Source organism: Taudactylus pleione, unplaced genomic scaffold (genome assembly GCF_031769625.1).
Source record: "Taudactylus pleione unplaced genomic scaffold, aTauple2 ptg001041l, whole genome shotgun sequence".
NCBI classification, from domain to species: Eukaryota; Metazoa; Chordata; class Amphibia; order Anura; family Myobatrachidae; genus Taudactylus; species Taudactylus pleione.
The window spans coordinates 1,119,342-1,263,520 of NW_028285442.1; the positions used below are offsets into that span (position 1 = coordinate 1,119,342).

Below are 144,179 nucleotides of genomic sequence, written 5' to 3' on the forward strand. Positions count from 1 at the left end.
TGTTGTCAACGTTTGTAGACAATGCACTTACAACTTAGACTAATGATTTATATATAACCCATTTTGTGGTAAGGGTTGTAATTACCTAATTATAAACTATATACTGGGAATATACAAAGCGAGTAATGTCACATATACTATTTGAGTGGAGAAAGAGTTCTTTGTATATCTATATATTCTTCATTAAGTAAATATAAGAGAACAACATTATTCATATTGCCTGTTAGTATATAAGAGAAAAGTTATTCATATGTTTTCACTAAATGATCACAAGGGAATAATGATATCTATATTACCCTACAAGAGAAAAAAAGTTGCTCATAAATCGTTACTGACTTATCTTTAGGTATCTATCTGGTGAATATATGGTCCCATAGATATACTATCAAAAATTAGTATCTTCTTATCCAGAGAAACTAGTCCTTTTTGTGAGTATCTGATAAATTAGACAAAATTGTACTGTATTTTCAATTAATACAGGCCTGAAAAACAGTTTTTATTAAATTATAGGCTCTGTATAGACCTTCTAAGGTCTTGAATTCTAGAATATTGGGAGTCTGGATCTCAGAATATTTTCATTTACCTGTTTGGTGAGGCATTATACCTATGGTATGTTCACTTTTAGAAATTATTTAAATCTATTATAGTTACCTCGCTCTATTATGTCTAACACCCATTTTTATTATTACAATATAGTGTTAAAACTACCCCTGAGGAAGCCCTCTTTAGGGCGAAATGCGTTGGGTACTGTTTTTTGGGCACGTTTGTGTTTGGGTCCCCAAAATTGGTGAACCAAAGAGTATAAAGGTGGGGAAACCCTTTTTTTATATATAAAAAATATTTGTTATACAAAAAACTGTGCTTCATTGTTGATGTAATGATGAATATCCTGTAAAAAAAATTTATTACAAAAAGATTTTATATTGGAATAAATATACTCATGTTCATATGAATGGTTGATTTATTATATTTTGGGTGTTCTTCCCTTGGTGCGAGGGTTCATTTTTAGCAAAAGGTCATCCACGGAAAAAATTTCTTCCAGACAGAAGTTACAGCGTGGAATTTTACTTTTTCAGAGAGGACAAACATGATATCTGGGTCATCAGCGTATCCTCCTCTACTAAAAGATTGAATCACCAAAAATAGACTGAGATTAAATAAATTTTTTCAGATTATATATTATTAGCGCCCTTTCTCATATTTTCGGTGTGTCTTTTTTTAATCCTTCTAACAGAGGATTTTGTGAAGGGAGCAGCTTGTAAACATATTTAAATACTGTTATTGAAACACTTGTATCTAATTTCCATACATTGCATTGTTAAAGCGCAAGTTGAAGGTATTGTCTTTGTATATATATATATATATATATATATACACACCCATTAAACATATATATATATATATATATATAAACATACTTGCACAGATTTTATTATTTATATATATATATATATATACACACATACACACAGATATATAATCTGTGTATATATATAATCTATGTGTATGTATATATATGTGTATATATATATATGTAATCAGTGTATATATATATATATATATATATATAAAATCTGTATATATATATATATAATCTATGTGTATATATATATATATATATAATCTATGGGTATATAATATATATATATATCTATATATAATCTATGTGTATATATAATATATATATATATATATATATAAAGTGTGTGCATGTAAGTACACCTGGAGCTACCTATATGTATATTATGAATAGGTGAGCTATCAACCAACAAAGTAAACACTGTCTGTCATGGATGTCACTTTCACTCACCTCTATAGACATCTGCTCGGACAGACAGTGGCGATGCAGAGCTGCAGGCAGGCACACAGGCGGACTCACTCTGTGTGCTGGGTGGGCGGCGGCAGTCAGTACCTTCGTTCCTGGCCTCCATGCTCCTCGGTGGATGGATGTCGCAGCTGGAGGCCAGGCAGGGATACAGGGAGGAGGGCCGACGCAGAGTCATGACGTGATATGCACCAGCGCTTGCCAGTCCCCAGACAGGTGAGTGTGTGAGTGACGTGACCGGCTGGTGCGGTGTGGATACCCTTTGGGGGGGGGAGCCAGACGGGCGGCCAATGGGGCAGTTATTATTTACTATTAGCTGTGGACCGAGAGGCTAATAGTAAACCTGGGGGCCCGCCACAGGTGTACCCCCTGTCGCCGGGCCTAGAGCTCAGTGCTGGAATGCCCCTAGCATTCTGAGTTGCCCCTAGGCATTTGCTTATAATGCCTATGCCTAGGGCCGGCTCTGGGTCATGGTTAGATTAAGGTGACCTCATGTGGTCCACATATAAGATGCAGTCCCGTGTGTGAACCATCCCTTATGAGTGTGATCAGTGTGAGCTAGATACAGAACACATTGGGGTAGATGTATGAAGCAGAGAAAAGTTTGGAGAGGTGTGCCAGTGGAGAAGTTGCCCATGGCAACCAATCAGCTTTGAGGTTGCATTTATCAAATGCATTTTATAAAATGATAGGTAGAATCTGATTGGTTGCTATGGGCAACTTTTCCACTGGCACACTTCTCCACTCCCCGCAGATTACTGAAACGCTCTGCCAATATACAGTAGGTGATTCAATAGAACACTTACTACCAATGAGTTAACATACAGTGGTTCAATTATGAGCCATGCCCATGATTTATTTGCATCTATACCACACAGTAGCCTAAAGATCTCCTAATTTAATACTCAGGGAGGAGGCTCCCATTGGTGAAGTATGTATGAGTTCAGACAAGAGTGTATGTCAGGTTGCAGCCAGGGATCGGCCATCTCTTACCTATGTACCAGCTTCTTCGATCTCTGAGGAGGTCAGACACCATTCATGCGGGCGAGTAGTGAACTGAGCATTCTTTCCAGGGTCTGCTAGGACTTCCATACTGCATCTCCATATCACTATCGCGTTCATGGGCGCAGCCATGTTGGTCCATGTCATCTGATCAGATTCCTCCAATGGTAGTCTTGTGGTCACTCAACTGATCTCTGTATCCAATGACCAGCTACCTAAGGGTATTTAAGTCCGGCTTCGTAATTAGGAAATTGCCTGTGCAACTTTGCTTCTCTAGTGACTATTTGCTGAGACTGCATCCTAGGCTCCACACTATTCTTTATTGTTCTCTATCAGCAATCATTCCATCTGTTACCCTTCGCTTTTCAGCATCTGGATGCCCAGTTACCTATCCTTTGCTATACAGCATCAGGATCACCCATCACTACTCAGTGTCTAGATTCCCAGTGCAGCTACTCGTGACAAACAGTATCTGGATCCTCGGAGTTGTCCCCATCACTAATAAGTGTCTGATTCGTCATAGCAGATACTCCTCCAGTACATTCCTAGTTCTACCCATTCTCGCTTCTCTCAGATACCTACTCTGGGGGCCACGACCTGTTCACTTGGTGCAGCGAAACCCATATTCCGCTTGGAGGGGTCACTGGTGAATACCATCAAGTGGATCAGACTCTGCACCTCAGGGTAGGTCTCGTCAACATCTGAGAGTAGCCTATGAGGAAGACTTACCTCCTTGTCTATTACCATCAACTCACCCAAGCCCACCGGCCACTGCACCCGCAACCGAGGTCAATCAACACCAGGGCCTGACAGTTTGCACAGGCCAAATGGAGGCCGCTGGGATTTAGGGTGATGGAGTGCTAAATAATCTGTTTTCTTGTATGGAATCCCAAGAAGCCACTCAAGAACTCATGGGGCAACGTCTTCTGGAACTCACTGGCCAGTTAAGTTCTATTCATTCAGTTCTTTCAACAATGGCTCCAGCACCATCGCAAGTTCCTCCTATACCTCTTTTGGGAGCTTATGCTCCACATCAGTCTCGTCTCCAGTTAGTTCATCCTAACCGTTTCGACGGCAACCCTAAAAACTGCTGAGGGTTCATTAATCTTTGTGAAATTCAGTTTGAGTGCCTTCCTCATAATTTCCCTTCAAGGTCGCATATATTATTTCTCTGCTCACTGGGTCAGCCCTAGATTGAGTATCACCCTTGTGGGAGAGGGAAGATCCTTTGATGTCTAATTATGAGGAATTCATTAAAACTTTTAAAAGGATATTCGACGAACCAGGCAGGTCTATTTCAGCATTTTCTAACATTTTACAACTCCATCAAAGTTCCAGTTCCGTGGGACACAGTACAATGTACAATTTCAGACCACTGCTTCCGAGGTCCAATGGAACGATGCAGCCCTCAGAGCCACCTTCCTACATGGTCTGTCACATAAAATCAAAGACAAATTGGCTTCTAGAGATCTGCCAGAGACTAGAGCCGATCTGATCTCACTGTGTATTAGAATCGACTTATGGTACGACATAGAGAAAGGCAAGTGAGCCGATGCCGTAAAGACTGCCCGTGGACTCGTCCTCCTTCTACTCATCCTATTGTTTTCATCTCAAGAGGAGCCCATGCAGGTTAATAGATCTCGCCTGACTCCAGCTGAAAGAAGTCGTCATCTGCGTAATCAACTCTGCCCCTACTGCGCAGAATCTGGACATTTCCTGAGTTCTTGTCCCCAGCGTTTGGGAAATGAGAAATCCTACCCATGCAGAGAGGTCTCCGACTGGGGTTTTTATCTAAATCCTTTCATTCGATTGATCCGTTATTACCAGTTACTCTTTTGGTAGCCTCACAAATGAAAGATCTGCTGGCATTAGTGGATTCCGGCGCGGCCGGGAATTTCATATCCGAAGCCCTTGTACAAGACATCAGCATACCGGTTAGACCCCCTTCAACATACTATGCTCCTATCTGTGGTAGTCGGAAGTACTCTCCAAGCCGGTCTCATTTCTTCCGAAACCCTCCGGTCACCATTGAAATAGGTGCTCTCCATCAAGAAGAAATTACATTTCTAGTTCTTCCTAAAAGCACCTATGCTTGGATTTGCCTTGGTTGAAGATCCATAATCCCACTTTGGACTGGGTTACTATGGAGGTACTAGCTTGGGGATTTCACTGCCAGAACCACTGCCTTTCTAAAGTTCTTCCCATGTGTAGTCTTCCTATTTCTCTTAAAGGGGACACTGCTGGATCTCCTGAGACCTCAGTAGTGTCTAAACTTGTTCCTGATGTCCAAATTCCTGAGCCACACTCCGATTTCAGTGACATCTTTTCTGAAAAAGCAGCCGATTCATTGCCACCCCATTGCTCCTGGGATTGTGGCATTGATCTTATTCCAGAGGAGACGCATCCTTGTGGTCGAGTTTATCCTCTTTCAGTTCATGGAAACAGTGGCTATGTCCGAATACATTAAGGAAAATTTGAAAAAGAGATTTATTAGACCATCTACTTCTCCAGCTGGTGCAGGGTTTTTTGTGGAAAAAAAAGATAGTGTCCTTAGACCCTGTATCGACTATCGTGACCTCAATGACATTACAATCAAGAACAGGTATCCTCTCCCCCTCATCTCTGAATTGTTTTACAAGGTGTGTAGTGCTTCTATTTTTACAAAACTCAATCTACGTGGGATATACAACCTCATCTGCATATGTGAGTGGGATGAGTGGAAAACTGACATTCTCTATCAATGAGTTGTGGTTTACTTGGACGATATTTAATTTTTTTCTAAAAATCTTCAACTCCATCGGCAACTAGTCAGGGAGGTCCTCTCTCATCTCCGGACTCTTCACTTGTTTGGTAAAATCTCCAAATGTATTTTTGAAGAACCTGCGGTACCTTTCGTGGGTAATATTCTCTCTGGGAAATCCTTACGAACCTACCCTGATAAACTGAGTGCCATCCGGGATTGGCCACAGCCAAACACTTTAAAGGGGATCCAACGATTCCTGGGGTTTTCTAAGTATTATCAGAGATTTATTCACGGGTTTTCAACCATCATTGCTGCTATTCCAGCTCTCACTAAGAAGGGAACTGATCCTTCATATTGGCCATCTCAAGCTCTGGATGCCTTTCAAACCCTCAAATCAGCTTTCTTCTCTGCTCCCATCTTAAAACAACCAGATTTGGAGAGATCATTCACAGTAGAAGTGGATGCTTCCTCAGTAGATCCTTAGATTTATTGCATGGATGAAATGGATAGCAGTGCACATGCACCATAACCAAGTGCACACCACTATGAGCAACTATGGGCAATTCAGAGACCTATGGAACTCCAACGCACATCCACTAGTGCCATAGGGGTGTAACTTGGTGGCAAAGGGACATTCACACAGTTGAGTGAAGGTTTGTCGCTGTCCTGAAGTCAGAATTGTGGGCTGCGCTGAGTTAAGTACACCCAGAGATAGTCTGGTTACAGATGCATAGGGCAAGTACATGCTGACAGTGATGACAGCTGCTTCAACCAGTAGATTGGTAGGGACGGAGCATCGGCACAAATGTGGGAAACTCGGCATATGGATGAATATTCCCATTTATTTGCAGTTCAGCTGACTTACCTGCAACTCCACATTAGCCCTTTAATACACATCTATCATCCTTTACCAAATGGCCCACAGGTAACAAAAGATTGGATGCAACACTGCAGAATGTTAATTACCATTGGCTCAAAAATGTAGAATTATAATTATCATTACCGTTTAATTGCAATTATACAGCACATTTCAGAATTAGTAATATTTCAGATACGCCATGATCATGTGGGAAACGTGTTTTTCTGAAGACAAAACTTCTTATCAGATAAGAACACTGGGAATAGTTCCGCACAGAATTTACATTATGTTCATGTATTTATTCATTTGTATTTACATGAAAAACAAAACCAGGTTCCCTTGTATCTTTTTATCCCCTCTATATGTTAATAATATTTATCAATTTATATCCTGGGATACAATCCATTGGATGTATATTTCTTCATATGAGATACTTTCGTGCTACCTTTCTCATGGTATACTAACGTATACCCCTAATGAAAAAAAGGGGGCAAAAAAACCAAAAGAAAAGACTCTTATGATTTAATAGAAAGTGAGATTAGTTGGTGCACACCTGGAACCATGAATGTAAGGCTAACATCAAAATTAAAACTTAACTTTTATTTGGCGGTTTATAAATTGCATGAAAAATAGATTAAAATCAATAAATTAGTGTAAAAGATTGAAAATAAAGTGATATAAAATCATAACCTCTGTGTCTCTTATTTGTGTTTTTAATAATTATTGTTTGTGTTTGTATGTCAGTATGTTTATTCTGATTTAAAAGGGAAAAACCCCATTGGATTATATTTCCTTCAGATTATTATTATTATTATTATTATTATTATTATTATGATTATTATTATTATTATTATTATTATTATTATTATTGTTATTATTATTATTATTATTATTGTGTTACATATAGCAACAATATAGACTCCATCCAATAATGTGGCAATTGTCTCAAAATTTGTTATATTGCTTGTGAAATCTCAGCTGTCTCAGGCAACACTGTTGCAATCTTCTCTTTTTATTGAGATATATACTGATTCTTCAAGCAAATGTCTTTACTGATCTTCTAGTATTGTGGAGATATATCATTGCTCATATAGCTAAAATATCATGTATAGCCTCCTGTTCTGAATGGATGGCTACCATAAGTCACAGTGTGTGGATTTCCAGCTGCTGTTAATTCCTGCACATGTCAGAATCCCTAGTTAGCATAACAGTTTCTCCTGTCTCTATTGTGTCTAACAGCTTTGTCAGGCTTTCGGCATGGTTCACATTCGGGACTCCTGCTGATATAGCGTGACCCTCCACAATTACTCTCTGCTGTTATTGCAGTGAGAGTTACCTTGCGGTCAGCTAGCCGATGCTCACGTGGGGCTGACAAGCACCTGCAGTCTCAATTCAATTAGCACTACACACTCTGCCAATGCATTCACTCTATGTTATTTTGCACAAATATTGACATATTTAAACTGACACATTTGATAGGTTTATAATTTGTAAAGTGTCCGTCTCTAATATTTTTGGTGTGTTTTGTATTTCTTCTTCATCAATTTCTCTTCCCACTCTCTTTCGTTTCTCTTTCTTAGGTTTCTTGATCCCCCTTCTTGTTTTTTACCAGGTCCGTCATTGAGTTACCATCGTACATAAGAGACACCATGGATGTCTTGAAGAAAATTGAAGATCTAAATGTAACCAATGAGACCTGGATATGCACATGCGACGTGGAATCACTATATACGAGCATAAACCATGATATAGGAATATGTGCTATTGAATACTTTCTCAAAACAGAAAGAAAGAATGATCACAATGCATTTATATGTGAACTACTGGAATTTATCCTAACAAAAAATTATTTTGTGTTCAATGACCAATTTTTCCTACAGACCTGAGGTGCAGCGATGGGCACTATGTGTGCACCGACGTATGCCAATCTGTACCTCGGGTGGTGGGAGAAAGAGTGTGTCTTCAATGTAGAGTTGGAATTTTATACCAAGCATATCAATGCTTGGTATAGATATATAGATGACCTCCTCATTTTTTGGGATGGGCCACAACACCTATTCCTAGAATTCATTGAAAGACTAAATAATAACTCTTTGAACTTGAAACTAACAATTGAAATGAGTCAAAATCAAATAACATTTCTGGATTTGACCATTAAAACTACAGACCTAGGGGGAATCTCTACAGACATTTTCCGAAAATCTACGGCAACAAACAGTACTCTACATTAAGAAAGCTCTCACCTTCCGGCAATCCGGGAAAACATTCCAAAAGGAAAGATGCTTAGGACAAGGAGGAACTGTTCGGATATACAAACCTTCAATGTGAGATCCAAAGAACTAGAGGAACGCCTTTTGAAAAGAGGATATAGTAAGAGGAACATCAGGAAATCGTATAAGTATGCAAAAGAAAAAGAGAGAAAAGATTTGTTAACACCTAAAATCAAACAGAATACTGACAATAAAGTCAGATTCATAGGAACATATTGTAATCAATGGAAAGAAATTTGTACAACTCTGGAAAGACACTGGCATGTCCTATTGACAGATGAAATATTAGCAAAAGAAATAGGAAATCAAGTTAATATTAGCTGGAGAAAATTACCCAGCTTGAAAGATAAATTGGTACAAAGTCATTTTCAGAGAGATAAAAGGAGAAAAGAGAAAATTAATGGGAGCTATTCATGTGGATGATGTAAAGTGTGCAGTTACATAAGGAATACCACCAATTTCACAGACAAATTCCATCAACTGAATAAAATTCAGGGATATATAAACTGTGATACACAAGGAGTTATATACTGCCTGGAATGTGACTGTAAGAAAAAATACATAGGAATGACCAGTAGAAAACTGAAACAGAGAATATTAGAACATGTGGGCAACATTAGAAATGCTGGAAAAGATCAAGCCAAATTTAAACAACTAACTAGTGTTGCCCGGCATTTCCTGGCAAAACATGGTAGCAATCCAAAACATCTTAAGGCCTATGGGTTGGAGAAAATACATTTGGGCATAAGAGGGGGTGACTTAATGAAGGAATTAGCACAGAGGGAGACAAAGATGATCTTTATGATGGACACAATTATTCCAAAAGAACTAAATGAAAACAATAATTAGATTGTCTTTTTGAATTAGGTAGAATACCAAAATAAGGATCAGAGAACACCTCCAAGACCTAGAGGTTGTCAATCAAATAAGATCTAACTAGATCCCTAACCTAAAACTATCATTACCCAACATATCATCTAAGATGCCATTTAACAATAATATGTTAGGATTTATGATCTCTAAATATGTATATAAAGAGGATAGTTGTACAATAAGAATAGAAGTATGATTGACAACAACATTTAATAAATCCCCACTAACATAATGGACTGGGATGGAGTGAGGACTCATGTACTAAGAGTAAATTTGGAAACCAATATAGAATCAATATTCCCATTTTAAGATGTATGCAAACATTTGTATAGATTAATTTAGTGTACATATTCATAATATTATATTATTTTGCACCAGATACAGAGGATTATTATTCACCATAATAGGGTGAGGATATGTAACATAGGTGTGCATGTATGTATATGTATATGCATGTATATACATACATATGTGTGCACGTTTACATGCATACATCCATTTAATATGCACAGTTTTTCTCACACTTCAGTAATTAAACATATGAATTAATTTTTTGATTTTTACCACATTAATATTCTCTTTTTCACATTAATGTTCTTTATGCACGATTTTACTTTTATATATGATAATTTGTTCACTTATTATGTTTAATATTAATATTATTCATCTTTTATTAATATTTGAATTTTTTTTTAATATTTTATGTAAGAAATTATTATTAATATAAATAATTTTTCACCCTATAATACACATCAGTGGCGTAACTAGGGCAGGGCGAGTACCGGCCCGCCTGCCCTAGTTAGCCAGTGTAGCGCCGACCGCAATGAGTGCGGTCAGCGCTACACAATTACACAGGACAGGCACTAATCTTCCAGCGCCGGTCCTGTGCTGCAAAGCTGAGCCTGTTCCCTCCCCCTGAGCGCTTGCCCAATAGCGCTAGGAGGCGGGCTCAGGCTGTGCATAACACACGCATCACCGCCAGCGCTGGCAGATAGACTCTCATTGACTGCTGCAGCACCCACTGCAAGAGCTGGGCTTCCGTCCGGCTCCTGCAGTGGGTAATGGGACAGACGTCATGACATCATGACGTCTGTCCCATAATGCTGAGCGCGCCAGCCCGGGAGGACTGGCGGGCGGCGGCGGCGGGAGCGGTGTCGCGGACCGGAGCAGCAGCTGCGTGGATTCATGTAAGTATATTTTTATAGATTTTTTTTTAAAACCTGTCTGCACTACTGGGGGCACAAGGGGGGAGGGGGGTGGCTTCTACTGGGGGGACCTCTACTGGGGGTGGGGACACAATGGGGGAGGGGGGGTGGCTACTACTGGGGGGACCTCTACAGGGGGTGGGAGCACAACGGGGGAGGGGTGGCTACTACTGGGGGCACCATTATTGGGAGGACCTCTACTGGGGGGGCTACTACTGGGGGCACTTAATCGGGAGGGGGAACCTCTACTGGGGACTACTACTTGGGGGGGAACTACCACTGGGGGCATTATAAAAGGGGCCTACTACTAGAGGCACTGCACTGGGGGGACCACTACTGGGGGCAATAATAGGAAGGTCCACTACAGGCAGCACTGGATAGGGGGGATCACTACTGGGTGCCTGCATAAGGGGGACCACTACTTGGAAAACTGCATGGGGGGGACTACTGCTGGGGGCACTATATAAAGGGCACTGCATGGGGGGGACTACTACTGGGGGCACTATATAAAGAGCACTGCATAAGGGGATACCGCTACTGGGCACACTGCATTGTGGGTACTGCTACTGGGGGCACTGCATAAGGGGGACCACTATATGGGGCACTGCATTTGGGGGGGGCACTACTGGGGGTACTGAGTAAGGGGAACTAATTGGGGGCTGTATAAGGGGGACCACTAATGGGGATACTGTATAAGGGGCACTACTATGGGCCTGTATAAGAGGGACCACAACTGCATACTGGGGGTATTGTATTAGGGGTACTACTGGGGTTAAGGTGCATATGGATAGGAATGTTCAGTGTGAAAATAAAGGGGTGTGTCATGTTGACATGCCCCATTTTTAAGTGACCACGCCAATTTTTTTTAACGCGCCTTTGGCGTGTGCACATCGGGGGGGGGCTCCCTTTTCAAATTTGCCCTGGGCTCCAAATACCCTAGTTACGCCACTGATACACATTGTTAGGACTCTATTGAATATGTATTTCTTTTCTATTTCTGCACTATTATATCACTTTATCAATTCTCAATATTAGTTTTAAATATTAGTAAACCATTAATAGTGGGAAATTTTCCAAGTATTATCTTTCATATATATGTTACAATTTATTCACTTTTGTTGTCATATGAAACAGTTTATAACTCCTAATAATTAACATACATATATATTTCATATAGACTACATTTATTTTATACTAGAGAACATGATTTTCCCATTCATTCATTCATTTTATTTTTTTTCTTTGCCTTACTGCTAAACAGTATATCTTCTGGAGTACTAATTTTAACATATTTTTAGATTTCCTTTTATTCTAGACACAATAGGGAATATTATTTCCCAATATATATAATGTGAATTTGCAAAAGAATCACGTACACTGAAATTAAAAATGTAAAAGAAATTAATTCTCCTAAGAAACCTTCTAGATCCAATTAAATCTCAGACACACCCCTTGACAATAGTAGCTAGGGAATAGGGTATTTAAACCCAGTAACATGTGTGGCTCTGTTTGCCTGATGAAGCTGGACATTCGGTGAAATGTGCATAGGCAGTTGCACTTACTGTGTCTCCTTATGTGAAAATTGAAAAACAAATGTGTCAGTTTAAATATGTCAATATTTGTGCAAAATAACAGAGTGAATGCATTGGCAGAGTGTGTAGTGCTAATTGAATTGAGACTGCAGGTGCTTGTCAGCCCCACGTGAGCATCGGCTAGCTGACCGCAAGGTAACTCTCACTGCAATAACAGCAGAGAGTAATTGCGGAGGGACACACTATATCAGCAGGAGTCCCGAATGTGAACCATGCCGAAAGCCTGACAAAGCTGTTAGACACAATAGAGACAGGAGAAACTGTTATGCTAACTAGGGATTCTGACATGTGCAGGAATTAACAGCAGCTGGAAATCCACACACTGTGACTTATGGTAGCCATCCATTCAGAACAGGAGGCTATACATGATATTTTAGCTATATGAGCAATGATATATCTCCACAATACTAGAAGATCAGTAAAGACATTTGCTTGAAGAATCAGTATATATCTCAATAAAAAGAGAAGATTGCAACAGTGTTGCCTGAGACAGCTGAGATTTCACAAGCAATATAACAAATTTTGAGACAATTGCCACATTATTGGATGGAGTCTATATTGTTGCTATATGTAACACAATAATAATAATAATAATAATAATAATAATAATAATAATAATAATAATCTGAAGGAAATATAATCCAATGGGGTTTTTCCCTTTTAAATCAGAATAAACATACTGACATACAAACACAAACAATAATTATTAAAAACACAAATAAGAGACACAGAGGTTATGATTTTTATATCACTTTATTTTCAATCTTTTTCACTACTTTATTGATTTTAATCTATTTTTCATGCAATTTATGAACCGCCAAATAAAAGTTAAGTTTTAATTTTGATGTTAGCCTTACATTCATGGTTCCAGGTGTGCACCAACTAATCTCACTTTCTATTAAATCAGTCTTTTCTTTTGCCCCCTTTTTTTCAGATAAGGACACTGCAAGGACCTTTTCAGATATGGACATGGATATGGAATTGTTTTTTTTTCATATAAAAATTATGGTTTCTGCTTGACTTTGTCATCACTGACATGATGTATTCTACATGTGAGTTGGAGTGTTCTTGTAGGCAGGGTCAGATTAATACCCATTTTCCACCTAAATTCCGGGTCTGACCCGGAGTTGGAACAAAGTGCCTATCCGGATCAGACCCGGAATTTTGCCGGCGCCGACTCGGGATATTCCCGAGTCAGCACCGCTCACACCGCAGTCGGGTCTGCATAGACCCGACTTTTGCGGAGTGAAAGTGGTCGCTTGGAGATGATGTCATCTCCAAGCACCACTGAAGCCGGACCAATCGGCCGGCTAGCAGTGCACTCCAGGTCATCGTGACCCGGAGTGTGCTGTTCTCATAGCAGGGTTTCACGGGCTACGCCCGTGTTAAACCCTGCTAGTTACCTGGGTTGGATTGCCGGGTCACTCGACCCGGCGATCCAACTCTCTCCCCTTTTACCCCGGGGAGCTGCTCGGGTTAACCCTTCAAAAACCCGGGTTTTAGCTCCGGTGTAAGTATTACAATATGGTGGAAGAAGCTACAGTTCCAGGCCTCCACATAAAAATAGGCCCATTACCATGACGGCATGTCACACCCACACAGCACTGGCCACACCCATATGATGCTGACCACACCTCCTCTGCTTCTCGCAGTAGAACATTTTCAGCTCCGGGCCCATGTGGCCCTTAATCGGACTTTTGGAATAAGCTGCGGTCAGCTGTAAATTAACCAAATCACCCACTGAAACAGTCAAATCTTTACTAATCCCTACAGGACACTTTTTAGTTTCATTTTTTTTTCTTCACTAGAGCACAAAGCAAGCCGTTGGCCCAAAGTATTTGAATATTTATTGCAAGTTTCAACTTTTGCATTTATTAGCAATAAACCGTATACCCTCAAGTTTTATTTGCATATGCAGCAAGCTTACTACATATTTTCTCTAAATTTCTGAATTAAATGTGCAAAGTCATAGACCTCATGATTTATACTGCACCACTTCTATTCTGCTGTTGTCAAACCTGTCGGTTTGCTACTTTTCATCCACAGAAACCTGAGATGGGAGATACTGAACTACAGCCGGTTGGTTGACTCAAGGGAGTTACAAGATAGCACTTGAGCCTAACACGCTGCTACCACCACCCACACAAGCAAGAAGGGTTTATGAAAATGATAAAATAAAAAAATAAAAACAGAAAAAAACAGACACTGACACATTCCAAATGCTGTATTTTGCTACTTTCAACTGTCAGAATTTCGACTCACTGAAGAATAATACTCAATACAAATAAAAAACTATCTGACCAAAGTGCCGGGCGTGCGGCTATTTTCTGCTTAGCGCGGCGCTAACAGCGCTCGCCCGGCACTTTCGTCAGAGAATACTGGTTAACGCGCCTTAACACCCTTGTTAAGGTGCGATAGGCTCGATAAACGGTATTCTCCGACCACAGCGCACTGAATTGAATAGCTCTGGGAGCTCGCTCCTGGCGCTAATCAATTTGCGTTGAATTGAATTGCCCCATTGAGGTGGTATATTTGTGAATATACTGTAGTATATGTGAGTATGTGAAACACTCCCCTCTCCTAATTTATGATACAAGAAATATTTCATGTACAGTATATTTGTAGATGTCATATTAGATCAACTTTTTAGTGACCCTTAGCAGTAAGGTTGAAAAAACACAGGTCCATGAAGTGTCTACTCTAAATGATAATAGTACATTTGTATGTGTGACAGCTGCCAGTTTAGGGCCTGATTAGGAGTTGCACAGATGGATCTCACATTTTGTAGCCATTGATTATGCGTAGGAGCTTGCATACACATTGGGGTTTTTTTTATCAGCAATTTTTATTGTGAAAACATCAACATATGAGATAGAGAGAGAAGGCTGGGAAAGTACACGATGGTACTGAGAGATGTTGAATCGTGCTACTGAACCTTTAGTACATTCCTGCCTATAAACCTCTAAGATTCACCTGCCTAGAACCTCTAAGACAAAACCTGCCTATACCTCCTAAAACCATAAGGTGTCGCTAATTAGCGCTGTGTTTTAAATATACCATTAATAAGACTCTAAGACAGTGGAATAGCGGTCCAACGCGCTAAAGATTATTATTCAGGTAAAAGTACAGATGTTACCACGCTATGATCTAACAATGAGCGCAAACTAAATTGTACAAACATTAGGTCATACGGTACAGTCAATACATATGCGTGCGCTCTGGGACCAGATACCGGCATCAGTAATGAAACCTTCGTCGAAACAGCATAACAGGACCACTGCAGACTGGCATCTCGTTTCAGAGCACTCACATATATACCCGTACTGGGATAAGCAATACAATAGAATACGTTGGCAGGTTCTCATTGGTTCCTCTTCTTGCTTCTTCCGTTACGGTACAATTCATAGGTCAGTGCAAAGACTCAAACCAGCTTCTAACAGCCTGATTGTGTCCACTTTCCCGCTGCATAATAAATCTAGTCTAAACTATGGCATACAACATTTCAAGGAGTTATTCTCTCTATCATTCATATTTCATAGCCGCATGTTCCGATCTCCTCACCGATGCCACCGGAACGCTGTGGGAAAAGAGTAGATCAGTACGGCACCAATCACGGTCCATTTGCCATTTACTAAACCATATCTACAGAAAACATTCATTTCTTCATATGCTGACATTGCGATTAAACCAAATAATAATTATTCCTTTCGTGCTGCGGGACCATTGCTTTTAAATGTGTATGCGGGGAGAAATGACATTAAATTGTGTTGTGCGTTTGAGGGTCTGTGGGGCACTTAGCGACCAGCACTAAGTTGGAAAGGTTTCTGTGTATGTGTGTGAGCATGCCAGTATGGGTTTGGGAAAGATCACTAAAAAGCTGGCTGTGCGTCTAAATAGCTATTTTGCGTTGTCCTATGTTTAACATGAAGTGCAGGGAAAACACCACTAATTTGCAATTTTTTGCTACATCGCGTATGTGTTAATGTGAATGCAGGGGAAAACACCACTACTTTGCTACTGCTCAAATATGTTTGTGGTGATTTTAATGTGTTGCAAAGTTATTTTATGTCTGCTAAACACCGTCGGTAGGTGTTTGGGGAAGATTGTGAAAAAGCTGTTCGTGCTACTTTTTAGCAACTTTGCGTTGTGAGTAGCAAAATTGCTACTTTTAGCAATTTTGCACTGTGGATTGTGTACTATGTATTTTTGACAAAATGGCGCTTGTGTAAGCTTTCTTTTCTAAAATGGAGTCTTGCTGCCATTCACAAGATGGTGTCTTGAGGCCAGTCGCAAAATGGCGGCGTCGCGATTACATTTTAAACTGAACTTGTCTCAGCCAATTATTCAGCTTCGACAGAGAATATGCAAATGTCACATCCTCCAGGACTTGTGCAGAGACGCCGACTGGCGGTGTCTCTGATCCCCTACTTGTGTAAAAAGATGCACCATCGGTCGCACAACGCTCACACCATCGAACATCTGAGCAACCCTGTAGTTGCTCAGACTATCAGTTGGAAGTGAGTAGCCAGAGCCAGTCCAATTGCATGCACAGATGAAGTCCCTGTCAAACATACGCCTACCAAATGTTTGGGACACGCCTGCATTTGTCCAGCCACCCCATTACCTCACATAAACGCTCACTGGCTGTCACTCACTCTGCCTCCAGATTTGCACTGTGATTGCCAATGGTAATCAATCGCGGCACATGCGCAGTGTGACTCATACACAGTAAATAAAAAAAATCACTCAACTCCGCAAACACCGGCATTGAGTCCACCACTGAATCAGGCCCATAGTTAACCAGCAGTATATAAAGAGGAACGCTTTCTTCTGACTAAGTTGAAGTTGGTGGGACATGGAGGATTTAAAGTGAACTGAGGGCCTGATTCAGAGCCACTCGTAAGCGGCCGCTCATTCGCTCTGAGCGATGTTCGCACAACTGCGCATGCATATGGGTCGTACTCGTAATACGCATGCACAAACCAGTAATTGCGGTCGGAAATCGTGCGCTTGCAAAACAGCGAGGGGCTACTAATTTGATTGACAGAATGTACCGTTTGTGGGTTGTAACAGGGGAAGGTGCTTGAAAACGGTGGAGTGGAGATCCGAACGCAGGCGTGCCAAACGGTAAAAAGGGCGTTTAATGGGAGTGCATAATTAGTAAAGGAGCGTCATCGACCACGTCACTTGGTTGTCTTTTAGCCTGAACTGCTCGCAGTGATTGCGGTAAGAAAAACCTACCACAAGCATTGCGAGCAGTTCAGACGCCTTTCGATGTTCCCGATTAATCTAATAAATACCGGAGATGACATGTGATGCGAACAGCAAAGGGGCGTCTTTACAAAATAGCGAGCGCATTTTTCGTTCGCTTGCTCAGACATAGAGGCATCAACAAACCGCAAAGAGCGAGCGCTCAATTTAAATTGCCGGCCCCTTTTTTGGAACGACCGTCCGCAAATAGCATCCGGGTCTGAATCAGGCCCTGAGCACCTTCACCATCTCTAACATATTCATGCCATGCAAACCACTGCATGATCAGAGATGAAGCTGAAAGGTACCTTTCCACCTCAAAGTAAAAGTGAATATTGTGAAATACCTTAAACAAAGGAGGGGAAAGGGGTTGTTCCCAGCATTGAGCTGTAGCAGCCTGTGCCACTATAATCTTATGGCCTAACACATATCTCTAATGAGGATGCACTAGAACGGGATAGAGGTGAAGGAGCACAGGTTCAGGAGTAGGCATTAAGAATAACCCCAACACTTTCTGAATCAGAGAAAAAAAACTCATCCCAAAAACTATGAAGCAGAGGACAAGCCTGAAAAACAGGATACGTTCAGTATACTGTCACAGGTGATGAATACCGGAATCCCGACACCTGTCAGAATTCCTGCGCCGGCATCCCGACGGTAAGTAGTGGGGTTAGAAGGAGGATTAGGGTTAGGCACTAGGGGGAAGGTTAGGATTAGGCATTAGGGTGGGTGGGTTTTATTGTGCGGGGAGGATAGGTTTAGTTACTAGGGTGGAGGTTAGGTTTAGGCACCGGGGAGGGAGGTTTAGGGTAGGGAGAGGGGGGGAGGTTAGGATACCTACCGACAGGTGTCGGCATCCTAACCGCCTGCGTCTGGATTTCGACCGCCGGGATCCTGAGCGCTGGCATCCCATACCCACCAAAAAACAGGAAAAATATGATTGATATCCCCACAGTTCTGCCAACAAAACTTACATTGTGTTCGCCACACGATCAGGAGTGAAATACAGCCTATATAATCATTTAACATGCATTTTGCAGTGGTTCATTCATCTGGATATGAGATAGGATATTGCATAAATTAACTCCCACTGATCATTAGCAATAGAGTGACCTAATTCTAGTTCCCAACAGACCTGGGAGGGCGATTTAACAAATTGGCGCAGTTGTAACAGAAACCGATATCAATATGAGATGTCGCCCTTACCATTGTCGGAGGTGATACAGGAGAACAAGTCATGAGAGGGCGTACCTAGTATCCCTAAAAGACTAGGAACACTCGTAAACCAATGGCTAATTTGATAGTACCGACAATCAGGCAAATGTGAAAACAGAAGCAAGATATCGCCATCTATAAGATCTCCCAAGGTTTTAACACCATGGGAATACAACACCGATATATGTTCATTGGGCATTAATTTAGAAAGGGCAAAAATGGAAAGATTAGATTAGCAGTGGGGAGAGCAACATTCTTAAACTGATAGAGTAATTTATCCCATACCTGCAATGAGGCTGTTATGCAGGAAAGGGTCAGATAGGTGCATGGACTTAGTGGTCCACAGGAGATCCACTAAAGGGGTACCAAGTACAAGCTGCCACCTCAAGGGCCACCCAATTATTGAATGTTAGCTGGCAGGTCCGGTCCCTAAGTTGAGCAAGAAGACAAGCCTCCTGATATCTAACAAGATCACTGAGCGCCAGTCCACCCTGTTTTTTTTTAGTAAGGATCAACTGAGAACAGTGGCAGCACCAGAGGTGAGGCTACACTGCAGTCCAAAATTCAACTGTCCAACTGTCAGTGAGTCCCAGCCAGTGATGATTGGCAGCATTTGGGGTGACAGTTGGTATGGCTTACCTATTTGAATTTTGGACTGTGCCGCAGCCCCACCCCTGGAGCCACCACTGACCAAGAATATCCAATTTTCTGGACTGATTTTTCTGTATATATTATATACATATATCCTAGGGAAAATAATCGGGAACCAAGCTCCTTAAAATATCATAGGACAACCAAGACTTATTAAAAGATAACGATTGTTCAATCAGTTGCATGAAACATCAAAAACAGAGGAAGGGGTTGGCAGAATATGAATACCAAGATATAGAAGAGAAGCGGTCTGCCAATTATACTTAAACCTAGAACAGATTGTGGTCACGTTGATCACAAGGATATTAGTAGGTAAAGTATCTGATTTGGAGGTATTCAATTTGTAGTAATAGGCCATACTATAATCGTCTAGGAAGTTATGGAGAGATAGCAACAAGGCCAAAGGCTCTGAAACAAAAAGGAGGATGTCGTCCGCAAAAGGACAAAGTTTTTGAATGGCGTTTACAATCATTACACCAGAAAAGTCCCTGCTGCAACCAGAGTTTCAATGGACAGAATAAAAATAACAGGGGAAAGGGGGCATCTCTGTTGTATGCCATTAGTGATGGGAACCATATCTGACAGAAACACACTGCTAAACCCATGAGCAGAAGGAGCACTGTAAAGAGCCAAAATAGATGTAAGAATTTGGTCCACTGAAAGCATCTCACATCCGCCTCTCACACACAAAACCAGAAAAACTGAATGCAGATCAGGCGGTCTCAACATGAATTGCTGCATTTTAGCCGAAGACGTGTGTCACGTGGTGTGAAGAGGCTTGCGCAGAATACTGATGAGAGGCCACTGGTCGTTTTCAACAATGACTGGACAACCATAAATTACATCATGGAACTTCTTTTCTGCAAACACTAATGCCAGGAGCTTCTTTTCAATTTACATATACCAAGACTCTGAATCAGTGAAGGTTCTAGGAGCAAAAGCTACAGACTTGTCCTGCTGCTTGCACACCACGCCAAGTCCATGCTGAGATGCACCTGCAGATATCAACAGGTGAACTTCAAAGAAATGCAACACAGGACTGCTCGTGAGCATGGAATTCCCAACACCAACTGGTGGAGTGGTAGAATAACTTCACAGTAGTGAGGCAGAGATGCTCAGGAAATGCTGGAGTGACAGCTGGACAGAAGGTCTGGGTAATATCGCCTGAGTCTTTGCAAGTTCTGGTCTGACAGACACCCTGGGCATGAGAAGGTGGCCCACATAAGGGACTTCAGGCACAAGAAAACAGCATTTATGAGGAGTTAATTTCATGCTGAGGGATTTGAATCTGTGTTGGACCTGGAGGAGGATCTAGTAATGAAACCCTGACCATTAAATCATCCATTATAGTCTCACAGTGGAAACCCTCAAACAAATGCTTCATAAAACGCTGGAATACTTCACTGCCAGTGCAAATCCCATAAGGTATGCATACAAAGGCCTATCTACCCACTGGTGTCATAAAAGTGGTCATCATAGACGATTCACCGGGTCTCACATGATCTGCAAAAATTCCCATTTGGCATCCAATGTGGTGAAAACTTTAGCATTAAGTATGTCAGCAATCACTTGTTCAACAGTTTTCAAAGGACAATGTGGACACATAAGGACATTGTTTAGAAGTAAAGGGTCAATGCAGATGTTGACTAATGTATCTTTTTTTTACAGCCGCCATCATTGTAGATACACATGGAGTGGCTTCCTCCACAGGTTTGATTAACACCTAATGCAATTATGTGACTGAGTTCAGCAATGATCTTGTCCTTCATCACAAGAGATATCCGCCTTGGGGCACAGACAGTGGGAGCTACAGATTTGCTCAAATGCATATGGTATGTCACAGGTAGCTTGCCAATAGAAGAGTTATCAAACAAATCAGCAAAATCTTTGAGCTCGGGCACATGCAGCTGAACCACGGGTACATCAGTACTTAAACCAAGCTTGATGCTGTCTGGCAGACCTTGCAGCGGTTTGACGTCACCATCGACACTATGAAGGGGTTAATGGACAGGTGGTGATGTTGATTATAATCATACATCAGGTCTTGATTAACTGACCACCAAAGGCTATCACGTCCACCAAACTGGATGTGTCAATAACAGCATTTGCATTGGTGTGCTACAGGAGACATTACTTGGCGCCTATATCAATTAAGATTTTGATGTAATTTTGGGTATTTCTGTCAGTCAGGATGCTGAATATTTCATCCTTCTCAGCTCTCATATCCACACTCATACAGTGGAAGTCCTGGATGGAGGAGGTGGCTGGCGTGGACTCAATTTCATTATTTCTGTGCAGGGAACTGATTGGATGAGGAGAGCGGGAGTGTCTACCATCCTGTTTGGGCTTTGACCTGCACCATCATACAAGCTGGATGAATTTGCCACAAGCATTACAGTGCTTATTGTAGGCAGGACATTTGGAGCGCTCAGAGTAATGGTGGCCACCACAAGTCACACAGCGTTATTGCGGCTGTGCTTGATGTCACATACATTGGCCTCTTTTTTTTTTTTTAAATTCCTGCCATTCATATTTGATTGTTCATGCAGCTTGCAGAAACTGTATGTATGGCAGATTCCAGAGTCAGTCCCTTTTCCCTTAGAAGGTGAGTGTGCATAGTGTAGGTGTTCTTACATTTAATACACAAACTAGCTTCAAACATGCCATGTATGCCTGAATACAGTCGGTGGGGTCCTGCAATGCTGTATTAAATGCATGTCTGTCCAATATCACATTCTTTGCAGGTAGACAAATTTAATTGAACTTTGCAATTAGTACCTCAGGGTTCTCTCTGTCCTCCCAACTCACCAAATACAAAAGTGCTTTGTCCAATGCTACAGCGCCAGCTTTGTTCAGCAGGGTTTATGCCTGTACCTTCTTGGACTTGTCCGACAATCCCACATATCAGTATATGCGCCACTCATTGTAGAACTTTAACCTGGAGTCCGAGATGTGCTCATTAAAGACCAGAGGATTGATTCAGCTGAGACCCTGCTGCATCACTGCCACCCTCTTGACACAATGTAGATAATGCAGATCACCAAAATGTCAGGAAGCAGAGCTGAGGGAAAAAGGTCTTTACGCCATTACAGCCGTCAGTAATAACTACAATTTTACCTCCTGGTTACAGTACAAAAAAAAACAACTGAGACCCAGGACAGCTGTCACTGGATGTAGCCATAGAACATGTACTGACTGCAATTTGCTTAAGCTAATGTATGTGATAGTCACTCTAAAATAACAGCAAAAGTCTGCATTTATATAGCATAGGTGATGTGCACCACTAAACAACTCTGCTTTGTAACAGTGGGCCTTAATGGTTGGGTCCATCCAGTGTACAAAAGTGTACAACTACTCTTTGCTCTCAGAAGTCACCTCAAGAAATTAGAAATGCACCTAGGTGTACAGAGAGGAGGATATAAGTGTAGATCTGGGATTCAGTACATTATCTTCTATTTTGTGGTAGGAGTCGAGTGTGCTTTGGGGGGCCCCATCTTTCTTATCAAGGTGTAACACAGACCTGTTAGCTAGGCAGTGTACTGTACCCCGTAGGAAGCTACAAGCAAGGACAGAACTAGTGCCAGTGCAGTCGATGTAGTGCTCCAGGACCTGCCACAAAGAAACCCACAGCCTGTGGCATTATCATCAGGCTGGCCAGGCACTAATAATGACTGACTCATTATAGTACACAGGCAGCCGCCACGACACAGGCTCTAACAAAGACGGAGGAGGAGGCGGCTGTGGCGCAGCCGGTGAAGAGGAGGGGGCGCTTCCCCTCTCCTCATGTCACCCATGGCTCCTCATCTCTGAGGCAGTCCTCCTGCTGTTGCTGCCGAAGTCCCTGGCACAAAACTCGGAGGAGAAGAACAGTCCTTGCATGTGCCTGCCAGCTGTCATGGTCGCTTCCCCCAACCTGCCAGTCTCCTTCCCGGGCTGATGAAGACATCAGCGGTTGCATTCTTCTATAAAGTAGGTACTACTGTGTGGCATAATGTGTATAAAGGGCACTACTATTATGTGGCATAATGTGTATGAGGCACTACTATTGGGCATAATGTGAGGGGAACTACTACTGTGTGGCATAATATATATAAGGGGCACTACTATTGTGTGGCATAATGTGTATAAGGGGCACTACTACTGTGTGGCATTATGTGTATAAGGGATACAACTGTGTGGCATTATGTGTATAAGGGGCACTACTACTGTGTGGCATAATGTGTATGAGGGTCCCTACTACGGTGTGGCATAATGTGTATAAAGGATACTACTGTGTGGCATTTAGAGTATAAGAGGCACTACTGTATGGCATTTAGAGTATAAGCGGTACTACTTTAGCATTATGTATATAAGAAGCACAGCTGTGTGGCATTATGTATATAAGGGGTACCACTATGTGGCATAACATGTATAAAGGGCACTGTGTGGCATAATGTGTATAAGAGCACTACTACTGTGTGTCATAATGTGTTGAAGGAGTACTACTGAATAGCACAATGTGTATAAGGGGCACTACTGTGTGGCATAATGTGTATAAGGGGCACTACTACTGTGTGGCATTATGTGTATAAGGGATACTACTGTGTGGCATTATGAGTATAAGAGGCAATACTGTGTGTCATTTGGTGTATTAGGGGTACAATGGCATTATATGTATAAGGGGCACAACTGTTTGGCATTATGTATGTAAGGGATACTGCTGTGTGGCATAACATGTATAAAGGGCACTGTGTGGCATAATGTGTATAAGAGCACTACTACTGTGTGTCATAATGTGTTGAAGGAGTACTACTGAATAGCACAATGTGTATAAGGGGCACTACTGTGTGGCATAGTGTTTATAAGGGGCACTACTACTGTGTGGCATAATGTGTATAAGGGATACTACTCTGTGGCATTGTGATTATGAGGCATTACTGTGTAGCATTTGGTGTATAAGGGTACTACTATGGCATTATGTGTATAAGGGGCACAGCTGTGTGGCATTATGTATATAAGGGGTACTACTGTGTGGCATAATGTGTATGAGCACTACTACTATGTGGGATAATGTGTTTAAGGGGTACTACTGTGTAGCACAATGTGTATTAGGGCCACTGTGTGGCATAATGTGTTTAGGGGCACTATTACTGTGTGACATAATATGTATAAAGGGCTCTCTGTGGCATAATGTGTGTAAGGGGCACTACTGCTGTGTGACATAATGTGTGTAAGGGGAACTGTGTGGCATAATGTGTATATATAAAATTGCGTGTGTGTGTTTTGCAGTAGGTGGAATGAGCAAAACATATTGCTGCACCTGGACCTACCACTCGCTAGTTCCGCTACTGGCTACAAGGATCACGGTGGGTGGCCGATTTATTAACAGTGAAAAGCCTGACATTTCAGTGTTAGTGTAAAAAAGTTTACGTCAGCCTGGGCTGCACAGTATCTATCCTGCTGGAGAGGTGAAGAATTAAAAGTTTCTCCCAGCAGGATGATAAAGAATTTCCAATTGATGTTCACAGTACCAATGCACATATCTGAACTGTCCACCTCCGCATGTGCACTGCTAATCTGATAACAAAAAGCCAGAAGCCAATGACAATGCCTACCACACTAGTATTTGACTCGTGACAGATACTTTTGTAGGGGGTCCCAGATTCCACAGAATACCACAGTAAGCGGACCCTTTGGTGAAATGCATTGGTAACTCTCATTTTGGGGTCTTTTCATGTACTAGTCATTTTTGCAACTAGTCATCATATTGATGCAATATATAGTAGATCAAAGTCGAAATTCACAAATACCTGTCTGGCAAAGCTATCTGAAAAGCAGGCCCCTCTGTGATCCTAAGAAATTTAGTATTCAGAAATACAGCATTCTCGGCTACTAGGACCGGACTGATCATGCACCAGTAGTGCCACTGGCCAGACAGAGGACTCAACAGCCGAGATCACAGGGACCTCTCTTACAGGCTATAGCAGATTTTGGGGGGGTGGGGTCCTTGGCTGCAACTCTCCCCCTTGCCCAAGCGCCCGTGCTGACTGAGGATCACGGTGGCCTCCAGGAGCCTGGCAGGACAGTAAACCAGAGATATTGGGCAGAGGGGGGTTCGGCGTAACCCTCCTCCCAGTGCAGTGCATCACATGATTCTGTTCTGCACCAGTGCCCAGCAGCACAGAGGAGCTGGTGCCTGCTGGAGCCACCCTTCACCCACATGCCTGGGCTACAACCTCTTCTTCCATGGATGGCATTCTCTCCAGCTCCAAGGCTGAGGTACAGGCAGAAGAGCGGTGCCACCGGAGCAGGATAGGACATAATCTAAAAACTGTTCTGCATTAATGTCAATGTGCAATATTGGCCGTGTGCATATCACTGTGCACATCAACCACTACCTGGGGCACCTCTGATAGGCCAGAGTCAGTGAAGGGGGCGGAGAGGACCGGGAGGAGGCAAAAAAACAGCAGTCTTCACTGCTTTTCTCCTGTCAGGAGGCTCATTACGCCATCCAGAGATGGAAATTGTTTTTGAGAAGCGAAACGGAAAGCTGAGCTTCCCGTGATTCTCTGAATCGCTCTCCCCGTACTACTGTTTGGGGAAGCGATCCTGACACAGAACTGGGGCACCGCTGGAGTACTTTTCCACAGTATATCCCTGCCTGAATACAGCAATGCCGTGGAAAAACCCTGTTTTCTGAAGTGTTTTGTGAAACAGGGCCTTTCACTGCAGCATGAATAGACCCCTTTGTACTTTGTGCTAAAACATATTCTGTGTAGATATGGGCCCTATTTAGCAAACATTTTCTTCATAAAATTATCTAGAAACAATCAGCTTCCTGGAGGAAGCTGATTGCCGGCTAACAGCGGGGGGCGTGGCCGGCCACTGACATCACATTAGGGGCAGAGCCAGGGGCGGGGCTGCACAATTGCATCCTCGTGGCCCCGCCCCCTCTTCACAATGCCGTTATTTTCGGCATTGTGAAGCAGGGGGGCCACGATGACGCGATTCAGCGCGAATCGCATCAACGGCCCCCCTGCTGCGGGGGTTTCAAGTTTATTCTGGGGGGAGGTCGGGAGGGCTGGGGGATTCCGGGAGGCGTGCCTGCCTTTCCGCGGGGCCGGGAGCTGCACCCGAAAATCGGGAGGCTCCCGGCCCAATCGGGAGGGTAGGCAAGCCTGATCCAAATGCAGGAGAATGTCGCAGAAATCTCCTGCAGAAGGATTTTAGTGCAACAGACCACAGGCCCATTATTATCAATAGGGACTATGGTCTGACCCCTATGTACCAAACTCCAAATGGCGAAGCTCCCGCTGGATTACACCATCCTCAGATGGTGTAAACCGCTTTATGCCTATGGCGGCTTTACATGCAGGACAGGGATCTTCCAATCCCTCTCCAGCAGCCACCGGCCGGTTCCAGAGACACTGTAAGACTACTATGATACGGTTGGGATCTAACTCGGAGGGACAACGGTCATCGCTACCACTCTCCCTGCGAGTTACACTTAGTAAATAACTGGGATATTTTCATCAAAATGAAAATATCTGTCAAGATACAGACTGTTAATAATTGAATCAGTGCCACGATTATTAATACATAGGCCCCTATATCCCTTACCAAGTGTCTCAGAGGGGGCCATTCAATTGTTTTTCATGTCATAAAGCATTAATTTAAAGCATGCTTGTTTTACATTTATTTCTGATTTTTTAATTTTATCCTTCTAAAAGAAGAATCTATGTACTGTAGTGCAGTATGGAGTCTGAATAGACAGGGGAGTTGTGGATCAGGTTTGGGCTGTGATAGGTGTGGCGGAACTGGGTGTGTACTATCCCCTATTAGCACTCAAAGCAGCCTTTATATATGTGCAGCTGCAGAGTTTCTGCTTAGATCTCTCTGAAGTCTGAACACATCCCAGTGTGAGCCCTTTGCCTGAGGTTCCTGCTTACAGCCATCAGTAGGTACTGTATTTAGGGTCCTGTTTCTTTGGTAGAACTTTACCATGAGTGTTAATGTAGTTACTGTTAAAGCAGATGAGGTCTGATGTTTTATTAACCTGATTTTGTCCACCGAGTGACTTAGATTGCCTTAGGCCGTATACTTTCCAGTTTCCTCTTACTGTAGCATGTTTGAATATGTGTTTGCCTTGTACATGCAAGTTCATTTTAAGCAAATGTGTTCTTAAAGTCTATTAAATGCACTTTGAAAATTGTCCCAAAAAGGATATGAATGGATGTAACTGTGATGTGATTTCTTTTATAGCAGTTGTTTCTGAAGTGGGTAGTACTTTCCCCTTTGCAGTGAAGGGGGGACTTTACCTAGGCCCTAGGGGAGCAAATTGACTTTTGAACAATGTTAAATTGTTATGTGTATGTATTATCTTCATTTTATGGGTTGGGTTGCTGGGGTAGAGTTTGTGGATCAAAGAGGGAAGTGGTCTGGTAAAGTTTGGGAAGGAAGCTTTAGTGTATGAATGTGCGTTCTTCATTCTGTTAAAGCTTCTGTTTGCCAGCATTTGTATCTCCTCTGTGGTGCACAGATTTCTTACAATCCCAATAATCTGATCTATGATGAAAACACTTTTGTGCCTTGAGAACAATTCTTCAAGTGTTTTGGGCTTGTACGTTCTACACCCTTACAAGCATATTTTTTGTTTTTCAAAGTGTTTTACTGCTAGTCGGGCTTTCAAAAATGGTAACGTTCGTATGCCAAACGCTGAACTTCAACACCAGCTAAATTCCTGACCCTATTGCATTTGTTAAAATAGGTCATATCAGAAGCAAAATACATATTTACTTGTGTTGCAATGCTGCTTGGATGGACACCTGCTTTCAAATCGGAACCATATTTGTATTCCTCCTATTGACTTGCATTAACTAACAACTTTAAGCACCATTCTGAGCGCATCCTGCCTAATCCAAGGTGTGGCATTTGAAATGTCTCTTCAGATAGACCTGAAGCCTGCGGTCTAGAAGTGAGAGAGCCACAATGTGACTCTGGCGGGCTTGGCATGTACTCCTAATATGTCACTAATCATCCGCTTAGCAGGATTCCTCCGGCCGCAATCTGGATTTTATGGCTATTGGGGAAACAAATCTGGATAAAGAAAAGTGCAATTTACTTTAAGTAAACACGTTTGGCTGGCTTCTAAATAACATGCCTGCACTGATGTTTCCCTACCCCTTGGGGCTGCCCTTTACCTTCTTTCTCTCAAAAGACCAATTACCAGTGGTTGGCACCTGGCCACTGCTTCTCTCTCCGGTCGGGACAGCATGGCTGGGGCTGGGCCCTTAAATCAGTCCTGTCTAATTCAGACCCTTAGGCCTATTTCACACCTGCCGGTTTTGTCCGTCTGGCAAATAAAAAGGCAGAAGCTGGCCGTCTTTTTTCAGGCACTCAGTGCCTTTCACATGGAACGGCTTTGAGACTTTTTTTTTTTTTAATGTTTTTTTAATTTATTTTTTACTTCATATTCTGGGCATGCGTAGAAGCTGCTGTACAAGCCGGCCTGTGTGTGTATGTAAGGAAACATTGTTTCCCATACTCCACTGGCTTGCAGGGACGGCACGGGATGGCAGCCATCCTTCTCAGTGGATATTCCCGGCTGTAACACGGCGACCGTGCCGCGTGAAAGGACCCACCTACTTCCATGTATAACTAAATTTAACAGCTGGCAAAAAAACAGCCGGCCAAAACCGGCAGGTGTGAAATAGCCCTCATGGGGCATGAGGCAGTGCCATGAATGAAGTATTATGAATGTCACATGGCATAGTGGAGCTGGTGAGGAAGGAACTTGGAATATGGGCAGTAACAAAGGTTAATGGTCTTCATGGCTTGTGGAAAGGGAAATGTTGTACTATGCGGGTCCAGATAAATTTAATGTATTTAAGTGGCTAATCTGAAGCTAAAAAGTGTCCCCTGTAATTAAAGGGTTATGGTGGAACTCCATAAAATTCGCACCTGTTTATACCTAAAAACAGTTAACTGGCATTTATTTTTGACTTGAATCAGTTTTCTGTGCTTTCTGTCTGGGGGCTGCCATGTTTATCACTTTTAGAGGACGGTTCTTTACTAAGCACAAACTAAAATCTACTAGTATAAAATCTTCCTGGTGAGTAATGTCTCATCCAATCAAAGATTAACTTCTTTACAGTTCTAGTTTTTCTAGGAAGGTTCAGATGGTACGGCCCTCCCTTAATCACTGTTTACAATAAGTCCAATAATTGATGGAGGGTCTGTCACAATATGCCTTTAGTCAACTACTGTAGCAGCTTCTTGTACTGTTGGCCTGAAGTGATTCTGCTGATAAATGGGTGTAATGTGTTTTCTGAAGTTCTACTCACTACTTTGGTTAAATTTGCCTATGTGAGTACTTGGAGCCTCTCCTTCCCCTCAGGCTGATTCCTCATCTCTGTGATGAGTCACTCTGTAAATTACACTTAACCATGTACAGGCAACAAAGGCATGTCCTCATTTTTGTCTTGTATTATGTCCTATTGCCAATAGTGTTGATCGCCTATTGCACCAACAAGTGTGCTGCAGTTCAGTCATTTCCTGTAATACAGATTTTCTTGATGAATGTAGTTGCACTAGAGCAGGCCTGGCCAACCTGTGGATCTCCTGCTGTTGTGAAACTACATGTCCCAGCATGCCTTGCCACAGTTTTGTTAGGTAATGCTAAAACTGTGGCAGGGCATGCTGGGACGTGTAGTTTTACAACAGTTGGAGAGCCACAGCTTGGCCAGGTCTACACTAGAGCATCCTAGCAGCCATTCACAAGTTAGTACCTCACAGTTGAATTGATACAGCTTTCATTTTACAGGAGCCTATATGAATATGTAGTTGTGGTTAGAGAATTCTTCTACTGTCATTGTTAGTGGCAGAGGGGACACCAGCTTTAGGCGTTGGTAATCATCCTCACTAGGTGGAAATATACTAGTTTTAAGTTCATGTTGCTTTCATGAGATCTCATGCAAAACGTGAGCTTAGGTCATTGTGCACCTGATGCTGTTTATACAGTATTAGTGTTCATTCTAGCACGCTGCACCTGTCACAACCTCGTGCAGTTCCTCTTTTGTGCCTGGGGTGGCGCTCTCTGCTCTGGTGCTTCTAGCACTTAGCTGATGTAACAAACTGTTGAGATAGACCTGAGTGTGCTAGAAACACCAGAGCAGAGCACCACCCAAGGTAGGAAAGAGGGACTGCACAGGTTGTGACAGGTGCAGGGTGCTAGAATGAACACTAGTATAAGAAGCTTTGTGTTGGGGGGACATATGTGCCAATAGGCACCAGCAGCATACTGTGGATCCATATGCTGCCCAGTTCCTACTGCAACATGTGCCCGCCATGTAATAGCTACTTTCTCCCAAGGCTTGCTGTGCAGTGTGGGCAGATGGTGACAAATGGTCTCAGGTATCACTTGTACCCAGAGACTTGATGGACTGCATTCTCATGGATACTAATGGTCTCCACAGGGATTAGGTGGCTGATGTAATTGACTGTTTGAGAATTCATCAACACAGTCCCCTTGTTTGGCAGTCTCTTTATTACATGTGTATGTTGGTTGAGATCTCTAGTATAGATGTCGGCTATGGTATACCTGAGCTAGAGCCGTGCATTGATTGAACAGTGTGATTGTCCAGGATTTAGCCCACTTAAATCTGGAAATGGTCATGTTCCTGCCGCTTCACCAATTTTACTAGCATAGCTAAAGGCGTCTCTCTGACTGATGGGCCCACAATTCTTATAAGTCCCTGACCTTACCTGCTCATAGCAGATGATTTAATCCTAATCTGTAACATGTAAATCATTGTATGGGTTCCGATGTGTCCGTTTTAAATCATGTGACTAAAACTGATTTATTTATTTTTATTATTCCTTTCAGAAAATGTCGGAATTCTCGGTAAGTCTGAGCACCTATTATAATATTTGATGACTATTTATTAATCTTGAGTTTCTGACCCCTCAGGCCAAACTAAAATGTGTTGGGGTTCATGAAGATTTAACTAAAAATGAGCATGCAGAAGTATAAAATTGGTTACCAGCCTGCAAGAGATGAGCCAGAGTGACAGCAGAAATTAATTTGTAGAATAGCTGGGTCACAGTTTTAATTTGGCCATCCATGTTTTGTTACCACACCAGGCAACACAAACTACCAAACCACTAGCTGCTAAGATGCCCCTGCCCCCGGGGTGGCTGTTTCCATCCGTAACTTAAATGTATATTCCATAGACCTTACGGTTTCACATGTCCCATTAAGGCTCCTTAGACATGATCTGAAATTTCACAAAACCTACTGAATTTCTGCCACTCAAACTAAAAAAAAAAAAAGCAATGAAATTCCAGTCATTAAGGCCGACTCCTTAATGGACGTGTTCCTTGCGCAATACATATATGGTATGCCATCACACCCTGTGGTTAACTGCAGATTCAGCACTCAGAGTGAGATTGCTGTCACTCACAAAATGGTGGAGCTTCAATAAGACACAGATGCATGGATGTATTGGTGAGATCCATCCATGCATCTGTTAAAAATTCAATGTGTAACTGCTGTTAACTCCTGCAAAGGATAGCCATCTTAGTGCACCCAAGTGAAGCAACTGTACACCCCCTGCAGGAAACCACCTACTGAGCACGTGCAGCAAGTTGAAGCTCCCTATCTCTATAATGGGGTGTTTGTGGGCTAACAGTTAAAAAACCTGTAACTTTCTATATTACCTGAACCCCAAAACCACCTACACTGGAACAAGAGCTACCTAATAAAACAAACCTCAAATCTTAATTCATCCTCTGCCTTGAGATATTCCTTCCCAAAAATCCCCCATAGACTAAAGCAGAAAAGTGGTCCTAACTGAAAGTGGCAGAAAAAACTGTCAGTTTAAACTTTAGATTGAGTATTATGGAACATTTCTTTATTTTTTTTTGCCTTGACATTTGCAACAGTTCTACCCATCCATGTCAAATTTTGACTTTGTACGTACAATAGCTTTTGAGGTGTAGCCCCTTAAACACCATGCCCCGTCTCAGGAATTCTCTATGGGAAAATTCTGTTTATTCAATTCAGCCTTAATATAAGGGCACGATAATTCATAGGCACAAGGATCTGCGGCAGTTGGCAAAGTATCTACATAATCCCATCCCATACTGAGGGTGCTTGTCAATCCTTAATACCATAGTTGAACACATTAATTCTTCTGTTCAGTGGACCACAAACCAGGGGCAGAACTATGGGAGACAATGGAGGCGCCTACCGCCAGCACTGAAGGGGCACCTCCTCCATTGCCCACATTATATTTACCCCACTTAGGGCTGTAAATATGTATCTGGAGTGTACAGTCACGGCCACCCAATACATGCCACCTCTTCCCGGCACCTGAGAAGCTACTATAACCATATACTAGTGGAGGGCTCAATGTCAGACAATCAGATGCCACTTCCATCTATCTATAGCCTGTCCCCACTCATTAATGTCGCTGCTCCTCAGCAGCTTCTCATGCCAGTGTGACTCGGGCACCCACAACTCACCGTCTCACTCCTCCCTGGTGGCAGCTCTAGCTGCGGACTTGTGCGGCGGGCCCCAGCATAAGGGTGGCTGCAGATCTTCCAGTAGCTGGATGTCAACAAGGATGCACCAGACTGTGCTGTGGGTAATAGGGAATGGGAGGCGGCGGCCTGGGGCACCAGTGACTGAATCTGGGGGCAGATCTTTTGGTGGAGCAACTTCCCAGCATATGAAGCATTCGGCAGTAGACTGGGTATTTTATGATTTGTAGTTCCACCACAGTAGCAGTCTTTCAGTATCTTGACTCCGACTCAGTCCTCAAAGCCCTCACATCCAGTTGGTTTTCCCCTCCATCAGGGATGTCAGGAGGGCTCCCCACCCCACATCAGTTGGCTTTCATCAGGAGGACTCTGAGTCTCATGCTAATTGCACCATACAGGTCACTATCTTATCTGTGACTAACGCATAGCTGTATATACCTGGAAAAGGGGGGAATATCCTGCAAATTTACTCTAGTAAATAAGTCTAATAGAAACACATTCACATATTCTATAATAGTGTTTTTGTGCGTATGTATAGATAGATGAAAGAATTGAAATGCACCATATTTATTTTTAATTTTTTTTAGGGGGGGGGGGGGGCAGCAAACTATAACTTGCCTCCAGGATGAACCTACGCCACTGCCACAAACGTCTAAATGAAGCCTGTTCTACATTCAGCAGCAGTTGGTACACAATCCTCCAATCCCCCCTTAGTCATCACACATTTTGATGCGTTTGATGCTTCTGTTGAACCAGGAACCATATCTTTAGTAAATGTGTACATTATTCTCATAATGCAAGGAACACTCAATCTCCTGTATCCTCCATCCACCTCCCCCCTCATTAAGCCAATGAAAATATAATTTCATAAGATGACCAAAACTGAACTGCAAACAAGTTACTAGTTGATCTAATGAAGTTTCTGCCATGGCAAATAGAACTATCCTATCTACACTTTTAGATGTTTTCCTAACCATTTTGGTGTATTCCCTACACACATTCATTTAAAATGTAAAGACCATCCATGCCACCGATTACAACTGTGATTCTTCATTAAATTCTAACTTTGTTTAAGAGTAATATCAGAACTTCTTCCTACCACCTCTTCAACACAGTCCGCTAACTCAAAGATGTAGTATCCAGAGATAGACGTTGATAAGATGAACATTATCCAATCAGTTACCAGTCAAATCCTGGCCTTCACAGATGCTCTGTAGACTCCCTCTCCTGCCTCTAGTACCAATGCCTTGGATTGCTCACACTGGTACAGTGGCCAACTGCCCAGTAAGCTTTCTGCAATCCCCTCACCTTATCACTGGGCTCCTACCATCTCTACTCCTTATAAGCAACCAAAGCCTGTAAACAGAGCCTTCACTGTAGATCCTGATGAGGCCAACTTTACCCAGAGTCTCAGAGTCTCTGGGATGCTGCCTACTCAGTTTGGCAAGTATTTGTAAGAGCATTGATTTAAAAATACTCCACTAAAACCAATCCCCGCATCTTAAGTGGGTGTTTTCATGCTTTTTACCAATACCTCTAAATCTGACTTTATCCCAGTAATATGTTACCACTAGACCTAGCTCCACACACATTGAAGATCAATATGTTAATTTTCAGCAATTGTCATGCTGCTTAACAGTACTTTATTTGTTTTCATTTTTAATTAGCTGGATGATGCTTTATCTGGTCAAAGCAACACAAGTGGCCTACAATCCCAAGGTCAGAACTGGAACAATCCCTGGGGTGCCCAGAACCCTCAGAACCCTGGGCAGCAATATCCAGGAGGGTTTCAAGGTCAAGCATACCCAGGGTACCCGGGACCCCCCGCAGCCGGTCAGCAGTACCCGGGACCCCCCGCAGCCGGTCAGCAGTACCCGGGACCCCCCGCAGCCGGTCAGCAGTACCCGGGACCCCCCGCAGCCGGTCAGCAGTACCCGGGACAACCATATGCAGGTTTCCCACCAGCAGGTCAGACCTATCCAGGGGCTCCCATGCCAGGGCAGCCAGGACCAGCAGGACCTGTCCCTTCAGCTCCCACTGGTCCACTGGTAAGTTTTTTTTTTTTTTTTTTTTTTGTATTCTTGTAAAGAATATCTAAAATCTATTAATTTAATGTATCAATTATATAGCATGCAGGTCACATTTGTACACTTGAATATGTTGCCCTAAGGCATATTGGTATAACATGAATGTGAAAGTGTATTTCCTATAACATAAACAATTAGCCTGTGACATGTTAATGTAGTCATACTCTCTATGAATGGGCTGCCATTTCAAAAACACTGACCTCCTTTGTTATGAGTTAGGTTTGATCATCTTGAGGTTTATGTGGAAAATGGAAGTGGATAAGGAAGCAGGGTTTAATTAGATATTTGTGGGCCTCATAGCAACAGTCTGTAAGGTCCCTTATGTACCACCCAATGGTGGGAACATCTATAACACATTGAAGATGGGATCCGTCCTCTGCTGTAGGTCAGTGATTGCGCCCATGGTAGTTACACTGCTGCATTAGTTAAGCAATGAAGTTGAGCTGCTGATTGTAGTCTTCCGGCTAGTCCCTAACTTTAGAAATGACCGGGGAAGCCCTGAAAGATGAACATAGGTGCTGATTTACAGATGGATGCTAATGCAATCGCAACTGCATTCTCTCATGGATCACAGATGCTAAAATATGCTAATGCCTTCCAAAGCTTACCACAGCACCCACTGCTGCCTTCTCATATCCATATAATGACGTGCAACAGCGTAAACATCAGTAACCTTGATACAGATCAGGCAGCCATGCAGCAAGTCTGACCAGCCACAAACACTGCTGCTCTCATCAGTGTCAGATTGGGACATGAAGGGCCCAATAAGGGGTGTGGCCAACCACTGGAGAGGAGTGGCCAGCCATTATAGGAGTATCGTAGTATGGATGGTGCAACAGATGGTGGCATATAAGGATGCACCCATCTGTATCACAGCGTGCTAAAAGTGGTTGTCTCTGTTCTTCCACATTTGGCTACACGGATGTGCACAAGGAAAGGAATTTGTAGTGCCAAGAGCTGCGCCGTGCCCATGTATAAAGGGGGCGTGGCCTAATGGAGGGAGGTATGACCACGCCCTCTTAGGAAAAAATTAGCCACCCGGCGCATAGCCAGTGGGGGTGCGATCAGTGTGATCGCTCCCCGCATAGGAGACTGCTGTAGTTACTGCTTAGCAGCTGCGAGCAGTCTCCCACTAGTGCAGCCCAGCAAACAGCAGCATGTGCTGGGCTGCTGTGATGTAAGAGGGAGGTGGGGGGGGGTGACACCAGGCCCCTCCAGCAAGCCTGGGTAATTGGCACCCGCTCCCCCCCTCTCTCGGCGCCTCTGCATACAGCCGGGGGGGGGGGGTAGTGGTAGTGCCACACAATGATGAAAATTGTATATAACACATGTAACTTTGACAAGGAAGATGGGGCCCCCTCAGCTCTGGGCCCCATAGCAGCTGCACCCCTTGCACGTGTGGTAGTTACGCCCATGGTAGTAGTGACACATGGCAACAGGAGACAGGAGGAGGTTGTGGGGTGGTAATAGTAGTAGGGACTGGGTGTGGGTAATTGTAGGGACATATGGTAACTGGGGGAGGTGGTGGGGTGATGGTGATAATCGTAGAAGGGACTAGGTGGGGTAGTGGTAGGGAGACAGATCATCTGGATATAGCACAAGGGATACAAGCACAGAATGACAGGTGCTCCTCCCTCTCCCACCTGAATTCACAAATGCCCATTACACCCATAATACTGGCTGACTACTGGGCAGCTTCTCTGCATTCTCCCAGTCTGCGAGAGCTCATGCTGGGAGCAAGGGGCAGTCGGCAAACTACTTGTCACTATGCAAGTGTATACAAAACTGTTGAATACACATGAAGTGGCATGTAGATGTTAGCTCATGCTGGGAGCAAGGGACAGTATGCAATCTCAAACAGGGAGACAGTAACCTGACTCGCTTAGAGGAGCCAAAGTCATCAATCCCCGGCAGCGGCAGACTCCTGAGTTTTAAAAAGGTTTTACAACACTGGGCACCGAGCCTCCCTGGCCACTGGCACCCTGGCCACAATTCCCCAGTCCCGTCAGCCATGCCATCAGCCCCCAGTATAGTGCTTGCCTTTTACTGGCTCCAAGTCCATATCCTGGTGAGCTTGGTGAGCTCTGCTGTCAGCTGATGTCAATGTTGGCGTCGCAGATTTAGTGTATGACCTGCAGAGGACTTGGCCCCATCCGCCCACTGGAGTGGGTGGAGCTAAAAGTCAGTGGGGGTGCAGCCCTCAGAGCAGAGTAGGGTGGCACTTCAGTCACCGGCCAGCGGCAGATTGCACCATTATATTAATGTAAGTGCAGCTGTTTCCCGGCTGGCTGGGTTTTGAATGAAGTGAGATGGCATTGGCCCCGCCCACCCGTGGGAGTGGGTGGAGCTACAAGTCCAGAAGCCCACCGGGGATTTCAGGCTCCCTGGTGGCCCAGTCCGAGCCTGGCTCTCATGACACACAAAGGGCTCTCATGCTGCGTAGGAGATGGCAATAACTAATCTATGCATGTCCATGAAACTGCATTTAAACACCTCCCCCAAATGCATACCTGTCACTCACTTTGCAAATGGATCCTCTGTGTGGGCATAATCGCAGAGCAATCACTGCGCGTGCACAGTGCTGCTGACGCACGTGCGCTATGGCAAACAATCGCTCGATCTGCGTAAAAATCGGCAATGCATGCGTCTCTGAATCAGGCCCATGATTTGTATTGCAAGGAATGGAAATAATGTATCATTTTGGTTGAGTTAGTGCATTGGTCTCTGCACATGGAAACTGAGCATAATTTTCACAAATATACTTTGTCTTTGGAGTTTTAAGAGTCCTCGTTAAGCAATACAGAGCTTATAATCTGGTCAATGTTTTTTTTTTTTTTTTTCCTAGTTTATTTATTATATATAGAATGAACATTGTCATGTTATCATTGGTTTTCTTGTCTTTTTAGAATGTGCCATATACTCTTCAGTTGCCCTCAGGACTTGTGCCGCGGCTGCTGATAACCTTTCAAGGCTCAGTCTCCCCTAACGCCAAAAGGTAAAACCAGGATGATTAGGCTGGTGTTATGCACAGGCAAGTAGGGTGACTGAAATAACCAGTAGAAGTCCTGTGCTCTCCAGTTTTTCAATAAAAACTGTCATTAGCCTCCACATCATAACCTAAGCACATCAGGTCAATATCAATGCAAAGGGGATGCCAGTGATTTAGAATACCAGCGCCGAAATCCCAACACCTGTGTTCCCGGTGGAACGAGATAAGTTTCTTGGATACAGAAGGTTAATTAAGCCACACAAACCAGTATCTTGAAAAAAGATGTAATAAATTATAACAGATAACAAGACATGGAAGAATAATAGTTACTTAGCTTCGGAATATAAGATGGTTACACGATCCAGGAGCCTCCTCTCAGAATAGAGCTGGAACGAACAATATCCTGGCCACCAGCTGCAGTCTCTGGTCCAGGCATACGGCAGGCCACTGGAATCTCCTTTTGTTCTTCGTTTATATAGTATCCTACTTGTCATACCCATCTAACTCTACAAATATGGGCATAAACCTACTTCAAACTACTTTATTGGTTAACTACTGATAAGGACTTCTAAAACATAATGCAAGCGTACATCGCAGTAGACAACGCCTTGTGGATTTATGGCCTGTCTGCTTTCCACATTCCTATACCATTTCATGCCTGATACACTTCATGTCTGATACACACATAAGAACCATGAATAGAAATGGCTGTCAGTAGCCATTTTGCTATCCCAATACAACCTGTCAGAATCCCGGCACCAGCATCCCAAAGGTAAGTAAGAGGGTTAGGTTTAGGGTGGGGGGACGGGGTGGTTAGATTTAGGCACCGGGGACAGTTCGGGTTTAGAGGTAGAAGGGTTAGAATACCTACTAATAGTTGTCTGTATCCTAACCCTGTCGGGATGCTGGTGTTGTGATTTTGACCGCCGGGATCCTGTACCCAACCCGAAATCAGAATAGGTCAGCTACTGGTAATAAAGCATGATAGAACTATGGCAGGTCTCTAGAATGCTAGTCTATGCAGCAGACAATTGAAATGCACTCTTGGAGAATACTACTGGCTTCCTACTGGCCATTCATCTGAGCCTGTCTGAGCACAAAGTAACCTGTTTTAATTTGCCTGTCCTAATGACTGAATCGGTATGAAATACTGCCGGGCGCATGGCCGGCGGTTCGATTCCTGGCAGCGGCAGCCCGACACTGGAACAGATCCCAGCAGTGGCAGCCCGACTGCGCTGGAAATCCCGATCGTCCCTAGGTAAGTATTAACTAACCTACCCCCCTAACTCTCCCTTAGGGGCTCCTAACCCTAACCTCCCCCAGTGCCTACACGTAACCCCCTCCCCCTCTCCGTCCACACTGCCTAAACCTATGTCCCCTGGGGGGGTGCCTAACACTAACCCCCCCCTTAGCCTAACCTTAACCTCCCAGGGGGGTGCCTAACCCTAACCTCCCACGGGGGTGCCTAACCCGAAGTCCCCCCGCGGCTGTCCGCTCGCGGCGCCCGGCATCCTTTCAATCGGGATGCTGGTCTCCTGGCATCGGGGAAATGAGCGGCGTCTACATCTAGACGCCGGGCATTTCACCCTCGCCGGGATATGACCATTGGGAAGCCGGCTGTCGGTAAAATGTCAGCCGGCTTCCCAATTGCATCCCCCTAATGACAGTCCCACAGCGCTTTCTGCTGACAACGTTTCCAGGATGGCCAGAGATTTCATTCTAATTAACTGAGTTTTTAGGCCATGTGATAATATTGGACCAATTAGCAGATAATACTGCTGTATTGCCCACAAGATTAAACGAGCACAAGAGCAGAAATTCAAGTTGCCTCCTATAAAATTGCTGTTAACGAAATTCCAAAGTCCGGATATTTGAAATAATGATGACCTGAGTGGTGAGACCATTGAGGCATGAGGAACAAATTGCCTTATTCCTCAGTGTTGTCACTAGTTCCCAGTAAGTAAAAGTGCCAATAATTGTTTAAGCCCAGTAGATTACATAAACTGTGTGTGACTGATGGGTCACTTATCACACACAATGAAGATTTGCACCTTTTGGTTGGCATTACCACTTCTCCCCTGAACTTTGCATTGATGGAATGGTACTCCTCCGTAAATGATCCTTAGTGAGTGTATGAATGTGACCAGGTATTTTTCCACTCCCTGTGTATTACATGTTTGTTTTTGCTGCTCTGATGCAAATGAAGACTGAGTGTTCCTGCCAGGTTCTGCTTGCAATGAATACAGGACTTGTGTACACCTGCCAGATTTATGTAGATCAGGGTTAGGTTGTTATGGAGTTGGGTGAAAGAAAATGGAAGAATTTGTAGATAGATAATTTTATAATAATTATTTTATAATATTTATTAAAACAGTTTAGATATTTGGCGGTATAAAATAAGAAACCTGTTGGTATGCTGCCACAGTTATCTCTGCACTTTCTGAGCATTTGAAGAACTGTCATATCCTTCCCTTGGCAAATCCCATGTTTGTTTAACACCACTACCTGCAGGCTGCTTCTAATTACTACTTTTCCTGTATAGTTGTGACCATTACAAGAAAATATAAAGGGTAATACACAATCCCTGTTATTGCCTCAGGAAGTGTTGCTTGTTAATGACAGGGTTTCCAAATTACATTGGCTTCCTTCCAGAACTAAGGGCCCGGACGGGACATAAAGTGGCCCCAATGTAAACTCTGATCATGGGCTGAAGATCGGCCACTGCTGAACTCCAGCCTCCTCTATGGGTCCAATGGCATCTACAGGCAGGAGTGATGGTTACAACACTGCTTAAGGCACATATTCCTGTACGGCAGGGGATTTCAACTACAATTTAAGTACTACTAAAAGGTCGTGTTGAGGATTTCTGTCTGTGGAAGCAGGTAGCATAATTACTGACCCAGTAAAATAAATTAACTTACCCATGCATGATTAAAGACATCCACAAAACATTACCTCAATTTTGTGATTAGGCCTGTCCCAGGCTGTTTTTTCAATATGGGATTTACCAGGTGGCGGGGCTTTGTAGCGTCGGCATATAGAGGGGTGGGTGGGCACTCCAGCCAGCGCAGGTCTGCACAGTGAGACCTCTGTCCTCATGTAACGCTGTGCAGTGTACACAGCCAGGGGAAGAGAGGGTAGTGTGTAGATCCCCTTCCATAGATGTACCTGATTGAGGGCGGAAGTGCGGTTCCATGCCCATAATGGCTACCAAAAGAAGAAATTTGTCCACTAACCATGCTTCAGTCATGATGGCTCGCTTTGCTCACCACAGGTTAATATTCCTCTATGTCCACGTGGATAGTAGGGAATGACGTTGGACAGTAACTTATTACGTCAGGGTACAAATACTAAAGGGGATCTATCCACTACCCGGGGGAAGAGGGAGCCGGGCAGTGTCTGAGCACTCTGCTGGAGGTGCTCAGTGCTGCCTGGCATTTAATCCCGGCCAATTTTAGGCTAAAATCCCAGGATTCCACCGATCCTGGGATTGGCCTCCCTATTTGTCTTTCCTAAATGGAGACATTAGAAATATCACAAAGTATCTACTTACTCTTCTTGCCATTAATCCCCCCCGAGAAGTCTACAAAAGGATTCGCTACTATCCTTACACTAGAGAGCATTGAATAAACTGCATATAAGAAGTCTCTAATGACAGTACTCATTGAACAATTATTTGAATTAACTTTTTCTTATCTTTATGCACATTCTTTATTTGTAATGTTTTGCTACTTACACAGTGTAATTGGAACAATTTTACAATTAAATAAATGAATAAAAGGCATTTTATGGTATGGAGTGATGCCATCTTTGGCACCTGCAGTCTACCCTCTTATCTTCTCTAAGCCCCATTGTATTGATTGTTGGTAGACTCTATATTGTAGGTAGTTGCTAAACACCTATATATTTTGAACTAAGGGAATTGGATAATTTCCCTAATCACCTAATATCCTGTAATTCCTGTGAGTTTGGTTTTTTTCATACCTTTTATAAAATGGAGGTTGTAGGCTGTAAGAATATTTTATTTTTATTTTTTTTGTTTTCCCCTTTTAGGTTTTGCGTTGATTTTAAAACAGCAGGTGATATTGCTTTCCACTTCAATCCCCGATTTGATGAAAACCCAAATGTTATCGTGCGCAATTCTATGATTCGTAATGACTGGGGGAGAGAAGAACGACAAGCTCGATTCCCATTTCTGAAGGGACAGCCATTCACGGTAAATACCAAATCTTTGCATTTTTAAGAAAGGGAAATGTATTGCAAAAAGTTAAATTATACCCAGACTACACCCTGTGGCACCATCCTATCTATTTAATAGGTATACTGTATGTAAAACCTCCTGCCTCGCTGTAGCACATTACTGAGCTAAAATTTGTCTCATCGTATAAAATGTCTGTTTCCAATGTGTTTGTAACTGGCCAACATTTAAAAGGAAACTGTGGCAGAAACAAAGTATTCCTACAGTATGCTGGTGCACACAGTGGTGAATATAGTGGAACTTATCCAGGGAGTAAAAAAAATGTAAACTGGGCTTTTCCACATGTCTGTAAATCTGCTCTGATACCAGCCAGTGCCTTCCCAGCCATTTACCTCACCGCACGTCACTGATATGCATATACAATTGTTAATTTCACCAATCTGCTTTCCATTGCACCCCCCTGGGGGCTACTGCTTACTCCAGGAATAGAGGCTGGGCAATGGAGACTATTAATTAACTGAACCGATGCTCCCTCCCCTATATATGCTATATTCAGCAGGACCTTTGATGTAGACTAAAGCCCAGATTTATCAACGAGTGATACTGTTATCGCTTGTTACTAATCTTAAATAGTGCTCCAACCAATCAGCGCCTAACTGTTATCTTTTTGAAAAATGATAGTTGGGAACTGTATGGTTGGAGCACCATTTAAGATTGGTAAGAAGTGATAACAATATCACTCATTGATAAATTTGGGCCTAAGTGCCTTTGGAGATGCATGCTATGGCTGCTGGGCAGCAGTGCAAATTTTTAGTTTTATTTTAGTAGTGCTGTGGTGCTCTTGTAGTATATATCACAAGAGCAGCCAGAACGGCACCAATGGCTGGAGGTTTCTGCTCAAACTACTTTTTCTGGGATTAAAACCAGATTTTTGTTTCCAGCCAGATCTGAAAGTGAGATTGCAGAACATCCTCTTGTATGGGGAGAAGTTAATCATGATTCCTGTGGGGATAGTTTTTTAAAAAGGGAATATGTTCCCCACTCAGATACCCTTCCGGTCCCTTGGTTTCTCCTTGGCTCCATCTCGGATGACACCATACTGACTCAGGTGGATGTGGTAGATGGTTCTTCAAGCCTTGCTAGTAGAATCTCTTGGGAATCTTCCTCGAAGAGAAGACCACTTGGGACCATTACTGTACCTCAGTTTGAGTCACTTTGGCTTTGAAGGCAATGAAAGACAAGGTCCTTAAGGTGAAGGCCTACTATGATTAGGATCTACTACTAGGTATGAAGGACCTACATTATCTGATACAAACACACTGGAATCTCTGCTTCCCTGTTCAGTGTTTTGCAGCTCCTTTGTTTGTACAGGTTGGCTTGCATCAAGGGGCTTCTACAGTCATCCATCAAGGGTCAGATCTCTATACTTTAAAAGGAAATTGGCCTTCATTCTGGAGGGTCAGATCTTTAACTAGGAGGTTGTTCATATACATATATCTTGTCTTTGAGGCTCTCTAGAAGGCCTATATTGAACTGCTAAAACAAGTTGCTGTGCTAACTTGCTTGGTTGTGTTGCTGCTGGCTACAGCCTCAGTCAGACGTGTATAAAATTTGGCAGCTTTATGTAAATTGTCATTGTTTTTCCATCTTGAGTGACAATAGAACTTTAATCTAAAGAATGGATGTTTTGAAGTTCTAGTTCTTCGACTCCTGTTCATCTTCTAGATGCGTTTTGGGCCTTTGGCGATTTACATTGATAGAACTGCCACCATTCGTAGATCAGATGGTCATCTTATTCTACTGTATACCGGCACCAGGGAGAGAAAAAAAAACCTTATCGGGCTTTGTGCCATTGATATTGGGAAACATTGGTTCTCCCATTGATGGAAAAAGCATTGACAGTTGTTAACCCATCGATGGTCAGTGGCCATCCTAAGCATGCAGAGATACAGGCACCCCCATCCATGCTCTCGGATCTATTAAAGATTTGTTAGCAGCATGTCCTGCTGGAAGTTGCAATATATGGGGGAGAGCAGCCGCCTTCAAGTTCCCAGCTTCTATACCCAGAGGAAGCAGTGTCCCCCAGTTGGGTTATGAGAAACAGATTTATGAGTACACAAAATTCCTGATTAGTGCATCGAAAGATTGGAAGTCGCACAGCATACCAGGGGTGGAACAGTATCATTGGGACCCCTTGTTCGGCCTTCAAAGGAGAAACGAAAACAAATACTAGTGACTTTTTTTTATAGCTACAGCTCAGAAACTTTCATGGCTCAATTATGCTTTCAATAGGGAGGAAACCAAATGGTAGACCAGTGTTTGCCAAATGTGGTTCTTATGGAACCCTAACAGATGTATCTGGAATACAGGTGTGTTAATTGACTAACAATAGTTACAAGTGGTTCTATGCTGTGAAATTGCTGATAATGGTGGAACCTGAAATGCACATGACCTACACCAGAGGTTTCCAAACTCTGTCATTATGGTCCACATTTTAAGGATATCCATGCTTGAGCAGGTGACTTAATTAGTACCGAGTCAATTTTATGGACTCGCGCATGGTTATCCTTAAAACCTGGACTGTAATGGTGGAGTTTGGGAACCTCTGACCTACACTATTGCATGGCTGTACAGCAATATAGTTTAGGGAGACAAATTTTGTGTTTTATTTTTTTTTTATTTAGGTAACTTAAGCCTATTGTACAGGTGCTGTCTTGTGCATTCTAACTTATTTTTGCCTCTATTCCAGATCCAATTTTTTTTCGAACTGGACAAATTTAATGTGACGGTGAACAATGAGAATATCTGCCAATTCCAGCACAGAGTGAAAGAATTTGCACAGATTAAAAATGTGTGTATTGGCGGGGACATCACCCTCACAGGGGCGACAGCCACTGTAGTGTAAAGTACATACGTTTATGTTTGAAGGATTTCTGCTGGGAACCACAGGCAAATTCATTACAAATATATTTAGGGTGAATCCTAGTAATGTGGCACTGCTCTCCTGCCAAAGTCTGCAATTATTATATTATACTCTGTGAATATTTGAGTCTGATCAGTAGAAACAAATTAAATAAAATTTTTTCACTGTTCCACTTTTGTCATTTGTTCATATACTTACAAATGGACAGGTCATAAGTGCATTATTGTGCAAAGTGCTTCAATCACAATGATAAAAAATATTCCTGCCATTTTTACTAGGAGTCATTTGACCTAAACATTGCTGCTTGATAGTAAATAGTTTTTTTTTTTTTTTTCTTGATAGAGTTGCTCACTAAACGGACTCCTCCACGGTGTCTGTATGTACATGTTAAAAGATAACCTTCACTAAACAGTAAGGTCATGACGTGCCAGCTGCTAGTCTACCACTTTTAAACTGCAGTGACCTAGGGGCATGCTGGAGATTGCCTCAAACACTGTTGTTTTTTTATTTGATTAAAGTGGATGCTTGATTTTTGGATGGGGTGGTTTTTAGCTTTTGGACAAGATGCTACAGACATGACCTCATTTTGGTGGTTAAGTTTGAACATGGTTTTAATCACTTGCCTGGCGGGGTTGCATCAGATGTGACCACGCCAGGCTGGGTGTTTTTTGTTTTTTACATGGTTGCGTCTGATACGAGCAGTCAAACACCCACTGGGCGGCTGCTGGATGATTATCCAGGGACTGACGATATCCGGGCCTGTTTATACCTTTTTGGCTCCTCCCCTGGTGACTGTGGCTGCTCCTTTCTGCACCTACATAAGCTTCTTGCAATGGATGAAAAGAAAACTAATTCAGGAGCCTGAAAAGGGCAACTCAGGCTGTATGGGAACCTAGTGCTCAAGTGATATTTAGACACCTGACAGAGCAGGGTGTTTTACAGGGCCTGTGCGTATTCACCATATGTATTTCAAAGCCTTAATAATTATAAATATAAAAGAATTGGGAAATGGGGATTTAGGAGAGATTCCTGCACAGGTTTTAGATGAAAAAATAGTCAATAAACCAACAGTACCTTAGAGCATGTCAATAAGAGGGGACCCTCTATATTACAAAATAGGTGTTGGTGGTGCTCCCAGGAATAAAAAAAACAGATTTCTAATGGAATGTTTTACACAGGCAAAAAAAAGAAAATATATTCCTTTTTGGGGCACTCTTATTTGAAATCTTAAATGTATGTGATAGGTTTATGATGTTTAAAATATACTTTTTTATTAAGTAACTTTAAAAATTCTGTTTATAAAGGATGAAAAAATTCCTATAGGTGAAAATATTTAAGTAAATTGATTCTGCTAAACAGTCCAGAAAATTTGTACAACACATTTAGGCTTCAAATGAAGTGCAATCACTACCAATCATCTGGTTTGGGCAGTGTTGCCTTTTGTACTATAATTACAGAACACAGATCAAAATTAAATAGAAAAAAATGTGTTTGCCCAATTTAGCACAGATCAAAATTGCATAGGTCCCATGTGGCAATAAAACGATATGACTTAACACTTTAGAACACTCATATCAATAACACAGAACACTTATTTAATCAGTTTATAAATCAAGTTCGCATAGACCACAAATGCATAATCATATATAATCATTGATAAGCAAGGACATAAAACAATATCGGATCGTATTCCCATCTGTATATTATTTATCCCTTTAGTAGCAGAGCAGTAATATTATGGTGTTACCACCTGACCAACTTCTACTTTTGCCCGTTGTACAGCACCTAGTATTGGACGGGCAATGAGAGAGTGGGAGAGCTGGTGACTCATGAAAGTAAAGTGTGGTGGTCAGATGTTAAAGACCTGTGTATGGGTGTTAGGTGGACCTTTGGTGCTAAATAGCATTGCAGGGACCAGATTCGTCCATGGGTGTTGGGTGGATCTTGATGCAATATGCATTGCAGGGGCCAGTTTTGCCCAGGTCAGTCAGACTACCACCTTAAAGAGAGAATATACACCTGTCTGTAAACTTTACTGCCGCTATTGGCAGCTTTTAACTGCACTATCACCACAGTTACCTAACATTGAGTGTAATCACGTGCTGTGGCACGTGGGGTGTACGCATTGTGATGACGTCACCTTAACTTGCCCGGCAGTCCGGACCGCGTTATGCACAACGCATGGGTGAGTAATAACCCTGTATGTATAAATAAGCTGTATGTATTCACTTGTTTATTGTTCCCTGATGAAAATCTCACACTAAAAGAGATTGAAACGTTGGACACCATACCTCCGTAGTGAGTCTTTTTTTCACGAGTCTTGTCGAGTGCCGCCGTTTTTCTTTATATATATATATATATATATATATATATAAAATGATACATAATCTAGAAATTAATCTTTATGTAATGTTGTTTAAAAAGGGTAATAAAGTTAATGATGAACAGGGTTATATTTATAATCATAATGCCAATTTCACGTATCATATGAAAACAATTTTAACATAAAGGTCAGTTACATTTTTATACCATGGATTCTCTAATGTGAATTTAACACATATATATAAACTGGAAGTGTTGATGTAACACTGCGAACCTGAGGTACTTCTGCTGAGCCGAAGCTATCAGGACGTGCAGGTAGGCATCCTGTATGGCCAGAGACACCATAAAATTCCCAGGTTCCATAGCCAGTATAATTGACTGCAAGGTTTCCATATTGAACCGAAGCACTCAGAAAAATTTGTTTAGGGACTTGAGATTTAGGATAGGCCTGTATGTACCATTGGGTTTTGGAACCAAAAATAGAGTGGAATAATACCCCATTCCCCTCTGGGGAGTAGGTACCATAACTCCCTGTAGGAACATAGATCGAATAACTTTCTTCAGTTCCAATGCCTTTTCCTGATCTATATGATGTCCCGTAAGGCAAAATTGATGCGGAGGCCTGTATTGGAAGGAGAGGGCATACCCTTGAGAGACCACTTCCCTTACCCATGTGTCTGTCGTGGTATGACACCAACACTGGGCGAACTGAAGAAGTCTGTCCCCCAAGGAGAGGCCCGTCCAGTCAGGCTGAGGGTTTGGCTTGGGGCTTGGCAGCTGGACGCCCAGCACTCAAAGCCTGCTTCTTGGGCTTTGTGACTTTTAGTTCCAGACGGTCTGGGAAAGGACTGAACTTTGGCCTTACTCTGAGGACGGAAGGTGCAAAAGGACTGAGTTCCAGAACTTGATGGCAATGGGTAAACAGGCAGACTTGGCAGCAGCCATAGTGTCCACAATATTGTCCAAATCTGGACCAAATAAAACCTGGTCATTAAAGGGTAAACCTTCTAACCCTTTCTTGGACTCAGCATCTGCCCTCCAAGACCACAACCAAAGAGAGCGCCTAGCCAACACTGCAGCTGATGAAATACGAGATGTTAGGAGACTAACATCCAGAGCAGCCTCATTCACATATGTGGTTGAATCTCTGAGAAAAGCTACCAATTTGACTTGCTCACCGGTAGCTTCCACAGACAAGGATGCTTCCAAGGTATTAGCCCAACGCGCCATTGCCCTGGCCACCCAGCATACTGCCATAGCCGGCCTAGCGCTCCCTCCCCGAAAGGGAATAAATGGACTTTAGGCATATTTCCACTTTCCTGTCCGTAACATCCTTTAAATGACATGGATGGCAAATGAAGTGTCGCACTTTTGACAAGGCGCGTAATATGAGACTCCACCTGAAATGAAGTTTCCCATTTAGAGAAATACTTCTCCTCGAACGGATAAGTGGCCTCCAATCTTTCTGCAGCTGAAATCTCCTGTTTGGAGTTTTCCATGATTCTTCCAAGTGTCCAACTAGCTGATATGGCAGCAGAAAAGCTGTTGCTGAACTTTTAACTTCTTTAAAGAAAGCATGCTTGGGTTTGGCTGCTGGAATATCCTCATCCCCATTACCCATGGCCACACGGACCACACAAATAAGACAGTGCACATAAATTTTGGACTTAAGCTCCGCCTCTTTTAGAGGGAGCTCTGACTCCAATAAGTCCTGAATTTCCACATCATCTTGATAGAACAGTCAGACAGCCCTAGCAACAGACACATACAATGCCAGGAAATTCCTGCACTATCTACTAACTAGACCTTGTGTCTAATAGGAATAGTGCAACATACACTGACCTGCTTCGAGGAGAGATCTGTAGGGGGACCCAGGCTCCACCACTCCCGGTGAGACCAGCGATTTGCACACACAAAATGGCCACCAGAGGACTTAGGGGGCGTGCCTGAGGGAGAGCTGCTTGCAACCGCCAGACCCCGCTGTGGAAAGGCGCGCAGTGCAGCAGGGGAGGGGCTGATTGTGCTGTACAGGGAAGGCCCGCTGACGTGCTATTAACCCCAGGGATGCCATAATGTCCGCACACAGTGGCCCCCTTTCCCTGGTGGTCTAGTGTCAGCGCAAGCGCCATGCCTGTTGACACACGCAGCTGCTTCCCAGGGACCCCCCAGCCCTGGGAACCAAATGAACAGTTTTATCAGCATACGCCCACTGCTTACCTCAACGTCCCCCGTGCAGTCCGGCCACAGTCCTGGGCGTCTGGGGATTTTTGCTAGCCAAAACCCCCAGACACCCGCCACGATCCCCAGCGCAATGCCGGCGTCTCGTGTCGGAGTGGCAGCATGGGCGTCTGCCGGACTGCCCCAGCTGACCACTCTGCTGTTTAAAACTATTTTCTGGGGCTGTCAGCGCAGCCACTCTTAAAGTGACCCGACTCCGGCCGAACACCTACGAAACTGAGGTGCCTTGGGGGCGGGGTATAGGAGGGGCGCACTGCATCCTGGGAGCATAAGTTTAACTATGAGGTGCCCGACGACTGATGTCATCAACCTATACCCCAAGGTCTCCTGTGGAGCCCTATGGACCCTGCAGTAGAAATTAGTCATTAAAAGTAAAATCTTGTAAAAGGACAAAATTGAGAAGCTTTAGTAGAAAGAATTGAAAATCACTCTGGTCTTCCATAGTTAGGAAGTATTTCACGGCTGCTATCCCTTTATTGTGGCCAATGCTTGTATACAGTGATTCAACATCAAAGCTAACCAATAAATTTTTCTTTTTTTTGCCTGTGCAAAACATTCCATTAAAATTATAAAGCAAAGTATACACTTCCTATTGACATCAAGACAATACATTAGTCCCATTGAAACGCTGTTTAAAGTTATTGTAACATTTATAGAATACAAGACTTGTGAGCTTACAAATGAACTGAGTCCTAAAAATACTGGACACTTGAGAGGAGCAATACCCTATAGCAAATGCCTGAGTTTCACCATTCTTACATTTATATACATTGCATCATTTTACATAAAGTGGAAACTGGTCCAGATAACAATCCAAATATACATTTAACTGCACATTATACATATGAAAATAAAACTTAAAACAAACCTAACATGGTGTTGATTAAAATAAGATATATAAAAATATATGAGAAAGTCAAATGCCACTTTTTTTTCTTTTCATAGTCTGTACAATCCTGATAATTTTGTTGCAGCATCATCTTAGTAACAGGCTTTACTTTTCCAGCGGTGAAAACACTATTAAATCAGAGGCTGCTGTGGTAGATTGAAGCCACAAGGGGGCATGATTTACCTGCAAAGAGACAAGTCTGTTAGAAAACAAAACTTTTTTTAAAGTCAAATCTCATGTTCAACCTCTTGCAAGGCTGAATCATGCCACTTTTCTTATGATTGAACTAGGGATGTGCAGGCTCGGATAGGTTCGAGTTTGCACGTGGAGTTCGGATTTTTCCCTCCAAAAAAACGGAACTCAGAAAGAGGCAAAACGTCATCTTACATGGACGAACATCATTATTCCTGGACAAAAGTCCAGGAATGATGATGTTCGTCCATGTAAGATGACGTTTTGCGTCTTTCTGAGTTCCGTTTTTTTGGAGGGAAAAATCCGAACTCCACGTGCAAACTCGAACCTATCCGAGCCTGCACATCCCTAGATTGAACTGAGATTAGGGGGGTCAATTTACCAAGCCTTGGTTGGAGATAAATACTAGCCAATCAGCTCCTAAATGCCATGTCACAGGTCGGGTTTGAAAAATGACAGGAGCCGGTTGGTTGGTTGGTACTTTATCACCATCCAAGGCTTAGTAAATAGACCCCCTTAGGTCTCATATTGTAGAAAAACCTAGGTTATGTGCACTTAAGAACTTAATGCTCCTCTTGTCATTTCAGTGACTTTTCACATTAGATTAAATGGAGTTTATAATAAATTAAAAACACAAAACAATTATATCAAAATAAAATAGTTTTCAAAACAGCATGTGTGACCGATGTCTTTTTATACCAATATGTAGCGGCTACATTCAGGACAGTTGTATCACTCAACTAAGATGTGAGATTCTTGCCAGTTCACATTGGAAATGGAAGCAACAAGTGATACTATAGAAGTAATTTTAACTATAGAGTTGAGAAGAAAAACAAAATAATATTAATAGAACATTTTTAATGCTTAAAATAACCATTTTCAGTAGACAGACTCTGAAGAGGACACAGTAAATTACATAATACTTGAGACTCGACATCCCCACCCTATGCTGAATGGATGTCTGTTTGAGTTCTTATTTTCCGAAGCAGACAAAAATAGCTGTACTTGTAATTTAAAAATCATTTCTCTACCATAGTTGGTGTGCAGCTTCCAAAGACGTCTAGAGGATCGTTCATGGTTTTCGCCTCTAGAACAAAAAAAGTTAAAGCAGATACATTAGCAAGACCATTAGATGCTGGATGTAGGCAGGTATGTGTGCTATCCCCCTCTAAGCTAGTATAACTGGTGGGTACGGGAATGCACAAATGAGATCTGAGGTTTGGCATAAGTGTACATATATACTATCTTATATTAGTGGTTCTCAACCTCAAGTTTTCCCAAAAGGTCATGTTTTCAGTCTGTGGAAGCAGGAGGAATAATTGCTGACCCACCAAACTAAACAAAAACTGTGCATGACTAAGGAAATCCACAAAAGCATGACCTATTGGTGGTACTTGAGGACTGGTGTTCAGAACCACTACTTTATAGTTCTGGATTTTATAGTTTCTTGAAACACTTTGCTAGTCAGCAGAAAAACAGTTTCCTTTGTCTTTTTTTTTTTTTTTTTAAAGGCCTTAATTTTGTATCGTGTAAATGGATTTATTGTGGTATTTATGTGGAATTAGAATACTGCATTTGTTCTCAGTCTCCAGAGAATTAGGAGAGGACCTACAGAAAACCAGTACATACCTTTATCTGGGACAAGATTAGGGCTGCCTACTAAAGAGTCATCATTCCTTGTAGTATGTACATCGGTTTCTGGGCTGCACATGAAAACGTCATCCGTTAATGGGCTTGTACAAGTATTCTCTACTTTTAGACACCAATCTTGCGATGTTAAACTGAATTCCTTTCGCCCCACTTCAATAGTATCACCTGGAACTAAACGCTTGGTCAAATTAACTACTTGCAGCACCTATACAGGAGAACACAGGAAATAATTACACCTAATAATCAAAATAACTTTTCAGTGTAGCGATGTCTGTTAAAATTAAATTTTTACTCACAGTATCAGACTCCACATTGTCAGACATAATAACCATAGCATGTGTCTCCTGGGGCTGCAAACTAGAATAAAGTTAAAAAAATTGTGTTACCCTACTCTAGTTGTCATAATAATTATCAACCCACACAGTCCAGAAGAAAGTGGTTTTCAGTACAAAATTATTAATTAGTGGTGATGTGTATGCAGATACATCAGTCCTGCATTTTTACATTGATATGCACTAAGCTACATTAATGGACAAATCAAATCCTGTAATTCCATGTGCAACAGCGCCACCTTTGGGTGAGGAAAATAAAGGAAAATGCACAAGCAAATTCTCATCATTGTTTATGTTACAAAAAAAAAAACTAACACACACCTGTAGCACAGAACAGTTGCTACAAAGTCAAGTATACATACAGAAGACAGGATACAGACATGAGACCCTCTAGGCTAGGAGTGGACAATAAACAGCCACCCAGCTGCTGCTGAACTACATATCCCAGAATTCCCTGCAAGAGTTTTAGCATGTCAAAATAGCAAAACTGGCAGGGCATGCTGGAATATGTAGCTCAATAGCTGGGGGGGGCGCACTTATTGCCCACCTCTGCTCTAGGCACTAGGTGGGTGTAGATTAAAGGTAGGGGAGTGGTCAGGTGTTCTATAAATTGGGAGCAGCACAGGAGCAGGAGGCATGAGAGATGGCTCCCAGAGTGGAAGCAAGACACATAGAACTTTATGACAATCACATGCAGCAGGGGAAGGCTGAATCTGGATTCAGGTTATGGGACTTCTGCAGAATAGTTCAGCACAAGGTGGAAGATCACGCTTTGGCACTGACTGGTTTGGGAAACATGGGTGGTGGGTAAACAGGGACAGAGCAGTACTGCAATGCCTAAGAGACAAGGATGTGCATGGTTTACTTCTCACAAAGTCATAATAAACATAAAAAAACCCCTAAGAGTGAATATGGACTCCCAGTGCCTATCTGAATGGCTCATGAAGCAACCAAGTGAGACTGACATTCAGTACAGCTGTGATTTCTGAAGAGTCACAGGTTCAAAACCAAATACTCATTACACATTACTGAATCGCATGCTGTCATAATCTGTGATAAGAGATATGGTAAGAACTTACTTTTGTTATCTGTTTCTACGAAGTCCATAGGGTTGACCTTGGGGGTATAGCTGGATCTGGATCCACGGGCACCACACAGTTAAAGCTTTAGCTCCCAGGATGCACTTGGGTCCATCCTCCTCTATACCCCGCCCCCGAGCCACAGGCACCTCAGTTGGTGAGCAGCATAGGCCGGAGGAGGAGACTAAATAGAGAGAGAAGGAAGACTGGAACACACAAGAAACCATACTCACAGAAATGGGAGATGGAAAAACCGGTGACCAGTCACACAGCCCATTTGAAGCCAGGTGCGTCAGGGCGGGCGCCCTGTGGACCCTATGGACTTCGTAGAAACAGAGATAACAAAGGTAAGTTCTTACCATCTCTCTTGTTTTCTACTTCAGGGTCCATAGGGTTGACCTTGGGGATGTCCCAAAGCAGTTCAACTAAGGGCGGGGACGCTCCTGTGCAGAAAGGAGAATCCTGCGCCCAAAGGATGCATCCTGAGAGGCAAAAGGTGTCAAACGCATAAAACCTCAAAAACGTCTGAATTGAAGACCAAGTGGCTGCCTTACACAGCTTAACAGCGGAGGCACCACGTCTAGCAGCCCAAGAGGGACCCACAGACTGAGTGGAATGAGCCTCAACAGAGGCTGGAACAGGCAAACGTTCCTGTATATAAGCCTCACGAATAACAGAACAAAGCCAACGTGTTAAAGTTTGTTTGTTGGCAGGCCAACCCCTCCTATGAAAACCAATAAGAACACAAAGAATCGGACTGTCTAACCGAAGCAGTCCGGTCCACATAAATTCTAAGCACGGACAACGTCCAACGAAGCCTCATTAGCTGTAAGATCAGGAAACTGAAAAGCTGGCACCACAAGTTACTGATTGATGTGGAACTTAGAGACTACTTTAGGCAAAAACTCAGAAGGGGGACTACAGGAGAGCGCCCCCAACTCAGACACCCTCCTGGCCGAAGCAATTGCCAGGAGAAAAACAGTCTTAAGTGTTAACCACTTGAGATCAATCGACTCAAGGGGCTCAAAAGGAGGTCCCTGCAGGACCCAAAGAACCACCGCCAAATCCCAAGGTGCCACAGGAGGCACAAAGGGTGGCTGAATTCTCAGAACACCTTGGAAAAAAAGGTGTGAACGTCCGGTAAAGTAGCAATCCTGCGTTGGAACCACACAGACAATGCCGACACATGCGCCTTCAGTGAGGCAAGACGTAAGCCTAGGTCGAGACCAGACTGGAGAAAAGCCAGAATCCTTGACACCCTGAACACTTGAGGATCATAGTTCCTGGACTCACACCACTGAAAGAAAGTGTGCCACACTCTGTGGTAAATTCTTGCTGAAGCAGACTTACGCGCCCTCAGCATGGTACTCGTAACAAAGCTCGAAAAACCCCGTGACCTTAAGACGGCTGTCTCACGAGCCACGCCGTCAAAGACAGCCGATCCAGATCCGGGTAAAGGCAGGGCCCCTGAGACAGCAGGTCCCGACGCTGAGGCAGAAGGTACGGAATGTCTACTGACAAGCTCTTGAGATCGGAGTACCAAGGACGTCTGGGCCACGCTGGAGCCACCAACAGAAACGTGCCTCCGCCCTGTTTGCTGCCTCGGGTTCTAAGAAAGATCAGAGAGATCGGAGGAAACAGATACGCTAGGTGAAATGTCCACTTCATCGACAGCGCGTCCACCAGACATGCGCCTGCGTCCCGTCCTTGATCCGTACACTGGCAACTTGTAGGTGTGACAGGATGCCATCAGGTCCAACTCTGGCAGTCCCCACTTGTCCACGAGAAGCTGAAACACCTCTGGGTGAAGCGACCATTCCCCTGGATGCACGTCGTGACGGCTGAGGAAGTCTGCCTCCCAATTGAGGACTCCCAGGATGAAGACTGCCGAGATAGCTGGAAGGTGGCACTCCGCCCAAGCCAGGATTTGAGACACCTCCAGCATCGCAGCTCGACTGAGAGTTCCTCCCTGGTGATTTATGTACGCCACCGTGATGGCGTTGTCTGATTGCACCTGAACTGCTCTTCCGTGAAGAGCGGTACACTGCCCGCAGCTCTAGCACGTTTATGGGAAGAGCTGCTTCTTCCACAGACCACCGGCCCTGAAGAGACAACGAGCCGGTCACTGCTCCCCAAACCCGGAGACTGGCATCTGTTGTGAGCATAACCCAGTCCGGGATCCAAAAGGGGCGACCCTCGCTGAGATGATCTGTCTGAAGCCACCAGCTTAATGACAGACGTACTTCCGGAGACAACACCAGCCTCTGAGTCCGGTGAGGTAACCCGTTCCATTCCGAAAGAATCTGCCCCTGCAGGGGCCTCGAATGGAATGGGGGCAAATTCCACCATGTCGAAAGCAGACACCATGGATCCTAGAACTCTCATGGTCGAGTGTACCAACACTCTGCAACTGCTCAGGCAACTGTGTATTCGCAGTTGCAGGGAGGAAACCTTCTCTGGAGTCAAGAAGATCTGCTGCTGACGAGAATCCAGGAGAGCTCCCAAATGGACCATCCTTTGTGATGGGATCAGAGAGGACTTCTTCCAATTTATTAACCACCCGGGTGTTTGTAGACAAGCAATGGTCAGATGTAGATGGCGAAGAAGTACCACCGGGAAGCTTGCTAGCAGAAGGTCGTCCAGATACGGCAACAGCCGTATACCCTGGTTCCGGTGGGCGGCCATGATTGCCATCACCTTGGTGAACACCCTCGGAGCCGTAGACAGGCCAAAGGGCAACGCCTGAAACTGGTAGTGCTGTTGCAAGATAGCAAACCTCAGATACCGTTGGTGTGCAAGTGCTATAGGCACATTGAGGTAGGCGTCCTGGATATCCAGGGAGACCATGTAATCCCCGGGTTCCATCGCCAGAATGATGGAACGCAACGTTTCCATCCTGAATCTGGGAACTCTGAGATATTTGTTCAGAAACTTCAAATTGAGGATAGGACGATGAGAACAGTTGGGTTTCTGTACCAGGAACAGAGTAGAATAGTACCCCATCCCACGTTGTAACTGTGGAACGGGAACAATGATCCCTGCTTGCAGCAAGGACTCTATAGCTTCCTGAATCTGCAAAGCTTTGGTCTCGTCCAGAGAAGGACTCGTGCAGAAAAACTGGTGGGGCGGCCTGAGCCGAAAGGATAGGGCGTGCCCCTGGGAGACTACTTCTCGAACCCAGGCATCAGTGGTGGTATTGTGCCAACACTGGGCAAATTGAAGAAGTCAGCCTCCCCACTCTGGGGTCCCCCAGAGGGAGGCCCGTCCCATCAGGCAGCAGGTTTACCTTCCTGCTTGGAAGAAGGGCGCCTGGCACTCCACGCTCGCTTTTTAGGTTTAGGAGTGACCTTGGTTGCCAACTGCCTCGGGAAGAACTGAACTTTGGCCTTACCTTGAACCCGAAAGTACCGAAAAGCAGAGCTCCTCACTTTAGCCGGCGCAGAAGCCGAAGGGAGGAAGGCTGACTTGAATTTAGCCAGAGTATCTACTATCTTGTCCAAGTCAGGACCAAATGGCAACTCCCCATTAAAAGGCAAAGCCTCCAGGCCCTTTTTAGAGTCAGCATCAGCCCTCCAGGACCGATGAGCAGACACAGCCGTAGCTGAAGCTCTAGAGGTCAGCAGACTGGTATCCAACGACGCTTCCCCAATATAGGAAGCAGCATCTCTTATCTGTCCTACCAACGCTCTCTGAATCTCTGGAGCATCCTCAGGAAAGGTATCTTCCAAAGCATTGGCCCAGCTCTCGATGGCCTTAGCCACCCATGAGATGGCCATGGACGGGCAAGCCACCGCCCCTGAGAGAGAGTAAATGGACTTCAATGTAGTCTCCACTTTCCTGTCTGTGGGATCTTTCAAAGAGGAGATAGACGGTAAAGGCATGGTTGCGCTTTTAATTAAGCGGGTGACATGGGAATCCACCACAGGTGGGGTTTCCCATTTCCTGCAAAGATCATCAGGAAAAGGGTAGTTAGATACCAGCCATTTCTGTGGTTGGAATTTCTTACTAGGCAGCTGCCAAGCTACCGCCATATGATCCACCAATTGGTCAGACACAGGAAAAACATTTGAAGTAACCTTAACCTTTTTGAAGTTAGGATACTTAGACGCTGGGACATCATCCTCTATATGAAGGATGGCTCGCACCGCCTTAACTAATGCCGGCACATTAATGGAGGTCCTAGTTTCAACCTCCAGGCCTGTAGCTTCAGAGTAACACCTGCGCGCTCTCAAGTGTGCAATACAACAGTCCAAAATATGGTATTGTGTGGCTGTATGTGACTGACCTCACCACACTTGTTTTATACAAGTGAGGTCCACAGAAAAGCCCTCCCCCACACACCTTAGGGCCGTAGGAGAAGGAAAGGGATAGGTAGAAGCTGACAGTAAGTAGAAATAAGTCACAGACAGGTAGCGCTAGCAAAAGTCACATACAATGCAGGAAGAAATACTCACTGCACCTTCCGCTAAACTCAACCGCCCAAATTCAGTGTCTGGGAGGGCTATAGCGCTGTGTACACTGTCCTACAACAGGGGAGAGGTACACAGGGGGACCGGACCATATATACAGCCTGAGAGATCTGCGTTGTACCATGGAGAAAATGGCCGCCGGAGACTTCAGAGGAGGAGTGGCCGAAGATAAGCACAACTCAGCGACGCCAGACACAGAGTAGAAAGACGCGATGAGCTGAGGAGCCGCTGTACAGGGAAAGCTGTCTCCCCTGTATTGATACCGTTTGAACAGCATCGATATTAGAGAGATTTGATTGCACAGACCAGATTGCCCATACCTCCCATTTCAATATAAAATAACTTTGTCACACAGAAACAGTTTGCGGTTCCAACACACACAAAGGTACTATATTGTAAAAAGGGTATAATCAGCCTTAATCTATACAATGCAGCTATATACAGGATAAAGACAAAGATACAATTAGCAATATTTCGCCATGCAGTCTGGATCCTAGACTAACAGCTGTCCATCAGGATTGCTGTGTATTTCTTAAGGGTCAGGCAGGGAGAAAGGTAGCAAAGGAAAGGGCTGGAATCCAGACTGCATGGCAATTTATAGGTGTACAATTACCTTTGAACATAAGCTGAATACTCAGAGGGGTTCCCTATTGGCCCTTTATTACTGAGTCACAATGGTTGTTGCTATTCATTTGTTAGTAAATGGTTGACGTCACTGGAGGTTGAACTGTTAGAAAATCCCTTTGTACTAACATTTGGCATGCAAATCCACAGGGGAGGTGTACAGTGATTTATACAGTATAGAGTATAATTCTTGGCAGATCTTCATAACTCGATAGTGATCCTTTCCATATTCATTCTGTTGGTTTCATATTCCTCTTGAGACAGAGGGAAATCGGTAGATACTACTCATGACCCATTTATCTTATTCCTAATCTCAGATATCATATAACTGCTATTTAACATGTAACATTCACTGCATACCTTTAAAACACATAGCATTGTGCGTATCTCAGTCAGTTTAGGGTTAAATGGGATATAAGTTTATTGTAAGGAAAGGCTGCTGTCCGTCGGGGTAAGGTTTCCGACAATACAATAATACTTAAAAGCTGGCTATGCGATTGAAACGCAAAACAGTATTTAAACAGTATTGCTGTACTAACTTTATGTTTATGGAATGTAAAAATGGCGCTTAACTGTTGTGAGCACAGAAGCATGGCTCGCCATTCACAATATGACGAGTTGCGGGGGCATGGGATGCGTGTGCATGTATAGCGAGCATGTGCAATTGCGTGTGCGCAAGTGCGAATGCGGCGGGAGCGTGTGTTCGCATAAAATGGCCGTGAACGATCAAATCGTCCAATGGATGTCGTGTTGCGATTCGTGCGCAATTAAGCGATCGCAACCAATTTATACGGTTTCGACACCTGGCTAGCAATTAACCCCAGGGTTGCTGGACCCGCTTCCAGCCTAATACCCTGGTTGTCTAGTGTTCACATGGGGTATGCCTCATGGAGGGGGAAGCCCGCCGCCACCGCTAGCGCCTCTGGTCTGTCCCCAGGACCGGAGGTATCAGACTGCATTTAGAAGTATCAGCGGGCCGCCTAAAGCGGCAACTCGCGGCTTACCTTGATTCCCATGTCGTCCGGTAGCAGTCTTGGGATTCCCCAGAGCCCAGCTAGTACAGACTCTGGGGTCCCGCCACGATCCTTAGATCTGTACTGGCGGGGTGGCGCCAGCGGGAAGACGCGGCAGCGTGGACGTCTTAAAGGACAGTCTGATGCTGCCGCTGTAATAAAAAAGTAAAAGCAAGAAAAAATAACAATTTTCTTCTTTAAAATAAAGCTATGGGGCTGCTCCTGCAGCCCCACTAAGACAGGGTGACAGACTCCGGCCGGGCACCAACTTAAACTGAGGTGCCTGTGGCTTGGGGGCGGGGTATAGAGGAGGATGGACCCAAGTGCATCCTGGGAGCTAAAGCTTTAACTGTGTGGTGCCTGTGGATCCAGATCCAGCTATACCCCCAAGGTCAACTCTGTGGACCCCCTATGGACCCTGAAGTAGAAAGAGGAGTAAGGAGCTTCAAAATGTAAAGCAGAAGCGCTAGACAGGCGTTACCTGGCATCTGCACCAAACAGCGCTTTCCTTAGGGGAGACGTTACATGGCTCGGCGACTTCTGTGGTTGAGAATCTTCCACGTTATTTACTGGACTCCGGGAGTTCTGCAGAACCTTTATGGCTGACTTAGGTGTATTGAATGTCTGGGAGGAACCCCGTTCTATTTTTCTGTGACCTACAAAAGAAAGGATACCTCATAAGGAACGCTCAAAAACACATTTATATTAGTCTAACAATATCTCCACATTCATAAAAAGCTAAAAATAGACCAAAAATTTAAATTTACTACCACAATGAACAAAATATTTTGTCTCAAAAAAATAAAACCGTGTAATTACTATTTTTATTTTTTTTTTAAACTGTATAATTTTCTGCTTCTGTAATGTGGTCTGTAAACCGTAAATGAACATTCACATTTAAAGAAAAAAAAACAAAAAAAAACTATTGTTACAGGTGTATGTAAAATATCTACAGTAGCAGTTTGTGTTCTTAGTTTAGTCTATAGCCACAAAATACATAGCCAGGATTAGAGTATTAATCGCCTGCAGTGTTCGCGAATACGCGCTATAGCGCGTATTTTACCCAGTTTCAAGGACTGGGGACTCACTTTTATAAAAGAGCCGGGTCCCCAAGGACGCGCTGTCTCCGGGGACACAAGCCAGCCTTCCTGCACGCTGCCGCACAGCTAAAAGCATCGCTATCAATCAAATAGGTGCTGGTAATAATAGGACACCCCCGGGCTGCAGGGGGCGCTGACGCGCTTAACAACAGTGCGGTAGTGGCGTCACCTTGCTGGGCATTGCACATGTTGCGGTGCCTGGCGCCAGTGGCTGTCCCAGCAGCAGTGGCAGTAGCGCTGGGCTTGTGCCAAGTCATCTTGCTACCGATTCAGAAGCTGCTCCTCGTCCGCGGAGCGAGGTGTAGCCCCATCATTTGCCGCGATATGAGCACCACAGACAGCTGCGCAGTTATGACTCTGCTGGGCAAAGCCCACACTCTCACCCTGCACACCGGCAACCTCATGAACTGGGGCTGTCTGAAGAAGCGGTGCCCAATCTCCCCCAGTGAGGAGGTGAGTGCTGTACCCCAGGGAGTTGTGATGTATACTTTACTGACTGTACATCATCACAGTGTGTGGCGCCAAACTAACACAAGTGCCTATCTGTTTTTATTAATACTGGGAGTGATGCAGGGAGTAGTGTGTGTGTGGGGGGGAGGGGTCAGTGATGCAGGAAGTAGTGTGTGTGTGTGGAGGGGGGTCAGTGATGCAAGGAGTGGTGTGTTTGTAGGAGGGGGGGGTCAGTGAGGCAGGGAGTAGTGCGTGTGCTGGGGGTCAGTGATGCAGAAAGTAGTGTGTGTGTGGTGGGTCAGTGATGCAGGGAGTAGTGTGTGTGCGGGGGGTCAGTGATGCAGGGAGTAGTGTGTGTGCGGGGGGTCAGTGATGCAGGGAGTAGTGTGTGTGCGGGGGGTCAGTGATGCAGGGAGTAGTGTGTGTGTGCTCGGGGGGGGTCAGTGATGCAGGAAGTAGTGTGTGTGCGGGGGGGTCAGTGATGCAGAGAGTAGTGTGCTCGGGGGGGTCAGTGATACAGAGAGTAGTGTGCTCGGGGGGTCAGTGATGCAGGGAGTAGTGTGTGTGTGCTCGGGGGGGGTCAGTGATGCAGGAAGTAGTGTGTGTGCGGGGGGGTCAGTGATGCAGAGAGTAGTGTGCTCGGGGGGGTCAGTGATACAGAGAGTAGTGTGCTCGGGGGGTCAGTGATGCAGGGAGTAGTGTGTGTGCGGGGGTCAGTGATGCAGAGAGTAGTGTGCAGGGGGGTCAGTGATGCAGAGAGTAGTGTGCTCGGGGGGGTCAGTGATACAGAGAGTAGTGTGCTCGGGGGGTCAGTGATGCAGGGAGTAGTGTGTGTGCGGGGGGTCAGTGATGCAGAGAGTAGTGTGCAGGGGGGTCAGTGATGCAGAGAGTAGTGTGTGTGTGCTCGGGGGGTCAGTGATGCAGGAAGTAGTGTGTGTGCGGGGGGTCAGTGATGCAGGGAGTAGTGTGTGTGTGTGGGTCAGTGATGCAGGAAGTAGTGTGTGTGCGGGGGGTCAGTGATGCAGGGAGTAGTGTGTGTGGGTCAGTGATGCAGGGAGTAGTGGATAGGGGGTTCTTATTGATGCAGGGAGTAGTGGATAGGGGGGTTGTTATTGATGCAGGGAGTAGTGGATAGGGGGGTTGTTATTGATGCAGGGAGTAGTGGATAGGGGGGTTGTAAGTGATGCTGGAAGTAGTGGATAGGGGGGTTGTTAGTGATGCTGGAAGCAGTGGAGAAGGGGGGGGGGTTTACTGGTGCTGGCAGTAGTGGGGGAAGTTCCAGGAGTTGTCCCCATTGATGTGCAGCCTCTGATTCCTATAGATGGGCTTTTGTATATCATTGGCCTGCATGATAAGCCTGCTGATGGCGAAATAAATATTATTAATGGCGTTAGCTGAGGGGGCCAGTGTCGGGAATGCATCGTATTCCGGAAATTGGTAAATCTGGCAGCATTGCATCCCCCATAGAAACCCATGGGGGAGGTGGCTGCCAGCGGGAATGAAGAGATCACAGTGGGTATCAGAGATACCTGCTGCGGTCCCTCCTCGATACATCCGGGGGAAACTTAACATTTGAGGTAAACCTCCTAAAACGTGTTTTTGGGGATTTAACTCAAATATTCAATGATAAATGGGCCCCTAAAACTTTAGTTGGCTAACACTGGCAGCTCTAATGTAGATTACCAGCACCTGAGCCTACTATGGAAAAATCTCATTGTGCAATAAAGATTAACAAAATGTTTTTACTAACTAATGCTTTACAAAACTGTTTAGCATTCATAATTTTTTTCTGTTTAATTTGTTAGATATTCATAAGACTTTCATTCCGATGGGACCCAGAAAAGGTCATGTAGGACCCCATTTTAGTAAAGTGAAGGGTCTCAGGGACCCACAATTTTTTGGGCTCACAGCGATCACTGGCCTGACACAAGTGCCTCCATTATAGAGCAAATCTTAACTTACTACTAGGCAGTTTAGCAGGGCTCTCAATCCTGAAGAATCCCGCATCAAATACGACCGGTTCTACTTGCATAGGCAATTCTGAGGCTGCGGGCTCTAAGACCAGGTCCTCTGTTTTACTTTTATTTTTCAGTGCAGCTTTGATAGCAGCAAGACGATTTCTTGCTGCTGCTCTGCCATTGTCTCCCTGACTTGGTTTGATTGTTGCAGCTGGTACATTTTTTTTCTGTAGATAAATGGGAGAGAAAGCCTGTTATATCTTATCAAAATAAATCCCCAACACTAAAGCCGGGTACACACTAAACGATGTCTCGTCCGATCCAGACATAGTTAAGTGTGTGCCCAGCATAAGGGCCTCATTTCTCATTCACAACAAGTGATAAAACTTGTTGCGTATGATAAATGGTGCTTCAGCCAATCAGGTTCCAGCTGTCTTGGGAGCCGATTGGCTGGAGCACTATTATCATACGCAACGAGTGTTATTACTTGTGAATGATAAAACTCCTTGGTAAATAAGGCCCTACGTTAGACACTAGGTTTACTTTCCTAGTACTGGGTGAACCATCCATCCATACCCCACTGTCCCTAGAACACCATGAATTCTTCGTGCCATATAGTCAACAGGATAATGGAAAACAAGAGATATGGTAAGAACTTACCTTTGTTATCTCTGTTTCTACGAAATCCATAGGGTCCACAGGGTTGACCTTGGGGAACCAAATCCGGGCACCACGCAGTTAAAGCTTTTAGCTCCCAGGATGCACTGGGTCCACTCTCCCTATAACCCCGCCCCCCAGCCAGAGGCACCTCAGTTTGTAAGTAGCCAAAGGCCGGAGGAGGAAAGAAAGAGAGAAAACTGGAACACTCAAGAACCATACTCACAGAAAAGGAGACGGGAAACCGGTGACCAGTAACACAGCCCATATGAAGCCAGGTGCGTCAGGGCGGACGCCCTGTGGACCCTATGGACTTCGTAGAAACAGAGATAAAGGTAAGTTCTTACCATATCTCTTGTTTTCTACTTCAGGGTCCATAGGGGGTCCACAGGGTTGACCTTGGGGATGTCCCAAAGCAGTTCAACCAAGGGTGGTCCGGGACGCTCCTGTGCTGAGAGGAGAATCCGTTGCCCAAAAAGGAAGCATCCTGAGAGGCAAAGGAAAACCAATGCCTAGAACCTTAAAAAGGTGTGGACAGAAGACCACATGGCCACCTAGTAAGGCAGAACAGCCGAGGCGCCACAGCGAGCCGCCCACAAGGGGTACACAGCCCAAGAAAAACAAACAGCAACAGAAAGGCCTACCCATGGGTAAGCCCCTGAGGAAGACATACGAAGCCATCCAGCCATCCCTTCCTGTAAAAACCAGATATCTTAGACCACAAATGAGTCCGATTTCCCTAAGGAACTTGAACGGATCACATAAATCCAAAGGGGCCGGACGGCAGTCAATTAGGCCACACCAGCCGAGAGGACTGGAGACTGAATGGCCGTACCCCAAGTTCCAGAATATGGAACCTAAAAACCACTCTAGGAAGAAACAGGGCGAGTGCAACTCACACCCTGACATATCATCATCCAGACGAGGGAGCCACCTGAGAATGCTCCCAATTCCGACACTCACCTGGCGGATATAAACGCCATAAGAGAGAGAGAACCTAAGCAATAGACCATGTAGTGGCTATCACACCCAGTGGTTCCATTGACTGTCCCCGAAGGGAACGAAGAACCGCTACTAACTTCAAGGAGCCCCTAGGGGGAACAAATGGCGGCATAATCCAGAAAATACTCTGAAGGATGAACTGGATACCAGAGTGGAGCAATTCCACATCTTAACCATACTGACAGTGTAGAGATCCGCACTGTCCGGAAGGCCAGGCAGAGGGTGAGACCCAAGCCGGCTGAAAGGAATGCCAGAATATCTGGAAATCCTGAACGACAGAGGATCGTAGCAACAGGTACGATACCATAAGAATTAAGCCTGCCACAGTCTGTGGAAGGTCCCAGCAATAGCTGATCTATGTGCTCTGATGACAAAGCCAGGGAAACTGTAGGACCCCCGTAGGGACGCAGTCAAAGACAAACGATCCAGGTCCAGGGCAACACAAAGACCCTGAGACAACAGGTCCGGATAGTGAAGCATCAGGAATGGGGAGTTCCGAAAATCCAAGTACCCCTGACATCTGGGGCAATCAGGAGCCACCAGCAGGAAAGCATCTCCGTCTCAAATGAAGCTTCCGAAGACCTCGAGGAAGAAAGGAGACCAGAGGACCCAGGTACACAAAGTCTAAGGACCACTTCACCGACAAAGTCACTGAAGGTTGCTTCAAAACCCCTAGTGCTGGACCGTAACACCGGTAGTGTGTGATAAAGTCAGAAGGCCATGAGGATCACCTCAGGGAGACCCCCTCTGCTCACCAGGAGACGAAACCTCTCTTGGAGAAGAGACTAGTCCCCGGGAAGCACCTCGTGACGGCTGAGGAAACCCGCTTCCCAATGGAGAGCTCCTAGACTGAACGCTGCAGAGATGGCCTGGAGGAGACCCTCGGCCTATGCCAGAATGTGAGACAATTCTGTCATTGCAACCCAACCAACAGTGTTGCCAAGATGGAAGCCACTGTCGTAACACTGTCAGACTGACCCTATTGAGGTTTACCCTGAAATACGTGTAATGCCAGAGAAGGCCCAAGACAGCCTAAAGTTCCAACAAGGTAATTGGTAGGGCGGAATGGACAGACGTCCAACTGCACTGAAACGAACGCGAACCAGACACTGTTCGTAGCAAAAGAATACCCTGGACGAGATGGCCATAGCCACCCGGACAGAGACCGACTCGCCTCCGGAGAGAGCATCGTCGTATGAACAGTGATCCGACAGAAAAAACTCGTTCCATCTGGAGAGGAGCCAATTATGCAAAGGCCTGGAATAGAACTAAGCCCATTCCACCCACCCAAAGGCAGACACACTGGATATTTGACCACGCATCCCAGAGTGCACTGACATATGTCGACTACATAGACATCCGCATACTCCTAGTCAAGGAGTGGAGATCCCGTCTTATGCCAGAAGAATTCTCAGATTTCTGAGAATCCAGCAGGGCTCCCAGATGAAGTATACCCTGAGAGGGATGCATGTAGGACTTTTTCCCCCGTTGATTAATATCTGCGCCGTGAAGAAGCCACGGTTATTCTGACCTGGCTGTAGAGTACCTCTGTCATCCCGCTAAGAGCAGGAGGCCGTCCCGATACTGGAGCAGTCGGATATACTGAACCGGTGAACTGTCAGAAAATCCATAAAGCTGGTAAACCCCTGTGGGGCTGAGGACAGTCCCAAAAGGCAGAGCCTGGAAAAAGTGCAAGTTTTGCTGTGGCACCGCAAACCTGAGCCCATGCTGATGAGAGGACTCTATATGTACCCGCAGGCACGTGTCCCGCCTATCCAGGGATACCATGAAGTCCCCAGGATCCAAACATCAGATGGAGCATAGGAGTGTCCTCCTGAGCCCAGGCACCTTTAGAAACTGGTTCAGGGAATTGAAACAGAATAGTCCAAAGAGGACCATTCAGCCAAAGAGAGGGCGTACCCGTGAGATGGGAAGCAATCGGGAAGCCGACTGCCTATATACCGGCAGCCGGCTTCCCGACTGTCTTATCTCGGCATGGATGAAATGCCGGGCGTCTAGATATAGACGCCCGCATTTCCCCGACGCCGGGAGACCTTAGGGTTAGGCACCTCCCCGGGGGGCTTTGGTAGCGGGGAAGGGGGTGGTTGGGGTTAGGCACCCCTAAGGAGGGTTAGGTTAGTGGATACTTCCCTATCCACGATCGGGATTTCCAGCGTTGTCGGGCTTCCGCTGCGTCGCACTCTGCTCCTGTCGGGCTGACGGGAATCGAACCGCCGACTATTTCATACCCATTCCCGTGAGATAGTACCACTCCTACCTATGCAGCCGTGGAGACTTGACACCAGCAGTGGGCGCACTGAGAAAGTCAGTAGCTCACTCTGGAATCCCCCAGTTGTAGACCTGTCCCGTCAGGCTGAAGAATTATCCTGAGGTTCAGAAGCAGGGTCGGCTGGTAGTCCAGGTCTGCTCGGCACTGGATATGGAGGCCCTTGTAGAGGCCGACAGCCTAAGAAGAAACAGGCTGTTAGGCTGACTCTGAGGACCAAAAGACGTAACAGGTTTAGTCTGAGGCCCCGTAGTGGGAGTAGCTGAAGGAGGTCAACGTGTCGTTAGTAAAACTACCAATGTTACTACAATCTTGTCAAGGTCAAGACCAAACAAGATCTTCCCTATAGATGGTATCTGCACCTCTGCATTCCCAGAGCTCAGCCATAGGGTAGTACAGTGGATACAGTCGCAGCCGGAACTCAAAGTTAGGAGACTGGTATCCAACCACATACGACAACTGCATACATTATGTGAGCGACCAAAGACACTTGAACCCCAGACGTGATGGAGGGGAAAAAATGTCACAAATGCATCAGCCCAGTATGCAATAATATCAACCAACCATGCTATAGCCATGGTAGGATGGGTAACAACCCCTGAAAGTGAGTATACTGATTTCAGGCAGTTACCACCTACGGATCCGTAGAATCCGACCACGCAGGAATATAAGGCGTAGTAACGTCTGTAATCAGACGAGAAACATGCCGATCCCCCCCCCAGGAGGGGCTCGTGATGACACTCAGGGAATGTGGGACCGGAGGCAAAAACATTGTTGTGATCCACCCGCTAGTCAGAAACAGGGAACCCGAAGGCCAGTTAGACTGATGGTGTATGATACAGGTGCAGGTCAACATTCACTAACCAGAATGGACCTGACTACCAGCCCCAAAGCAGGGATAATACCTGAAATAAGCTTCTCCCCCATGTAAGAGGGAAAGAGCCCAAAACAGCATCCAGTTCACGGCAGAGCCAACTGGGAAGTAACCACAGGTCGTATACCACGCCATTTTGCGTTTCGTAGAAAAAAACGACATCCACCCAGGGTGGCAGTTGTGGTAATCCCTGCAAGGGAAATGACAGACCGTTGTGGCACCTGTAAGGAGCGATAGTCTGTCACAGGAGTAGAGCGCAAGGAACTGCGAGATACCCTAAGATGAAAAGGGCAGTATGGAGACGTAACCCCAAGTGAGTTACAACAAAGGGGCCCGCCCGGCGATCCGCAATTGAGAGGATCCCAAGAAGCAAACCGCCCAAGGGGGTCATATAAGGGGCCCGGCACCAGATGGCCCCGCATACATAACCCTTTATGAGTCAAGTCCTCCGCACTAACTCCTGCAGCACATGACTTGCAGGATAGCAAAAATGGGTGCAGTATCACGCTCTTTCCCCTTGTCAGACCTATCTGACCATGGCAGAAATATCAAGCAGCGCCATACTGGTCCAGACTGATGCTAAAATTAGCTGCAGGGACCCATTTTCAGCGTACGCAACACACAGTTCCACCTAAAATATGGCAACGTGCAGCACGCAACAGTATGTGACAAACCTCACAAATATTAACGAGTATATATATGTGAGGTCTCAGAACCACCCTAAGTACAGCTGTATTAGGGCAGATAAAGAAAAGGGATAGATATACAATGACAGGTGAGAATAAAGAACAGACAGTCAGCACTAGCATAAGTCACATAAAATGCAGAGAAAAAAAAAGAAAAAAAAATTATATATTATATATACATACACACACATATATATATATATATATATATATATATATATATATATATATATATATATATATATACATACACACATATACATACACACACATACATACATACATAAGCATGACATACAATATACTGCACTATGTCACTGCATTCAACTTACCCAGATTCAGTGTCTGGGAAGTCTACAGCGCTGTGTACACACCTAATGGTGAGATAGGGAGACTGGACCAACTGCCATCTTCGGAGATTTCTGCTACACCACAGAGAAAATGGCCGCTGGAGACCTCAGAAGAAGCGTGGCCCGCGGAGGAAGCAGCTCAGCGACACCAGATTATGGTTACTGAAAGGCGCGCTGAGCTGAGGGGAGGAGCCGCTGTAACAGGGAAAGCTTCCCCCCCCCCGGCCGGCTACTAACTCCCGGTATGCCGTCTCCCAGCACCGACTTTTAAGTCCCTGGTGGTCTAGTGGACACACGGAGGTATGGGGGGGCCCGCCGCCACTGTCGGCGCCTCCGGTCTGTCCCCAGAGACCGGAGGCACAGGACTGCATATTAAATGCGCGGATCACCGCAAGCGGTGATCCGCGACCTTACCTGCTCCCTGTGGATCCGGCAGCAGTCCTGGGCACCCGCAGAGTCCAGCTAGTACAGACTCTGGGGTCCCGCTGAGATCCCCAGATCTGTACTGGCGTCTCAGCGCCGGCAGGGTGATGGAGCAGCAGCTTAGACATCCTATGGACAGTCAGACGCTGCTGCTCTAAAAGTCCAAAGTAAAAATAAAGACTCTGCTCTTAGAAAAAAATAAAGCTATGGGGCTGTTAATCAGCTCCCCACTGCACTAAACGGTGACCCGACTCCGGCCGGGCATCAACTTAAACTGAGGTGCCTCTGGCTGGGGGGCGGAGTTATAGGGAGAGTGGACCTCCTGGGAGCTAAAAGCTTTAACTGCGTGGTGCCCGGATTTGGTTCCCCAACCTATACCCCAAGGTCAACCCTACGGACCCTGAAGTAGAAACATCCCTAATACATGGTGCATGTTATCACCGTGACTGCAGATTTGTCAGCTGCACATTCATGCTGCAAGTCTCCTGTTCCATCACATCCATAAGGTGTTCTATTAGATTGGCTGTGGAGGCTGTTTGAGTACACTGAACTCATGTCCATTAATGTGGACGCAGCCTGAGTTTACGTGTGCTCAGCCATAAAGGGATGCACATGGTGAGCAACAATACTCAAGTAGGCGGTGGCATTTAAACAATGTTAATTTGTTATGAAGCAGCCTTTGACATGCTGTGCATACAGATATGCTCTCTAACAACTGCTGGAGCACATGGTTATTTCAGTTAGTCGCATCCCTGTCAGCTTGAATCCATCTGGGTAATGGCCTCTCAGTAACAAAGCGTTTTCACGCACGGGACCACCACTCCGCGGATATTTGTTGCTTTGCACATCATTCTACAGAAACGCTAGAGACTTGTGCATGAAAATCACAGGCGCTCAACAGTATTTAAGATACTGAAACCACCCCGTCTGGCTTCAACAATCATTTTGGTGATGGCTGATCAGATAATTACAGTAATGAGCAGGTGTACCTAATGAACCTCGGTCTACAAGGCACACTAACAGTAATGGTTTTAATGATATCCATTAAACACAGATGGTTAAATCAAAACAACAAGAGATATGGTAAAAAACAAGAGATATGGTAAGAACTTACCTTTGTTATCTGTTTCTACGAAGTCCATAGGGTCCACAGGGTGACCTTGGGGTATAGCTGGATCCTGGACCCTTGGGCACCACGGAGTTAAAGCTTTTAGCTGCTCCCAGGATGCACTTGGGTCCATCCTCCTCTATACCCCGCCCCCGAACCACAGGCACCTCAGTTGGTAAGCAGCCAAGGCCGGAGGAGACGAAACAGAGACGGAAGACTGGAACACACAAGAACTATACTCACAGAAATGGGAGACGGAAAACCGGTGACCAGTCACAGAGCCCATATGAAGCCAGGTGCGTCAGGGCGGGTGCCCTGTGGACCCTATGGATTCGTAGAAATAGATAACAAAGGTAAGTTCTTAACATATATCTCTTGTTTCCTACTTCAGGGTCCACAGGGTGACCTTGGGGATGTCCCAAAGCAGTCCAAGTAAGGGCGGGGACGCTCCTGTGCTTATAGGAAAACCCGGCGCCCAAAGGATGCATCCTGAGAGGCAAAGGTGTCAAACGCATAGAACCTCAAAAAGGTTTGAATGGAAGACCAGGTGGCCGCCTTACACAGCTGAACAGCAGAGGCGCCACGGCTAGCAGTCCAAGAAGGGCCCACAGACCGAGTGGAATGAGCCTTAACAGAGGCTGGAACAGGTAAACCCTCCTGCATATAAGCCTCAATAATAACAGAACGAAGCCAACGGGCTAGAGTCTGTTTGTTGGCAGACCAACCCCTCTTGTGAAAACCAAAGAGGATAAACAAAGAATCCTACTTCCTCACAGAACTAGTCCGGTCCACATAAACCTGGAGTGCACGGACAACGTCTAAGGAAGCCTCCCCAGCCGAAAGATCAGGCGACTGAAAGGCTGGTACAACAATTTCCTTATTAATGTGGAACTTGGAAACCATCTTAGGCAGGAAATCAGGACGAGTGCGAAGCACCGCTCTGTCCTGATGAAAAAACCAGAAAAGGGGGACGACAGGAAAGCGACCCCAAATCCGAAACCCTTCTGGCAGAAGCAATTGCCAAGAGGAAAACCGTCTTAAAAGTTAGCCACTTGAGCTCCACTGACTCCAAGGGCTCAAAAGGAGGACCCTGTAAGGCCCGAAGAACCACCGCCAAATCCCACGGGGCCACAGGTGGCACAAAGGGAGGCTGGATTCTTAAAACACCCTGGAAAAAGGTGTGTACGTCCGGCATAGCAGCAATCCTGCGCTGGAACCACACCGACAGAGCAGACACGTGCACCTTCAGTGAGGAAAGACGTAATCCTAAGTCCAAACCCGACTGAAGGAAAGCCAGAATACGCGAAACCCGGAACACCTGGGGATCATATTTTCTGGCCTCGCACCACTGAAAGTAAGTGTGCCACACACTGTGGTAGATACTCACGGAAGCAGGCTTGAGCGCCCTCAGCATGGTGGTAATAACGGAGCTAGAAAAGCCCCGAGACCTCAGGACGGCTGTCTCAAGAGCCATGCCGTCAAAGATAGTCGACCAAGATCCGGGTGAAGATAGGGCCCCTGAGACAACAGGTCCCGCCGTTGAGGTAGGAGGTACGGAGCATCGATGGATAGGCTCCGCAGATCGGAGTACCACGGCCTTCTGGGCCACGCTGGGGCCACCAGGATCAGTGTGCCTCCGTCCTGCTTGAACTTGCGCAGGACCCGAGGCAGCAGAGATATCGGAGGGAACAAGTAAGCCAGGTGAAAGCCATTTCACCGACAGCGCGTCTATCAGACTTGCGCCTGCGTCCCTTGTCCTTGACCCGTACACGGGCAGCTTGTGATTGTGACAGGATGCCATCAGGTCCAGCTCTGGCAGCCTCCACTTGTCCACAAGTAGTTGGAATACCTCTGGATGAAGCGACCATTCCCCGGGATGCATGTCGTAATGGCTGAGGAAGTCTGCCTCCCAATTGAGGACTCCCGGGATGAAGACTGCCGAGAGAGCTGGAAGATAGCGCTCTGCCCAAGCCAGGACGCGGGACACCTCCGACATCGCAGCTCGACTGCGAGTCCCTCCCTGGTGATTGATGTACGCCACCGTGGTGGCGTTGTCTGACTGCACCTGAACGGCCCTTCCGTGAAGAGCGGTGCCGGACGACTGCAGGGCTCTGTACACTGCCCGCAGTTCCAGGATGTTGATGGGAAGAATCGCTTCCTCCGCCGACCAACGACCCTGAAGTGACAAGGAGCCTGTCACTGCCCCCCAATCCCGGAGACTGGCATCTGTCGTAAGCAGAACCCATGCCGGGATCCAAAAGGGGCGCCCCTCGAGGAGATGAGCCGTCTGTAGCCACCAGACCAGGGACAGACGCACCTCCGAGGACAACACCAGTATCTGAGAGCGGATCCTGTGTGGCAATCCGTTCCATTCCGAAAGAATCAGCCTCTGCAGGGGCCTGGAATGGAACTGGGCAAACTCCACCATGTCGAATGCCGACACCATGGACCCCAAAACTCTCATCGCTGAGTGCACCGACACTCTGCCACTGCTCAGACAACTGTGAATCCGCAGCTGTAAGGAGACCTTCTCTGGAGTCAGAAAAATCCGTTGCTGACGAGAGTCCAGCAGGGCCCCCAAATGAACCATCCGCTGTGATGGGATGAGGGAGGACTTCTTCCAGTTGATCAACCACCCGTGCGCCTGAAGACAAGCGACCGTCAGGTGGAGATGCTGGATCAGTACCTCCGGGGAGCTTGCCAGCAAGAGGAGGTCTAGATACGGTAGCAACCGTATCCCCTGGCTCCGAAGGTGAGCCGCCATGACCGCCATCACCTTGGTAAATACCCTTGGTGCCGTGGAGAGGCCAAAGGGTAGAGCCCTGAATTGGTAGTGGTTGTGGAGAATAGCAAACCGCAGAAACCGTTTGTGCGATTTTGCTATAGGCACATGGAGGTAGGCGTCCTGGATATCCAGGGAGACCATATAATCCCCCGGTTCCATCACCAGAATAATGGAATGCAAAGTTTCCATCCTGAATTTGGGAACCCTGAGAAACCTGTTCAGGGACTTCAAATTGAGGATGGGGCGATGAGAGCCATTGGGTTTCTGCACCAGAAACAGCGTAGAGTAATACCCCATCCCACGTTGAGATTGTGGTACGGGTATAAAGACCGCCGCCGTCATTAAGGCCTCTATGGCTTCCTGAACCTGCAAGGCCTTGTTTTTTTCCTGAGAAGGACTGGCGAGGCGGCCTGTGCCGAAAAGACAGGACGTACCCCTGGGAGACCACTTCTCGCACCCAGGCATCTGTGGTGGTATTGTGCCAGCACTGGGCGAATTGAAGAAGTCGGCCTCCCACTCTGGGGTCCCCCAGAGGGAGGCCCGTCCCATCACGCAGAAGGCTTATCTTCTTGCTTGGAAGAAGGGCGCCTAGCACTCCAGGCTTGCTTCTTTGGCTTTGAGGCGGTCTTGGTTGCGGACTGCCTCGAGAAGGACAACCCTTTGCCTTGCCCTGAACCCGAAAGGAGTGAAAGGCCGAGCTCCGGACCTTAGCAGGTGTCGTAGCTGTAGGGAGGAAGGGTGACTTGGATTTTGCCAGGGTATCTACTATTTTGTCCAGGTCCGGACCAAATAGTAACTCTCCATTAAAAGGTAAGCCCTCCAAGCCTTTCTTTGAATCAGCGTCTGCTCTCCAAGACCTAAACCACCTGGATCTGCTAGCAGACACTGCTGCCACCGAAACCCTAGAGGTCAGCAGGCTAGCATCCAAAGATGCTTCTCCAATGTAGGAAACGGCATCTCTCATCTGTCCTAACAACGCCCTCTGGACATTCCGGAGCTTCATCCGTAAACTTATCCTCCAAGGCGTTGGCCCAACCCTCAATGGCCTTGGCCACCCAGGAGATGGCCATGGACGGCCGGGCTACAGCCCGAGAGAGTAAATATACTTTAGACAAGTCTCCACCTTCCTGTCCGTAGGATCCTTCAGCGAGGATATAGACGGCAATGGCAAAGTAGCACTCCTGATGAGGCGTGTTACATGGGAATCGACCGCAGGCGGAGTTTCCCACAAGGAGCCCACAATATGGCCCTGTGTAGCACACAACTGTATGTGACATATAGATCACGCATTTGTGAGGTACAAGTGAGGTCAGTAGCAACACCCTTCCCCCGCACACCTGTAGGGCTTGTAGGAGAAGGAAAGGGATAGGTATAGGCTGACAGTAAGTAGAAATTAGCACAGACAGGCAGCACTAGCAAAAGTCACATACCATGCAGGAAGATATACTCACTGCACCTTTCCACTACAATCAACCTACCCAGATTCAGTGTCTGGGAGGGCTATAGTGCTGTGTACACTGTCCTTTTGCAGGGGAGAGGTACACAGGGGGACCGGTCCGCGTGCTCCCTGAGAGTATCTGCGCTGCCACTGGAGAAAATGGCTGCTGGAGACCTCAGAGGAGGAGAGGCCGATTATCTGCAGCTCAGCGACGCCAGACGACTAGCTGAAAGGCGCGCTGAGCTGAGGGGAGGAGCCGCTAGACAGGGAAGGCTTCCTCCCCTGGCTAGCATATTAACCCCCGGGTTGCCGGCATCCCGCTTGCCGGGTTATTCACCCTGGTGGTCTAGTGGTCTGGCGGGGTATGCCTCCAATGGAGGGGGAGCCCGCCGCCACCGCTAGCGCCCACGGTCTGTCCCCTAAACCGGGGGCATGGGACTGCGTTTAAAAGGAAACCGCGCACCGCCGCTAATCAGCGGTGCGCGGCTTACCTTGATCTCCCCGACGTCTCCGGCAGCAGTCCCAAGGGAAACCAGAGTCCGGCTAGTACAGACTCTGGCTTCCCCTGCCGCGATCCCCAGTTCAGTACTGGCGTCGCGGCGCCAGCAGGGAGAAGGAGCGGCAGCGTGTGCGTCTGTACAGACAGCCCATCGCTGCCGCTCTGGAGAAAAAAACTGTAGTAAAAAAAAATAAAATAAATTTAACTAAGTTAAAAAATAAAAAGCTTTAGGGGGCTGCTCCTGCAGGGTGACCCGACTCCGGCCGGGCACCAGCTTAAACTGAGGTGCCTGTGGCTCGGGGGCGGCGTATAGAGGAGGATGGACCCAAGTGCATCCTGGGAGCAGCTAAAAGCTTTAACTCCGTGGTGCCCGAGGATCCAGTTATACCCCAAGGTCACCCCTGTGGACCCCTATGGACCCTGAAGTAGAAACTTACCATTGTTATATCTATTTCTACGAAGCCCGTAGGGGCCAGAGGGTTGACCTTGGGGTATAGCTGGATCTGGCCCACGTGCACCACGCAGTTAAAGCATTTGCTGCTCCCAGGATGCACTGGGTCCATCCTCCTCTATACCCTGTCCCCAAGCCACAGGCATCTCAGTTGGTAAGTAGCCAAGGCCAGAGGAGGAAAAACAGAGAGAAGGAAGACTACAAGACACACAAGAACCATACTCACAGAAAAGGGAGACTGAAAACTCGTGACAAACCACATAACCCATATGAAGCCAGGTGCATCAGGCGGGCGACCTGTGGAGACTATGGACTTCGTAGAAACAGAGATAACAAAGATAAGCTCTTACCATATCTCTTGTTTTCTACTTCAGGGTCCACAGGGTTGACCTTAGGGATGTCCCAAAGCAGTACAACTAAGGGCAGGGGATGCTCCTGTGCTGAAAGGAGAATCCAGCGCCCGAAGGTTGCATCCGGAGGCGAAGGTGTCAAACGCATAGAACCTCAGCTGAACAGCCGAGGCGCCACGGCTAGCAGCCAACGAAAGACCCACAGACCGAGTAGACTGAGCCTTAACAGAGGCCGGAACAGGCAAATCCTCCTGTGCATAAGCCTCACAAATAACCAAACGAAGCCAACGGTGAACAAGCCAGATGTGGTGAAACGCGCATCCAGTCAGCAGTCATTCACTCCCCGCTGCAGGAGTGAGCAACATGGCAGCAGGGTCATCAGGCAGGAGCTTATGATCATGCTTACCCCAGGTACTTCCTTCCAGGTGGGCTGTAACCTGCTCCGGTAGCGCATCCAGTTCTCTGCAATGCTTCTAGTAACAGAAACTGCCTAACACCATACACGGAGCGGCGTCCCCCACCTTTCCCTGATTCTTCTATCGGAGTTCTACACTGTTTCTCTCTCATCCCGGTGTCCACTCACGGAAGACCTTGGACAGCAGAAAGGACCAGGTACCTCTCACCGTACGTACTGTCTTTATCCTGGATACACTGGGTTCTTTTTTATTTAACATTTATGTTTATTTATACATATTTAAAACATCTGTTATCTCTTTGTGTTATGGTCTCCTAGGAAGGTACACACACTTAATTATAAAGATTCGGTTATGTTGATTCATTCTGAGAATTTATTATTTTTGACAAATGATATTTTTGTGTGTATGTCCGAAGGAGACTTGGTCATTTAGTTTATAACCTATGATATATAACCACCAGGTCAATAGACATACAGGTTTTTGTCTCTGTGCGGAACAATTACTCCTAGAGCATTATTTCACTCATGTGTATCTATATAAACTTCAGCAGATGTTTGAACTCATCAATTAGTTTCATTCCTGATTACAGACGATGGAAGAAGAAGAAAGAAGGAAGAAAGAAGAGTACCCCACCATGGAATCGCTTTGCTAACAATTGGTTATTCCAATTGTTGTTATTTTTAGAGGCCGGAACAGGCAAACCCTCCTGTACATAAGCCTGACAAATAACCGAACGAAGCCAAAAGGGCCAAAGTTTGTTTGCCGGCCTCGTGAAAACCAAAGAGGACGAACAAGGAATCAGACTTCCGAATGAAACTAGTCCGGTCCACAAACTTTGAGAGCACGGACGACATCCAAAGAAGCCTCACCAACCGAGAGGTCAGGTGACTGAAAGGCTGGTACAATTTCCTGATTAATGTGGAATTTAGAAACCACTTTAGGTAGAAAACCCGGACAAGTGCGAAGCACCGCCCTGTCCTGGTGAAAAATCAGAAAAGGAGGACAGGAAAGCGCCCCCAATTCGGACACCCTCGCCAGGAGAAAATCCGTTTTAACAGTCAACCACTTGAGTTCCACCGACTCAAGAGGATCAAATGGAAGACCCTGTAGGGCCCGAAGTACCACCGCCAAATCCCAAGGAGCCACTGGGGGGTGAACAAAGGGAGGCTGAAACCTGAGAACACCCTGGAAAAAGGTGCGGACATCAGGCAGAGTAGCTATCCTACTCTGGAACCATACAGATAGTGCAGACACAACCTTCAAAGAAGCTAGGCGTAAGCCTGGTCCAAACCAGACTGAAGGAACGCCAAAACCCTAGAAACACGAAACACCTGAGGTTCGTAATTTCTGGACTCACACCACTGAAAATAAGTAGTATGCCACACACTGTGGTAAATCCTGGCTGAAGCAGGTTTGCGCACCAGTAGCATCGTGCTGATGTCTGAACTTGAAAACCCCAGGATCTTAAGACGGAAGTCTCAAGAGCCACGTCGTCAAAGACAGACGACCCAGATCCGGGTAAAGGCAGGGCCCCTGAGACAACAGGTCCAGACGTTGAGGCAGAGTGAACGGAGCGTCCATGGAGAGGCTCCGAAGATTGGAGTACAAAGGACGTCTGGGCCAAGCCAGAGCCACCAGCAGAAGCGTTTGAATTTCCGAAGGACCCGAGGCAGCAGGGATACTGGAGGGAATAGATACGCCAGCTGAAATGTCCATTTCACTGACAGCGCATCCACCAGGATTGCGCCGGCGCCTCATGTCCTGAACCTGTACACGGGCAGTTTGTGATTGTGAAGGGAGGCCATGAGGTCCACCTCCGGCAGTCCGCACCTGTCCACGAGTAGTTGAAATACCTCTGGGTGAAGCGACCATTCCCCGGGATGCAGGTCGTGACGGCTGAGGAAGTCCGCCTCCCAATTGAGGACTCCTGGAATGAAGACTGCCAAGATGGCCAGAAGGTGGCATGCCGCCCAAGCCAGGATGCGTGACACCTCTGACATCACTGCGAGTCCCCCCCATCATGGTTGATGTACGCCACCATGGTGGCGGTGTCGGACTGAACTTGCACGGCTCTTCCTCGAAGAGCGTGACCGGACCACTGGAAGGCCCTGTACACGGCCCGAAGTTCCAGAATGTTGATGGGAAGCACCGCTTCAACCGCCATCCAACGGCCCTGAAGTGAGAGTGGACCAGTCACTGCACCCCAACCCCGGAGACTGGCATCTGTCGTGAGCAGAACCCCACCTGGGCTCCAAAAGCGGCGACCCATGGTGAGATGTGATGTCTGAAGCCACCAAGCAAACGAGAGGCGCACCTCCGGAGACAACACCAGCATCCAAGTCCTGATCCTGTGTGGTAACCCGTTCCATTTGGATAGAATCAGCCCCTGCAGGGGCCTGGAATTAAACTGGGTATACGCCACCATGTCGAATGCCGACACCATGGACCCCAGAACCCTCATTGCCGAGTGAACAGAAACTCGGCAATTCTTTAGGCAGCTGCGCACCCGCAGTTGTAAGGAGGAAATCTTCACTGGAGTCAGAAAGATTCTTTGCTGATGAGAATCCAGCAGGGTTCCCAAATGAACCATCCGTTGTGAAGGAATCAGGGAGAACTTTTTCAATTTATCAGCCACCCGTGCCCTTGCAGACAAGCGATCGTCAGGTGTAGATGTTGTAGAAGTCTCCGGAGAGCTTGCCAGCAATAGGAGGTCGTCCAGATACGTCAGAAGCCGTACACCCTGGCTCCGAAGATGGGCCGCCATAACCGCCATAATTTTGGTGAATACCCTTGGAGCCGTGGAGAGGTCAAAGGGCAGAGCCTGAAACTGGTAGTGGAGTTGTCGTATAGCAAACATCAGATACCGCTTGTGTGAAGGCGCTATAGGAACATGAAGGTAGGCGTCTTGGGTGTCCAAGGAGACCATGTAATCCCCAGGTTCCATAGCCAGAATGATGGAACGCAAAGTTTCCATCCTGAATTTGGGTACTCTGAGGATGTTGTTCAGCGACTTTAAATTGAGGATAAGCCGATGAGACCCATTGGGTTTTGCACCAGAAAGAGTAGAATAGTAACCCGTCCCACGTTGAGAAGGTGGAACGGGAACAATGACCCCTGCTTTCAGCAAGGACTCTTGCTTCCTGAATCTGAAAGGCCTTGTCCTGAGAAAGAATCGCGCAGAAGAAATGATGGGGAGGACTGTGACGAAAGGAGAGGGCGTACTCCTGAGAGACCACTTCTCGAACCCAGGCATCCGTGGTGGTGTTGTACCAGCACCGGGCGAATTGAAGAAGTCGGCCTCCCACTCTGGGATTCCCCAGAGGGAGGCCCGTCCCATCAGGCCGAAGGTTTATCCTCTGGCGTGGAAGAAGGGAGTCTAGCACTCCACGCTTGTCTCTTAGGCTTAGAGGCAGCCTTGGTCGCCGACTGCCTCTGGAAGGACTGTCCCTTGGACTTTCCCTAAGTACGAAAGGACCGAAATGCAGAGGTCCTAGCCTTAGAAGGTGCAGCTGCCGAAGGTAAAAAAGCTGACTTAGACTTAGCAAGGGTATACACAATTTTGTTGAGGTCTGGGCCAAATAATAGCTCCCCATTAAAGGGTAAAGCCTCCAGGCCTTTCTTGGCATCCGCTCCCCAAGAACGCAGCCACAAAGACCGGAAAGCAGACACCGCTACAGGCGGTACTCTGGAAGTCAGAAGGAAACATAACTAGACACTAAACGTTTCTGCGGCTGGAACCTCTTCTTACTAGGCGACTGCCAGGCCTCCGCCATATGATCAGTCAGCTAGTCAGATATGGGAAAAGCAGCCAAAGTCACTTTTGTCTGTTTGAAATTTGGATACTTTGATTCAGGGGCTGGTGCGTCATCCTCTATATCAAGACCAGACCGCACTGCCCTTACGAATGCCAGCACATTCAGGGACTGATTCAAAGCCGGATGCTCTTTCAGAGCACTCGCTCTGAATCAGTGCCCTCCTTCTCTTTTTTAGAGGGCCGCTCGCAAAGCTGTGGGTGACCACCCACAGCTAGCGGCCAAAAAGATGTCGCGATGGTGAAGACCATCGGGCTTGCAACGAGACCCTTGTGGTAGGGTCTCGTCTGCCGCAAGCCCTGGAGTGCTTTTGGCTCTATCAGAGCCAAAAGCACTTCCACTGACATCACTTGTGATGTCAGTGGGGCCGGCCCCAGACGGGAGGCGTTCCCAATGGGAATGCCTCCGTCTAGCCCGACACGCCCACCTAAGAGGGCGTGCTGTCACTCACCATAGGGGGGAGGGCAGTCGGGACCGCCAGACGGTCTGCGATGGAAGGCAGCACCTGAGTCCTGACCCGAAATTGGGGTGTTAGAAGGACCAGGTAACTGCTGGCACTGCACACACAGCCCATCCTGTGACAAATCCTCCCGATTGTTCTCCTGCAGACGCTGCGACGCAGGTGTTAAGAGTGGGAGCAGCGGAGCGCTAAACTTCCTCGTCAGACATGATAATTGATATATATTTATATATATGTTAACACAATAGGGAAGTTCAGAGATTTACTCCTGTCGCACCCACAAGCATGCAGCACACAGGTCCACAGATATGGTACCGTGCAGCACGCAATTATATGTGACCGACCTCACAAATACATGAATTTATATAAGTGAGGTCCGAGAAAAATCCTTCCCATACACACCTGCAGGGCTGTAGGAGAAGGAAAGGGATAGGTATAGACTGACAGCAAGTAGAAATAAAGCACAGACAGTCAGCACTAGCAAAAGTCGCATACAATGCAGAAAGTTAATACTCACTGCACCTTTCACTACATTCAACCTGCCCAGATTCAGTGTCTGGGAGGGCTATAGTGCCGTGTACACTGTCCTTTAGCAGGGGAGAGGAACACAGGGGGACCGACCGCACGCTGCCTGCGAGATCTGCGCTGCCACTGGAGAGAAAATGGCCTCCATAGACCTCAAAGGAGGAAGCAGCTCAGCGTCACCAGACCCGGGCGGAAAGGCAAGCTGAACTGAGGAGCCGCTATACAGGGAAGGCTGCCTCCCCTGGCTAGCAATTAACCCCCGGGACGCCGGTTCCCGCTGCCGGCATAACTCCCTGGTGGTCTAGCGGTCACACGGGGTATGCCTCCGCAGGGGGGGAGCCCACCACCACTGCTAGCGCATCCGGTCTGTTCCCAGAAATCGGAGGCAGCCGACTGCATATACCCGCGAGTCACCACAAGTGGTGACCCGCGTCTTACCTGATCCCCGGTGCTCCGGCAGCAGTCGTGGCAATCCCCAGAGTATGCACTGGCGTCGCGGCGCCAGCGGGATGTAGGAGCGGCTGCTTGGACGTCCAGTGGACAGTCTGATGCTGCCTCTCTGAAGAGTAGTAAAATAAATAAATAAAAACTCTTTAAATTAAATGAGCTTAGGGGTTGCTAAGCAGCCCCCCTGCGCAAAGGGTGACCCGACTACGGCCGGGCAGCAACCAAAACTGAGGTGTCTGTGGCTCGGGGGCGGGGTATAGAGGATTAACTCAGTGCATCCTGGGAGCAGCAAAAGCTTTAACTGTGTGGTCACTGTGGATCCAAATCCAGCTATACCCCAAGGTCGACCATGTGGACCCCCTATGGACCCTGAAGTAGAAAACTGAGGTACTACGTCACCTGTGCTCAAGTATGGCTATCCTTAAAACATGAACTGTTAGTGTGCTGTGAGGTGCTTTCCATATAGCAGGTATTAACAGGAAAGTTCAGGAATTCTCCTGCTTTCACTACCAGGACAAAACCATTACAGAGGCACTTGAGGGGTGTCTGCCAACAGTAGCGATCCCGTACATGTTCTGCTGGCGTCTGGTTGGTTGGGGGGTGTGAGGTTCACTCCATGGAGAGTGGATCTTTATGGCAGGGGATACTCCTCTGTTCATAGAGACCATGGCTCCTCTACCAACACAAGGTAGCATACAAATACTTACTCTTACAATCTTTTTAGCCTGGACTGCATTCTGTTGCCAGGAGCCCTCCTCCAGCTTTCCAAGGTTGACAAACTTTTTAGATACATCCTCTATCTATTGGAAAAGGTGCAAAAATCTCTTTAGTAATAGACACATTTGGGACAGACATTTGTCAAACACAGAAGTGGTGTTAAGTGTGTAAACATGGGCTGGCCTTTGTAGGTCACACTGAAAGGGGTTTTCCATTGACGGCCCAACTGGAATGGCCAGCCTCATGTTTAAAAGAGAGAAAAACAATTTCTTATTCACCCTAAATGGTCACATCCAATTTGTGTATTTATTCATAGTTCTGATCACTTTAGAGAATATTGTATCATTACAATTCTAATAGAATTAACATACAAGGTACCCATATCCAGAACTCTACAGCAACAGCTGCCTAACCTTTCTCCTAGTACAGGCGAGGATATCATGCTTATTGCACACACAATATTTCCACACCAGCCCTCCAAACTAAAGCCCTTTTTTCTTTAAAGGCACTGCCTGTTTTGAGTCACACCCAGTAGTAGTGGGACAATATATAGCCATCACCATGTTGTGACCTGCTTTATTCGTACATTAGCTTCTTGTGTACGATGTACAACGCAGCAGAGGAAAAAGTTTAAAGGTTAGTATGCCCACGTTTTCTATGAATGGGTGAATGAAATGATTAGCAATGAGGCACCAATACGCCCAGCTCCAGTGAGCTCCCACCAGATAATTAGTTGTTCACAGGACAGAGAACAAAACACAAACCCTTAAAATGGATTTAGAAAGAACCTACCTGAAAATAGATCATATCCCAAAACCCCTCGAGATCTGTGCACGTTGTTTCCTTTTCACCGGTCTTAAATTCACAGTGATCGACCAGACCTTCAAACTGCTTAAACCGTTCACTCAATAGTAGCCTTGTTTGTCCAACTGTGGTTCGGATCAGGTCTTTAGCTTAAGGAGCGTAAAAAAACAAAAAAAAAAACATTTTTATTGCACCTATACAGCCCAAGAAGGATCCTAAAACACTTTTCTTCCACTTCACACCACATTGGGGTAAAGGAATGGGGGGAGTGTGGCACTGAGAAGCCATTCTTTACTACCAGTTTAAATAGATGCATCTGATCTAACAATAGATGTTTTATTTAAGCAGCTTCTCTTCATCCCATAATCTCAACATCTATATTTTGCTGGGAAACACAGGCCAAAGTGGGTCTTACCTTCTTCTGGAATATCCATGTCAATTCTTTTATCCCACTCGCTGCACAGCAATTTCAGCTTCTGAATTTCAGACTTCAGGATGTCTCTGTAATGAACAAGTTGAAAAAAATCTTTACTATACATAAGACAATAGTTTTATAGACAGGGCATCTATGATCACCTCTTGCACAACACACAAACCCATTATACAATAAAACATTCACTTTGTTTCAGTCTGAAGGTTTCATCATGATATTCCTGAGATCTGAAGCTAAAGTAGTCAGTTTCAACTCCTGTCAGTATCTGCAATCTCCGAACACTTTATATGCAACTAGCCCCTGCACTGGTTACCCCTGCATAAGTGCTCGTGTGTGGTGAAGTTGTATTTCAGTAACAATGACCTGAAGTACGGTACGTCATGATGTGGTTCCTCTGGTGGAGCAGACTTGTTTTCCATGTCTGTAAAATGAGGGGTTGGTTCACAAGAGGGAGGGGTCACCGATGCACCAGCCACTACAGCTGAACTTCCATCACTTGTACATTCTTTAAATAAAGCAGCAAAACGGTTAGAAAATACAAGGAAATATAATGCAAGCTCAATATTGTAGGACCAGCTTACAGAAAGTACCTGGAGGAGAAGAAATAAAGTCTGTGTCTAGCTTCACATCTGTGGCTTTAAGTGATAGTTCAGGAGGAGACACTTGGCCGGCCGTATGTTCTTCAGTGTGGTGCCCTCGTGTAAAGACAAACTGGCTAAAAAAAAAAAAAAGTCATGTACAGTAGATAATACATTCCAATCCAGAACCCTTCCAGCATAAATGTGTACACGGTTTATTGTGTCATTTTAGCAGCAAGGCTATTCCAAGTGGTAAAACCCAGCCTACCTTTTACTCGCCAAAGGGCTCCAAATAAAAGAAGGTGTCAGAAAGGCATTGGCCCGGTTAGGCGTCATTGGTTGAAGTTTGAGGGCAGACAGCCCATGCAATGGCTGGAAAATAAAATTGTCAGGCGCAAAAGATGGCTTCCTTTCATGTAATGAAGAGGTCGTCTCTGCCATGGCCAAACTATCTGCCGCTGTGTCTTCCAGCAATTTGTTACTCAATACGTCAACCACATGATGCTTCATTAATACAATAAAAGAAAGAAAAGTCAGTCATTTCCTAGAATAAAATATACAAAGTAATGAGTATGTGAGCAAATATGCCTGGATTTATGTTCATTCACCAAATCCACTCACGATCCTTACTTCTGTTTTATCGATGACAATTTCCTCTACGATCTCTTTGGTCATCTTTCGAGACCTTGTAGCAGCTGCAAATGAAAAATATATTTATTCTTTTTTTAAGTAAAATAAATGACACAGTTGGTAAGAATTGTGGTAGAAAATTTTAAAAGCAAACACGATCAGTCATGACAAAGTGAATAGGTAGGAGGTTGGATTCCATTACTTGTATGTCCCATTTCATACTACCAAACCAATCAAATTAGCAGCTGCAATTTACTTTGAAGCATCCTAATGTTAATCTTCCTTACAGCATTTCATAGTAAAGCCAATCTGCAAATCCGCACTTATCTGACCCAGATATTTCCTTCTTGCCAACAGTTTAATAAGCCTTTAACGTATAAAAACTGGAATACCTGCAGTGTTCTTCAACTGTGCTTTAACATTGGAGGATGGTTTAGATGCAGTCACTTTAGCAGAAGTAATGGGTAGTTTGGATGCAGTCATTGCAGTTGATCTTGTAGTAGTGGAGTGTTTGGCTGCTGCAATCATTGCACTTGATCTAGTAGATGCTGCAGGTGGAATACCAGAGACTATAGGAAAAAAGTAAACACAAGAACCTCATGAATGTGCATTAAACTCAAAGAAGACAAAAAGGACCAGACAACTGCACTGCTTCTATTAGCACCAGTCGATAATGCAGTTTTGAGGCTGTTATTCTGCAAGTTTATATTCAGAAGGCTGACTGACTATCAATACCCAAGAAGCATCACCAAGTACATGAGAGAGGAAGGTCCATATTTCTTAGCGAGGGCACTACAAATCTAAGCACAGATCTATACAGCACTACTTTCTCAGACATTTTGGTTATAACGGATTGTACCTTATATACAAAAGACAAAAGTTAATCACTCAAACCCCATTAAGAAAAGGATCGGAGCAGATCTGGAGTAGGAATATCCCGCCTAGAATTGGTTATTACCTTTGTTTTCCTTCTCATTTTTTAAAGTGTAAGTCTGCCCCCGGCCTCTTGTAATTGCACGATCAGCTGAGGCTTTAAGCACAGTTACCTAGAACAAGAAGTCAGTCATTAGATGTTGCTTCTAACAACGCATAAAGATGGGCATCATGGGAGCAGGAGAGAACAAAATAAAAAAAAGTTAAACCAAAAACAGACCTACCGAGACCGACTGGGTTTGTTTTTCTGTCTTGGCTGTGGACCGTGTAACTCTGGTCACAGAAGGTGCAGCAAGCTGGGAATGATAAATAGAAATTTAATTAAAACCCATCAACAGAGAGAAGAGTCATTTGCAATATGTGGTGCCTTGTGAACTGTACAGGACATAGTGATCATTCTAGCACCCTGCACCTATTACAACCTGTGCAGTTCCTCTCTCCTGCCTGAGGTGTTGCTCTGCTCTGGTGCTTCTAGCACACTCTGGTCTGTATCAGTTTATTGCATCAGCCAATTGTGCTAAAAGCACCAGAGCATAGAGCGACACCCCAGGCAGGAGAGAGGAAGTGCATGGGATGTGACAGGTGCAGGGTGCTAGAATGAACACTAGGACTGTGGTATGCAGTTTGGTAATGATATCAGATCTCTCCCGTGCACAGAGAGATTGCCCTCGCCCAGTTGGCAGTAAAGTTTGTGGCGGGCAGCAGCAAAAGATTGTCAATGCCAATTAAACTAATTATTTTTCCATTGTAAAAGTTAAATAGAATAGGTCCTTAAAGAAGTTATCCCACTTCAGCTTACCAAGCCCTCACACCTTCAAATAATATTTGGTGGGAAGTCCTTCCCAGGACCCTATACCCCTTGCAGTGTTTGGCAGGATCACGTAGACCCAAATAACCAGGACTCTTTAAGAACACCCTTGGCACTGCTCAGTGCTGCTAGAGCAGGCGAGCCCCACCACACATGGACCTCATTAAGTGTTAAGTAAATCCAGCTAAGGAATGCAGAGCTAGACCTGGATAAACCGTGCTGTGATGGAGATGCAAATGCAACTTTGCTTTAATAAAAATACTGCCTAGTTCTGCATGTAGCACCTACATACTCGCCAGCATCTTCCTACATCCCCCATTGAAAAGAATGGCTATAACTACCATCCAACATAAGCTTGCCTACTTCAGCAATATACATGTAGTAATGAGAGTCTTCCTTTATGTACAGATTACTGGGTACAAAATGTAGGGGAGAGGACACTCCCCTGGAACGTCAGCCAATGAGAACCTGCTAGACGAAGGTAAAATCTCTTAAAGCAAAACAATTAACACTTTTCCTGCACAGAAGTCAGGACCAATTCTGTTTATAGTGAAGACAACCCCTTCACTATTCTAGTCACACCTGATCGTACCCCTCTCTTAATTCCTGAAACTCAATGTCGTCTACACCCTGTACAGTGATAAAAACCAGGGTAAAAAGGACACTAAATCTAATGGATACCCTTGAACATACTGCAAAAACAAGAGATATGGTAAGAACTTACCTTTGTTATCTCTGTTTCTACGAAGTCCATAGGGTCCACAGGGTGACCTTGGGGTATAGCTGGATCCTGGATCCTCGGGCACCACGAAGTTAAAGCTTTTAGCTGCTCCCAGGATGCACTTGGGTCCATCCTCCTCTATACCCCACCCCCGAGCCACAGGCACCTCAATTGGTAAGCAGCCAAGGCCGGAGGAGGAGACGAAACAGAGAGAAGGAAGACTGGAACACACAAGAACCATACTCACAGAAATGGGAGACGGAAAACCGGTGACCAGTCACAGAGCCCATATGAAGCCAGGTGCGTCAGGGCGGGTGCCCTGTGGACCCTATGGACTTAGTAGAAACAGAGATAACAAAAGGTAAGTTCTTACCATCTCTCTTGTTTTCTACTTCAGGGTCCACAGGGTGACCTTAGGGATGTCCCAAAGCAGTCCAACTAAGGGCGGGGACGCTCCTGTGCTGATAGGAGAACCCGGTGCCCAAAGGATGCATCCTGAGAAGCAAAGGTGTCAAACACATAGAACCTCAAAAAGGTCTGAATGGAAGACCAGGTGGCCGCCTTACACAGCTGAACAGCAGAGGCGCCACGGCTAGCAGTCCAAGAAGGGCCCACAGACCGAGTGGAATGAGCCTTAACAGAGGCTGGAACAGGTAAACCCTCCTGCATATAAGCCTCAACGAAGCCAACGGGCTAGAGTGTTTGTTGGCAGGCCAACCCCTCTTGTGAAAACCAAAGAGTATAAACAAAGAATCCGACTTCCTCACAGAACTAGTCCGGTCCACATAAACCTGGAGTGCACGGACAACGTCTAAGGAAGCCTCCCCAGCCGAAAGATCAGGCGACTGAAAGGCTGGTACAACAATTTCCTGATTAATGTGGAACCTGGAAACCACCTTAGGCAGGAAATCAGGACGAGTGCGAAGCACCGCTCTGTCCTGATGAAAAACCAGAAAAGGGGGACGACAGGAAAGCGCCCCCAAATCCGAAACCCTCCTGGCAGAAGCAATTGCCAAGAGGAAAACCGTCTTAAAAGTTAGCCACTTGAGCTCCACTGACTCCAAGGGCTCAAAAGGAGGACCCTGTAAGGCCCGAAGAACCACCGCCAAATCACACGGAGCCACAGGTGGCACAAAGGGAGGCTGGATTCTTAAAACACCCTGGAAAAAGGTGTGTACGTTCAGCATAGCAGCAATCCTGCGCTGGAACCACACAGTGCACCTTCAGTGAGGAAAGACGTAATCCTAAGTCCAAACCCGACTGAAGGAAAGCCAGAATACGCGAAACCCGGAACACCTGGGCTTCATATTTTCTGGCCTCGCACCACTGAAAGTGTGCCACACTCTGTGGAAGATCCTCGCGGAAGCAGGCTTGCGCGCCCTCAGCATGGTGGTAATAACGGAGCTAGAAAAGCCCCGAGACCGAAGTACGGCTGTCTCAGGAGCCACGCCGTCAAAGATAGTCGACCCAGATCTGGGTGAAGACAGGGCCCCTGAGACAACAGGTCTTGCCGTTGAGGTAGGAGGTACGGAGCGTCGATGGACAGGTTCCGCAGAACGGAGTACCACGGCCTTCTGGGCCACCAGGATCAGTGTGCCTCCGTCCTGCTTGAACTTGCGCAGGACCCGAGGCAGCAGAGATATCGGAGGGAACAAGTAAGCCAGGTGAAACAGCCATTTCACCGACAGCGCGTCTATTAGACTTGCGCCTGCATCCCTTGTCCTTGACCCGTACACGGGCAGCTTGTGGTTGTGACGGGACGCCATCAGGTCCAGCTCTGGCAGCCTCCACTTGTCCACAAGTAGTTGGAATACCTCTGGATGAAGCGACCATTCCCCGGGATGCACGTCGTAATGGCTGAGGAAATCTGCCTCCCAATTGAGGACTCCCGGGATGAAGACTGCAGAGAGAGCTGGAAGATAGCGCTCTGCCCAAGCCAGGACGCGGGACACCTCCGACATCGCAGCTTGACTGCGAGTCCCTCCCTGGTGATTGATGTACGCCACCGTGGTGGCGTTGTCTGACTGCACCTGAACGGCCCTTCCGTGAAGAGCGGTGCCGGACGACTGCAGGGCTCTGTACACTGCCCGCAGTTCCAGGATGCTGATGGGAAGAAACACTTCCTCCGCCGACCAACGACCCTGAAGTGACAAGGAGCCTGTCACCGCCCCCCAACCCCGGAGACTGGCATCTGTCGTGAGCAGAACCCATTCCGGGATCCAAAAGGGGCGCCCCTCGAGGAGATGCGCCGTCTGTAGCCACCAGGCCAGCGACAGACGCACCTCCGAGGACAACACCATGTGGCAATCCTGTGTGGCAATCCGTTCCATTCCGAAAGAATCAGCCTCTGCAGGGGCCTGGAATGGAACTGGGCAAACTCCACCATGTCGAATGCCGACACTATGGACCCCAAAACTCTCATCGCTGAGTGCACCGACACTCTGCCACTGCTCAGACAACTGTGAATCCGCTGTAAGGAGACCTTCTCTGGAGTCAGAAAAATCCGTTGCTGACGAGAGTCCAGCAGGGCCCCCAAATGAACCATCCGCTGTGATGGGATGAGGGAGGACTTCTTCCAGTTGATCAACCACCCGTGCGCCTGTAGACAAGCGACCGTCAGGTGGAGATGCTGGATCAGTACCTCCGGGGAGCTCGCCAGCAAGAGGAGGTCGTCTAGATACGGTAGCAACCGTATCCCCTGGCTCCGAAGGTGAGCCGCCATGACCGCCATCACCTTGGTAAATACCCTTGGTGCCGTGGAGAGGCCAAAGGGTAGAGCCCTGAATTGGTAGTGGTTGTGGAGAATAGCAAACCGCAGAAACCGTTTGTGCGATTTTGCTATAGGCACATGGAGGTAGGCGTCCTGGATATCCAGGGAGACCATATAATCCCCCGGTTCCATCGCCAGAATGATGGAACGCAAAGTTTCCATCCTGAATTTGGGAACCTTGAGAAACCTGTTCAGAGACTTCAAATTGAGGATGGGGCGATGAGAGCCATTGGGTTTCTGCACCAGAAACAGCGTAGAGTAATACCACATCCCACGTTGAGATTGTGGTACGGGTATAAAGACCCCCGCCGTCAGCAAGGCCTCTATGGCTTCCTGAACCTGCAAGGCCTTTGTTTTGTCCTGAGAAGGACTCGTGCAAAAAAACTGGCGAGGCGGTCTGTGCCGAAAAGACAGGGCGTACCCCTGGGAGACCACTTCTCGCACCCAGGCATCCGTGGTGGTATTGTGCCAGCACTGGGCGAATTGAAGAAGTCGGCCTCCCACTCTGGGGTCCCCCAGAGGGAGGCCCGTCCCATCACGCAGAAGGCTTATCTTCTGGCTTGGAAGAAGGGCGCCTAGCACTCCAGGCTTGCTTCTTTGGCTTTGAGGCGGTCTTGGGTGCGGACTGCCTCGGGAAGGACTGACCCTTTGCCTTGCCCTGAACCCGAAAGGAACGAAACGCCGAGCTCCGGACCTTAGCAGGTGTAGTAGCTGAAGGGAGGAAGGCTGACTTGGATTTTGCCAGGGTATCTACTATTTTGTCCAGGTCCGGACCAAATAGTAATTCCCCATTAAAAGGTAAGGCCTCCAAGCCTTTCTTTGAATCCGCGTCTGCTCTCCAAGACCGCAACCACAAGGATCTACGAGCAGACACTGCTGCCGCCGAAACCCTAGAGGTCAACAGGCTAGCATCCAAAGATGCTTCTCCAATGTAGGAGGCGGCATCTCTCATCTGTCCTAACAACGCCCTCTGGACGTCCGGAGATTCATCCGTAAACGTGTCCTCCAAGGCGTTGGCCCACCCCTCAATGGCCTTGGCCACCCAGGAGATGGCCATGGACGGCCGGGCTACAGCCCCTGAGAGAGAATAAATAGACTTTAGACAAGTCTCCACCTTCCTGTCCGTAGGATCCTTCAGCGAGGATATAGACGGCAATGGCAAAGTAGCACTCCTGATGAGGCGTGTTACATGGGAATCGACTGCAGGCGGAGTTTCCCATTTCTTACAATGCGCTTCCGGGAATGGATAATTGGATGCCAAGCGTTTCTGTGGCAGGAAACGCTTACTGGGCGTCTGCCAGGCCACCGCCATGTGATCAGTCAACTGATCAGACAAGGGGAACGCTGTAGAAGTAACCTTAGCTTTTTTAAAACTAGGATACCTTGACTTGGGAGCGGGTGCCTCATCCTCAATCAGAAGAATAGCCCGCACCGCCTTAACCAGAGCCCGCACATTGATGGAAGACTTAGTGTCTACCTCCTGGACTGAGGCATCTGAGGCTGAGTCATCCTGTACCTCACCATCATCCGAGAACCCCTCAGAATCCGAAAGATGCGCAGCCTGTGCCATGACTGAGCGTTTAGACGCCCTGGAGGGCACGTCACTGCGCAACATCGACTGAAAAGCCGAAGATGCTGCCGCCAAATCTTGGACAGTGTGGGAAAGCGCATCCACCCAGGGTGGAGGAGCTGTCACAGGAGCCTGAAACGGCACCACAGCCGGCTGTGCCACAGGGGTGGACTGAATATACATTGGCAACCCCGCATAGGGACCAACAGGCTGAGACCCCGGGGGAGTCTGCAATAATTGTGGGACACCCGGGGAATGGGGGATGGCAGGCTGGGGCAACGCCCTAGTAGGGGCGGCGGTCGGGACCGACAGACGGTCCGCGATGGACACCAGCACCTGGGAAAACATCGCCCATGGTGGCTCCTGCGAAATGGGAGGTTTAGACGTACCAGGGACCGCCTGGCACCGTCCGCACAGGCCGTCCTGTGACAAATCCTCCCCATCCACTCCTGCAGAACAGCGCCTGCAGGAGAACAATGCTGGAGACCCGGAGTGCTCAATCTCCTCCTCAGACATGACTTAGGAAGAAAACGTGCGCACTCACCAGTGTGCTGAACAACAGCCCACAATATGGCACCGTGTAGCACACAACTGTATGTGACGGACCTCACAAATACGTGATCTATATAGGTGAGGTCAGTAGAAACACCCTTCCCCCGCACACCTGTAGGGCTTGTAGGAGAAGGAAAGGGATAGGTACAGGCTGACAGTAAGTAGAAAAAAAGACACAGACAGGCAGCACTAGCAAAAGTCACATACCATGCAGGAAGATATACTCACTGCACCTTTCCACTACAATCAACCTGCCCAGATTCAGTGTCTGGGAGGGCTATAGTGCTGTGTACACTGTCCTTTTGCAGGGGAGAGGTACACAGGGGGACCGGTCCGCGTGCTCCGTGAGAGTATCCACGCTGCCACAGAGAAAATGGCCGCTGGAGACCTCAGAGGAGGAGTGGCCGTGTAGCTGCAGCTCAGCGACGCCAGACTACGAGCTGAAAGGCGCGCTAAGCTGAGGGGAGGAGCCGCTAGACAGGGAAGGCTTCCTCCCCTGGCTAGCATATTTAACCCCCGGGTTGCCGGTATCCCGCTTGCCGCTTAATTTACCCTGGTGGTCTAGTGGTCTGGCGGGGTATGCCTCCGCTGGAGGGGGGGCCCGCCGCCACCGCCCCCGGTCTGTCCCCTAGACCGGGGGCATGGGACTGCATTTGAAAGGAACCCGCGCACCGCCGCTAATCAGCGGTGCGCGGCTTACCTGATCTCCCCGGCGTCTTCCGGCAGCAGTCCCGGGGGAAGCCAGAGTCCGGCTAGTACAGACTCTGGCTTCCCCCGCCGCGATCCCCAGTTCAGTGCTGGCGTCGCGGCGCCAGCAGGGAGAAGGAGCGGCAGCGTGGGCGTCTCTACAGACAGCCCAGCGCTGCCGCTCTGTAGAAAAACTATAGTAAAAAAATAAATAAATAAATTTAACTAAGTTAAATAAAAAATTAAAAGCTTTAGGGGGCTGCTCCAGCAGCCCACCCCGCAGGGTGACCCGACTCCGGCCGGGCACCATCTAAAACTGAGGTGCCTGTGGCTCGGGGGCGGGGTATAGGGGAGGTTGGACCCAAGTGCATCCTGGGAGCAGCTGAAAGCTTTAACTCCGTGGTGCCCGAGGATCCAGGATCCAGCTATACCCCAAGGTCACCCTGTGGACCCCTATGGACCCTGAAGTAGAAAATTCATTTATCATTTTTATTGTAAACACATATTAAAGAAATGCACACTTTTAGATTGCCCAGATTTTTATCCCGTTATCCGGCTAAATATGCGGGATTGAGACATGTCTGACATAATTAACCAGCCAATTACCAGGCTAGCACAAGGATAAAAGGTGAACAAGGGCTTCACAGCAACACCTTGATAAAGTCCTACCGGATGAAACGCGTTGGTGTTTAGACTACCCCTGACGTCACTATTCCAGTGAGCGCGAATTCCTCTCCATGAGAACGGCAGATTTCCACCAGGCAGAAGAGTGCAGAAAGACGCTGCTCCGGCGAGCCACTGATATTACAAGCGGCAGACGGAATTGTCATACAGCTGATTATACTGCAGCCACCTGGACACACCCAGCCCCCGCACGGAGAAGATCTTACACAGGGACAGGTAGGGTCAGTTTATCCCACTTACCCTGGTATCCAGCACCCACGTCTTAATGGGGAAACCTTTTCAGGACACTTCATTTTTCACTGAAAGCGCTTAAACATTTATCTACGTTATATGTATTGAGTGTTATTGTGTGTATGTTTCACTATTGCTGGTATTACATTTAAGCACTATCCACTATACAAGCGCTTCTTTAGCATACATTAACCCTTACCTGGCCAGTGATCTGGCCATTTAAAAGAAAGCTGCTTATCACTGGGAGCGCATGATTCATTATTATATTGAAAAAAACTGTAGTCTAAATAATAAATAAATTTAACTAAGTTAAAAAATAAAAAGATTTAGAGGGCTGCTCCTGCAGGGTGACCCGACTCCGGCCGGGCACCAGCTTAAACTGAGGTGCCTGTGGCTCGGGGGCGGGGTATAGAGGAGGATGGACCCAAGTGCATCCTGGGAGCAGCTCAAAGCTTTAACTCCGTGGTGTCCGAGGATCCAGCTATACCCCAAGGTCACCCTGTGGACACCTATTGACCCTGAAGCAGAAAACCTTAAATAATGTGCCCGTCTGTTCTATAGATATAGTACTATGTAGAAAGGCAGCGGTCTTTTACACATCTAGAAATGTCATATTCTAGTTTTACACAAAGTAAACAAAGCGGTACCACATTTTATCCAAGTTAATCTTCTTGAATCCATGGCAGTGTGGATCCAAGTCACAGCCAGATGTAGAACGTCAGCGTAGTTTGTATTACTAGTAAAGATTACATGCTTACATATAGTCATGTGAAAAAAAACAACACCTAGGTGTTTTCGTACTTTAGGACATAAGTACCAGTTATCCTGCCCTGGTCAAATCCCAAAAAATAAATCTGATCTCATCTGACAAACACAACAGATTTTACTATTCCCTTTATAGAACAAAAAAACAAGTGTGTAGTAGTGCACCCCGACTGCTTAATCATCAGTACAGAAGGTAACGCAAGCCAAGTGCACTTCATTATATGACCACCAGGAAGAGCTATCAACTCTGTAAAAAGCCATATGTCTATCAGTGCGTTTGGAAGCACCTAGATCTGTGTTAGGACCATGCTAAAGAGAAGAGACCGCTGTCAGTAGTTATGGCAGCTTATAAGTAGGGATGTGCAGGCTCGGATAGGTTCAAGTTTGCACGTTGAGTTCGTTGGTAAGCAGGTGTACATTTTGGCGCCCCTCACTCCCCTCCTCCATTACAGTCCACTCAACATAGCCCTTCTCACTCTCCCTCATCACAGTCCCCTCCATTACAGCCCCTCAACACAGCCTCTCTCTCACTCCCCCTCATCACAACCCCTGGTATCACCTCTTCACAGCCCCTGGTATCCCCCCCTCATCACAGCTCCTCCATCACAGTCCCTCTTATCCCCCTCATCACAGCTCCTCCATCACAGTCCCTCTTATCCCCCCTCATCACAGCTCCTCCATCACAGTCCCTCTTATCCCCCCTCATCACAGCTCCTCCATCACAGTCCCTCTTATCCCCCTCATCACAGCTCCTCCATCACAGTCCCTCTTATCCCCCCTCATCACAGTCCCTCTTATCCCCCCTCATCACAGCTCCTCCATCAGTCATCATATCCCCTCTTCCTCCCACTCCATCACTGCCCCTCTCACTCCCCCCATAACAGTCTCCTACATCACTACACCCTACTCAGACTCAGGGCTGCCGAGAGCCGCGCAGGGCCTGGGAAAAGGGGGCACGCCCTAATCGTGGGAGGCATGGCCACGCCCCCTTTGGCTTTAAAAAAAAAATTGTAATTAAATAATTTTTCAGCACCGCAGCGCTCTGGGAAAGTGGGTGCTGTGTGACCCTCAGCTCCGTGGCATGGGGCGCAATCAGTGTGATCGCTCTCCCCCACAGGTATAGGAGACTCTCGGCTGCTGCTTAGCAGCAGAGTGCAGTCTCCCACTGCAGCCTGGCACACAGCAGTATGTGTTGGGCTGCAGTGAGTTATGAGGGAGTGGGGGCTGTGCCAAATCCGGGCCCCTCCAGCAAGCCCGGGCAAACAGTACCCGCTCCCCCCCGCCTCCCCTGCTCATACTTACCTGCTGGCTCCAATAGCAGCAGTAGAGTACTGCCGGCGGGGAACAGGTCTGGCAGGAAAGTCGGCGGGCATCCTGACTTCAGATTGTCAGATCTGCCCTACAGCACAGCAGATCTGAAGATGCGATGTGCGACCTGCGGGGACACGCATCGCATCGTGATATTCATGATTTGGGCATATTTTACACGACCTGTCGTTCCAATGCGTCGGAATCGGCCAGATCGAGTAAAATATTGCTATGTGTGTTGGCTAGCTTAAGAGACCGATACCCCTTTCACATCACAAATGTTTAGCTAAGGGTGAAGATGACCAGTGGGGGCAGCAGCAAATATTCCTCTGCAACCTAGGACACCACGGTGGTGCACAATTGGCAGTCACCAGTATCGGCAGGCTACTGTGGACAAGAGGAACCCCAAAAGAACTAACCACGGTAGTGAAGCAAAATCTATTCCATCACATCCACATAAACCCAAATATTGGTGTTATGCCATGTAGGTATTTAGTGAGCATAATTATTTATTTTGGGAGCCCAACAGCGCAATTCAATTGATGCTCCGTTCAGGCGCAAATAGCTGCTAGAGCACACATGGCTTCCCAGGTGGCGAGCAGAAATGTACAAGTCAGCACTTTGGGCCCCAAAATCAGTACTTTAGATAAGTTGAGTCTCTTTGCGTCGCTAAACCCAGTGCTTCTGTGCACAAACTCATGCCCTATTGAGGGAACAATTGAGTCGCCCCCTCATAACTTATGCATGTAACATCCCATGTGTACGACTTGCATAGTCCTACCCATATCAGTTTTATGCAGAAAGTGGTTTTTCCTTATTAAATCTCAGTCTTTGGTTTTAGAAGAGACTGGACAAATGCTTTTATATGCATACTAAATGTGCAGTGAAACATGAAAGACCTAAATACCTTCTCCTTTTGTTTAACTTTATTCCAGTCATCGCCTCTCACAATGCTGTTAAAGGGGTTTTCTGCCTTGTAGATTCCACACTTAAAGATGCCCTTTTTGGCTTTTTCCTGCTGCTCCTTCAACTTTCGCTGTTGCTTTTCTTCTTTGTAACGCTGCAGCATCGCACGTCTCTCGTTTGTTACCAGATCTTTAGCTTTAACTGTATTTCCCAAAACAAGACAGCACAATCAATTGGGGAAGAAGGAAACGCAGTCTTCTGAACACCTTTTCTCATATGGACCATTTACATGCTAATTGATAGGCTGCATAGTTACATTTCTAGTGACTAAAATTTTGCTTAAAAAAAAAAAATTACAATAAAAAACAAAATGATTCTTCTTCATCTGCAAACTTCATGGCAGCATTTGACATGGGAAGTTTCCTTTCTAAGTTAGCTAGACAGGAAGATTTCAATAGATAAAACACACACAAGGTATATAATGGAAGTAGTACCACAAGGGCACTGAAAACAAAGTCCAGCGTTTCCCAGACTCATTCCTCAAGACTCCCTTAAAATATGTACACACTATAAAAGATTATCTGTCCAATTTAGCTGTTTGGAACAAAAATCTGGTAATGTACGGGAGCAAAGGATAATAAACCATTAGCTCCGAAACGCCTAGTGGCCTGGGGTTTAGAAACCCTTGACACAATCACTAAGCTAAGACACTTGCCAGATAACTTTTAAAAGGTAGAGTTTAACTCAAATGTTTCCAAGTTACCAACTTTAATAGAAAACCTGGAGTGCAATATAAAAATTTAATTTAAAGGGGGGCTGCATAAGGAAACTCCTGCATGGTTTCTGCTCACACATAGCACACAGGATGCAAGCAAACAAGTGACATTTAGCTGAGTCTTGCAGCTAACTGAATTTACCCCATAGAGTTTAGACCACTATGCCCAAGTAACAGAACTGTGAAAGACCCATGTCTCGAACTCCTGCAGTCCTCAAGTTGCTACTGCCTTCCGACTGGAGCTAGTGTTAACATTCTCCAGTGCTTAACACCCCCCAAAAACTGCAGTGTTTTAATAACTAGAAAATAGGTAGAGGAAAATATTCTATTGGAGGGTTCCAATATCGACTGGACGAGTGGCCATGGTTCGAAATCGGCTGTTCAATCACCATCATATAAATACTGCTCTGGGGGAGATTCAATGAAATGTGATGCAGGTACCAGTACCCTGCATTGCACTTTAACCTTGCACACATATAGGGGTGTGCAGAAAAATGCTACAGTATGCAAATGTTGAGTGTGGACTGCACATCAACCCCACCTTGAGCTGGAATATACGATCTTACATTACTTTCAATTTATCTGCCCCCTGGGTGTGGCATTCATTTTGACACCTGTAGCTGTCAAACTAAAGCAACAAGTAGTTACCAGCTAAAAAATAAATTACTGAGGAACTATGAGAGTCAAAAGCAAACAAACACATGACTTACCTGGCTTAGTTTCAGTTCTTCCATGACAGGATTCATTTGCCTCCTCTAAAACGGTCAGATCCTGCTCTTTTACAGGAGAGATATTTACATCGACCAGTGATAGCCCCCGACTCTTCCTAAACTCCCTGTGTCTGTTCTCCTTCTGAGTTATAGATTTACGTCGGGCAACTTTTGCTCTTATGTGCTCTGTGCTCGAGTTCTTTTTGTAAAGGCCAGCATACTGAGATTGGATATCCATGTTTCTCTTCTCACTAAGAAAGGTAGTATTGGTTTATCACAGGAATAATATGAGATATGGTAAGAACTTACCCTTGTTATCTCTATTTCTACGAAGTCCATAGGGTTCCACAGGATACCTTGGGGTATAGGTGTGACGTCAGTCATCGGGCACCAAAGAGTTAAGCTTTCAGCCTCCCAGGATGCACTAGGTCCCCCTCCTATACCCCGCCCCTGAGCCAAGGCATCTCAGTTAGTTACCAAGCCATAGGCCGGAGGAGGAGAAGGAAGAGAGAGAACAAAGATCTGGACACATACAAGAATCACATTCTCACCAGAGGGAGACGGAAAACCGGTGACCAGAGCAAAGCCCATCTGCAGCACAGGTGCGACAGGGCGGGAGTCCTGTGGAACCCTATGGACTTCGTAGAAATAGAGATAACAAGGGTAAGTTCTTACCATATCTCATATTTTCTACTTCAGGGTCCATAGGGTATCCACAGGATACCTTGGGGATGTCCCAAAGCAGTATCCTTTAAGGGTGGGGACGCTCCTGTGCAGAAAGGAGAATCCGCCGCCCGAAGGAAGCATCCTGAGAGGCGAAGGTGTCAAACCTGTAATACCTCACGAAGGTATGGACAGAGGACCACGTAGCAGCCTTGCAGATCTGGACTGCAGAGGCACCACGTCGAGCTGCCCACGAAGGACCCACAGACCTAGTGGAATGAGCCTTCACAGAAGGACGAACCGGCAGGCCTTCATGAAGATAAGCTTCAGAAATAGCCATACGGATCCAGGCTGCCAAAGTTTGCTTTGAAGCAGGCCAACCCTTTTTACGGAAGCCATAGAGGACAAACAAAGCGTCCGACTTCCTAAACGAAGAAGTGCGGTCAACATAAGTCCTTAAGGCCCGCACAACATCCAAAGAGGCCTCACCCACGGAAAGACCCGGTGAGTTAAAGGCCGGAACAACGATTTCCTCGTTAACATGAAACTGGGAAACAACTTTGGGAAGAAACTCGGGCCGAGTGCGGAGCACTGCCCTGTTCCCATGAAAAACCAAGAAAGGGGGTCTACAAGAAAGAGCCCCTAACTCAGAAACACGTCTGGCCGAAGCAATGACCAGAAGGAAAACAGTCTTAGCTGTTAGCCATTTAAGATCCACTGAGCCCAGTGGTTCAAACGGCGGTCCTTGGAGAGCCCTCAGGACCACAGCCAAATCCCAAGGCGCCACAGGTGGAACAAAGGGCGGCTGAACGCGGACAACACCTTGCATAAAGGTGCGCACATCCGGGATTGTAGCAATCCTACGGTGAAACCAAACAGACAGGGCCGAAACCTGTACCTTCAAAGAAGCAAGGCAAAGCCCATGATCTAGTCCCGCTTGTAGGAAGGCGAGAATCCGAGACAGACGAAACTCCCTCGGTGCATAACCTCTCGGTCGACACCACTGGAAGAACGTATGCCACATGCGATGGTATATCCTCGCGGAAGACGGTTTCCGAGCTCGCAACATGGTACGCACCACAGAGCTGGAAAACCCCCGGGACCTCAGCATGGCCGTCTCAACAGCCACGCCGTCAAAGACAGCCGAGTCAGGTCCGGGTGACGACAAGGACCCTGAGACAGGAGGTCCGGTCGTAGCGGCAACCACAGAGGACTGTCCACGGAGAAGCAGTGCCGTCTGGGCCACGCGGGAGCTATCAACAGGAGCGTCCCTCCTTCCTGTTTGAATTTCCGGATTACCCGTGGAAGAAGGGAGACCGGAGGGAACAGGTATGCGAACCGGAACGTCCACTGGACGGACAGAGCATCCACCAGAGACGCCCCTTCGTCTCTTATGCGAGACCCGTACACCGGCAACTTGTTGTTGTGCCGGGACGCCATGAGGTCGATCTCTGGAAGACCCCACCTGTCCACCAGTTGAAAAACGTCCGGGTGCAGGGACCATTCCCCCGGATGAACGTCCTGGCGACTTAGAAAGTCCGCCTCCCAATTGAGCACTCCCGGGATGAAGACCGCTGATATGGCCGGAAGATTGCGCTCCGCCCAAACCAGGATCCGAGAGACCTCTACGAGAGCCGCCCGACTGCGGGTTCCTCCTTGCCTGTTTATGTAGGCCACGGTGGTAGCGTTGTCCGACTGGACCTGTACCGGGTGACCCTGGAGAAACCGATGTGCCTGCTGGAGAGCATTGAAGACCGCACGGATTTCCAAGATATTTATGGGAAGCTCCGCTTCTGTCGGCGTCCACCTGCCCTGGAACAAGTGTGGACCCAAAACCGCTCCCCAGCCCCGAAGACTGGCGTCCGTTGTCAACAGGACCCAATTTGGAACCCAGAACAGACGTCCCTTGTTGAGGTGGGTCGTCTGTAACCACCAAGCAAGGGACAGGCGAACCTCCGGGGTGAGCACAATCGTCTGGGACTTCAGAGACTGAGGCAGCCCGTTCCATTTGGACAGGATCAGGTGCTGCAGAGGTCTGGAGTGAAACTGGGCATATTCCACCATGTCGAACACCGACACCATGGAGCCCAGTAACCTCATTGCCGAGTGTAGGGACACCCGGCGGCTGTGCAGACAACTGCGCACCCTTGACTGTAAAGCAGAGATCTTATCCTCCGTCACGAAGATCCTTTGCTGTCCCGAGTCCAAAAAGGCTCCAAGATGCAGAATCCTCCGAGACGGGATTAGAGTGGACTTCTGCCAGTTGATTAGCCAGCCGTGCCGTTGCAGCAGTGCAATGGTCAGGTCCAAGTGGCGTAACAGGAGCTCTGGAGATCCTGCCACCAATAACAGGTCGTCCAAGTACGGCAACATGTGGACTCCCTGCAGCCGCAGAGAAGCCGCCATGACCGCCATCACCTTGGTGAAAACCTGTGGTGCTGTCGCCAGGCCAAAAGGTAACGCCCGAAACTGGAAGTGGTCGCTGCGGATTGCAAAACTGAGGAACTGTTGATGGCGCAAAAGAATAGGGACATGCAGGTAAGCGTCCTGTATGTCCAATGACACCATGTAGTCCCCAGGTTCCAGCGCCAGAATGATGGACCGTAGGGTCTCCATCCGAAACTTCGGTACCCGGAAAGACCTGTTGAGTACTTTGAGGTTGAGAATCGGACGATACGACCCATTGGGTTTCTGTACCAAAAAAAGATTTAAATAGAAACCCTGGCCCCTCTGGGAGAATGGAACAGGCACTATAACACCAGCCTGGAGCATAGTGTGCAATACCTTCCGCAGCTCCGTAGCCTTGTCCCGGTCTGATGGTAGACCCGTGGTGAAGAATCGAGCCAGGGGTCTGTGCCGGAAGGAGAGGGCGTACCCGTGGGAGACAACCTCCAGAACCCAAGTGTCTGTCGTTGTGGTCGACCAACACTGGGCGAACTGCAGCATGCGGCCTCCCACCCTGGGATCCCCCAAAGGGAGGCCCGGACCGTCAGGCCGCAGGCTTGTCATCTGGCTTGGGGGCCGGACGTCTGGTACTCCATGCCTGCTTCCGGGGCTTGACCGATTTATTAGGGCCAGCCTGTCAAGGAAACGACTGTGGTTTGGGCCTGCCCTGGGCCCTAGATGACCGAAAGGACGATGGTCCAGAACCAGAAGGAGCAGCGGCCGACGGGAGACAAGCCGATTTGGCTGCCGCCAGCGTGGCCACAATCTTATCCAGATCCGGACCGAAGAGAACTTCTCCAGTAAACGGCAACGCCTCCAGACCCTTTTTGGAATCTGCGTCCGCCTTCCAGGATCGCAGCCACAACTCCGCCTGTTCGGCCGGACAGTCGGAATCAAAAGAAGCCTCTAATGAATCCGCCCAGCGCTCCATCGCCCTGGCAACCCAGCAAATGGCCATAGCCGGCCGTGCTGCCCCCCCCGCAAGGGAATAAGCGGACTTCAGGCAGATCTCCACCTCGCGGTCCGTAGCATCCTTAAGGGAGGACATGGATGGCATCGGCAATGTGGCACTACGGACAAGACGGGTCACGTGAGAATCCACCTGTGGGGGGGATTCCCACCTAGCAAAATAATTATCCGCGAACGGATAAGCCACCGCCAGGCGTCTCTGCGGCTGGTATCTTTTGCCAGGCTGTTTCCACACCTCCTCTAAATGGTCCACCAACTGACCCGAAAGAGGAAAGACTGTGGCATCGCCCTTCACATCTTTGAAAAAGGCATACTTAGATTTAGGCGCTGGGGGAACTTCGTCCTCAATCACCAAGGCTGTGCGGACCGCCCGAATAAGTCCAGGAATATATACTTTGGACTTAGCATCAGCGTCCTTAGCATGGAGAGGTTCCTGATCGTAAGGATCCAGAATCTCCCCATCATCAGACGTCCCCTCGTCATCCTCATAAGGAGCCGACAGACGCCACCGGCCGTTTATGCGGCCGCATCACAGACTCCCCTTGCAACACATCCGACAAGTGCTGTACAGAACTAGTCAGGGAGTTAACCCACGCTGGCTCCTGAGAAACCGGGAGCGGGGAAATAGGGAGACTGTGGGGTACCACCAATTGTCGTGGGAAACCCTGCATGGGTGACGACACCACTGACTGCTGGGACAAACCCATCGGTGTAAACGCGGGCTGCGGAGCTAACTGGCCCACTAAGGCTGTAAGCGCTTGAGCGAAACAAGCCCAGGGTGGCTCCTGTACCGGTGCAGTAACCGTAAGAGGCCGCGCCATAGACAAACACTGCCGGCAGAGGCCCTCCGCGCTACCCTCCCCCTCCGCTAACGGTACTTTACACGTAGTACACTGTAGCCAGAGGGGAAAATCACTTTCAGACATGATGGCACCACGTATGTGACCCCTCTCACCAATTATATATTTAAGAGGCGAGAGACAACCCTGCAGCACCGCACCGCAAGGGCTTAGCAGAAAAAACAGGGACAGTATAAAGCTGACAGTTTAGAAAAAAAGTTACAGGCAGCAGCGCTAGCACAGTCACATACAATGCAAAGAAAATCAATTCCTGCACTAACAGCGCTGATCACTAAACTACACAGACACAGGGCCTGGTAGGACACAGCGCTGCATACACAGACCTGACCACAGCGGAGGAGAGGTATGCGGGGGGACCCAGACCACGATGCTTCCAATGCAGGCTTCCAGCAGCGTTCACCATGCTTCAGAAAAGATGGCCGCCGAGGAGCAGAGAGAAGGCTGGCCTGGGGGAGGAGCGCTGACACAGGGCCAGTCAGCACAGTGCAGAGAGGGCTGTGTGCAGCGGGGGAGGCGCCGGCTGTGAGACAGGGAAGGCGCGCTCCCCTGGCATGCATTTAACCCCTGGGACGCCGCAGCGCTACCGCTCTGCTGCGGTCCGCTGTCCCAGGGGGTAGTGGTAGCGCAGGTTGGTCGCCTGGCTCCACGCTGCAGCCAGTCCCCAGGGAGCCCCCTGCCTGGGGACTTAGGACCATGCGATCAGCGGGGACCCCCCTGCTTACCTCTGTCCCCCTTGAATCCGGCCATGGTCCGGAACATCTGGGGTCACCGCTAGCTGTGACCCCAGATGTCCACCAGCATCCCCGGATCAGTACCGGCGGGGTGTAGGGAAGACAGCATGGACGTCAGGACTGACTGTCCATGCTGTTCATCCAGATGTGCAGCCACAGCTGCATGAAGAAAAAGCTTCAGGGGCTCTTCTAAGCCCCCCTCTAGCAGGTGCCTCCGACTCCGGCCGGGCACCAAACGAAACTGAGATGTCGGGGGCAGGGTATAGGAGGGGGACCTAGTGCATCCTGGGAGGCTGAAAGCTTAACTCTTTGGTGCCCTGCGACTGATGTCACACCTATACCCCAAGGTATCCTGTGGATACCCTATGGACCCTGAAGTAGAAAATTTGTATTTTTTTTTTACCTTTGTATGCTTAAATGTTACTACATAAGCAATTACAACTGGTACATAACCATTTCATAAACTATATAAACTAAAAGCACTCATATCAGGATCACTATTCACAAAAAAAAATATACTACCTTGATGTACTGGAAATATGTACAGTACAGTAGGGATGATGTATCAAGGTTTGAAGAGAGATAAAGTGCACGTATCAACCACCTCCTGTCATTTTTCAAATACAGCCTGTGAAATGACAGTTAGCCGATTGGTTGGTGCTACGGAATATGTGTGCACTATATAAATAACTGGTAATAAATGAAATACTTTGTCTATCCAGTTTCTCTCTCTCCAAGGCCTGATACATCTCCTGCAGTGTTTCCACTTTTGATTTTTTTCCCCCTCAGTTTTACAGAATTGTTGCAGCCTGTCTACAGGGAAATCTGGCAATGTTAAGGTATAGGGGGGGGGGGGATTAAATTAGCCGCGGTAATTTGAGGCAGCGGAGATATTCACTTAGAGCCAGAGGCTGCAGTTAACAAGGATTTCCCCCACCCCAGCCTTTTTTTGCAGGTGCCGAAACAGTGTTAACCTATAGGTCCAGGAACTTATCCAAGATTCTACAGGTAACGCACGTTAACAGCAATTTATCGGGCAAGGAAAAGAATCTCTGGCTCAGTGGTCTCCAACGTTAATTGAGGTGTGAGCTACGTTAGAAAAATGAAACCTCCTGAAGAGAAACTAAAATTGTAGAAAAAAAAAATCTGGCTAATAACCAAACAATTTAAGGTAATTCAATGGAAGAAAAACAAATATGTTTCATAGAAAATAAAAATGCATTTAATTATTGCAGTGATATTGTTGTATTTTGTAAATAAAACTTAAGCACAGTCACATTTCACTGTTAATTACAAGCTCCAAGGAGGTACGTGCAGAAGAGGAGCAAACGATATAGGCAGGTCTGCTGTGTGATTTTCAGGCAGGGCAGGAGTCACTCGCTCCACCATAGCGTAGATGCTGTGGATGGAACCACGGAGAAGCACGTCAGGTAATTGCTGTAGAGCAGGGGTTCCCAACCACGGTCCTCAAGGCACACTAACAGTCCAGGTTTTAAGGATAGCCATAGTTGAGCTCAGGTGATTTAAATTAGTACCTTAGTTATTTTGATTTAACCATCTGTGCTTAAGCATGGATATCACTAAAAGCAGGACTGTTAGTGTGCCTTGAGGACCGAGGTTGGGAATCACTGCTGTAGAGGCTGCAGCAATCACCTGACGTGCTTCCCTGTGGCTCCATGTAGTCGATTACACAGGAGAGCACACATCAGAGGTCACTTCCTCCTAGTTGACTCGGCTGTACTGCGGCTAGGTGTGCTACCAAAATTAAGACAGCGAGCTACAGGGTGGAGACCACTACTCTAACTGAATAGTCCCTGGCAATAAAGCCTGAAGCTACCACCCTATTTCAGCCGTGGTAAATTATCGTTAAATTCCCCCCATAGTGTTGCCACATTTGGATTCTTTTTCCTGGTTAGATAGAATTATTTTTTTTTAGTTTTGTATTTTTTTTTTTTTGTACTGTAGTTTGTTAGCACTCGCTATGCAATTAACAGCATTTAAAAAAAAATATATATATATAAATTTACATATTTAGGGGGGGAGGGGTAGAGATATATATATATATATTTATACACACACACACACACACACACACAGTGTCAGGTGCATAAATATTGGGACATTGCCAGAATCTTCATATTTTGGCCTCTATTCACCACAATGGCTTTGAAATGAAACAACACCTAGAATTAACTCCAGACCTTTTACTTGCTTAATTGATAATGAAATAGCAAAGGAATAGCCCACACCTGTCCATGAGGAATTGGCCGGCGGTTCGATTCCCGTCACCGGCAGCCCGACAGGAGCAGAGTGCGACGCAGCGGAAGCCCGACAGCGCTGGAAATCCCGATCGTGGATAGGTAAGTATCCACTAACCTAACCCCCCTAACCCTCCTTAGGGGTGCCTAACCCTAACTTCCCCCCCTAGTGCCTAATCCCCCCTCTAAGTGCCTAACCCTAACCACCCCCTTCCCCGCTGCCTAAACCTAAGTCCCCCCCGGGGGTGCCTAACCCTAACCCTCCCCCTAGCCTAACCCTAACCCTCCCTTCCCCTAGCCTAACCCTAAGTCCCCACCAGGAGCCCTAAACCTAACCCTCCCCCCCCGCGGCTGTCCGCTCGGGGGGGGGACAAAAGACCAGGAATGATGATGTTCGTCCATGTAAGGTGACGTTTTGCCTCGTTCTGAGTTCCGTTTTTTTGGAGGGAAAAATCCGAACTCCACGTGCAAACTCGAACCTATCCGAGCCTGCACACCCCTAATATATATATATATATATATATATATATATATATATATATATATATATACACACACACACACATCTCACGTACACAACTAGAAAGTATATTGGGAAAAAATAATGACGAGACATCACAGTAGTAGCAAGTCACCTAGTGTGATGTCAATTAACAGAATTTAGTTGTACAAGTCATCCAGCGTATCTGACAACCAGAATTGTAACTACTAACAGGATAAAGTGTTTTTGCATTCTGTGTATTGTAAGGATAATATTTATTTATTAACAGTTTCTTATATAGCGCAGCATATTCCGTTGCACTTTACAATTGTCAACATTGATAGAACAAAACTGGGTAATAACAGACAGATATATAGGTAGGAAGGCCCTGCTCGCAAGCTTACAATCTATAGGGAAATAGGCAGTAATACACAAGGATAGGTGCTATATATTTCATCTTGGTCCAGCCAGAATGCAGAGTTTCTTAGTTGGCTGCATGATCCACTCACACAGGAATGTCGACCAAATGTCATGAGGATGTGAGAGAAAGACGATGTGTGAGGTTATGTGTGGACTGTAAAAGGGGATGTAATTAGATATGGAAGCTATGAAGGTTATGTGGGAGGTTCTGGGATCTGATAAGCTTGCCTGAAGAGGTGAGTTTTCAGGGATCGCTTGAAGGATTGGAGACTATAGGAAAGTCATATTGTGCGTGGTAAGGCATTCATAAGAGTGGGTGCAGCCCGAAGAAAGTCCTGTAACCGTCAGTGGGAGCAAGTAATGCATAGGGATGAGAGACGCAGATCTTGTGCTGAGCGGAGAGGTCGGGTAGGGCGATATTTTGAGATGAGTGAAGAGATGTATGTTGGTGTGGTTTGGTTAATAGCCTTATGTGTAAGTAAGAGTATTTTGTATTGAATACGGTAGAAAACCGGCAACCAATGGAGGGACTGACAGAGTGGGGCAGCAGACGATGAACGTTTGGCAAGGAAGATAAGCCTTGCAGCTGCATTCATAATGGATTGTAATGGCGATAGCCTGTTTTTGGGAAGACCAGTAAGGAGACTATTGCAATAGTCAAGGCGGGAAATAAAAGATCAGGTTGGTAACTGTTGTTGGCTGGTGGAAATAATATTTCTAAAACAGAATTAATTATAAGTTCAGGTGGCGAGATGGCATCCAAGATGAAATTGCAGAAAGACATTCAGTGACATGGACCAGTACAGTAGAAGTCACTCAGGGCTCCATCCATGGCCATAGAACAGAACAAGGTTGCAGGTCAGGAGTCTCAGTGTGCCACATAACAACTTACAGCATGGGAGAGAGGGGTGTACCCCCCATTACAACTTAAGGTGCATACACACGATACGATTAAAATGCACGACATGAACGATAAAGATCATATTGTGCATTTTTCTGTGCCTGCACATATGGACAGTAAAGATATCATCCATTGACTGTGCATGCAGGCCAAGCTGGTCGATATCGACCAGGTTACTATAGGGACCCGTTGATCGCGGGTCGGTGGTGTGCTGGATGATCGTTATCGATCATCCTGCATACTCAGGGGATCATTCAGCGATATCATTCGTGAAGTGTGTATGCACCATTACTGCAGGGGAAGGGGGGTATTTCCCCCCCCCTTCCCAACACACTGCAGGCAGGGGGGGGGGGGGGGGTTTACCCCCATTACAACATACTGCAGGGGAGAGTACCCCCAATTACAACGTACTGCAGGGGGGGGGGTGCTCTCTGTTGAGCATGGTGAACACTGGGACACTCAGTGACCACCATGCATCACACAGAGCACCCCCTACATAATCCAAAGTGTATTTATTGAAGGTGATGACGACACCTCCCTTCTATCCTAATAAACGCGTTCTCCGAATGACCACTGATGTAACGACAGCACACAGGTATTACAGGACTGACTGCGCGCGCACACACAGACGCAGACACAGACACACACACACACACACACACACACACACACACACACACACACACACACACACACACAGTATTAACATCACCTTCCCCCATCTACACTCCTGTCACTATATACATGTTACAGACAATGCCCAGATCGCCAGCCGGAGAGGGGTGTCTAGGGGCAGAACGCATACCTCTATCTGTGCACCCGCAGAGCAGGAACAGAGCCGCCACCGATAAGAGAAACAAAACGCAACCACCGGACGCGCCGACACCAACACCTGCCGCTCCCGCCCTCTATCGAATTCAAACCAGCGGAAACGGGTGAGCTTCGGCTCTCTGATTGGCTGAGCCACCTCCACCAATTGCCGGTTGCTGATCAGTCGAACGTCATCATGGCTGCGGGAGCAGACGCTACGTAGTGATGCGCATGCGCCGCTGAGCTGGATCCTGCTGACACGGGAAAGGTTACCCGTATGGTGGCATTGCTGTTTATGATTCTGGTCTTGGCCATTAGATGAAGGGTGCAGTAGTGCATGTTCTGTGCTTTCTTCTCTTAAAAGTGGTTTAGTGACATCAAAGTTTGGGAGACAACAGAACAATTGAATACAGACTTTTTTTTTTTTTGGCTGCCATGGTGCACAACTGTACCTTTTGTTGTTTAGATTTAAAAGTAATTTTAGTTATCGTCCGTTAAAATAATTTATAATGTGCAGTTGATACCAGCAACATGATTAAAATAAACAGAATTGTGGGATAAAGAACAGATAAATTTTTGTGTTTTCAAAACGAGACATATTTTTGCACAGCCGCTGTGTACAAATTTGCAGCAGTGGTGGCATTAATGTCCATCTATGATTCAGGCCCGCCCATAGTCTTACATGTACACCATAGACAATGCTTAACAAAGTGTATATCTGAATTGACAATACATTCGATGCTACGTTGAACAAGGTGATCAGATGAAGCAAAGTTGAATATCAGGCCCTCATGGTGGCCTCCTCTCTATCTACTGCTCCCCTGTGTGTTATAAAGCAGTAAACAGTGGAGGGAAAGCGAAGAGGTGGTCCTACCCTTATGGAAGGAAGATATATTGGAGAGATGTGAGATCTGCTGTTGGGAGTACATATATGCCATACTTGCTGACAATCAGCTCCAGCCTTCCGGGAGGGAGCTGATTGTCGGCTAATAGCAGGGGGCGGAGCCGGGGGTGGGGGGTGGCCATTTGGTGGCACACTGGGGGCGGGGATGCACGATTGCGTCATCGTGACTCCGCCCCCTCTTCACAATGCTGTTATTTTCAGCATTGTGAAGCATGGGGCGGGGCCACGATGACGCGATTCTGCGCGAATCGCGTCACCGGACCCCCCGCTGCAGGGGTTTCTGTTTTTTTCAGGGGGGAGGTTGGGAGGGTCGCAAGCTTCCGGGAGGCTTGCCTGCCTTTCCGGGGGGCCGGGAGCGGCACCCGAAAATCGGGAGGGTAGGCAAGCCTGATATATGCATACCCTCCAACTATACCGTTTTAGCCGGTACAGTACCGTTTTTTAATGGTCTGTACCGGCAGCAGGGGCTGTACCGTTTTGTACTGGGTTGGTACAATCACCCGATTTCTTAAGCAGCGCTGCTGGGACACAGGATTCCTGCAGCGCTGCTGAGTGACAGCCGGCTATTCTCAGTCCTCCTTCCTCCTCTAAAGTTTGCCCTGACCGTCGCTAGCGCCTGTATATAGAGCTTGCAGTATAACATTTATACTGCAAGGTTTAAAGCAGCCAGCGCCAATGCCTCCAGCCCCGTGGACATGCCCCTTTATCTGTGGCCACGCCCCCATGTACCGGGTTCATACGCTAAAATGTTGGAGGGTATGATATATGTAGTTCCTGTCAGTAAAGACCAACAACAAAATACAAAGTCAGGGTCTCAATGAGAGTCCATCTGAAAAAGACGAGGCTGAAGTTGGCTTCTTATTCGGTCAGCTTCTTATTCACTTCTTATTCAAGCTCCAGCTTCTTATTCACTTCTTATTCATTTTCCATGCTGTTATTCAGAAAATGTTATATTAAAACATTTAAATAAAGTTAGATCACTAAACTAACACTATGTAAAAAAAGAGTTGTGTCTCTTACACAGTATTCAATTGTTATTTTGCTGGCACAATAGGATTTGGGCATGAATAGGGCAGTAAAGCAGGCACAGGCACCACATTTTGTCATTTTGAATAAGAAGCTGTAGTTGTGCAGGGGTTAACTAGCTTCGGTCATCAAATGTTACACTTGAAACCTACAGGGGGTGGTCACATACATATAATCCACTTGCCATTTGCCTTGACCAACAAGGATTTTGGCATGAATAGGGCAGTAAAGTGGGCACAGGCACCACATTTTGTCATTTTGAATAAGAAGCTGTAGTTGTGCAGGGGTTAACTAGCTTCGGTTATCAAATGTTACACTTGAAACCCACAGGGGGTCTTCACATACATATGACCCACTTGCCATTTCCCTTGACCAACAAGGATTTTGGCATGAATAGGGCAGTAAAGTGGGCACAGGCACCACATTTTGTCATTTTGAATAAGAAGCTGTAGTTGTGCAGGGGTTAACTAGCTTCGGTCATCAAATGTTACACTTGAAACCCACAGAGGGTGGTCACATACATATAACCCACTTGCCATTTGCCTTGACCAACAAGGATTTTGGCATGAATACGGCAGTAAAGTGGGCACAGGCACCACATTTTGTCATTTTGAATAAGAAGCTGTAGTTGTGCAGGGGTTAACTAGCTTCGGTTATCAAATGTTACACTTGAAACCCGCAGGGGGTCTTCACATACATATGACCCACTTGCCATTTCCCTTGACCAACAAGGATTTTGGCATGACTAGGGCAGTAAAGTGGGCACAGGCACCACATTTCTGTCACGATCCAGTGCAAGAATTCCTCTGTGGAGGACGGTGAGCCGAGGGGTTCAGGTGACTAGGGAAGTGACTAGACTAGGTCTCCTAGTTGCGGCCAAACCCAGGTTTGGCTAGACCTGCCCAGAGGCGCGGAGTCTTACTCACTTGGTGGTTTTCTCCAGTGACCCCTCCAATTGGGATTTGGTTTTCAGCTGCACCAAGTGAGCAGGTCGCGTCCCTCTGGACAGGTACCTGGGAATGGCAGAAGACCGGAAACTATGATGAATGCAATAGCACTGGAGGTGAATGGAATGAATGAACTTTGGAAATGGAACTGAATGCTATAACACAGGCATGGACTGGAAACAGTTAAGTATGCAGAAAAACACAGACATATACTGGGGATTGCACAGACAAGAGCTGAGTGGACTCAGGGAATATATGGGAATGCTGGAAATGAATGGCAGAGACAAGACACAAAGAGAAGTCAGGCATACACTAGGAGAGTGCTAAATGCAAGTGCAGATTTGCACTGACAAGACACAGGGCAGATTGACACAGATATGTGCTGGGAGGTCCAGCTGTGGGCTAATTAATACCAGCAGGTAATCTGACACCTCAGTGACACAAGGAAGCTGCAATACTAGCAGCACATATACAAAGACACACAGACATAGAAAACAAAACAGTCTGGATACTGGGAGAGAACTACTCTCAGACTAAGAATAGCTTGGAAGCTAATACTGGAAACTGGAGAACTGTGAACAAGCTGAAGTAACTCTCTGAAAGATTAGCACAGAGCAACGCTGGTATCACTGGAACAGAGAAGAAGTTGAACAGCAACTTTCTGGAGGCGGATTTATACCCAGGGGTAGCAGATTACTGGAGCACAGCATCAGCTGACTGAAATCATGCTACCATAGGTTAGGAGTACTGTCACATGAGAGGAACTGTCATGGCGGCGCCCATGATGGGAACTCCGATCCCCAGCACACACAGCCGACCATGGAAGCTCGCAAAAAGCACCTAAGGCAGAATACTCAGCCCCACATCCATCACTGCCCCAGACGTCTGACCGCAAGGAAGTCAGGGGAAGCCGGCAAGGAGGTGAGAGGGGCCGATCCTAGGCTGAACCCTGACAGTACCCCCCCCTTTTAGGGTGGGCACCCATAACTTTTAGGGTGGGCACCCATAACACCCATAAAGGCTCAACTGGAACTCCTCAGAAAGACACAAAAAATATATTTGAAAAACACAGGAAACTCGAAAATCTTGATTGAAGATACAATAAGAACTTTAAAATTTAGAAGAACAAGGTTCCCAATACCAGATGGATGCTGAGACTAATAATTGGAAGAAATAGTCAACTTGGTCCAAGAAAGGTTGGTCACCAGGAAGTCATCGATTCTTCTTCTTTTTCCGAGACTTTTTCGAACCACTTGAAGAAGAAGAAGACTTAAGTTGCAAAGTGTCTTTCATGGGAACTACCAAAATTGTTTTTTCATCGTACTCAGGATCATAGTCAGAATCTGTGTTATAATTCATCATCCTTATGCCTCCTTGAGTCTTATCCTTCTGGACAGGTTGTTTTTGTACTGGATCTTTTTGAGAAGGACTCAAAGAAATGCATCTGAGCTTCATAGCAGAGGGTGGTACCCCAGAACTTGAGACTTTGCTGAGATGAGTATCCTCGAGAGAACTGTAAGGATAAGTTGGACCAAATTCTTTAATGACTGCCGCAGTAAAGGCTACTAAATCTGACAGCATCGGATCCTTTGAATCATAAATAGGCTCAACCCAGTCCCAAGCTTTACCTCGGAAAGATGAAATTATAAATTTTACTACATTAGTAGGCTTGATTTCAGACCATGGAGATGATTTCATAATAGCGATGAAATGATCCACCAAAGCATAATACTGCGTTATATCTCCATCAAAAAGAATTGGCATAGAAACATCAGATGCATCCTGAGGGATACCTATAGATATAGTGGTAGCGTCATTTTGTGAACCTCTTAACTGATGGGGCACTAAAACGTTTGACTTTGACACAACACCAGAAGACTCTTCCTTGAGTAAAGAACCAGAGATCCTTTCTTGGTGCAAGAAATTTGAGATCTTTCCCTGGGATACGGATTTTGAAACTCCTTCTTGGGATGTTAGACTTGGGGCTCCCTCCTGAGGAGTAACACTGGTAGTCACCTGCTGAGGTATGACACTAGAACCCCCATCTTGGGGAGTAACACTTGTAAACCCTTGTTCTTGGGGTACAAGACTTGAGACCCCCTCCTGGGGTAAGACACTTGCACTCTCTTTCGGAAATGTAATACTAAAAATCCCCCCATGGGGAATGGCACTAGGAATCCTATCTTGGAGTATAATACTTGAAACCCCCTTTTGGGGTAAAACACTTGGAAGTCCCTTTTGGGGAATAACACTGGAAACCCCATCCTGAGGTGAGACACTTGAAGTCCCGTCCTGGGGAAAGACACTAGGAACCCTCTCTCGGGGTAAGAGGCTTGAAACCCCCTCCTGGGGTAAAGGACTTGAAACAAGGATTTTCTCTTGGGACGTAACACTTGAAATCCCCTCCCGGGGTATAACACTGGGAACCCCATCCTGGGGTAAGACATTTGAAATCCCCTCCTGGGGTAGGATACTTGAAATCCCTTTCTGAGGAATAACACTTGAAATGAAGACCCTCTCTTGGGGCGTAAGACTTGAAACGAAGGCCTCCCCTTGAGGCGTGAAACTCGAAATGAAAGCCCCCTCCTGGGGCGTGAAACTCAAAGCGAAGGCCCCCTCCTGGGGCAAGACACTTGAACTCTTCTTCGGAAATGTAATAATCGAAATCCCCCCCTGGGGATGGCACTAGGAATCCCATCCTGGGGTGAGACACTTGAAGTCCCTCCAGGGGAATAACACCACAAACCCCATCTTGGGGCATTACACTGGGAACCCCGTCCTGGGGTAAAACACTTGAATTCCCCTCCTGGGGTATAACACTGGGAACCCCATCTTGGGATGAGGCACTTGAAATCCCCTCCTGGGGTATAACACTGGGAATCCCATTTTGAGGTATAACACTCAGAACCCCATCCTGGGGTGAGACACTTGAGGTCCCATCTTGGAGAATAACACTTGAAATTCCCCCTTGGGGCACAACACTGGGAACCCCATCCTGGGGTGAGACACTTGAATTCCCCTCCTGGGGTATGACACTGGAAACCCCATCCTGGGGTGGAATACTTGAAATCCCTTTCTGGGGAAGAATATTTAAGGCTCCTTCTTGGGGCGTAACACTAGGAACCCCCTCTTGGAGTATAGCATTAGAGGCCCCTCCTTGGGGTACGACACTTGAAACCCTCTCCTGGGGTATAGAGTCAGAAAACCCCTGTTGAGGTACTTGACTTGAGGCCCCTTCCTGGGAAACAAGATTCAAAACCTTCTTTTGGGGTGAGAGACTCAAGGCCCCCTCCTGGAGTACAGAACTTGACACTCCCTGTTGGAGTATGGGACCTAAAACCCCCTTCTGGGGAAGCTGACTTGGCATTTCCTTTCGGGGTATGCAATATGAAACCCCCTTTTGAATGCAAGAACACAATTCCTCCTGGGGTGAGTGGCTCAGAACCCCCTCTTGAAGTATGGAACTTGAGACCCGCTCTTGGGGTACGAGACTTGAGACCTCCTGCTGGGGTGCGAGACTTGAGACCCCCTGCTGGGGTGCGAGACTTGGGACCTCCACTCGGGGTAAGGAAGTTGAGACCCCTCCTGGGGCTACTGACTGGAGTCCCGTATTGGGAAAAACAGAATCCGGACTGGGACCGATGGAAATGGAATCCGGGCCGTGACCAATAGAAATGGAATGAGTAGTGTCCCTGACTTTAGAAGGTTGAAATATCCTCCCAATATTTCTTAGACGAGGGTTGAAGCATCTTGTAGCAGGGCCCCAATCGAAAACTTGAACTTTCTTTTGCTCAGTGGACATCACCTCCTTATCTGTAACTGAAGCAACGGGAATCACTGATGGATGATGGGGAGCACTGAAAGCGCAGACATTGAGAGTCACACACTTGTCACCACTTCTCAGTGAGCGCAGAGTACAGTCCTTAAGAAAGTGATCATCATAACCGCAATATAAACAGAGATGCAGTTCCCGGCATCGCTGACGTTCAACCTCAGTAAGTTTAGGGCGCAGGAAACTTTGATGCTTTACTTTAGTTTGTTTGGAAAAGCTGTTAGTCAAGTCAGGAGTAGCACTAGAAAGCTTGGGAATAACTTGAAAAATTTTGGGACGGAGATTTTGTAGTTGTTCTAGAAGCCAGTAGAAACTCTTGAAAGGTTCAGGGTCACGCATTTCAGAAAATTGGGGAACCAGAGGACACTTGAGAGGTTCACTAGCTTGCACAGAAAATTTTTCATCTGTAGGTGTAATTGAAACTTCAGAACAAAACTGTGGAGAATTCACTGGCGGAACTTGTGGTGTGTCTGGAGACAAAGCAGCTAGAACTGAATGAATAACCATCATTTGACTAGAGAGTTCTTGCAGCTGCTGTCTGACGGATTGCAAAGCTGTCTCCTGTGCAGTCACACGAAAGAGTAAATCCTGAAACCCTGCATCACCCTGGAACCCGGCAGCTTGCATATTGGGCCGTTCAAACTGTCACGATCCAGTGCAAGAATTCCTCTGTGGAGGACGGTGAGCCGAGGGGTTCGGGTGACTAGGGGAGTGACTGGACTAGGTCTCCTAGTTGCGGCCAAACCCAGGTTTGGCTAGACCTGCCCAGAGGCGCGGAGTCTAACTCACTTGGTGGTTTTCTCCAGTGACCCCTCCAATTGGGATTTGGTTTTCAGCTGCACCAAGTGAGCAGGTCGCGGCCCTCTGGACAGGTACCTGGGAATGGCAGAAGACTGGAAACTATGATGAATGCAATAGCACTGGAGGTGAATGGAATGAATGAACTCTGGAAATGGAACTGAATGCTATAACACAGGCATGGACTGGAAACAGTTAAGTATGCAGAAAAACACAGACATATACTGGGGATTGCAAAGGCAAGAGCAGAGTGGACTCAGGGAATATATGGGAATGCTAGAAATGATTGGAGCTGATTACCAGAGACAAGACACTGAGCAAAGAACACAGACATATACTGGAGATTGCACAGACAAGAGCAGAGTGGACTCAGGGAATATATGGGAATGCTGGAAATGAATGGCAGAGACAAGACACAAAGAGAAGTCAGGCATACTCTAGGAGAGTGCTAAATGCACGTGCAGATTTGCACTGACAAGACACAGGGCAGATTGACACAGATATGTGCTGGGAGGTCCAGTTGTGGGCTAATTAATACCAGCAGGTAATCTGACACCTCAGTGACACAAGGAAGCTGCAATACTAGCAGCACATATACAAAGACACACAGACATAGAAAACAAAACAGTCTGGATACTGGGAGAGAACTACTCTCAGACTAAGAATAGCTTGGAAGCTAATACTGGAAACTGGAGAACTGTGAACAGGCTGAAGTAACTCTCTGAAAGATTAGCACAGAGCAACGCTGGTATCACTGGAACAGAGAAGAAGTTGAACAGCAACTTCCTGGACTTCTGGAGGCGGATTCATACCCAGGGGGTAGCAGATTACTGGAGCACAGCATCAGCTGACTGAAATCATGCTACCATAGGTTAGGAGTACTGTCACATGAGAGGAACTGTCATGGCGGCGCCCATGATGGGAACTCCGATCCCCAGCACACACAGCCGACCATGGAAGCTCGCAAAAAGCACCTAAGGCAGAATACTCAGCCCCACATCCATCACTGCACCAGACGTCTGACCGCAAGGAAGTCAGGGGAAGCCGGCAAGGAGGTGAGAGAGGCCGATCCTAGGCTGAACCCTGACAGTACCCCCCCTTTTAGGGTGGGCACCCATAACTTTTTCTTTATTTTTTGTGTTTGGCGCCATCTGTTATATAGTACCCGTTTGTTGGTAGAAAGTATTTTGTTGAAGGGGTGGTGTACCTTTAGGATACTATTATAGAGGGCTGCCAATTAGCGCACTGTTTATTTCCAATACTGTATTCTCTGTTTTATATTCTCACCAAGGAAATTGTAACGGTTGCTGCATGATGTTTGGGTTTAGGGAAAGTAGAATTAAAAGACTTGAAGCAATTTTTGATGATAATAAGGATGAAGTAATATTAATGGATGAAAGTGTGGAAAAGATTATGTTCAAATTGGAGAAAGATTTAATGAAAGAGAGTAAGATCTGGTGGGACATAGTGACTTTGAAAAGGTACATGGCCCACCAGATCATTCCAAGGGGATTGAAAATAGATAAGAAGGCCTCATTTTCCACAAGTACTGAACACTTTAAAAAGGAGTGGGATAATATCATTAAAAATTGCTCTTTTTCTTTAATGAGTTTGATTATAGAAGAAAGGAGGAAAGAGCTAAGAAGATTAGAAGAAGAAATAGAAGTGAATAAAACACTTGTATGTCCATTCTTAGAAGATATTGAATGTGTGGAAATGGAGGAAAGAATAGAACATAAGGTCTTTAAATTGGAAAACTCGAAACAAAAGAAATTAAAAAAATTTAATAGAGATAAAAATGAGATTCTCACACCTAAAACTACTAAAAATGATCCAATATATAGAAATATGGGGTCAATAAATCTGGACAGGGAAATGGAATATGGAGATAGCCCAAGAAAATACAGTAGATCCCCATATGAAGGGAGGAGATACGAAAGGAGACCTATATATAACAATAGGAATAAAAATGATTGGATTATGCCCAATAAGAGACAGGAATTTAGAAGGGAAGGACAAGAATATTTTAAGAGGGAAAGAGAAAGAGAAAGAAGAAAAAGATATGAAGTCTATAATTCCCATGTGCCACTACAAAATCGTTTTGATGTATTATCGGAGGATGTGGTAGAGGATTCAGGTAGGCCAGATCCTTTTTTAGAAAGAGGACGAAGGAGGAGGGATTTAAGGTGATGAGGCCCTATGTTAGTTATAGGAAAAGGGGAAAAAGGGCTGGGAAAAAGAAAGAGAGGAAAAGGAAACCAAAGAGGAAATTGAATGTTGAGGAGGAAGGTACCACTCACAATAATATATCATTAGAAGGAAGTAAGAGAGGAAAAGTAAAATTATTTAATTTAAGCTCTTACAACCTGAATAGTCAGGAGGAATCATTATTATGTAAAGGTTTAAAATACGCCCCGTCCACGAAATTAAATCAATTTGAGTTTTATGTGGACATGCAGAAATTTGTCAGAAAATTAGCCATTAAAATTTTTTTTATTTCTAAAGATGGGGAAGAAAGCCTGGACGGAATGAAGGATGTTTCCACATCCACATTTAAACCCAGGTCAACGTTTTTTCCATCTCATTTAAAAGGAGGGTTTATTGAGACATTCACGGCACAAGTAATGGATGATGTAAAAATATTAAACGATAAAGAGATTAAATTCAATTTGACTTATAAGGAAAGAATGGCTCTAAAGAATTTGAAAAAGAAAGAAGATTTAATCATAAAACCAGCGGATAAGGGGGGAGGCTTAGTATTAATGGATGTATCTACTTATGAGAAAGAAGTGTTTAGATTATTAGATGATAAAGTTACCTATAGGAAGCTTAGGAAGGATCCTACAGAGGAGTTTCAGAAAAAGCTTAAATCATTGATTGATATGTATTTGAACAATGGAACCTTAACACTTCCAGAATCACAATTCCTTATAAAAGATAAACCAATGATACCTGTTCTATATATTCTACCGAAGGTGCATAAAGACCAAAAAAATCCCCCAGGTAGACCTATAGTATCAGGGGTTGAATCCATTACAGCAAATATGTCAGAATTTATTGATTTTTATCTGCAACCCCTGGTACTTTTTAATGAGTCCCATTTAAAGGATACAAGGGATATTTTAAATAAGGTAGCCTCTATGACATGGGATGAGGATTTTATTATGGTCAGTGCCGACGTGAGCTCCCTGTATACAATTATCAAACATACACAGGGTAAAGAAGCGGTTTTAAAGTTTTTACAGAAGTCCAATCTTACTAGTCAATTACAAGAGTTTATTATTAAAGGGATAGATTTTATTTTGGGCCATAATTACTTTTTATTCAAGGATGAATTTTATATGCAGCAAGTTGGCACAGCTATGGGCACCAGGTTCGCCCCAAGTTATGCCAACATCTTATGGGCTTCTGGGAAGAGGAGACCATATGGCATAACAACCCGTTTGGGGCGAACCTGGTGTCCTGGTCAAGATATATTGACGATATTTTTTTTATCTGGAAAGGGGAAAGGAGTGTTTTAGAGGAATTCTGCACATATCTTAATAATAATGATAGAGATATTTTATTAACTTTTAATATCAGCACTGTAGAGATGATTTTTTTAGATATCACCATATATGTTGAGGGGAAATTTTTAACCAAATCCTATCGGAAACCCACAGATTCACTAACTTTTATTCAGAGGAATAGTTGTCATCATATGAATTGGCTGGAGTCCATACCAGGAGGACAGTTTAAAAGATTACATAGGAACTGCACAGATCTGGAAGTGTTTAAAAAGCAAGCCATTAATTTGGAAAAGTCATTTAAGGCATGTGGGTATGAGGAAAAGAGTGTAAGGGAAGGTTTTCATAAAGCATTGGAAATGAATAGGGAGGAGTTGCTTATTCCAAAATCAAAAATGAAAGAGCAAGACAAATTCCAGTGGGCCTTTGTTTCAAACTATAATTCTCAATACAAGGAAGTGGAAAAGAGTTTTAAACACCACTGGTCAATTCTAAGGAAAGATCCCATATTGGGTAAAGTACTACCATTAAAACCTATCCATATTTACAAGAAAGCTGGTAATTTAAGGACTAAATTAGTGAAAAGTCCATTCTTCAAGGAGTATGAAGATGGGAAAAAACAAGTCTACTGGCTTCCATTGATGTGGTATGTGTATAGGCTGCAGATATATTCCAAAAACTACGAACAAAAGGAAGATTGATGAAATTATAATAAATGGTAGGACACATAAGGTGTTAGACTTTATCACTTGTCATTCAAAAACTGTAATCTATGCAGTAGAGTGCAAATGTGGAAAATAGTACATTGGACGTACTACAAGATATCTAAAAATCCGTATAGGTGAACATTTAAATAACATAAGAAAAGGGTTGGAATCACATTCTCTATCGGCCCATTTTAAAAGTGTACACAATTGTTCAATACAAGATATTAAGAACTTTTATGGCATTAGAAAAATAGGAGAATCCATTAGATGTAAGGATACTATGAACAAACTGGCAAAAGAAGAGATGAGATATATTTTTGAATTTAACACTTTAGCCCCGCAGGGTCTTAATATTGACTTAATATTGACTTTGAACTCAAATGGTTTTTATAATTTATGGTTTTAGATTTTTTTCGCCTGTATTGTATTTTACTGAATGTATATAGTGTGGCCTTACTTTTTTATGTTTATTTTTAGACTATTTATGAAGTGGAAAGAGAGATTATCGTAATGATTTACAAATCATATATCTCTCAGAAAAAAGCCAACGCTATTCTTCAAAATATCCTTAAGAAAATGGCCACCGCTATATTTGGTGAATAGATTTGGACTACAACAAAATGGCCGCCGGAGCTGTGTAGGAACTCGAGATGAGCTAGGAACTAAGAAAAAAGAACATAACTCGGCGGTGTCCAGGTGCACCGGAGATTCCGGTGACGCGATCGGAAGTCGCGTAACTTCCGGTGACTAATGGAAAAGGTCACTTCTGGTCACGCGGACTGCGTTTTTAAAAGGTGAAAAAAGCTGGAAGATTATTAAAGGAAGGTGTATACAACATCAGGAAAGGACTGTATCAAGTGGAGATGTTAATAGGAATCGATAGGAGAGGGTCAGATCAGTTGATCCATGTCTAGTTTTAGGGATAATTTAGATAATTAAGGTTGGGCTATATAATGTGGGATTGGAGTGGTCCTCTCCATACCTTGAGGAAGATACTGTGTATCGAAACGCGTTGGTGGGGGAGGACCATTTGTGTATTCATTTTGGAATTCCAACAGTGGTGAGTCTTATACCGACCTGAAGTCCGGACTGTATTTGACATCTTACATCCAGGTCAGGTGTACTTCTTCCACTTTAAAGGATTCTTGATATACTTTTTATAAACGAAAATATATATATTTTTTTATATATATGTGATCTGTATTAAAATTGTTTGAACAAACTAAGAGGTACCAAGACCTTCTCCTATCTCTTTTGTGGCCGAGGTTGCCCAAATCCGGTGTGAAGGGGAGAGAATGGTGGGACAGAATTTGTAAAGAAACCATTATAGGATTCTACAGAAATTGAGCCCTGTAAGTGGGGTATGTTTATATTGACCAAACAGAGGGTGGAAAATGGGATAAAGATATCTTTATAGGTCCTGTATACTATCCAAACTGTGAGTTGGGGTACACTCTCACTCAGTAATAAATAAAGGAACCTGATTGTTGGGGTTCATGGAAACCTGTGGCTATAAATATACTACACTATGAACTTTTATTTGATTCTTTTGTCTTTTCGGTGACTGCATCTGAGGCATACATTCCAGAAATTTTAAAGGAGGAAGATTTCATTCTACATGACTGTCTGGAAGTGATTTATGAGTATATGTATCATTCCTAGTCCTGTTATTAAATATTACTTGCCCTATTTATTTTTTGTGTTTGGCGCAATCTGTTATATAGTACCCGTTTGTTGGTAGAAAGTATTTTGTTGAAGGGGTGGTGTACCTTTAGGATACTATTATAGAGGGTTGCCAATTAGCGCACTGTTTATTTCCAATACTGTATTCTCAGAATACTCAGCCCCACATCCATCACTGCACCAGACGGCTGACCACAAGGAAGTCAGGGGAAGCCGGCAAGGAGGTGAGAGAGGCCGATCCTAGGCTGAACCCTGACAATTTCGTCATTTTGAATAAGAAGCTATAGTTGTGCAGGGGTTAACTAGCTTCGGTCATCAAATGTTACACTTGAAACCCATAGAGGGCGGTCTGGTACATATGACCCACTTGCCATTTGCCTTGACCAACAATGATTTTGGCATGAATAGGGCAGTAAAGCGGGCATAGGCACCACATTTTGTCATTTTGAATAAGAAGCTGTAGTTGTGCAGGGGTTAACTAGCTTCGGTCATCAAATGTTAAACTTGAAACCCACAGATTTCTTCATTTTGAATAAGTACCTGTAGTTTTACAAGGGTTAAGTAGCCTTGGTCAACAAATTAGAAATTTTGACAATTGGGGTCTTTCCCTTAATAAAAGCCCCACAGCATGATCTGGTATTGGAATACAGTAATTCAAATCGATGTGTTGTTAAACCAGCACTAGGCTGGTTATAGGGAGGAAGGGGGTAACACTATAGCAGGGAGACAGACTTAGCATGGTGTCCTCCTGCCATCACATTATCCAGCACTAGGCTGGTTATAGGGAGGAAGGGAGTAACACTATAGCAGGGAGACAGACTTAGCGTGGTGTCCTCCAGCCATCACATTATCCAGCATTAGGCTGGTTATAGGGAGGAAGGGGATAACACTATAGCAGGGAGACACACTTAGCATGGTGTCCTCCTGCCATCACATTATCCAGCACTAGGCTGGTTATAGGGAGGAAGGGGGTAACACTATAGCAGGGAGACACACTTAGCGTGGTGTCCTCCTGCCATCACATTATCCAGCACTAAACTATTCAGCACATTTCTGGAATCTCTCTGAAAGCTGGTACACCGGCCGTGACATAATAAGGGGGTGCATGTGGGGCACCTAGCCCTGGGCACCATCTAGCAAGCCCAGCAGAGGGGGAGCTGATGGCCAGGGCGATGTACAGTGCTCAGTGGCATAACTAGGGCAGGGCTGCCGCTGCCAGCGATGCCTCCGCACCGCTGGCCATGGTACTAGCCTGTCCTAGTTAGCCAGTGTAGTGCCGACCGCAGTGAGTGCGGTCAGCGCTACACATTTACTCTGGACTGGCGCTAGGCTTCCCTGTGCTCAGCACTGTCCTGTGCTGCACAGCCACGCCCCTTCTCTCCCCCTGAGCACTTACCTAATAGTGCCAGGCGAGGGGTGCGAGGCGGGCTCAGGCTAGCCCATTGAGCCGTCCGTGCATTTACAGCAGCCAATGAGAGTCAGACAGACTCATTGTCTGCTGCTGTGCCCACTGCAAGAGCTGGACTGGAGCTCATTCATGAGCTCTGCCTTCCAGCTCCTGCAGTGGGTTATGGGAGAGACGTCATGACGTGTGCCAGCCCGGGAGGACTGCGGTGGTGTGGACTGCGGCGGGATCAGGAGCCAGAACGAGGATTCAGGTAAGTGGTATTTTTTTTTTTCACTCGTGTGTTTGTCTAATGGGGGCACTGCATCGGGGGGGAGGTGACCTCTACTAGGGACTACTACTAACGGGGTGAGGTAACTACTATTGGGGTCACTGCATCGGGGGGGCTCTAATGGGGACTACTATCGGGGCACTGCATCGGGGGGACCACTACTGGGGAGGGGACTACTACTGGGGCACTGCATTGGGGGACCACTACTTGAGGGCACTGCATGGTTAGGGACTACTACTGAGGGGACCACTACTGGGGGCACTGAATAGGGAGGACCACTACAGAGGGCACTGTATAAGGGTAACTGGTGTTAAGGCTGGAATGAAATACCTCTGTATTGCTTGCAAAATATTCTTTTTACAAAGTGATTTTATGTGAATGCATTAAACTGTCTTGAGCTAACTATTGCAGTGACCACAAAGGTTTGGAATGGGTTAACCACATAATAAGAAGTGATTTCATTTCTATTCTGGACTATGAGTTATAAGGACACGTTGGAAGTATGAGATATGGAGATGGTAATAGAAACTTATCCCGATACCGTATTGATTAAAAGGATTAAAATGATCATGCCACCTGGAAATCAAGATGGACAATGGACCTGTTGACTAGAGACTCTTATGAACTATAATGAACTACTTTATATCCCTTAAAGTGAAGACTCTGCATTTCTCGTCACGTAGGCCAGTAATTTCCCCTGGACTTGCTTTATTTGCCCACTCCCATGAACGCCCCTTTCTATCCCCTCACCTCCTTGTCACCTCCCTGTCACACCTTCTGATAATGGATTAACAAATCATGTTTCTGTAATATGATGTATTGCAATGTAATTATGTACACCTTTTTCATTAATCATTGTTATTGGAGTGCATAAAATGTATTGTAACCTAATGACATATAGGATATCTTGTTGATAACTCAATGTGCATGGTCCACGTCCGTGCGCACAATTTTGTGACTGGTCCAGCTGAATAAATCTACCTTTGTTTCACTACAAGCTGTCTTGAAGAAGATTTTATATTATCAAGTGGGGGCTTCGTCCTTATCTTCTCCAGGATCGCTCTACATATCGGTTCTGACTCTCCCTGTCGACAGAAGGGGTGGACCATTTTTTTCACTACAATTTTACTGTTATAAAATCTGCTGTTTGGTACCAAAGGTCAGGACAGTGTCTTTGTTTGTTTGCTCTCTGATAACATCAAACCAGGGAAGGGAGCTTTCGCTGCTCTAAGTGTGATGATATGTGCGTGAAGGTAGTAGTACATTTAGGATTTTGTGTTTTATGGTATAAGGTGACAAAAGGTTGGATTTGTGTTGTTATTCCAGCTAATATTGTACTACATATACGTGTGTTTCACTTAAAGACTTGTAAATTATAAGAGCTGCGGACGCGCAGATAAGACCCTCATTGTGCTAGAGCGCCGAATGTGGCAAGCAAAGAGAAAAAAAGGGTCAATAAGTATAGATATCAGAATCTGATCGTGACCGGTTGAGGTAATCAGAGATATCATTGTTTGTGTTAAGTGTGAAAAGGGAACTGCAGGTTCAAAGTGTCCAGAAGGGACGGCTGTTAGCTGTATGCGTTTTAAATATGGTGATGATTGTGTGAAAAAGGTGTATGAATGGAGTGACATCACCAGGAGCTGTGAACACCCTTTTCCTGAGATGGGCAGTTTTGATCCACGTGTTCTGAAGTGCCTAGAGAGTCAAATAGTGACACTGTTTAAACCTAAAGCGCAAATAAAGCATATGCAATTGTTACAAATGTGGAAACAAGAGGTAGGGAGATGGAAAGTAAATGATGAACAAGGAACTGACCATCCACCTCCCTATAATGACCCTCCCCTAAGCAATTCTATACTGAAACCCAGTAAGTCTCTATATCCCATACTACATGACAGTGGGTTGGAAAATAGTCAAATACAAGAGGATGATTTTGACTGCATACAGGAAGAAGCTTTGTTGCATCAGCTCGCCGCTGACATGCAGCGACAGCTGGCAACAAATATAAGTGGTGCCACTGCCCCAGAATTAGACAGAAACGTAGAAATACCATATAAAACTGCTCCCGCCCATACGCCCTCCAAATTGCAAACAAATCCAATCCCACCTGAAGATGGTCACTTTCAAACAACTCAAATTCCTAACACAAGCACTATGTATACCCCAGTGTTGCAGCAGCGATGACGTTCCACAGTTTCCATCCCCACTCTAAATCAATATGCCACCCCATCATACACACCTCCCCCTGAGGCACAGAAGAAGCCCAACCTGAAAAAACACACTTATACAGAACTTTCCCCATTGCGCATAAGATCATCCATGAGAACTACACCCAGCATAGACTATAAGGTTTTAAACAACACAGGACAGGTCATATATAAACAAACACGTGAGGGAGGATCTAAAATATACTCTGCCGAAGCAAATAACAGCAAAACTGGAGAATACACCGTGGTAATGGGAGATCTCAGTAAGAATAAAGAATCAGGCTCCCTTTATCCTATGCGTACTATGATTATCCCTGGCAGACCCACAGTTACAACTGCCGGCGGGGAGGAAACAACCCCTGCAATTCCCCCGGCACAGTTTGAGGTTTATCACCCCTTCACTAAAACAGATTTAAAGGAAATTGCTTCTGCTTTTCCAGATCCTAGAAAAGATGTCACTGCAACTTGTGATTTTATCTCTAGAGAACATAGAATACATCAATTTACGGCTAAGGATTTAATCCAAGTCATAAATGTTTGCTTCACAGAGGATGACGCAAAAGAAATATTAACTGTTATAGCAATCTCTGATGACTCGGCAGAAAAGGCCCAAGTTGATCTGGCCGTAGCCAAATTTAAGCAACATCTTAGAGTCAAATTCCCCCCTGTTTCACAATGGGACAAACTTTTCTCTATTTCTCAAAAGGCCAATGAAACTGTCTCAGAATATTTTGACCGTTTCAAATAGAAGTTCCACGATGCACCGGAGGTGGTATAAAAGCCAATGATGGAGTAGAAAATCGAGCATTGCTGGTTTCCTGTTTCATGATGGGTCTCAACCCCAAGCTTAAGCAGCTAGTTTCTAGTACTAAATTAGGATGGAGAGATGCTGCTCTGTCTGATGTTGTGGGTGAAGCCCGGGGTCACGAACGCAATCTAGTAAAGCCAGCTAGTGCACTCATAGTTGAGCCAGTATCCCAAACCCAATTCAGACCAGCTCAGTTTAAGGCTTCACGTAATCGTCAAAATAGACCACTAAGTGAACCCAAGTATCCAGCCCAACAGAGGACTGCTGGAAGATGGACAAAACCATCCCGATCAGGAGACCGTTCCCAGCCTCAACAACTAGTCTGCTTTACCTGCGGCATAGCTGGTCATATCTCCCGAAATTGTTCACAATCCTATAAAAATAGCAGGGATACCACTCCTCACACTTTCCAGTCCCGTGCTCAAGATAGGCCCCAAGTGAGTAGCCAAACCCCATCCGGTCCTAACCAAAGCTCCCCTTTAAATGCAAATAGCCGCCCTTGGACCCATGAGGGAAGAGGGCGGTGGGACCAACAATACTGATGGTCCGGCAATCCTGTGTCCGCTGTTTGCAGTGTAGTGCCTGTGAACATGAATGAGCCTACAGTGACCCTAAAAGTAAATGATGTCCCTGTGGAATTCTTGGTGGACTCAGGAGCCTCTCAGTCAGTCATGAGAACTGCACTACCTACCCAGACACTAACCGGACACAGTGTTGCAGCAGTGGGTGTCTGGCAAAGTCCAGCAATTCCCAGTGCTATCACAAAGCAGGGTCCAAATAGGACCCCTGCAAGATACCCATGCTTTCTTACTAGCATCCAATGCACCCCAAAATTTACTAGGTAGGGATCTACTATGTAAAATGAATGGGATAATATACTGTACACCGGACGGGGTGTTTCTGGATGTGCCTGGCTCGCATGCTACGATGGTTCAGGCATCTCTAGACATACCTGTCCCTTTACTTACATTCCAGTCAATATCAAAAGATCAGCGAGCTCTGTCTCCTCAACATGAGGCAGTATTACAAGATGTCTTATGGGCAACCCATAAAGATGAAGTAGGACTATTACAGGATATTACACCTGTGGTAGTGATGTTACTTCCAGGAAGGAAAGCACCACGCATTGTCCAATACCCATTAAAACCTGAGGTTGAAGAGGGAGTGTTTCCCACTATCTCCTCTCTTCTTCAGCAGGGGGTCCTGGTTCGCTGTTCAAGCCCAGCCAATACCCCAATTTTTCCTATAAGAAAGCCAGGACCCTCTAACTCTTACCGTATTGTACAGGACCTCTGCGCCCTAAATTCAGTAGTACAAACCTGCCACCCTGTTGTACCCAATCCTGCTACAATACTGAGCCAAATATCCAGTACTGCTGCATATTTCACAGTCATAGATTTATGCTCAGCTTTTTTCTCCGTGCCCCTTCATCCAGATTGCCAGTACCTTTTTGCTTTTACTTACCGAGGGTTACAATATACCTGGACTAGGCTTAGTCAAGGATATGTTGATTCCCCCAGTCATTTCAGTCAGGCACTACATGACAAGTTGCAACATTGGATGTCAGCACATGACTCATTGCTTATTCAGTATGTTGATGATTTGCTGCTTTGTTCACCATCTCTGTACGCCTCACTACAAGATTCACTGTCTCTTCTAACTTTCCTTGCCACCATAGGTTTAAAAGCCAGCAAAACCAAATTACAACGTTCACAAGACCGGGTGCAATACCTAGGTCACTGTCTATCACAAGGATTTAGACATCTCTTACCAACACGCACGGCTGCTATCACAGCAATGACTATTCCAAGAACACAAAAACAAGTCCGTACATTTTTAGGGATGACTACCTTTTGCCGTCAATTCATTCCTGGATATGCTGCCATATCTCTGCCACTACAGGAGCTAATCTCCATCACAAAACCAGACCCAGTCATACATAATCAGCAAACGGAACAAGCTTTTGATTTACTCAAAGCAGCCCTTATTACTGCTCCAGCTTTAGGACTATCTTGTTATACTACACCATTCTTTTTATTTTGTACAGAACTTTCAGGATGCGCTGCGGGAGTTTTAACACAAAAATATGGTGATTGGCATCGACCTTTAGGGTATTACAGCGCACAGCTTGATACCGTCGCCAGAGGCCTACCTCAATGTTTGCGTGCAGTAGCTGCAGCAGCACTACTGGTGGAGAAAACGGCTGATATAGTTTTAGGACATCGATTGTATTTAAATGTCCCACACGCAGTAGCAGCGTTGTTGAATGGTTCTGCAACCAAACACATCACTGCATCCAGGTTGACCAAATGGGAACTGGCTTTACTCATGCCTCCCAACCTGATATTACAGTGATGTACCACACTTAACCCTGCTACATTTCTCCCAGGTGTGACTGGACAGTCACAAGGGGTGGAGGATAAAGAAAATGTTGTAAATATTGATGATCATGACTGTGAAACACTAACACAACATCTTTGTATCCCAAGGCCTGACATCAGAGACACAGCCATAGAAAATGCTGAACTTACCTTTTATGTTGATGGTAGTTGCCACAGGCAGAATGAAAAAGGAATACTAAATTCAGGATATGCCATCATGAGTGATACTGATACAATTGAGGCCCAGCCTCTTCCTCCCCCACATTCAGCGCAAAGGGCAGAACTTATTGCACTAGGAAGAGCATGTGATTTGGGAAGGGATAAAACTGTAAATATCTACACAGATTCACAATATGCTTATGGTGTGGTACAAGATTGTGGGGCCATTTGGAAATTAAGGAACTTTTTGACTTCTAGTGGAACCCCCATATCTCATGCGAACATTGTTAAATATTTGATGGAGGCAGTATTGCTCCCAAAGGAGGTAGCTGTAATAAAATGTCAAGCACACACCAGTCAACAAGATCCAGTTTCCTTGGGGAATGCTAGGGCAGATGACGCTGCAGAAAGCAGCTATGACTCACATTGATCAAATACATGTGGTCCCACAGTTAGAACCAATTGTGTCATTGCATATGTTTCAACCTGTTACATATCAGAAATTAACATGTCTATATGAGTCTTGTTCACAGAAGGAAATCTCCTCGTGGAAGGCCAAGGGATGTGAGATTGATGACCTGGGAGTTTGGAGAGACAAATTGGGAAGACCAATTGCACCAAAATCACTGTTGCCTAGCTTGGTTGAGGCAGCCCATGGCCTTACACATGTCGGAAAGGAAGGCATGGTGAGGACAGTCAAATTGTACTGGTGTGCTCCAGGGTTCTCCTCATATGCAGGTAAGAGAGTGCAATCGTGCCTTACCTGTTTGTGAAAAACCCAGGAAAGACGGTCCCAACCCCAGTGAAGCACATTCCGCCTACACGAGGACCTTTCCAAGCAATACAGATTGATTTCATTCAACTTCCGCCTTGTAGGAACTTTAAGTATGTTTTGGTAACTAGTGACATTTTCTCAGGATGGGTTGAAGCTTTTCCAGCAGTAGCATGTACAGCTAGTTTTACAGCTAAGAAAATTGTACAAGAATTCATATCCAGATATGGTATACCAAATATTATCGAATGAGATCAGGGCACACATTTCACAGGTCAGGTGTTTCAGGAGATGTTCCGACTTATGGGAATAGAGTCTAAGTTGCATTGTGTCTATCGCCCCCAAGCGGCTGGTAAGGTGGAACGCACTAATTTACAATAAAGAGTAAATTGCCAAAGGTCACTGCAGAAACGGGAATGGTGTGGGTGGATGCGCTACCCATAGTCTTGCACAGCATGAGGGTAACTCCTAAGCCTCCTCTAAATCTCTCTCCTTATGAGATCTTGTTTGGCCGTTGCCCAAACCTAATGCTAGGCCCAGAAGACGGTCATGCCACTCTACATGACTTGACTACCAAATATGTTCTTGATATGCAGAGACAGTTCAGGAAAATCCACAAGGGTGTAATAGATAGCCAGCCATCTAATGATGAGGAACAGAATTGTCATACAGTTAAGACTGGAGAATTTGTAATGGTGCGAAATTTTTTACGTTCATGTTCTCTTATAGACCGTTGGGAAGGACCCTACCAGGTATTGCTGACTACCTCAACTGCTGTCAAGGTCGCAGAAAAGCCTATCTGGATTCATGCTTCACATATCAAGAGGGTAACCGGATCTGTACCAGTCAGCTCTCTGACAGACGAAGCTAACGAGGAGGCTGACCTGACCCCAGCTCTGGAAGGGCTGTTCCAAGGAAAGTAAGCTTGGTCATGACTAGGATAAACAGGATGGAGGATGAGAGGGCCTGGCACACAGGTTTCCTCCGCCCCAAGAATAAGGAAGGGAAATGTGATTGGCGTTTTACAGAAGTAGTGGTACTTGCAGCCTGTTTAGTCTTAGCCATGTGGATGGCATATACTACATCCTTATTAGGATGATGGGAATTGGAGGAGGGCAAGAGACCCCTGGTGAGGTGGTAAGCAGGGTGGTGCAGCATCCCAAGAACGCTCCCGAATCTCTTGTGACATTTGGCCCTTATTTACCCACCAAGATATCCGGTGGGATAAGAAAAAAGAGAGAGGCAAGGGAACAGAGCCTTTGGGAAAAATGCCAAGGGTTGCCTAAAATTCCTCACTGTATATGTAAATATTGTGGTCCAAATCCTGAATTACGGTGTATAAGGTGGTGTACAGATGAGACTCCTGTATGGGGAAGGATGACCCGAGAAGCCTCCCCCATGGATAGTAAAGAGTGTTATAAAATGGCAAATGTATTCAGGTGTATATGTAGAAATTGTGGTAGAATTCCTGCACATGAATGTATCATATGGTGTTATGAAATGGATGGAGAAGGACTGTATCACACAAGCACTGAAAGCCGGGTAAAACGGGTAGCTACCCATAATGATGCAGACTTGGAATTTCCAGTTGAGAGTTATAACCCAATTGCTAGGGCCAGCGCATATGGGAGAAATACATTTGTCGAATTAGCCACTACAGCTGCTGACAGTGATTCCTTTTGTGTAGCTCCGCCCATGCATGTTGGAGCAGCCTATAAAACTTGTTTCATATGTATCCCTATATCAGTAAAGGAGCTAAATGACATTAGCATACTGGCTGATAAAAGTCTTAAATTTGAAGTTATAACTTTTGATTTGATAGGAACTACTCGTCCCCAAGAGAACGCACGAAGGTTTCATCTCACTAAATACAAATAGAGTTACAGCCCAGTATATTTGAAAAACACTGTTGGAATATTACCAGTAAAATTAGACTATCACTAGTTCTAGGTAATACTGAAAATTGCACACTGACTGTTGAAGCCAGCTATATATCTTCAGACCTGTATATGCCAAAAGGCATATTCTTTGTATGTGGTAATATAGCGTACTCTTATTTGCCTGCAAATTCTACTGGTGTATGTTATCTAGGTAGATTGACTTTTGTTGCAGCTCATTCAAATATTACCAAGACTGAAGATTTTATTAGGGATAAGAGATCTCTTTCCCCAAATTGTAGATCAGATCTGGCCTTGTTATCACCATCTCAATACATAGCTCTAGCCGCTTCTCTGGTAGGAGTTCCAGGCCTTAGCCTGTACAATACCCGAGTAATCAACAGTATTGCCTGTGGGTTAGCAAAGACAATAAATGCCACTAGTACTGCAATCGCATATATAAATGAAGAACTAAGGGAAGTTAGAGAAGGAATGCTACAAAATAGAGTGGCTATTGATTACTTATTATTAAAGGCTGGGAGTGGTTGTGAACAATTCAAGGGATTGTGTTGTTTTAATATCTCTGATAACTACAACCCAATAGAAAAGAAAATTCAGGATCTACAGAGTATACAAAAACATTTAAATCAAGGAAATGAGTGGGACCCTTTTGGATGGTTAGGACAAGGTATGTCAAGGTGGCTCACTCGTATCCTTTTTTTATATGGGTTATTTCTTTGCCTTCGCATTTATCATCTATCTAGGAGTTAGATGTGTACCAGTGATTCTACGCCGCTGTTCCAAAATAGGTAAGGCCAATAGAAAGAAAGTAGTCCAGGTGATGGCAATGAAACCTGTAACCACTTATTCTCCTGTAGATGCTTGAAATAACAGGTGTTAGTATTTAGGCACATTATGCTTTTCCCTTTTCTGCTTATTTCTTGCACGCACATGTACCCGGAACAAAGTCTAAAGGCAGTACCTCCTCTGAGACTCATGAGGATGATTAAAAGCTTTCACATCCACTGTCGCTCCTATTCGTTTACTATATCCTGAGGAAGATGGTAGGCCCCTCACCATCTCAATGACTCAGGAGTGAATCAGGCGTAGGCCCTCAGGTATAGTGCTATCTCCTATAATACTCTAATTTCCTTTTTCTATCTCACAAAGAAAGAAGAAGTATCTAAATTTTGATGATTATGGTGTTAAGTAAATTAACAACAGGGAGGACTGTTAAGGCTGGAATGAAATACCTCTGTATTGCTTGCAAAATATTCTTTTTACAAAGTGATTTTATGTGAATGCATTAAACTGTCTTGAGCTAACTATTGCAGTGACCACAAAGGTTTGGAATGGGTTAACCACATAATAAGAAGTGATTTCATTTCTATTCTGGACTATGAGTTATAAGGACACGTTGGAAGTATGAGATATGGAGATGGTAATAGAAACTTATCCCAATACCGTATTGATTAAAAGGATTAAAATGATCATGCCACCTGGAAATCAAGATGGACAATGGACCTGTTGACTAGAGACTCTTATGAACTATAATGAACTACTTTATATCCCTTAAAGTGAAGACTTAGCATTTCTCGTCACGTAGGCCAGTAATTTCCCCTGGACTTGCTTTATTTGCCCACTCCCATGAACGCCCCTTTCTATCCCCTCACCTCCTTGTCACCTCCCTGTCACACCTTCTGATAACAGATTAACAAATCATGTTTCTGTAATATGATGTATTGCAATGTAATTATGTACACCTTTTTCATTAATCATTGTTATTGGAGTGCATAAAATGTATTGTAACCTAATGACATATAGGATATCTTGTTGATAACTCAATGTGCATGGTCCACGTCCGTGCGCACAATTTTGTGACTGGTCCAGCTGAATAAATCTACCTTTGTTTCACTACAAGCTGTCTTGAAGAAGATTTTATATTATCACTGGATAGGGGGATCACTACTGGGGGCCTGCTTAAGGGGGACCACTACTGGGGGCACTTTATAAGGGGAATAATGGGGGGCTGCATAAGGGGGACCACTACTAGGGGTACTATATAAGGGGCACTACTGAGGGCCTGCATAAGAGGAATCACTACTGGGGACATTGCATACTGGGGGTACTGTATAAGGGGCACTACTGGGGGCCTACATAAGGGGGACCACTACTGGGGCACTGCATAGGGGGGACTGTATAAGGGGCACTGAATTAAGGTGCATATTGAATGGAAAGGAATGTTCAGAGTGAAGAGATAGGGATGTGTGTCATGTTGACACGCCCCATTTTTAAGTGTTCACACCCATTTTTCGACACATGCACATAGGGGGGCTCCATTTTTAAATTTGTCCTGGGCTCCATATATCCTAGTTACGCCACTGCCAGTGCAGTGACCAAGTGCTTGATCCCAGTGCCATCGTTCTGCAGTCCGGAGAGATGTATCCCCAGCAGGACACAAGTGTCTGGTGCTGGGACAGTATTTCTGTTTTCAGCACCGGTCAAGGACCAGCAGCGGCTGACATGTGGCACCGGCTGCTAGATGAGCGTAGCTCATGGACCGCCGGCCATTGAAGAAGGGTGACAATTTGAATATGAGCCAATCAAGTGGTGACAATTTTGAGTAGCTCATGGACCGCCGGCCATTGAAGAACGGTGGCAATTTGAATATGAGCCAATCAAGTGGTGACAATGTTGACAATCTGAGCCAATCACGGCGCGCTCCGGAAGCCAATAGAAAGCGGCCACAGTGAGCCAATTGTTGTAAACCGCGTCATGGCAGGATACACCCATGGCATCTAACGTCAGATGTCTCTGGGAGGAAGAGTCTATTTGGTGGAAATGGGTGAAGAGCTCCAGCGGCCGTGGAAGAGTCCAAAAGATACTGGGCTCAAAAGAGAAGAGCTCCAGCGGCTGCAGAAGATGCCAGGCTCAATAGAGAAGAGCTCTGGCGGTGCCGCTGCTGGCCAGAATGGGCCAGCGAAAGAAGCATGCGACTGAGAACTGGAGAGTACTGCAGTGGTTGGGAAGTAAAAGAGTGAATGAAGCTCCTCACTGCAGCCTCTCCCACCGGACAGGTAGACTCTCTTTGAGGCCTTACCATCATTAACCCCTCCCTAGACCACCAGGTTGTCAGGCAGTAAGCATGTAGGAGTCATCAGGCCTTAAGCCTGTGGCACAAATAGGGGGGCATTAGGCTCGTGCTCCTAAGGCTATAATTGACCCTGGGCAATAGGTCCAGGTCATATAAATAAGCGAGGTGCCAACTTCTCATCTTGCCCTGGGCGCCAAACACCATAGTTATGCCCCTGGACCTTGGTCACTGCTACCTGGGTGAAGACTGCTGTGGCAAGGGAGTTTGCCAGCTCAAGGTGAAGACTACAGGAAGCACTGAGATCGTGGGAGTCGGCCCACCTCGGGTGAAGAACACATAGTAATTGTGGATGAACTAGGCTTAGTTCAGCTGTAGACTACTTGACTGGTAAGTCTAATTGCATTCTATTTTAATTGTCAGGCATTAGGCCCGTGGCCACTGTGGGCGTTAAGCTCTAATCAGCAGGGACGCCCGTTGTTAGGCGAACAATAAGCCTGAGCCAGAGAAGGCACTAGTCCCACAAGGTATAAGGGGCATTAGGCCCTATAGGGTTCATTTGGCATCCACATCATTAACCCATTGTTAGGTGGGCAATAGGCCCTACATAGTGTCATTGATCCCCTAGAAGGTAGGCATTAGACCTGAGGCAGTAGAAGATCATTAATCCCTGTAGTATTGTTGTTCCGATTTGATAAGAATGTATTGTGGTTTGTAACCTTGTTACCCAGTGTTTGCAAATACGCGCTATAGCGCATATTTTACCCCATATCGGGGACTGTGGACTCACCTTTTTAAAGTCCCCAGGGATGCGCTGCGGCCAATCCCTGACAACTGGCTGCAGCACAGCGCGTCCCCCTGCAGTACCAGACACAACACTGTCTGTTAGAGCAGCCAATGAGAGTCAGATAGACTCTCATTGGCTGCTGCTGTAGAAAGCCGTGCTGGGATCAAGTGTCTGATCCCAGCATCGGCACAGTGTCCATGCCCGGCGCTGGGACAGTGTTTGTTCCCAGCGCCGGGAAAGCCACCGCGGCGGGTACCTGGTGGAAGGGTCCGCCTGGTCCCTTCCACCAGTGGCGGCAGGAGAAGCTTGGCTCCGGGAGCGAGCTCAGCGGATCTCGCTGCCTGGAAGCCAAGTAGCGGCGGCAGTGGTTTGGAACTGGCCGTGAGCTTTGGCTCGCGGTGCAGCAGCCAATAGGAGGCAGACGCGATGAGCCAATCGCGGTTCATCGTGTCAGCCCCGCCCACTCATGGCGTCTTGAATAGACGCTGCTGAGCGGAAACACGATCAGTCCGTCGGCGGAGGGGAGGAGTGAAGACCTCCCGAAGAGGAGAGCGGTGCGGCAACAGTTCCGGCGGCCGCGCAAGAGGCCAGAAGACGGCGATATCAAGAAGGAAGAGGCGGTGCCGCTGGCCAGGATGGGCCAGCAGCAGATGACTGAAGCTGAGGACCGAAGAGGACTGCGGGGGAGGAAAGCAAAAGAGCTCCCCCCCGCAGCCTCTTCCACCGTACCGGTAGGTGGCCTTGGGCCACCGGTCTTTTTTCACTCCTTCCTAGACCACCAGGGTTGTCGGGCACTATGCCCGTGGGATAAATTCAGGCAATAGGCCTGTGGGTCTCTAGGCGGGCACAAGGCCCTGGCAACATAGGGGGCATTAGACCCAATTGAAGGTATATGCCCCCCAAACAGGTGTGTGACTTGGGCATTAGGCCCAGGTCACTAGAGGGCCCACCTATTTGCCCTTTAGTGGCTTGGGCCTAATGCCCAGGTCACTCACACCTATTAGGGGGCAGATACCTTCATTGAACTGCACACTGCACAGGGGGATCTCTCCTGGGGGCACTGCACAGGGGGACCTCTCCTGGGGGCACTGCACAGAGGGACCGCTCCTGGGGGCACTGCACAGGTGGAAAGTCATATTACCTGAAAGATCATGGAGGCATTAAAATATGCATTTAAGGGGCTTGTGGGGATATCTAATGCTGTTGAGGGTATCAGATCTGCATTTTAGGGGCATGTGGGGATGTGTGGTGGCATGTGGGGAGGTCTGAGGCATATGGGGAGCTCTAAAGCATAAATTATGATGGGACCCAGAAATGGTCAGGTAGGACCCCATTTTTTTAAAGTGGTGGGTCCCTGGGACCCACAAATTTTGTCGCTCACCGCGATCACTGTTACCTCATCATCTCAGCTACTGCAGTCAGGCCTCCAATTAAATGGTATGCTGTAGTAAGGTACCTGTGTGTGGTTATTGTAATGCTTTGTAACTGCATTACTCCATTGTTCTGTAACAATTATTGCATTATTGGTGTAGATGTATTGCTGGGGAGCATAGGGGTAGCATGGTGAAATGGAGTGCACTACATCCACCCTGTGTTGCTGTTGGCAGGATGCTGGTGTATGTATGAGTAGTCAGGTTGGTGTGTGTGGTCAGAGGCATCACCTACCTTGGTGTCACCTGGTGCGGACTCTCTGAATCCTCCTGCGCGTCACAGGCGCGTGCTCCCTGAACGGAGCGTGGCTTTGTGGAAAGGGGCATGACCTCACCCGCAAAGCCACGCCCCTTATGTGAGCCGATCTTCGGGGCATTACCGCCTCCAGTTCTAGGCACACAGTGGGCTTTCCCAAAGTCTCTCCCTGCCTCTCCTGCGTCCTGAAGTAACGGTGACACCATCCGCCGGGGTGACACCAAAATAGCAGAGCAACTCTGCTATTTTGGTGTCACCCCATTTGGATGGTGTCACCCAGTGCAGCCTGCACCACCCCTTGTGATGCCAGTGTGAGTCGTACACACTAAAGAAAGAAGTCAGTCTATTAAAGCCGTGTAGGTGGCTGTTTTTTTGTGTTTATGTGCAGGTAGCGAGATCCGGACCATTTGTCCATTGCCCAAATTATTTATGCCAAAATCCTTGTTGGTCAAGGGAAATGACAAGTAGGTCATATGTACCTGACCACCCTCTGTGGGTTCCAAGTGTCAAATTTGTTGACCAAGGATATTAACCCCTTGCACAACCACAGCTATTTATTCAAAATGACAAAATGTGGTGCCTGTGCCTGTTTACTGCCCTATTCATGCCAAAATCCTTGTTGGTCAAGGCAAATGACAAGTGGGTCATATATAGCTGACTACCCTCTGTGGGTTTCAAGTGTAACATTTGATGACCGAAGCTAGTTAACCCCTGCACAACTACAGCTTCTTATTCAAAATGTGGTGCCCATGACATTTTTCCAGCCCTATTCATGCCAAAATCCTTGTTGGTCAAAGCAAATGGCAAGTGGGTCATATGTAACAGACCACCCTCTATGGGTTTCAATTGTAACATTTAATGACGGAAGCTAGTTAACCCCTGCACAACTACAGCTTCTTATTCAAAATAACAAAATGTGGTGCCTATGCCCGCTTTACTGCCCTATTCATGCCAAAATCCTTGTTGGTCAAGGGAAATGGCAAGTGGGTCATATGTACGTGGAGACCCGCTGTGGGTTTCAAGCGTAACAATTGATGACCGAAGCAAGTTAACCCCTGCACAACTACAGCTTCTTATTCAAAATGACAAAATGTGGTGCCTATGCCCGCTTTACTGCCCTATTCATGCCAAAATCCTTGTTGGTCAAGGCAAATGACAAGTGGGTCATATATACCAGACCACCCTCTATTGGTTTCAAGTGTAACATTTGATGACTGAAGCTAGTTAACCCCTGCACAACTACAGCTTCTTATTCAAAATGACAAAATGTGGTGCCTGTGCCCGCTTTACTCCCCTATTCATACCAAAATCATTGTTGATCAAGGGGAATGGCAAGCGGGTCATATGTACCAGACCACCCTCTGTGGGTTTCAAGTGTAACATTTGATGACCAAAGCTAGTTAACCCCTGCACAACTACAGCTTCTTATTCAAAATGACAAAATGTGGCGCCTGTGCCCGTTTTCCTGTCCTATTCTTGCCAAATTCCTTGTTAGTCAAGGGAAATGACAAGTAGGTCATATGTACCTGACCACCCTCTGTGGGTTCCAAGTGACAAATTTGGTGACCAAGAATATTAACCACTTGCACAACCACAGCTACTTATTCAAAATGAGATAATCTGGTGCCTGTGCCCGTTTTACTGCCCTATTCATGCCAAAATCATTGTTGGTCAAGGCAAATGTCAAGTGGATCATATGTACCAGACCACCCTCTGTGGGTTTCAAGTGTAACATTTGATGACCGAAGCTAGTTAACCCTTGCACAACTACAGCTTCATATTCAAAATGACAAAATGTGGTGCCTATGCCCATTTTCCTGCCCTATTCATGCCAAAATCCTTGATGGTCAAGGCAGATGAAAAGTGGGTCATATATACATGACCAGCCTCTGTGGGTTTCAAGTGTAACATTTGATGACCGAAGCTAGTTAACCCCTGCACAACTATAGCTTCTTATTCAAAATGTGGTGTCCATGCCCGTTTTCCTGCCCTATTCATGCCAAAATCCTTGTTGGTCAAGGCAAATGGCAAGTGGGTCATATGTACCAGACGACCCTCTATGGGTTTCAATTGTAACATTTAATGACGGAAGCTAGTTAACCCCTGCACAATTACAGCTTCTTATTCAAAATGAGATAATCTGGTGCCTGTGCACGCTTTACTGCCCTATTCATGCCCAAATCCTTGTTGGTCAAGGCAAATGACAAGTGGGTCATATGTATGTGAAGACCCGCTGTGGGTTTCAAGTGTAACATTTGATGACCGAAGCTAGTTAACCCCTGCACAACTACAGCTTCTTATTCAAAATGACAAAATGTGGTGCCTATGTCCGTTTTCCTGCCCTATTCATGCCAAAATCCTTGTTGGTCAAGGCAAATGACAAGTGGGTCATATGTACCAGACCACCCTCTGGGTTTCAAGTGTAATATTTGATGACCGAAGCTAGTTAACTCCTGCACAACTGCAGCTTCTTATTCAAAATGACAAAATGTGGTGTCTATGCCCGCTTTACTGCCCTATTCATGCCAAAATCCTTCTTGGTCAAGGGTAATGGCAAGTGGGTCATGTGTATGTGAAGACCCACTGTGGGTTTCAAGTGTAACATTTGATGACCGAAGCTAGTTAGCTCCTGCACAACTACAGCTTCTTATTCAAAATGAAAAAATGTGGGGCCTATGCCCGTTTACTGCCCTATTCATGCCAAAATCCTTGTTGGTCAAGGCAAATGACAAGTGGGTGATATATACCTGACCACCCTCTATAGGTTTCAAGTGTAACATTTGATGAAGGAAGCTAGTTAACCCCTGTACAACTACAGCTTCTTATTTAAAATGACAAAATGTGGTGCCTATGCCCGCTTTACTGCCCTATTCATGACAAAATTCTTGTTGGTCAAGGGAAATGGCAAGTGGGTCATATGTACGTAAAGACCCCCTGTGAGTTTCAAGTGTAACATTTGATGACCGAAGCTAGTTAACCCCTGCACAACTACAGCTTCTTATTCAAAATGACAAAATGTGGTGCCTATGCCCGCTTTACTGCCCTATTCATGCCAAAATCCTTGTTGGTCAAGGCAAGTGACAAGTCAGTCATATGTAAGTGACTACCCTCTGTGGATTTCGACTGTAACATTTGATGACCGAAGCTAGTTAACTCCTGCACAACTACAGCTTCTTATTCAAAATGACAAAATGTGGTGCCCATGCCCGTTTTCCTGCCCTATTCATGCCAAAATCCTTGTTGGTCAAGGCAAATGACAAGTCAGTCATATGTACCAGACCACCCTCTATGGGTTTCAAGTGTAACATTTGATGACCGAAGCTAGTTAACTCCTGCACAACTACAGCTTCTTATTCAAAATGACAAAATGTGGTGCCTGTGCCCAATTTACTGCCCTATTCATGCTAAACTCCTTGTTGGTCAAGGGAAATGGCAAATGGGTCATATGTACCAGACCACCCTCTATTGGTTTCAAGTGTAACATTTGAAGACCAAAGCTATTTAACCCCTGCACAACTACAGCTTCTTATTCAAAATGACAAAATGTGGTGCCTGTGCCCGTTTTACTGCCCTATTCATGCCAGAATCCTTGTTGGTTAAGGGAAATGGCAAGTGGGGCATATGTATGTGAAGACCCCCTGCTGGTTTCAAGTGTAACATTTGATGACCGAAGCTAGTTAACCCCTGCACAACTACTGCTTCTTATTCAAATTTACAAAATGTGGTACCCATGCACGATTTCCTGCCCTATTCATGCCCAAATCCTTGTTGGTCAAGGCAAATGACAAGTGGGTCATATGTACCAGGCCACCCTCTATGGGTTTCAATTGTAACATTTAATGACGGAAGCTAGTTAACCCCTGCACAACTACAGATTCTCATTCAAAATGACAAAATGTGGTGCCTGTGCCCGCTTTACTGCCCTATTCATGCCAAAATCCTTGTTGGTCAAAGGAAATGGCAAGTGGGTTATATGTACCAGACCACCCTCTATGGGTTTCAAGTGTAACATTTGATGACCGAAGCTAGTTAACCCCTGCACAACTACAGCTTCTTATTCAAAATGACAAAATGTGGTGCCCATGTCCGTTTTACTGCCCTATTCATGCCACAATCCTTGTTCATCAAGGCAAATGAAAAGTGCGTCATATGTACCAGACCACCCTCTGTGGGTTTCAAGTGTAACATTTGATGACCGAAGCTCTTTAACCCCTGCACAACTACAGCTTCTTATTCAAAATGACAAAATGTGGTGCCTATACCCGTTTTACTGCCCTATTCATACCAAAATCCTAGTTTGTCAAGGCAAAAGACAAGAGGGTCATATGTACCAGACCACCCTCTGTATGTTTCAAGTGTAACATTTCATGACCGAAGCTGGTTAACTCCTGCACAACTACAGCTTCGTATTCAAAATGACAAAATGTGGTGCCTGTGCCCGCTTTACTGCCCTATTCATGCCAAAATCCATCTTGGTCAAGGGAAATGGCAAGTGGGTCATGTGTATGTGAAGACCCCCTGTGGGTTTCAAGTGTAACATTTGATGACCGATGCTAGTTAACTCCTGCACAACTTATTCAAAATTACAAAATGTGGTGCCTGTGCCCGGTTAACTGCCCTATTCATGCCAGAATCCTTGTTGGTCAAGGCAAATGACAAGTGGGTCATATGTACCAGACCACCCTCTGTTGGTTTCAAGTGTAACATTTGATGACCGAAGCTCTTTAACCCCTGCACAACTACAGCTTCTTATTCAAAATGACAAAATGTGGTGCCTATACCCGTTTTACTGCCCTATTCATACCAAAATCCTAGTTTGTCAAGGCAAAAGACAAGAGGGTCATATGTACCAGACCACCCTCTGTATGTTTCAAGTGTAACATTTCATGACCGAAGCTAGTTAACTCCTGCACAACTACAGCTTCGTATTCAAAATGACAAAATATGGTGCCTATACCCGCTTTACTGCCCTATTCATGGCAAAATCCTTGTTGGTCAAGGGAAATGGCAAGTGGGTCATATGTATGTGAAGACCCCCTGTAGGTTTCAAGTGTAACATTTGATGACCGAAGCTAGTTAACCCCTGCACAACTACAGCTTCTTATTCAAAATGACAAAATGTGGTGCCTATGCCCGTTTACTGCCCTATTCTTGCCAAAATCCTTGTTGGTCAAGGGAAATGGCAAGTGGGTCATATGTATGTGAAGACCCCCTGTAGGTTTCAAGTGTAAGATTTGATGACCGAAACTAGTTAGCTCCTGCACAACTACAGCTTCTTATTCAAATTTACAAAATGTGCCCATGCCCGTTTTCCTGCCCTATTCATGCCCAAATCCTTGTTGGTCAAGGCAAATGACAATTGGGCCATATATACCTGACCACCCTCTATGGGTTTCAAATGTAACATTTGATGATGGAACCTAGTTAACCCCTGCACAACTACAGTTTCCTATTTAAAATGACAAAATGTGGTGCCTGTGCCTGCTTTACTGCCCTGCACAACTACAGCTTCTTATTCAAATTTACAAAATGTGGTGCCTATGCCCGCTTTACTGCCCTATTCATGCCAAAATCCTTGCTGGTCAAGGCAAGTGGCAAGTCAGTCATATGTAAGTGACTATCCTCTGTGGATTTCGAGTGTAACATTTGATGACCGAAGCTAGTTAACCCCTGCACAACTACAGCTTCTTATTCAAAATGACAAAATTCTTGTTGGTCAAGGGAAATGGCAAGTGGGTCATATGTACGTGAAGACCCCTGTGGGTTTCAAGTGTAACATTTGATGACCGAACCTAGTTAACCCCTGCACAACTATAGCTTCTTATTCAAAATGACAAAATGTGGTGCCTATGCCCGCTTTACTGCCCTATTCATGCCAAAATACTTATTGGTCATGGCAAGTGACAAGTCAGTCATATGTAAGTGACTACCCTCTGTGGATTTCGAGTGTAACATTTGATGACCGAAGCTAGTTAACCCTTGCACAACTACAGCTTCTTATTCAAAATGACAAAATGTGGTGCCCATGGCCGTTTTCCTGCCCTATTCATACCAAAATCCTTGTTGGTCAAGGCAAATGACAAGTGGGTCATATGTACCAGACCACCCTCTATGGGTTTC

The 144,179-nt window shown here is 46.0% G+C and overlaps 2 protein-coding genes across 3 annotated transcripts; one reads left to right on the forward strand and one right to left on the reverse strand.

The window, feature by feature from the left end:
• Positions 1–27,337: 27,337 nt before the first annotated feature.
• On the forward strand, positions 27,338–45,372 carry LGALS3 (galectin 3). Of its 2 annotated transcripts, none has more exons than XM_088461395.1 (6): positions 27,338–27,425; positions 31,349–31,366; positions 34,674–35,054; positions 38,000–38,088; positions 42,136–42,298; positions 45,030–45,372. In XM_088461395.1, exons 2-6 carry the CDS (start codon positions 31,352–31,354, stop codon positions 45,183–45,185), a joined length of 804 nt encoding a protein of 267 aa, XP_088317521.1. In that variant the 5' UTR covers positions 27,338–27,425; positions 31,349–31,351; the 3' UTR covers positions 45,186–45,372. The 2 variants fall into 2 exon arrangements, with proteins under 2 accessions (XP_088317521.1, XP_088317522.1); XM_088461396.1 differs by having other exon boundaries at positions 27,339–27,421.
• Positions 45,373–50,199: 4,827 nt separating this feature from the next.
• DLGAP5 (DLG associated protein 5) lies at positions 50,200–109,369 on the reverse strand. Its single transcript, XM_088461348.1, has 19 exons — positions 109,205–109,369; positions 98,672–98,922; positions 97,188–97,387; positions 86,409–86,480; positions 86,210–86,297; positions 85,644–85,820; positions 85,252–85,316; positions 84,890–85,125; positions 84,634–84,758; positions 84,407–84,548; positions 84,026–84,111; positions 83,599–83,759; positions 82,797–82,889; positions 63,524–63,746; positions 60,493–60,667; positions 52,791–52,851; positions 52,474–52,699; positions 51,876–51,931; positions 50,200–50,835 (listed from the first exon to the last, which is right to left on the reverse strand). Exons 2-19 carry the CDS (start codon positions 98,907–98,909, stop codon positions 50,758–50,760), a joined length of 2,502 nt encoding a protein of 833 aa, XP_088317474.1. The 5' UTR covers positions 98,910–98,922; positions 109,205–109,369; the 3' UTR covers positions 50,200–50,757.
• Between the last annotated feature and the right edge of the window lie 34,810 nt (positions 109,370–144,179).

Bases quoted from the DNA above. Each gene is read 5' to 3' on its own strand.
- DLGAP5 (XM_088461348.1), bottom strand. From the start codon at position 98,909: ATGGATATCCAATCTCAGTATGCTGGCCTTTACAAAAAGAACTCGAGC. The intron at 97,388-98,671 runs GTAAGTCATGTG...TGGGAAATACAG, and splicing joins AAGAACTGAAACTAAGCCAG to TTAAAGCTAAAGATCTGGTA. The intron at 52,852-60,492 runs GTAACGCCTGTC...ACTTTATTCTAG, and splicing joins CTGTTTGGTGCAGATGCCAG to TTTGCAGCCCCAGGAGACAC.
- LGALS3 (XM_088461395.1), top strand. The intron at 35,055-37,999 runs GTAAGTTTTTTT...TTGTCTTTTTAG, and splicing joins CAGCTCCCACTGGTCCACTG to AATGTGCCATATACTCTTCA. The intron at 38,089-42,135 runs GTAAAACCAGGA...TTCCCCTTTTAG, and splicing joins GTCTCCCCTAACGCCAAAAG to GTTTTGCGTTGATTTTAAAA.